The sequence below is a fragment of the Amaranthus tricolor genome, chromosome 15 (assembly GCF_026212465.1).
Source record: "Amaranthus tricolor cultivar Red isolate AtriRed21 chromosome 15, ASM2621246v1, whole genome shotgun sequence".
Lineage (NCBI taxonomy): Eukaryota > Viridiplantae > Streptophyta > Magnoliopsida > Caryophyllales > Amaranthaceae > Amaranthus > Amaranthus tricolor.
The window spans coordinates 8,175,669-8,319,847 of NC_080061.1; the positions used below are offsets into that span (position 1 = coordinate 8,175,669).

The following is a 144,179-nucleotide window of genomic DNA, read 5'->3' on the forward strand; positions in this document are numbered from 1 at the left end:
ACACATACACATACACACACACACAACACTCTACACACACACACTCACACAGCCACACACACACCTTCACACACACACACTCACTCACACACACACACCTACCCACACACACACACCCACACACACTACACACACACTCACACACACTCCCACACTACTCACACACACACTCACACTACACACAGTAACACTCACCACGACACACACTCACACACACACACCTCACACTCACACACACACACACACACACACACACACACTCACTCACCACACACACACACACACACACACACACACACACATACAGATACACCACTCACTCACACACTCACACACACACACACACTCACACACACACACACACACGAACCACACTCACACACACACATACACACACTCACACACCACACACACACTCACACACACACACACTCACACACACTCACACACACACACACACCACACACACACACACACACACACACCACACACTCACACACACTCCACACCCACCCACATCCTCACACACTCACACCACTACCACTCACCACTCACACACAGCACACTCACACACACACACTCACACACACACTCACACCACACACACCACACACACACACACACAACACTACACCACCACACCTCACACACACACACACACACACACCCACACACACACTCACACACACACTCACACACACACACGACTCACACTCACACCCTCTCACACACACACCACACACCACACCCACACACTCACACACACACACACCACACATCACACACACACACACTCACACACACACACACACCACACACACACCCCACCCCCACACACCTCACTCACCACACACCCCACCACACACACACACACACTCACTCACACACACACACACACACACACTCACCACACACTCACACACACACACACACCACACACACACACACTCACCCACACTCACACCACACACACACTCACACACACACACACACACACCACACACACACACACACACACACACTCTCACCACTCACACACACACACACACTCACACACACACACTCCACACTCACACACACACACCACACACTCACCACCCCACACACACTCACACCACCCACACACTCCACACCACACTCCCACACACCACACTCACACACCCACCCCACACACACTCACACACACACTCACCCACTCACACACTCTCACTCACACACACTCACAACACACACACACACACACTCAACACTCCACACAGCACACACACTCACCACTCACACACACACCACCACACACTCACACACTACACACACTATCACCACACACACTAAACACACATCACTCTCTCACCCACTACTCTACTATCTGAGTGAGTGAGTTTGTGTGTGAGTGAGTGAGTGTGATACTATGCAGCCGTACCACGATGCGCATCCACCTACTTTAGCGACCCGAGGCCCCCCCCTCATCTGACCCCACCTATTATTTTCCACACCCATGTGTTACTTTTAGGCACAACGGTTTTACCCTTTTTAATGATACAATTAGGCAAAAAACGTGTTACTTTCAGCCACACCATCTGACACAAAAAACTCATAAAAAGGTGTTACTTTTGACAAATAAGGGTGTGACTTTTCGGAAAAAACGTGTTACTTTGTAATATGTTTGTTTTTTCGAATTTTTTTTTATGAAAGTAACAATTTTTTTGCTAAAAGTAGCAGCTTTTTTTAAAATCAAAAGTAACATTTTTTTGTCTAAAAGTAATACATTTTCTGTAAAAAATAATACATTTTTATTAGAGAGGTTGATCTAACGGTTTTCATATAAGCTTGGTTCTCACTAGAACTTGACCCTATATATATAGGATACCTTATATATATACGGTCGAGTTCAAGTGCAAACTGTGCTTTAATGTGAACCGTGCAAACCTTATTATTTTTTGTCAAAAAAATGTTACCATTGTTTTTTTTTGTGTGTGGAATTTTTATGGTTGAAAAGTAACAATTTTTGATGTAAAAGTAACACTTTTGAAAAGTGTTACTTTTTGGCAAAAACATATTACTTTTGAATCATAAAAATCAAGGAAATAATAGTAACAATTTTTTTTTCCCATGAAGTACCAGGTTCGCATGGTTCACACTTAAGCACAGTTCGTACTTGAACTTCATATATATTGCGGCAGGATCAGACAGAGATGCACATATTGTGGCAAAAGGTGTACATACTATCTTATAAGATATACGTCTTTTTGTGAATCGAATTTGTACACCTTTTAAGCATATATATATATATATATACCTTTTAGAAAATTTTCAACTATTTACAAAATTTCCATCAAAATATGTACACCACTTAAGCTTTTATGTACATCTATTTTCAGTTTTACCACTTTAACTGGACATTTTCTAAAAGTATAAATATAATTAACAATGAATTCTTAATTATTTCCTCTATCTGTCATTGTCGAACAATAATGAATTTTTTAAGTCACAAATTGAGTCTCAAAACAAAGACAAAATTGTGAACTTTAAGAATATAAAATAGCGTTTGATTTATGATAATGAAAGAAATAGCAAAATAGTAACAACGGTAGAAAAGTTGAATAGAAAGAGGAAAAAAAGTTTTTAAAAACTTTCTAAAAGAGCTGAGAGCATTTATTAAACCCAAAATCAAATAAAAATCATGACTTCTGTAAGAATAAAATAAGGATAAATAAACCTTGGAAGGATTAGGACTGTGAATAAGTCGTCATAAATAGAATACTTAGAATGTAATTTTACTGGGGATAGCAAGTGGGAAAATCTGAAGTGAGTGTTAAAAAAGTTGTTAGGCAAACAACCAAGTTCAAATATTTAGGGTCATTAATAAAGATATAATAGATCAAATTCAAGTTGGATGACTTAAAAAGAGATCAGCCACCAAGGTATTGTATGATAGAATATTCACAGTCAAATTAATACGTAAATTCTATTGTGTTGCAATCTAACATGTCTTGTTGTATGACATAAAATATTGGCCAATTAAGAAAATTTATTAACATAAGATGGGAAGAGCAGAGATGCGAATGTTAAGGTGAATATATAAATACATTCAAAAACCAAGTTTTGAGAGAGAGAGACAAGATTTGCACCTATTTTGGTAAAGATGCGAAAAGTATACTAAGATGAGTTGGTCATTCATGTGTAAAGGAAGACCACCAATAAGCCTGTAAGAAGGGTGGAGAACATTATTGTTGATGAAAAAAGAAGTCATGGTAGGCCTGAGAAAACGTGGGAGGAGCAAATCAGTTTTTGACATGAATGAGTTGCACCTATATGGAGACCTAGCTAGTAATAAGACTAGATGGAGAGTCTTTATTCATGTCCCAAGCTATCGATAGTTATCTTTGCCTTGTTTATTGTTTGGGCCTTTTTTCATATTTTTTTTGGGTATTTGTTTTAGCTTTATTTTTGTCTTGTACTTCCTCCATTCCAAGTTAGTTGCAACATTAGAAAAATGACACTATTCATTCATCACTTTTAATCTGTGAATAGTTTTTAATCTATAGGTAAAAACATAGTGAAATGAGATCTTGTTTGATTCCTCTTATTGCAAGATTATTAATATCAAATTTTTATGATTTTTTTATTATATGTAATTAGAGATATTAAGGATCGAATTAATGTATTGGACTGCGAAAAAAGCAAACGTTACAAGTAAAGTGGAACGGAGGAACTATACGTCTTTATTTTCATTTGCAAGTTCTCTCAAGTTGAGGATCTTATTGAAAGCATCCTCCTATGTGTATGGTCTACCATCTATTATCTTTATTGAAAGCATCCTCCTATGTGTATGGTCTACCATCTATTATCTTTCCCCATATCTTGATTATAGTTTCTATAAGTATGACACACTGAATATGATAATGATGATATATATATTCTATTTAGCTTTTACATTTGAAGTGCCTTGAATATTTGTTTTCATTTTTTTATGAGATTACAAGGTAGTTTAACAGAAATAATATAGTTACATGTATCAAAGTCAATATCTATTCTGAAAAATGTATCTAAACAAGTCTCTTGACCTAACCTGACCTAACCTAACATACAAACAGTTAGTTATTATACTAACAACCATTACTGTCAATTTTTTCATTTTTATATATTGAGAGCATTGATAGAAAAAAATTTTCCTAAAATATCGTTTGTATTGCTTAAAATCATCAAACTAGCAAAATAAAGTTTTTGCCAACTATATCAATCTACTTATTTTTGAAGTTTAATCGTAACTAAGACAATTATCAACCACATTAACGCTTTAACAAAAATATCCAACATCCGTTAGATGTTTTATATTAACGTCATTCGTGGAGTACAAAAATCGCTAATAATAAGGAGGTTGTTTGTCAAATAAGTGATAACTAATAGTTAGTAGCTGATTCGAATGACTTATTTAATCAATTAGTTTAACCAACTAATTTTGAAAACACTATTAGGAATAACTTGTTCAAGATTAACTATTTTACCAAGCACCCAAATAACAATTACAATTTTATGATAAACTGTCAATAAAATCAAATTTTATATGGATAGTAATAGTATTGTTAAAAAATATTGAAAAAATTATCTAAAATAATCCAATCTTTTAATAATTTTCTACAATAATTCCATCTATTGTAGAATAATTCCATCTATTGTTTTAACGAAAAGATAAACTAAAATAAAATTGTCGAAAAAATGTTAAAAAATGTTGAAATTTTTTTTTGATTTTTTTAAGTATTCAAAATATTATGTAAATTTTTTTAATTTTTCTCTAATTTTACCTTAATTTTTCTGTTTATTTTTTTTGAATTACAGATTGTCGGATTATCCAATTTTACTCTTTGAAAATACCCCTAAAGTTAAGATTATTTATAGTTAATCAATAAACCTAGGTGAAATTATTGTACAGAAATTATAAAAATGTTGGATTAGTTTAGGTAAATTTTCCAAAAATATATATATTTTTTTGAAGATTGCAAAAATATTTATGTTATGATAATTTGTGAATTTTAAAAATTATAAATTATTTTGTGAAAAATTGAGCATGGGAAAGAGTACAAGTGTTTTTGTACTGGTGCTAGCTTCCTGAACTCTCTGTACATCCTTTCCCCTCCTAGAAGGTGCTGGAATTTCAGCAATCCAATTGAGGATTCCCCCTATTTTGCCAAACCATTATAAAGGCAACTCGCATACAATCTTCCTTTCGATCTTCCTTTGTTGAATTCCCACGCAAAGCATACTCAATTCCCTTAAATTATTCTTCAATCTGATCGATTCTCTGTACAAATCCCTACTCGCTTATGGCTACTGCTACGACGTCGTTTCCGGGAGCCTATCTTCGTGTTCCACCAAAGAATGGGGTTAGAAATGCGTTGTTTTCTCAGTCTATAGTCTCTATTGCACTCAATTCAAGAAAACCCAAGTCGCTAAAATCATTGAAATCGAGTACAAATTCATTTCATTTTGGTTTACGTAAGAGTTGTAGGAAGGGTTCTAATTACGGCTCTTTTGTTGTTCGATGTGATGCAGCTGGTGGCAGGGTGAGGTTTATCAAATCTTACTTGTTTCTTAGTACCTGTTTTATGCCCATATATCATTTTTTCTTCTACTTGGAGTTTTTTTTCTTCCATGAATTGGAATTGTGAATTGTGGGTCATTTTGTATGTTGTTTTTACAAATTGGGTTTGGGATTTTTGAAAAAAATTATTTATCTTTTGAGCTTATTTTTATTTGATAGTTTCTCGATTGAATGCGTGTACGTTGAATTTCTCTCCTTTTCGTTAGTACATGTTTGGGTTACTGCTATTGAATTTAAAATGGAGGTGACTTTGTGAGAGAAACAAGCTGACTATTTTTTCTATCTGTCCTTTTGATTTCTTTACAATAAGGGATAATTACTTTTTAAAATTTGTAGTAGGGAAATAAGAAAAAAGATTTGGTGGATGAAGGAAGAATGAGTTTGTAATTTAAATTAGGATAGGGAATATGAGACCAAAGCTAAAAGTATAAAGGAAAAGTTACTAGGAATAATATAACCTTTTGCTTATTTTCCTACAATAATATTAACTTTTGATTAACCATGAATAAATAATAACATAGTGTAAAAACAAGACCGCATCGCATAGCGTCGGCTGCGTTGTAAAGGTTTTTAAACAACGAACGGCCGCATTGTAAATGTTTTTAAAAACAACGAATCGATATTTTCCGCATTGTAAAGGCGTAGAAAACCGCATTTTGTACCGTATCAAGGGATATCTTTTGGTTTTATCCGATATTTAGGCGTTACGATAACCTCATCACTCCCGTTACCGCATCACCGTTTCGTTACCGCAATTGCGACCGTTACCGTATTTTTGTTCTATGAATAATACCTAGATGTTTACCTAGAATATCCAAAACATGTTACAATTCAAACTATAGGAGATTACATGATAAAAATATTGGTAGATTAGCTAATAAATTAAAGTTGGTATTATTTTAGGAAAAAACCCCTAAGTTGGTGTTATTCATAGTTAATCAAAAGTTAGTATTATTATAAGGAAATTAACGAAAAATTGTTGTTCATAGTAATTTTTCCAAAGTAAAAAAAGTAGCTAAATCAAATAGACTATCCAAAACCAGGATTATAGCAAAATCAAATGGATACAGGAAGTATCTACACATTTGTTTTGATTTTCTTTTAAACTTTTGTTTAATAAGGGGTGAGCTTAATATTATTCATATCCTTTTCTAAGTAGAACTCTTAACTCCGCTTTTTTATACTCACTTTTCAAAGTTTTAATGTTCTATAAAGATTTTGTCTTTGTCTTGATTTGTTTTCCTGTTAGAATAATTGAGGTACTACTGGGTTCTTTTAGGGGTGTAAGAATCAAGATAGTACCTCATGTTATTGTTTGGGATTTGTTGATGAATATAGAAATTATAGGGGGTTTGAGTTTTGAGAGTCTTTCATAGTCTATAATCCGTTGCTAATAAATAATGAAAAATTCAATTTTAATATTACACAACAAAATTTTTTATAGCCGAAATGATCAAATTGCCATTTTATTTTATTCCCCTCCTATTTTGAGTTCAATATGTGCAGATTGTATAAGATTGCTTACCTATATCTCAATTATCCTTTGGTTGAGGTGGCTCGTCCTATATCGTCTAAATCCTATTTCAAAGTGGTTATCTAATGATAAAATTGATGATTTTTTTGATATAGATTACTCAGCAAGAATTCACAGAAATGGCTTGGCAAGCAATTGTTTCTTCTCCAGAAGTGGCAAAAGAGAATAAACATCAGATAGTGGAGACTGAGCATTTGATGAAAGCCCTTTTGGAGCAAAAGAATGGACTTGCTCGTCGCATTTTTTCTAAAGCTGGAATTGATAATACCAGCCTACTTGAAGCAACCGACAAGTTTATACAACGGCAACCGAAGGTTTGAGGAAGCTTATGTCGATTTTGTTCTGTTATGATGTTGACTAAGTTTGTTTATAGTGAATTCTATCATAAATGAGGAAACCTAAAATGTTGTAATACTATGAGCTAGGGTAATCTAAATGGAGAATACCTTAACTGGCTCATGTTTCTTGATGCAGCCCCTGTCTCTCCTTTTCTATGTGGCTGTTGTGATTGTAATATATATCTTCAGAGGTTGTCAGAGCTTGTCTGCTACAGGGTCTAATGAATACTTCCTCTGCTTTTTTAAGCGCACCATTTCATCCACACAAGAATATAAAGTTGGTGCGCTTATAGGAAATGGAGGAAGTTTTATAATTTTTGTATGTATCACATGTATGCTTCCTTGTCCGCTACAATAATATTTCCTTTACTTGGCATGAGCTTATGAGGTGTTGATTACTAGCCAAAGGCCTTTCATGAATTTATTCTGACTAGTCAAGTTTCTTTTTCCTCTTTTTGCCAGGTTCTGGGTGAATCTGCTGGTTCAATGTTGGGACGAGATTTTGAAGGATTGATTCAAAAAGCCAGGGAATACAAGAAAGAATACGGAGATTCATTTGTGTCCGTGGAGCATTTGGTTCTTGCTTTTGCACAAGATAAGAGATTTGGGAAACAGCTGTTCAGTGATTTTCGGCTTTCTGAGAAAACTCTAAGATCTTCAATACAAGCTGTAAGGGGACGCCAATCAGTCATTGATCAAGGTGATAGTTTTTCTTAAGATTCATGATTTCTTATATACCTTGCCTAATTAATAATTTAATATGAAGTCCCAAACCACGCTTAGGTGTGAGCCCCTTTGGAGCATTGCATAAAGGAATGTTGTGATCAACATCTGGAATAGTCTGCTCCAGATGTCAAACTCATCTCTTTGTTTTGTTAAACTTACAGTGGAACATTTAGAATTTTTGTGACTTGGTGCGGAATGATATAGCTTGCTGTTTGTGAACTATGTTAATAGATTTGAAACTTTTTATCTTAATCTTGCAGATCCAGAAGGTAAATATGAAGCTCTGGAGAAGTATGGAAAAGATTTGACTGCTATGGCAAGAGAAGGAAAACTAGACCCTGTAATAGGAAGAGATGACGAGATACGTAGATGCATCCAGATTTTGTCACGGAGAACCAAAAATAATCCTGTTCTAATTGGTGAACCTGGTGTAGGCAAAACTGCAATCGCTGAGGGGTGAGTTTATCTTATTTTATTTACAAATTTTACCTTTTTCTTATCATGTAAAATGCAATGGTACTTGGTTAGGTCTGTTTGTCGATAAACATCTTCTAGAGTTTGCCTAATTGTCTTCTTGGTTTCCTCTGACAAGTTTCCATGTATCCGATTATTTTGGGGTTTATCATAGGCATTATTTTAGAATGGCAGTACCATATTCTAAAGAAGTTCATTTTGTTTCTGAATCGGTAGTACCTCCAAAACAATGCTGACCCGATCGACATTTGGAAGTTGTGCTCTCCCGTGTGCACAAACTGTCTCCTAATGCTGTTGGAAGCGTTGGATTTTTTAATCTTGTTGAGTAATGTTGTGCTTCTTTTTCTGAGAAATAGGAGGCATTTTCGAGCTTTTATTTAGAAAAACTATCAGTAGAATCCCAACTAATGTTTGTTTGCCCTAATAATCTTTACCCTATTGTTTCAAAAGAATTATTAATGACTTCGAGCCTGATACATATGTGAAGAAGGTTATTCTGCCAACTGTCAGATTATGCCTGGCTTTAATTGTTTTTTCTTTTCTGTGTTAGAAATGAACACTTAACCTAATATGATTTTTTCTACTTTTACTTCTCTCTGCTCCTTTACCACTTCAAGAGATCAGTACAAAGTGATGACCCTGTTGGATCATAAAGTTTTCAGGCTCAAACGAACTATGTCACTTCAAAGATTAGGTCTCTCCAAATTGATATGTTGAGTCATTGAGCATTGCATGTGTGCTTACCCATACTGTGAACCAATTAACTGTACATCCAGATCACTTGGCACTTGATTTTAGTAATTATTAGTTTTTTATCACTAAGATCCCTTCCTGAATTTCTTGCGGAGTTTTTCCTAGTTTTTGTTCTTGTTTTAGAGTACCTTTTTCAATTACTTGGAAATTTGTGGATGTATTGTCACAGTTGGGAGAAGGATTTCCGCGTCGCTGGTCACTTGGGGTTTATCGTAGGCAACTAGGCATTATGTTAAAAGTGGTCTATTGTTTGGTGTTTTTTTTTTTGGGGGAGGCGGAGGTTAGTTTGCTAATGTAATGTGTAAGATATGTGCGGTGAAATTGCGTCTTACCAGCTGTTCTTCTATATATATAGGCTTGCTCAAAGAATCGTTGAGGGGGATGTTCCACAAGCTTTGATGAACCGAAAGGTATACTACTGTATCTTTTCATCCATATTTTTCTGTTTATCCTTGTCTATTTTGTTTCCTATGTATTCAATCTTGACCTGCCCCACAATCCCACACTTCTCCATTCTAGTAGAAAATGCTATTTATGTAACAAATACGGTTATACTTTCAGTTAATTTCGCTTGACATGGGAGCACTCATCGCTGGAGCTAAATATCGGGGTGAATTTGAGGACCGACTGAAGGCTGTTCTGAAGGAAGTGACAGAGGCTGAGGGTCAGACCATCCTTTTTATTGATGAGATTCACACAGTAGTTGGAGCAGGTGAGTTAAAAATTCTGACATGAAATTGATGAGATGAAAAAGACGATGCAGAATTTTATTTTTGAAACTATATAGGGCACTCCCTCTGCCCCTATATGTACATATTTCCATTTTAGTTTATCCCATATACTTTTCTCTCTTTCCTTGTTTTGGCATGGTCCTCGCATCTTTTCTTTTGATCTCATCCACAAATCTCTCCTCATCTCATCTACTTATTTCTTGCATCCACTGGTGTTTTTGCTTATTTTTCAATTAAAATTTATCACAATTTTCAATACTATGTGCAATTTCATAGCAGCAGAGGGGGTACTAAAAGATGTTTTGGTCGATGATGTTGTGTTGAAGACAGTTTTAAGTTCATTGAGTGGCTTCACATTCCCGAAAAGAAAAACTGAATAAAACAAGATTGCAGTTGATATATTTCTTCCCTCTATACTTCTTACAGTAGATTCTTACCTTTTTAATGTAGACTATTTCAATCCGTTGGTATATTATAAGATATTTCTAATGCGTCCTCACTCACCTTAGGCATAGGCCAGTCCAAAACCCTTCTCTGTGACATGAGTACATAATTGATGGTATATTATAAGATGCCTACCCGAAGGGTTTCATATTCTGTATAGTTATCAAGGAGAAATTGTTTTGAAGGCTAGTCGGTTGTGTAATCCGTTCAGTGATAAGAAATGAAACAAATCTGGCATTTTTGCAGGTGCCACAAATGGTGCTATGGATGCTGGTAATCTTTTGAAGCCTATGCTCGGCCGTGGAGAGTTGCGATGTATTGGCGCTACTACACTTGATGAATATCGTAAATACATTGAGAAGGATCCAGCATTGGAGCGACGTTTTCAACAGGTGTATGTTGACCAGCCAAGCGTTGAAAATACAATCTCAATACTTCGTGGTCTACGTGAGAGATATGAGTTGCATCACGGAGTTAGGATATCTGATAGTGCCCTTGTGGAAGCTGCTGTCCTTTCAGATCGCTACATTAGTGGACGGTTCTTACCAGACAAAGGTGAGTTGGTAACGTATAGAATAACTGGAGACATATTCAGTAACTTATTGTTGGATTATTTATGTGATCTTTCTTTACTACCCTATCTAGTTATGAGCTTTGAGCTACTTGGGCCCGAGTAATTTAAGCTGTATATGGTGCTGACTCTTTGAGGTCTGATATCATAATTCACTCCCTGTAGATCGAATTGTTAAGTTTTGTGAAGGAACCATAACAATAAATGAAACAAAAATCAAGTTTCCATCTTGATGCAAACAAGAAACGAGAAACATTAATTCATTGTCTCAGATCATGTTTTTGTACAATTTTGGCACGAAAAGTTCGAATCGCAACTTGAGGCAAAGTTTGGCATTTCACGCTTCCACGGCTGTCTATTATGAGAGTAGTGAGCCTTTTCAATCTTGGTAGTGACCTTATTTGCTGAAATGATACTTTTGCTGCAGCTATTGACTTGGTTGATGAAGCCGCTGCTAAACTAAAGATGGAGATAACATCAAAACCTACTGCGCTTGATGAGATTAACCGTTCTGTATTGAAGCTTGAGATGGAAAGACTCTCACTTACCAATGACACTGATAAAGCGTCAAAAGAGAGGCTCAATCGGCTTGATACAGAGTTGTCCATATTAAAGGAAAAGCAAGCTGAGTTGACTGAGCAATGGGAGCATGAGAAAAGTGTAATGACACGCATACAGTCCATCAAAGAAGAGGTATGCGATTCTGCGCTTTGTGAAAATATGCGATTCTGCGCTTTTTGAAAATATGCGATTCTCTGCTTTGTGAAAAACTTACGGCCCGCTTGGTTAGTGATACTACATGGTGGTAATTGGAATTATTTATAGTGTAGAATTTCATCTAAAGTTCCATGTCATTCCCATGGTTTTTTACATTTTGATCACAATTTTTTTTTTTATTTACAAATTTCCTTTACCACCTAATACCACCTCTCCCAATGGTAATGCATTGGAATAAATTTATGAAGAGAATGAGATGATTGAAGTTGGACAAGTATGGTCATCAAGGTAGCCAAGAGATTTTTCAACCAAAATTTCGCTAATTTTCATTCCCATTACCACCGTTTAATACCACTTACCAAACGGGCTGTTAATGATTTATGATTGTTCTGCAACTAAGTTCTATTTATTTGCTGTGCTATTTTGTTTCTCCCTCTATCTTTTTGAGTTTGCTACATAACATCTGAAAGGCTCTCACTTTAATTTGTGTAGTGTAGCAAATTCCAAGAGAAGGAGTGATACATCATTATATTTCCAGTAATCTTAATTAAGACTGCCACCAATGCGCTTAGATCTAGAATTTGACATCTTCATTAATTTAGATTGACAGGGTAAACATTGAGATCCAGCAGGCAGAGCGAGAATATGATCTAAATCGTGCTGCTGAACTAAAGTATGGCAGTCTCAATTCTCTACAACGCCAATTAGAAAGCGCGGAAAAAGAGCTGGATGAGTACATGAAATCAGGGAAATCTATGTTACGAGAAGAAGTAACTGGTAGTGATATCGCTGAAATCGTTAGCAAGTGGACAGGAATTCCTGTTTCAAAGCTACAGCAGTCAGAGAGGGAGAAACTATTGCATTTGGAAGAAGAGCTACACAAACGTGTCGTGGGCCAAGATCCAGCAGTAAGGGCTGTAGCTGAGGCTATTCAACGTTCTAGGGCTGGGCTCTCTGATCCACATCGCCCGATTGCCAGTTTCATGTTCATGGGCCCCACCGGTGTGGGAAAGACTGAGCTAGCTAAGGCCTTAGCCTCTTACCTGTTCAACACCGAGGAGGCCCTTGTTAGAATTGATATGAGTGAATACATGGAGAAGTTTGCCGTCTCGAGACTTATAGGTGCTCCACCTGGTTACGTGGGATATGAGGAGGGAGGCCAATTAACAGAAATAGTTAGGAGGAGGCCATATGCAGTGATCCTATTCGATGAGATAGAAAAGGCGCATGCTGACGTTTTCAACGTGTTCCTTCAAATTTTGGACGATGGTAGGGTGACCGACTCACAAGGACGAACTGTGAGCTTCACCAATACGGTAATCATTATGACTTCAAATGTTGGATCGCAATACATTTTAAATGCTGAAGACGAGACTTCGTCGAAGGAGATTACGTATGAGATTATAAAGCAAAGAGTGATGGATGCGGCCCGATCAATCTTCCGTCCCGAGTTTATGAACAGAGTAGATGAATATATCGTCTTTCAGCCTCTTGATCGTGAACAAATTAGCAGCATTGTGCAATTACAGGTTTGTTCGTATAACTGTGGCTTATTTAAATTTTACGGAACTGAATGGTTGAATGTGGGCTAAATTTATGTTCTTTGATGCGATTCAGCTGCAAAGAGTTCAATCGAGAATTGCAGATCGTAAGATGAAGATTGAAGTGACTGATCCCGCAGTTCAACTTCTCGGCAAGCTTGGATATGATCCCAACTATGGCGCCAAGCCTGTTAAGCGTGTAATACAGCAGCATGTGGAGAATGAGATTGCAAAAGGCATCTTGAGAGGAGATTTTAAAGAAGAAGATACCATTGTTGTCGATACAGAGGTCACAGCTTTTTCAAATGGCCAGCTTCCGCAGGAAAAACTCGTATTCCGGAAACTTGAGCCCGAGTCTGGTTCCTCTGCTGAAGAAGAGAAACAAGCTGTTTCTCCTTTTTAGATCTAAAATATTTTACAGTTTATAGTCTTTATACCATGTTGTTATGTAGTTTGAACTTAAAGTGCATATAAAAATTAGTGCCAAGGTTGTGGGACTGGTACAACATGGTTTTATAGGAGTCTAGAGTAGTTCTCTTACACTAGTATAAAAGACTTGTACACAAATAAGTTGATTAAATTCACAAAGTCACTCTATAATTTTTCACTATTATACCCTCCATTTAATACCAATTAAATGATTTGTTACAGTAATTCGATTTCACGTAAATCAACTTGTTTGTTTTTCGAGGGTTGAAGTGTATATTATAAAATCAAGAGAACTCATCAAAAAGGCTAATTGAGTAGGTGAGAGAACCCATTTACTATATAAACTCGACAATAATTGTCCACATACAAATGATGTGACAAATTCCCATAATCTTGTAATGACCTCCAATTCATTCCATTACATTCGAAACCCCTTTTGATACCATTATTATTATAGAATAAACAAGAGAATTCACCAAAAAGACTAGCTTATTAGGTGAGAGAGCTCATTTACTCTATAAACTTACACTAGTTGTCCATACAACCGATGTGAGACAAAGTCCCATAACAATAGCCTTAAATCCATTCCATTACAATATATTTACCTTAGTATCTAGAAACCTTGTTTAACCAACATGCAACTAAAACATATTAGTGGCTAGACTTGAGAGTTGGAGAGGAATAAATGAAAAGTTGTAGGAAAAAAAAATCTATCAAACGGCTCACGGCAACACTCTTGTCTAGCTTTAGCAGTTAAAAACTAACCAAGCAACTAGCTATTGATATTACATCAGGACTATCCAACTATTTTAAAGCTCGATGTTTCAGGTGGAACCATACATATATCATCAAATATCCAGCCCATCATCAGTTTGATCATCTTCTTCGCTGAAGTCCAAACCTTTGATAGTCATCTTTCCAACGTTAACTGAGACGAAAAAAATCACAAATAACTAGTTAGATACATTCACTAATAAGTAAGACATGATCATTTCATTTTCAAACAGTCAATAGTGGAAAAAAAACTGTCTACCTAACCATATATGCTGCGGTTTTTTAGTTACACAGCTTAAAACTAATATGCTGCTATTACAAGTGCTTGGGGCCTAAAACGCATCATATAACGGCTAAAAATCCACAGCATAAGAGGTTTTTTCCACTAGTGAGTTCACAGTATTTCTAAGATTAGGACTCCCTCTGCTAACGAGGCACTGTTCTTTGGGAGTTGAAGCACTTAGTAACAAGTAATGAATCAGCACATGAAAGGTTGACACTTATGACCAGATTGGTTATTTTATTTAAAGGCAATGGTAATGAAAATTTAATGTACTTTAGTTACGAAATCTACTTGATGACCATGCTCGTCCTACACTAATCAATTATTTTTCTATACAAACTTTATTTTCATTCATTACCACTTGAAAATATGGTATTATGTGGTAAGAAGTGATAACGGAAAGTAATGAAAATCATGAAGAAAACACATATTAGGGATGAAACCTTCAATACCATGAGAACGGCATAGCACATTTTATGAAAATTAACACTAAAACTCATTCTCATTACCACCTTTCAATACTACTAACCAAACGCCCTATAAGGAGTTGATTTCGAAAGTAAATTTGAAGGATCGTGTCTTAAACGTGAAAAAAGTTAAGGAAAAAGTTTTTAGAGAAGAAATAAAAAGGTTAGATAAGTTAATAATGAAGAAACATAAGATCAAGGACCATTGAATCTCAATAAGTTCTAAACAAGGTTACCTTGGTTTAATTCACAATTGAAACAAGGGTCCACTCATTGGCATAGAAAAGAATACAACAAGTTTCCCAGTAACATAGATAATCATCTTATTAATTTCGGTACCATTTGAATTGATGCAGCATTGTCATATCTGCTTCATAGGATTCAACATAAATTTGATTTACGGTGGGCATATTAGATTTTAGGTCATGATTCATATCAAGTTATTGTCAATTAGAATATTTTGAGGAATTCCATGTGGGATACTGAAGTTTTGGCTTTGCCACATGTGACCCTGAATTTTTGGCTTTGCCACATGATGGATAAATGTTTTTTTTTTTTTTTTACGTGGTGACCTAAGCTTCTAACTTTTTCACTTAGTGGACATTAAGTTTAGGTTTTTGTTAAATTTACGTTGTTATTACCCATTATAACGACTTTTTTCAGAAAAACAAACGTCACGATCATCCTTATGAGGCAGGTTTATCGAAATTTCTTTGAAATGAATGCTTAATTTAACAAAGAATTTGACCCTTTATCTACCATATAGAAAATTTGAAAGCTCAGGGTTACCATACAGATTAGAAAAATTTAGTCTACAATGCGAGAAAGTCGAAAATACAAGGTTACCATGTGAAATTTCTCAAATAATTTAATGCAATTTGAAAATTATTACTCAATCTAAACCATGATGAAATTGTTAGGATTAGGTCTTTGGTTAGGATCAAATTCATCCACATTATATTTTTGCTCTAGTTTCAACTTATTAAAATTGAACAAATCATAATATTGGTAAATCTTTCCATTTTTTATTTCATTGATAAAGGTGTACTAAAAAAATACATGAGTCCTTCTGAAAGGATGAGTGAGAAGTAAGCACAGGGTAAAACATAATATAGAACTAACACAGACACAGAAATAAGTATTGTTTGATGTTTGCAGGTTGTATTTGGCTGACATATTGTTGGTTTCAGTCAAGATAATATCCATGCTACAACAATTAGCTAGTTATTGATAATTAAGGCATTTGAATTCGGTTAATTCAGGTTTAAGCTAAAGTAGGGTCAAATTCTCTCAGGTGTTTGCATTGATATTGTAGTAATAGTAGATACTAGAGCACGGGTGAATAGTAAGTCGGATTTGAGGAAAAAGCGGTGGAATCGCAACAGTTTAAGAGTGTTGGATTTGGAGTAAAAGATTCCTAAAGGTTGAGTCATGAAATCACCAAAAATAAGACATAGAGGAGGCTTAGTCGTTGCTAGTAAAGCAGCTGAGTTGTAGCCAAGTCGTTGCTATTAAAGCAGCTGAGTGCTACGTATGTTTGTGCTACATATTCAAAATACGAATCTGATTGAGTCGGTTTGGACATTTGCATCAACGCTCACTAGAGGCACGTTGAACACTTTTGAGCTTAGAAACTACCAGATTATCATGTTCTCTGTCTTATATCATCTCACCGTCAACGAAAAGCTTCTTATCTGTCTTATTGGACTAATATTCTGAGATTGTTGGAGTTTGTAGTTCATAGAAAGAAAAGGGATATGAAGAACTTGAAAGTTCAAGAGCATACAGTAGTCATTCGAAACCAATGGAAGAGAATGTTTGTGGACAATTAGTCACAAGAGCAGAAATCTTGGTTCACGCAGCCAACCCCATTTGGGGAAAGATTTTGGCATTGCTTTTGTTGTTATTCCAGTCACAAATGAGAGCATTTGCAACAGTGAAATCTAAGAAGGTAATACAAGGGATGGTCCAAAGCTATGGCCTGCCGAGTTTTATATTGAATAAGCTTCGAGTTTATATTGAATAATATGGTACATTGTCAATTTGCCAAACAGCATCAATTATCACCCAAACACCAAGAAGAACGCAAATCATACTGTTTCTTCCTAAAGAAAAGAAAGATATATCATATCAATAAAACATTTAACAATGGTTGGCATTCTCAAAACTTGTAAGAGTACAACTTACCAACAGCATCCATGCCCATCAATTTGGGCATGAATTGCTTGATGTGATCTTCTGCTGCTTTATCAGCCTTGAGTGACTGGCACTCAAAAGACACTGTAATCTTGTTTTTTGCTTGCTTCTGTTCAACTTCTTTAGTGAAATCATCTCCCCAGCTGTCTAAGAAACATGTAAAGAAAGGGATACTTGTTAGTGGTTTGCTTAAAAATAACAAGCTTGAACTTTTGAAGACTAGGCTGTCTAGGAAAGTGAGTGCAAAAAGGTAGAGGAAGTCATAGCAAAGTGAAAACACTAGCTTCTTAAGCATCATAAGGACCAATTCACCTTTATATTAATGATAATCCCAAATACAAAACACAAGCTATAAATTGTTAAATAATGTCAAATCAGCTTACCCATGAACATGTTCAGCATTGTTAAACCTTGCGGCATCATGTCCTTTACATTCTACGATCACAGTCGCTTCTCTTTTCGTCTGTTATATGACAAAGTATATCGAGAAGCAAATACAACTTGAAGGTCAGAAAGTCGCATGACATACAACTACAACAATGACAATACTTGAATCCCACATATTGGGTTGGCTACATAAGCCCAAAACAAATAAACGTGAGAAATTGTTGGCAACAACATGATATAAAGGGAGAAAATTTGGAAATAATTACTCTGAAATCAACAATATTGAGCTTGATTAAACGGTAGTCGTCACCTCTGCTGCACTCTCGTTCGCATGCAAGTTCTAGACCACAACAGAGCAGCAAAATTGTGATCAGTGAAGGAAAGATACCTCAAACTTTACAAAATTGTACACAATAACAGAAAATATTTAGTAATAACATGGCATTATCAAAATTTTCAGGTAGAATGGAAAAAGAGTGCAAAAACAATCAGGTGGCAAAAAGCACATACGTACTATTTAATTAGTGAAACAGGAGATAGATCTAATGTCGTCTCTGTGGGAAAATCTATTCTGGAACAACCCTAGACTACATAGCTGATGACCGATAAGGCTGAATAGGGACTGAACACCTAAGAACTGATCCTACAGGCTACAAGTCGGTGGTGAGTGGAAAACTTATTCATAAAAGCTGAGAGCTAGTCGCATAAGGAATAAGAGCAACAAGAGTGACACTTCTAGTAATATGAAATCATTTTCAAAATGAGGCTATTGGAGCCAAACAATAAGATCTTGACTCCTGAGCATGACAAAACTAGTTGTAATTTTCAAGCTAAGTTTTGCTCCCTTCAATAAAAAATTTCCAGCTGATAGAGCCACTAATTTGACATTTTGACTAGTAATATGAAAACTAAATCAAGCCCATAGCACAAAATATGAGTCACATCGTTACCATATTGTTGAGGTTGTGAGCTTACGGCAATCGCAATGTAAATTGCGATAAAAGAAAAATTCATTTGCATTGATCGCAACAGTGGTTCCTATCATGATCGCATCCAAGGTTTTGCACTATGAACATAACGGATTTTCATTGTTACTAGAATATAAAATAGGAGCTAAGGAGGTAAACCCTTTGTCAAAAAATATATCATTGTCATACATAAATCAAATGAGGTTCAAGGCGTAATATGTATTTCCAGTGAAACTAGAACTCCATGATTGATTAAGAGCTTGAATTTCCCTATTCGCGCAAAATAGTCATTCTCAAACTTGGTAAGACTCATGAATGGTCACCGTGGTCAAGAAGGCTAGAACTCACAAACCAAGAAAGCTATTGGGATGTTGACTAGGAATAGGAGGAATCAAGGGGTACTCCAAAACCCAAATTCATCAGCTAGAAATAAGTTAACCAAACTCGAGGTGCGATTTCCAAGAAAGTTATAAACCCATTAAATTGTTCCCATTGTGAGCATAAATATTTCTCTCCTAAGGAATCATTAGATGAACCCAAAGGTACACTACCGACTTCTAAGTCGGTCATTGTACTTGATATTTCCTTTGATTTGACTTTAGGTTCTACATAACGATGTACCCAAATTATGGAAACCATTTCATAAGATTAACATCATTGAATATCCATGATGAAATTGATTTCCGAGCAGCTCCTTTCATTTCTTATGCTATGAAACTAAGCCCGCAAATACAACTTTTTATAGGGATTGTGTAATGGAATGAATTTGAATCTATTACAAGGTCATGGGAGTTTGTCCCACATCAGTTGTATGGGCAACTAATGTGGGGTTAATAGAGTAAATACGTTCTCACTTACTAGGCTAGTCTTTTTTGATGAGTTCTCTCATTTGTTCAATAATAATGGTGTTAGAGCAGGCTCAAAGTGGTGGCCTACGATTAAGAGCCAATGTAATGGAATGGATTTGAGGAGCCAATGAGAAGTGGTGGCCTAGGTTAAGCCAGTCGTGAACAACGAGGATGTTGGAACTTATGGGGCTTTGAATGTAATGGAATGGATTTGAGGCCATTACAAGGTTATGGGACTTTCTTCCACGTCGGTTGTATGGGCAGTTAATGTGCGGTTTATAGAGTGCATGGACTCTCTCACCTAATAGGCTAGTCTTTTGGATGAGTTCTCTCGTTTGTTCTATAACAATTTTTAACGTTGAGCTTGGGGAAATATGCAATTGATAATGTATTTGCGATGCATAAAGGAATTTTGCATACTAAATGTAACACCGTGAATATTTGTTATATAAATCCATGAATGATGGAACCCAAAGACGAACAAGATGTAAGAAAGATTTATATGGATTGTATTTAAGATTCGTATACTAAGGTGAATAGACTTTTATTCAAGACAGTTGGGTCGGTGGAATAAAGACTCGAGATGGATTAGTTTATTCTTATGAGTGATGAACTTCGGTATGCATGAATCTCAGTTCATGTTAACCTTTATGAACCTAATACGTATTAAAAAAAAAATATTATAATAGATAATAAGTTAGAATAACATTATATTACTCCATTGAAATTCATAAGTTACGTGAGAGCAATAAGCTATAAATCAGTTATAAAGCGACCATTATTTAATAAAACGGCCTCATCTTTATTCCATGAAACAAACAAATCAAATGTAAAGATTCACACATGCTCATTAAATTGATCTATTTAGCTTCTTAGATACTACAGTTAAGGCTTTGCATTGGGGAATTATACCTGTTGTCCCCTACTTGGCTATATGGTGCTTCGGCCTTCACCTTTAATATTCTATACATAATGGTGAGATTAATGTTTTGGACAGGCAGATGCATGCTTTCCACGAAAAATGTTCCAGAGATGTATTTTGTTACTTTATAATCTGTACACGAAAATAATTCCTAATTCTGGCCCAGTGCTATGATTCATCTGACCTAGTTATCTGGCCCAGTGATATTGATACATGTAAATGATATGACACCATAGGATGATCCTTTATTGTCGAGATGTTAACTACATTGGGCTTCACAAGCCGTAAAATATTATGCCTGCCTCTTTTTTGTAGGGTGCATGGAATATCTACACAAGATATTTGAATATGTTAATGAAGTGGCAGGATATTGATATCATCCTAAAGCAGAGACAATTCTGCTTTATCAATGAGTGTGAACTCTTATTGGTCTAACATCCTTTTGCTACCTGAACCATCTTGAAACCCATCAATATGATCTGAATTTTACTAACGTGCGGTCTAGAACTGCTAAAAATATAAAGCCACCCTATCTAAGCATGGAAACAAATTGAGGATCTTGAATCAAAATCCTTGCTTTATGCAAAATATGTTCTCTACACAAGTAAAACCATCATAATATGTATTTTGCCCAGTACTCTTTCAGGGCTTAGAAGAGAACTTACAAGATGAAGCAACAATGAGCAATTACTCAAAACCAGAACTAATTTTCACTATGCTATTTGGGAATGTATAGGATATTCTTCTCTCCCAATCATTTTGCTATGTTGCAGTTGTCAACATGGTGCAAAAATAAGGCCGCATCGTATTGCATCGGGTGCAATGTAAAGGTTTTCAAAAAACCGAACTAATAATTTCCGCATTGTCATGTATAAACCAATCTCTTTTTGGGCCCTTTCGAGAGATATCTTATAACGTTAACCAATATTTGGCGTTACAATCACCACGTCTCTTAAGTTACCACATCACCATGTCGTTGCTGCCATTACAACCGTTCCCACATTTTTGCACTATGGTCCTCAAAGCGTGAGGGTTTTATCGTAAATGTAGCAAAATGACTGGGGTGTATACCGAAGAGTAAATGTTAGGTTTGGAAACATAATTTTGTCTCTTGGATAGCAGTACATGGAAGACTGCCATTAGAAATCAAAGTCATCTCTTCTCTCAGTCCCATACAATCAAGTGAAAGATTTCAAAGAAATACAATCAAAATTGGCCCAATTAATACAAAAATCCTCTCTTTTTGATATGGGGAATTTAGTTACACATTTGGATTTCCAAATTCAAGAATATGTATACAGATAATACAAAACCCTGAGCTAAAAAGAAGCATAACTTAATCAATCTTATATACTGATAATACCTAACATGATAAACAATAGCACATAGTAAAATACCAAATTATCAAACACTTACACTAGTATATAAGGCATAATTTGCATAATCAGAAAAAAAATAAATTGTAAAAAGAAGAATTTAAAAAAGGATAGAGAAAGAGAGAAAACCAGAGCCATGGAGACCATAGCAAGTAGAATGAGGAAGATGGATGAAATGACCAGAAATTGAACCACATGGAAGTAGTGCTATTGATGCTATTCCTTCCATTTCCTTCATCTTTCTCTTGTTTGATTCTCCTTCTGCTAATTAATTTTACAAACAAAATATAAAATAAATAGACAATTCACCATTTTCATAGTGGGGAAAAGGAAGAAAAGAATTTAAAGAGCATGAGAATAGGATTGGAACTTTACCCATGTTTTTGTTCTCAGAAAACAGTATTGTAAAACTTTGTGAAGGTGGAGCGTCAATTCCAATTCTTAGGATTGGGATGGTACTCGAGAGCGATGATCATGAGTCGGGTCGGGTGTTTTTGGTTCGGTGACTCATTTTGAAATTGAATTTTGTAATTACATTTATTTTTATCTAATTTTAAATTTATGTTAAAGATAGATATGAGGTCAAGTATATATCAAGTCGTCTGATCTGTTTAATTTTGGGTTGGATTCAATTAGGTAAGGACAAAAGTCAAATTAATTGAAAATTGAATCTTATTTTAGTTAGAGTATACTATTTTTCTTATATAAATTCCTATGTTTGATTTTCGTTGCCTATTTTCTATCCCTCTCTTTCCGTCAGCATACCATGTGTTAGAAAAGTTAAATTAATTGGGTTTAATGAATGAGTACTCAATCTTTTCCTTGAGTTTGCTACCAAGGGAATGGGCACAAGATTTTAGTAGTTTTGTTGATGGTATAATAAGTTAAAATATTTGAATTGTGCGTATAGTATTAAAAGAGTGAAAATTGTAAAAATATGATGGAAACTATTTATGTAAAGAAAACAAAGCAATTAAGCGAAACAAACAGAGATAAAAACTAGGAAAAATTACAAAAAAATTACCTAATCTATAGGATTTTTTGCAAAAACTTACTTAATTTAATTTTTTTTACAAAAAACTACCTTGTATGACATAATTGTTTTGCAAAATACTACCATTTAATATGTCAACCGTTAGTTGACTGTTAAGTTGTGTGTTGACCTAGCATGTGTATGGCACGTGAATTCACTAAATGTACTCTTTCCTCTATTCAAATCAAAGCAGTTCCATAAGAAACTGAGCAGCAGAGAAAAAAAACTTAAAAATCTTGATGGAGTTCCAACAAGTATCCATCTTTAATTCATCTTCCATTTTCTTCTTCCAGTTCCAAAATAAATATTCCTTCTCCATCACTATTCTCCCCATTTGCCATCACACAAATATTACCATTTTCAATATCAATCAATGAAACCCACTCATTTACCCCTTTTGGAATCCCACCCATATTATTCAACCCTTTCTATACTTTTATTTCCCAATTAAACTCCATTATTTTCCCTTCATTTACATCCCACCATTTCTTCTTCCCTTCTAACTTAACAACCACACTTGATTTTAGTTTTTTACCCTAGGTCTAATAGAGAATATCAAAAGGAAGAAGAGTACATTGGGTTTTTGGTTTTTGTTTGAAAATGTGATGGTGAAAATGGGTGTGGTTGTATTAAAGGGTGTTGAATCAAAAAAGAAAAATCAAGAATGTTGATTCATAAGAAGAAAGAAAAAAACTTAATTTAAAACTCTATGTCGATATCTGTTGTAATTCAGCAATCCAATTTCATTAATCCATTGTTTGTTTTCCTCGCTGTCAATATCCATGAAATTTGATTCTTCAAAAATGGTGGATTTTTCAGCAGATAGTGATGGAGAGAGAATTGAATTAAAAATATATGATTTTCAGCGAAATTAGTAATTCGACGGAGAGAGAAAGATGAAAGGTTAGAAATGGTGATTTCCATTGATGAGAAACCAATTAAGAGTTGGATGAGAAGTGATTGGTACTCTTAAGACACATTTCATAGCCAAGTCGTGTGGTAAGCCAGGAATCAATTCTTTAATGGAGGAAGAAATTCAAATGTTGATTGAATTGTACCACTGAGTGAAGAGTAATCTCTCTCCATGAAGAGTGAGAGAAGCAATGAGTCACGTGCCACACACATGCCAAGTCAACGCACAATTTGACGGTCAACAAACGATTGACGTTAAGTGGTAGTGTTTTGAAAACAATTATGACATACAAGGTAGTTGTTTGCAAAAAAAAAAATCAAATTAGGTAGTTTTTTTGCATAATTCCCTATAAATTAGGTAGTTTTCTATCATTTTTCCTAAAAATTATAGCAAATTAGAGAGACATAGAAAGTATATGATCTTAAGAGCATCCATAATAATGTATCTTCATTTCCCCTTGCATCCCATTAATAATCACAACTTATATGAGTTATACCTTAATTAAATAATTTAAAAAATTTATCACGAGTGTAATCCTAAAAGTCATCATATATTGTCTCTCTGATTCTAATGATATGTCTCTAACAACAATTTCTCTCTTTATATACAAGTGCCAACATCATTGGAAAATAGTAGTTCTTGTAGAAAAACAATTAGGGATTTTGTAAATGAAAAAGGATTTGTACAACGTCGTCTTCAACTTTTTGGGAGCCCGGAGCGAACTATGAAAATGGTCCCCTAATATAAAATAAATATCTTATAATTTACTCTTTTTGTTCTACTTAAAATTTTTCCACTTTTTATTCATATGTGTACACTTTTATTCAAACGGAAAGATTAAAGTGAAACAAAGGGAGTATAAGAAGTAACAAATGATTATACAATGCAAACTTTGGTGAAAACATATGAACCACATGTTAGTAGCATGCAAAAGTGAGTAGAATACATGCAAACTAAGAAAGTTTTAGGTGAATATATGAACCACTTGTTATTAAGGGTGTGAATATATGACTGCTATGGAATTAGTTATGAAAAAAGAAAATGTTTTTATGTTGCAACATTTTTAGGTGAATAACTTGTGTAGAATATATGTGGCTTATTTTTCCGCTTGAATGACTCTTTCATGGTTATTAACCGTTAGCAACACGTGGCTATAAACACTCATTAAAACAAAGTTAAAATCCAACAATTTTAGGTATTCTTCTCTATTGAGGTCGTCTTATCGTGAGACGACTTTAATTAGGTTAGCGAAAACTATTAAAAAACTGCTTTCTGTATAAGTGAGAATTCAGTTTTCATTTTTAATGTTTTTTTTACTAATGAGCCTTTTTTATATGGTAAGACGGTCTCATACAAAACGGACTATTTTATATCATCCTATGTAAACTCCCAAATAGCACCATGTGACCAAATTCTAAGGTAACATACCCATTTCACTAACTTTTGCACATGTTTTCCTTGGGCGTTTATAACGTTATGATTAGAGGTGTTTATTTGGGTAATTGGATCGGTTTCGGACGGGTGTCATTCGATTCGATTGTATTTCAGATCGGTTATATTTCGGATGCGTGTTGTGACGGGTTATACTCGAGTCGGGTCGGTTAGTCACGGTTTGGTTGAACATCAGTTATTCGAGCTATCGGGTTAGCATCAATTCGGTGTCGGTTGAAGTTTATGTCGAGTTTCAGTTGGTTCGGTTTTACCGGGTGCAGGTCGGGTTCGGGTATTTTTCAAGTAGAATTCGGCTACGAATTGCGAATTACTAATTACTATTGATGATAAGGTTCCTTTACATAAACCAAAATAGTGAAAATGCAAATCAATTAGTGATCATTATTATATTGTTACTTTTACTTGTTTGATCGAAAATTAAAATTATAAAGTTCTATTAATTTTCATATAATTCGATTAAAAGTAGTTAAATAAACATTGACCATTGATTATTAATTCTAAATATATGAAACCATGTATTTATAAAATTTATTTTATTAAAATATTTATGACTTTATTAGAATAACTAATAAGATGATTGCATATGAGTCAATCATACTTCTATGTAAAAAATTGGTTCAGGTTTACAGCAGTTCGATCTAAATTTCGTTCGGGTTAAGTTGGTTTTAGCCGGATCGAGTTCGATTTTGAGTATTATTCGGGTCGGATATGACTCGGGTCGGTCACTATTAAGTTGGGGTAATCTCAGTTAATAGTTATGAGTTGGTTAGAAAAATCGGTTACAGCTCGGGTTCAATTCTCCCATTTTCGGTTTTCAACCGGGTATAGCTTCGGGTCGGATAATATCGGTTCGATAATCCTAAAAAAGGAACACATTTTAGGGTCGATTTACTTTCGATTTCGGATCAGATTTCCGGCTTGGATCACAAACTCTAGCCATGATTGAGATTTGTTAGCCAATAGCCCTCCAAATATCTAGCTCCCACGGGTAGTTTATCCTTCGATATTGAGTACCAATGGCTTACAGACGCCATAGCCAATATCTTTCTCTGTACATTTCTTTTTGCCGCTGTTAAGCCTTTCATTGTTATATATAAGTTGTCTTACCACGGGAAGGTAAGTATGTCTTTCTAATACTCTTTTTCTTCTTCTTGTAACTGATTATCATGGCGGATGTATTCATGAAGTCCCCAACTAAATTTTTGTTATTTAATGAATTTTCTCATTTTTCATCTCCACACAATCATGGTAGAATTGAGTGTTATACATGTATGAGTTCAGCTAGTTCAAAATTCCGTGCAATTTGTACTCCAAGTAAAATTTCAATCATTAATGTCAATTTTCAAAGTTCATGTGGAGTTTGTATGTTCAATGAGAGGAAAAAGTGCGAAAATTCTGTTAATTTAAAGATTAGGGTTTCAAGTGTCGAACATGAGTTGGGAGAAACTCCATTTATGGAGGATGAAGCTGATGTGAAGCAATTGTCTGGCACGAAATTGGATTTTGGCACTGCAAGTGCTAATCATCCTCTAAAGCTTTCAAACAGAGGTGAATTAAAATTGTATTATTTGGAGGAAAGAAATGAGGGTCTATTGTCGAAACGAATTGTGGGTCTTAGTCGAGCTAATAAACATATAAGTGCCTTGCAGTTGTTCAATTCGATGATATTTTCTGGATTACGACCTGAATTACTTGCCTGTAATTCTCTTTTAGCTTGTCTCTCTAGGAAAAATTTGCTTAATGATTTGCTTAGAGTCTTTACAACTATGAGTCGTGATAAGATTATATCAGCGCATTCATGTAGTTTAGTATTAAAGACAGTCGCTAAGCATTGCGGTAGGAAAGAAGCCTTGCAAATGTTTGATGAATGGGAAGTTGTAAGTGAGATGAAAGAACATTTTGATGTTATCCTTTACAATACTGCGATAACAATTTGTGGGAAGGAAAACAAATGGATTGAAATGGAGAGGGTATGGAAAACTATGAAGGAAAATGGGATTGTTGGGACAACAATTACTTATCGTTTACTTGTTTGTTCGTTTGTTCGCTGTGGTCAATATGAAAAGGCTATTGATGCCTATGTTGAGATGCTACAAAATGGAATAGAACCCGAGTGTGATGCAATGCATGCTATTATAGGTGCTTATTTGAAAGAGGAGAAATGGGATTTGTCTTTAGATGTGTTCTATAGTATGTTGGATCGTGGAATGAAGCCGAATTTAATTGCTTGTAATGCCTTGATAAATTCACTTGGGAAAGCTAGTAAGCTTAGAGCTGCATTTAAGGTTTATAAACATATAAGAGATTTGGGCCATACACCTGATTCATACACATGGAATGCTTTGCTTGCTGCTTTATATAGAGCTAATCAATATGCTGATGCCCTTCAGTTCTTTGATAGCATACAGAAAGAATGGAGCTTTGAACCAACTTTACAATTATACAACACCGCGCTAATGTGTTGCCAGAGGCTTGGATTTTGGGATAAAGCTCTTCAGCTTCTATGGAAAATGGAAAGTTCTGGAATCTTAGTTTCAACTGCATCATACAATGTAGTTATTGGTGCTTGTGAAGTTGCTAGAAAGCCTAAAATTGCGTTACAAGTATATGCACACATGCTTGATCAGAATTGTGTGCCTGATACCTTCACTCATTTGTCACTAATCAGAAGTTGCATTTGGGGTGATTTATGGGATGAAGTGACACACATCTTTGATGTAAGTTCAAACTTCTCTGAAGTTTATTTCTAAGCATTTAATGTTGTATATTCTCATGCTTAAGAGTCTGTATCATTAATATTAGGCTATTCTAATTATTCTAATGATTATTTGATGGCTAATATTTTATATTCCTGATATGATATTTCATAAAACTCTAACAGGGTTGATAGTCTCATATGTTGGTTCTCTCAATTGTAAACAATCAAAAGAACTTAGTCATTGTTGAATTTGTTACAACCTTTGACATGTTTAAATCTCTCTTCTCATTCTCCTTTGTTTTTTAAGGAATATTCTTTTTCTGCTTTTCTTTTGTCTTTTGAAGTTAAGATGCTAATGTTGTTCATCTGGCAGGAATCAACACCTAATGTATCTCTTTATAATGCGGCAATTCATGGAATGTGCCTAAGAGGGAGGATAGAGTTGGCAAAGAGGCTATACATGAGAATGCGAGACATTGGTCTTGCACCTGATGGTAAGACAAGGGCATTGATGCTTCAATTTATGCAACAAGATTCGACTCGAGGCTGTGCTAAAAGTAGGGAGTGAGTGCCTTCTGCTGCCAGCTTCCTCATCGCCAAAATGTTATTCACCTATACGTCTTCTCAAGTCTGGAAAAACGCGCCCTAATTCAGGAAGAGTTCCAAAAAGTCTTCTAATAGGAAGCTCTTAATTGGACAAGAATAACCGCCGTTTCTATCTTGCGTGTGACCAGACTTTCACCAACTTTGAAGATCACCTTACACTTTTGAAATGCAGATCTTTCAACTCTTATATTATAGCATGTCATTGCTTCACAGACCAGGAAACTGTAGTGGCTGCTACATGGTAATTATAGTATGTGGTGTTAGCCTGTCAGCTGCTGCCGCTGCCTGCAGGGCTCCTTCGGACAAGAATACACTAGCCTGTAGGTAGGAGAGTTTTGTTCAACGTCTTCTCAAAAGTATTTTATGCTTAGATATGGTTGCCTGCTTTATTTTTGTTCTTCCCATCCTCCTAACCAGCACTATATTCCGCTAGCTTCTCCTACTTAGAACAGTTTGCTGACTATGTATGTTGTTAACCTTTCTTTCAAGGTAACCTAATGTTCTGATTATATTTCTTTCTTAAATGTAATTTGTAATAGAGGATGAGATGAGTAGGCCAATTCAAAATCCTTTACATACTATTCCATTTATAAAGTTTCGTGTAATGATGTTGCTTTATTCAATGAAATGATGATGGCTCATTGCTTGTGAATTTTTTTTATAAGATGTGATTTCATTCTTATTCTTGCTGACTTAGGAAAATATGAGGCGATGGAGAAGTATGGAAAATATTTGACTGCCATGGCCTTGCAAGGAAAACCGGACTCTATAATAAGAAGAGATGACTGAGATATGTTGATGCACTCCAATTTCATCACAAAGAACCAAAAAAAAAAATGTATTAGTGATCTGTGAACCCGATGTATGCGAAACTGCTGTTATGGTAAGTGATTTCAACTAGTTCTTATCATGTGAGATGCAATAGAAGCTGGTTAGGCCTGTTTACGCATTGCTGTCCTCTAAAATTCTCCAATAAGGTTCATTGTTGTTTTCAATTCTTTTCACATCATTTTGTTTTCTAATTGGCAATTTACCTGTAAAATAGTGCTTGGCTGATTGACATTTGATAAATTTCCTCTCTTGTGGACGAATAGTTTCCTAATTGTTTGGTCTAGCAAGTGTTGAGTTATTTTATTTTGTTGTGTTATATAGCTTTTTCTCAATGTAATAAAAGGCATAATGATATTGTGCCTCTACTTTCCACGAAAATTTCAATTTTCCTCTTTTGTGATTCAACTTAATTAGGGTTTAGCGGTTTGTGCTTTCGAAAATTGTTCAATTCTCCAAACGAAACTGAGGTATTCGTTCTTGCAATTAAATTTATTACTCCTACATTAGAAATTTGTGCTATTCAATTTTATGCTAGGAGTACATGTTTCTTTATGAATTTTCACAGTTTCTTGCATTATTGTTGTTTGTTTGTGGCCAAACTCTTAAAATATTCTGTTAGTATTTCAATTATTAATTCTTATTTTAACCTTATTCAATTGTTTGTCTTTGTTTTCAGATCTTAATTATTGTTTCCTCAATTTCTTATTTCAATTATATACTGTTATTTCAGTTGTTAATGGTTTTCCCAACACATCGCTGCATGAAATGATCCGTTAAAATATGTTATCAATCATTTTGATTTTGGAGACTAGACAATTTTCAAAATAAATAATTGACTTGAAATTCTGCATTCATAAAATTTCTTATGTACTCCACTAGTCCACTTAGGAAGAATTGATTTGAATTAGTTTGAATTCTGCAAATAAGTCTTTCTAGGACCTGCATTTTGCACTTTGCAATCACTTTTAAGCATGTCATTCTTTTAGGATTGTTTCAGAAACTATCAATTATATACTGTCTAAATTGTTGTGTTTCTTGCAGAAACTATCAATAGTAATTTGGTTCAGAAAAATTCGAAAATCTTCACTAGTCAGCATCTTAACAATCTACACTTAGTAGAGACAATATTTTTGCTGCTTTTGTAGTCTGGGCTGCTTTTTCGTAAGGTCCTGTGCAGTTGATGGTAGTATTTTGTTTATAGAAAGTGAGTTGAGCATCCTACTTCGATCAGAGTCAACTGTTTGGTCCATGTTCTTTGGGTTCTCCTAGAGCTTTGTTTATTTTCAACCAACATTCCTTGTTGCACCACTGAACACAGAGTGGTGTATGTTTTGTGACACAATAAAAGCAGGTGGTATTACAATCGTTATTGCAACCTGAGACAAAAAACAAGCTTTAGTCGTTTCATTCTAATTGAGTATAAGCATCACTTTCAAATGATGAATCGATTATTTTGATTTGCTATTGAACTCTGTACAGGAGCTCACATTGGACAAGAGTTGATTAGCAATTTGTGTTTTCGAAAATTGTTTGATTCTGCAATGTTACTGAGGTATTCATTCTTGCACCTAAATTTTTTACTCCTACAATAGAAATTTGTGCTATTCAATTTCATGCTTTGTCGTACATGTTTCTTTAAGACTTTTCACAGTTTCTTGAATTGTTGTTAGTTTGTTTTCCCGGCTTCTTCAAATGTGATGTTTAATGGCTCCATTGAGTCATCATGAAGTTTTTCAGAAACTGCAACTTTCCCTGTGGCTTGATGTTTCGAAAATTTCCCTGTTTTGATGTTTAATGACTAAGGACTAATTAGTGAGTATGATGATGGGATATGTTTCTTTTTTTTTAACAGACTTATGACCTAAGTTATGAAAAATTAATTAAAATTTTCAGATCACTACAACTTCTATAGTTCTATGATGTTTAATTATCACCAACTCATAACCACTTATAAAAATATATATATATATATATATATATATATATATATATATATATATATATATATATATATATATATATATATATATATATATATATTTCTCCATTTGTATATGCCTTAAAGTATATAGAAGACTTATGAGTGGACATTGAATGTGTTACGGATATGTATGCGACTTATCTCTGAGGAGTTAAAGGGATACAAATTATGAAAGGAGGAAATTCAGAGCTTCTGGTCAACAAGATAGTACTGAGTAGAACCAAAAGACAACTCGACTTAAATGTCTGATTACTTCAATTTTGATCATAGTTTATGATATTTGAAACTGCTATGACTATTATGATTAATCCTAGAAGCCCCTGCATTTTACTTTTTAATGAGAGCATTCCCATGTTATTCTTCATAGACTTTTGCGGGCCATTTGGTTAGTGTTATTAAATGGTGGTAATGGGAATGATTTATAAATTTCCATCACCTAATACCACCTCTCCCAATGGTAATGCATTGGAATGAATTTTATAAAGAAAATAAGATGATTGAAGTTGGACAAGCATGTCCATCAAGGTAACCAAGAGATTTTTCAACCAAAATTACACTAGTTTTTTATTTTCATTACCACCGTTTATTACCACCTACCAAATGGGCCGTTAATTGCTATGATGATCAACATCTGTTTTGCATTGAAATTAAAGGCATAGGAAAAACATAGTGCATTGAAATTGATCTGATATTATGAGTGTAATAGCATTGTCTCCAAATATCAATACTTAATCTTTCAAAAAATTCAGATTTGATCTGATATTATGAGTGTATTCTCATCACCTTTTTTTACCTTCAGAAATCATTTGTTATCAGTCTTGAACAATCCTATTGAGTCTTGGTCAGTCCTGGCTAGGGCTTATGATTTAAACTTGTGAGTCCTGGTTAATCTGGTAGATATTGGTTAGTCCTATATACGTAAATATGACTGCACCTCTGTTTAGGATAATTGAGGTTAGAAATACTGGTGTTTTGATTTAATTCTCCAAAAGTCAAACTTGTTTCCATATTATATCTGTATGAATTTAGGAATGTGTGCACTACATGTGCTAAGTGGTATTTCTTGCATCCTGATTAGTATGTTTGGATCATTGTTATCTGGAACGACATTCAATTCGAAACGGGAAACGGGAAATGGGAACGGGAACAAGGAACGCAACTTAAAATAACTCGCGAACGATTGGGTACAGATACATTGTGTATAAAATATATATTTGGAAAAAAAATTAAATTAAATTGATTTTATTGCATTAAGATATTAATTTTAAGTGGATTTTCTTTAGTGTTCTAGGTTTCATCTTTCTAATTTTTTCCTTCAATTTCTTAATGAAGGCTAAAGTACCTTTTTAAAATGGTCTTCCACATCGGGACGTCACCTTGAGGGATTTGGATTGCGTTTCGTGGTGATTGGGGATGAATGTTCCCAGATCGTGGAACATGGCTACGTCCCACGTTCCATGTAACTATGGTTTGGATTGCTGATGGTTTTTTTTTGGTTTTGGTAGGTTTTTTTAGTCTTCCCAGCATGAAAGTTTCTTGTCATTATCTTTTCGCTTGTTTGGCTGTTTGGTAGAAAGTTTGATTAGGTGATATCTACCTGTTATGCTCCAGGGGTTGTGAGGAGCTTTGTCAGGAGAATGATTGTGTTGGAAACCAATGTTTTCAGCAGTGCAAATTCTCTGCTGATGGCAACATTTCCGATGGACGGTGGTATCTCCAAGAACCCTTCTATCTGAAATGGAAGCAGTGGGATTGCAACATTGATTGTCGATACCATTGTATGCTGCACTGGAGGAGGAACGGAGAAAGCTTGGAGAGCAACCTGTCAAGTATCATGGAAGGTGGCCTTTGCGTCGTGTTTATGGAATTCAGGTAGTTATTTATCACTCTATCTTTGAAACATGCTACAATATGTCAGAGCTGTAATAATCAGAGACTAATAGTTCAAACACGTAGATCGAGGCAGTTGGACAATCACTTGTCATTTGCATTCAACTGTTGTCGAGGCAGTAGGACAATCACTTGTCATTTGCATTCAACTGTTGTTTGTGAACAATGATATACATTTGCCTTTTGTTGTTTGATATACATTTTTTTATTTCAGAATATTGATGCTGAAGACGAGCCAGTTGATGAACACTCTAATGATATACAAATGGTGGAGACTGGAGAGAAAGGTATATTGTACTTCTTTTTATAGTACTTTCCATATGATTCAGCAAATGAGAGGAATAAATACAATCAGGAAGATTATGTCCTAATTTCATCTATGGTGACTCTTGCCTAGGTGGGGTTGGGGGTTCTTAGTATGCAGGTTTTCTTTGGTTAACATTTATAGCAAACACCTTTGTGAAATTGATTACTATTTTGCTTTTGTATACAGTAAGTAGGATTCTGATTATAGCACTGTGGCCTAATCATGATCAAAGACAACACATAACATTGCAACAAAGACACATTTTTACTTATCTACAACCATTATAGCTAGTGACATTGATGTTTGATTTTTTAGTAATGAACTTTTGTGGAGTATAATTACTTTTAGTTTTTTTGATCATTGAAATAATATACATTTTTGTAGATTCTGGAAACTCTATATTTATATTGAAATATAGAATTCTCGATATATTGATATGTGAATGAAATACTTATAGTGCTTGAACAAAGCATCGCTGTAGCAGGGTTTATAATCACCACTAGAATGTGCCACAATTAGTGAGTAGTGATGTCAAAAGCGTCACAACGGTCACAAAAAGCAAAAAGAGACAGCGGTGACACAAAAAAGAGCTCAATACAAACTTGAAAAGTGTCCCAAAATGAAGATAGTAACACAATAAGTGTCACAAAAACATAAATTAGTGATTGAAAAATCGTCAAAAACTGAAGAACAATTGGTACTAAAACTCAAATATTGACTTGGAAAAGAGTCACTAATGTAATAAAAAAGTGTAAGTGCAAATAGAGACTGCTTAAAAGCATCACAATATGTGAAAATAATGACGCTTTTAAATTGTTCGTAAAAAATCACATTGAAAATAATGACACTTTTTGAAGCGTCGCTATCATTAAATGCGACACTTTTAAGCGTCATAAAAGTTTGTTTCTAAAATCTGTTTTTAATAGATTTTCTATTTTGTTTTTTTTTTATTTGTATAATGTGTAGAGACAAATTCTAGATGAAAAATATACCTGATAAATAGGAATAGCCAACCAGCAAAGATTAATCAAGGTTGTTTGTATTAAGTATGTCTATTTGCTGATGCAAGACATTTTTCTAAGAACATGTATTGTTCACTTCTTGCTCTCCAATCATGTTCTGTATTTCCTATGCAGATCTGGAACATGACTGTTGATTAGCAAGGCAACGTGCGCTGAATTTTTGAAATACCTAAGCTAAAAAAAAAGTTAATTAAATAAACTAATAATCAAAAAATTTTCAAAAGTAAGCGTGAAAATTCCAACCTATGGTTTGGTGCTGTTCGCAGCAAATAAGACAAAATAGCTGTTCGCAGTTACTAACTGCGAACAGCTAGTTTGTCTTATTTGCTGTTCGCAGTTACTAACTGCAAACAGACCTGCTCTACAAAAACGCAGGTCAGTTTCTGTTTTACGCATTTTACCCATTTCGCAAAACCCTAACATCATTCGACATTCTCCCTCTAAAACCATTAATTCAATCCATCAATTCTTGCATTCCTCATTCAATTTGGCACTTCAAAATTAGTGTGGGATATTCTAGCTTTCTTAAAGGTAAATTTTTTTTTTTTTGTGTTTTTTTGGTGTATATGTAGTTTTTTAGGGTTTTAACCAAATTTATTTATTTTTTCAAATGTAGGTTTCGAGTTGTTAAATCAAGACTATTCTTAATCATCCATAAGTATTGAACGTAATTTTTAATTGTTTTTACAACTTTATGTTGGATTGTGAAGTAATGTTGTTGAATTAGTTGAATTCAATGTTGATAATATTATTAGAAATGTTGATGTTGATGTTGGTATTAGAAATATTATTTATGAACTTATGAAGTGATTTATTATTTGGATTTTATGTGTATTATATGTGTATGAATTTAGTTACATTATGGATTTGAATAATTTTTAGACCAAAAAAGATTATAATCAAATGAATATAATGTACTTGTATGGGCATGAGTTGATGTTGATGTTGATTTTCTTTGTATTAATGTAGAAAATGACATCATTTCGCGTGACTATAGTATGTTTTTGGAATGGTTCTATTCGAGAAAATAGTGGCAAAGTTCATTATGTTAGGGGAAGACGTAAGTTGTTTGCTTGCAATTCGAACATGGATTTGAACCACTTAGACGTTTTATATGTTCTAAGATTGGATTGGACCTTACTAGAAGTACCATAAATATAAGCTTTAAATATGACATGAGTGGAGATTTGATTGCCTTTCCTGTTGAGGATGATGAGGCTATAGATGCGATGTGGGAGCATTCAAAGTCCACCCAAATTCCCTCTTTGGAGTTATACGTAGAAGAAGTACCATTAGGGAATGTAGTTTCTTCTAATCCTACTCCTACCCCTATGCCTATATCAACTCAGGAAACTGAAAATCCCGCCGTTTCTTCCACATCTTGTGTTTTTTCTCAACCCCCTACGAATCAAGTTCCAATTGATTCAATGGTTAACTTAGGAGAAATTGCTGAGATGGGACCTTGGGATGATGGAAATGAGAGTAATGAGCTCATTGACGATCCTTCTGAGGACGATGTGGATGTCGATGAGGATGCGCTAGCAAATGACATGACCCTAGGCAACATTCCTACAATCATTCCTCCTACACCTTATGCCATCTGTCCACCTTTAGACGAGTATCAGGAGGACAACTCATGGATGACTTGGGCTTGTGATACCACTTACACCGAAGAGGGAGAGTTTGAGAAGGGTATGATGTTTGATAGCAATGAATTGTTGTTGGAAGCTATCAGAGTGTATCATATTCGCAGAAATGTGGAGTACAGAACGGAGACCTCGAACTAAACTGTCCTTACCTTAAAGTGCAAGCGGGGTTGTACGTGGAAACTTAGGGCTACGTTTGATTCTTATTTATCTTCCTGGCGTATTGTTACCTATAAGGGTACGCATGGTTCTTGTGTATTGAGTAGTGACACTGTTTCGGCTGGACACATTCACCTGACATCTTCTGTCATTAACAATGTTATTAGAAATTGTGTTGCTAAAGACCCATCCATTAAGGTATCTGTCGTACGGCAGATGGTTAAAGATCGTTTTGGTGTGGATGTGAATTATAAGAGAGCGTGGTGTGCAAAGCAACAAGCGTTGTTGTCCATTTACGGGACTGGGAAGGTTCTTACTCCTTCCACGCTTTTTAGAAGCTTTGCAAATTTCCAACCCGGGGTTAGTACTTGAGTGGTATTTTAAGGAGGACAATGACATGGGTGTATACGTGAGACCTAATATTAGGACCTTCCAACGTGTCTTTTGGGCCTTTAAACCTTGCATCGAAGGCTTCAATTATTGTAAATCTCTTATCGCCATTGACGGCACACATTTGTATGGTAAATATCGTCATACCTTATTGACTGCCATTGCCCAAGATGGTGATAAGGGAATCTTTCCATTGGCCTTTGCCTTGGTAGAGAAGGAGAATATAAGTGCATGGTCCTGGTTCATGGCTTGTATTCGTAAGCATGTCACACAGAGGATGGGTTTATGCGTTATTTCTGATGGACACGCTGGTATTTTAGCAACCATTGAAGAGCCGAAGTGGCAACCACCTAATGCTTATTATAGGTTTTGCTTACGCCATGCTTAGCAACTTCAATCGTGCTATGGGTAATGTTCAGCTAAAGAAGTTGTTTGGCAAAACAGCTGAGCAAAGACAACAAGTTAAGGTAATGAATGGTTTAAAGGCAATTGCGACTGCAAAACGAGAGGCAATTTTTTGGATTGATGACGTGGGTGATATGTCTAAGTGGTCATTGTGTCATGATGGAGGTCATAGGTATGGCGTTACTAACACGAACTTAGCTGAAGTTTTTAACTTTGTGATGAAGGGTGTACGTTTCTTACCTTTGACAACACTTGTTGAATTCACCTTCTATCAGGTAAACAGCTACTTTGTTCAAAGGCGTGAACGTGCTAGCGCATGGTTACTTGGAGGACACATGTACACAGCGCATGCCACTAGGATTATTAATAGAAATACTGAGAAGGCAAATTTCCATGATATAATCACATTTGATTACAGAAGTAGTGTATTCGAAGTTAAGACTGGGAGGGGTACTAGAGGATCGTCCAGGGGGGGGGGGGAAGATTCAACATGTAGACTTGAATCAAATGTTCATAGGGGTACTAGAGGAGATGGATCCAGCAGCTCCAGGACCCCTAGATCCTAGTGTCTTGACCATGCAGCATCAGCACAGGAGTACTCCTCTTTGGGATGCCCAGGTTAGGTGTACGATAGTTATGATTTACATTTTACTAATGCTAACATACAAATAACTTACCTTTTCAATGTTCATAGGTGTCTGATGCGGAAGCCCTGGGCACCAGGCATCCAGATTCCGTTCCATGGGTGATCGATGATAGGATCATCCCATACTTAGAGCTAACGAGGTTATACGACTTTCACCTTGTAGCATACGGCAGAGTAGACCGTGCCATTATCACAGCACTGGTCGAGAGATGGCGTCAGGAGACGCATACATTTCATCTCCCTCTAGGTGAGGCTACCATCACATTGCTTGATGTAGCCTAACGCGGCTTCCCATAGAGGGACGTGCCGTGTGTACAGGCGAACACCAGCTATCAGGCTGGCGTGACATGGTGCATCGCATATTGGGAGAGTGCCCTCCACCGGAAGTGATCAGGGAGAGCGGTTTGCGATGCACATGGTTGGTTCAGACCTTCTCGCATCTCCTCGGAGATGCTGATGAGGGCACCATTTCGAGGTACGCCAAGACGTACCTCTTATATTTGATAGGAGCTTTGTTGTTTGCCGATAAAACAAACAACCAAATACAGCTCCTGTACTTAACCTTACTTGACGACACGTGGGAGCGCATCGACGAATATAGCTGGGGCTCAGCAGCCCTTGGATACCTATATAGGAGACTATGTGGTGCTGCCCAAAAGAACGTCAGGGAGATTGCGGGGCCAATAGTAATATTAAAGGTAACAAAATTAACATTTAACTCTAATCCGGTGTAGTTGAATTATATACTAATTACATTTCAACTGTTCAGCTGTGGGCGTGGGAGCATATTCTTATCGGCCAACCTTACAGAACCGTTGGTCGTGGTGATACTGCTCCTCCACCGCAACCCGAACCAGATATTGCGTACGGTTCGAGGTGGAATTTTGCGCGCCGGACGCGCAAGCACATCGGCACCGGTCTCGAATTCTACCGAGATCAGTTAGACCTGCTACGACCCAACCAGGTAAACATTTCATTACTCATTAACATTAGTACAATTTAATCAACATATCACTTACATTTTCATAACATGTATTTTAGTTTTTATGGGACCCATACCCTGCGGAAGCCTACGCAGCTGTACCCGAACACTCGGGGATTCATTCAGGGGCCTGCAGGGCTTTCGTGCCACTCATATGCTTCAACATTGTCGAAGTACATCTACCAGAGCGCGTAATGCGCCAATATGGGTTGGTACAGGGCATTCCACCGCCTTGTGACACTGAACCCCAGCTGCACCTAATTTCGCGGAAAAATCAGGCTGGGGCAAACTGGATGGAGATCAACTGGCGTTACATCGCTCGTTGGGATCGAAGAAATGAGCTGCTGGCACAAGGTGCGCCAATCGATGTTCATGGCGCACCTACTACGCCAGACTACATGCCGTGGTTTCTCTCCATCACGCGCCGATGGATGACACCACGTGCCATCTTCGCAACAGCACATTAAGCACCTGCTGCACCTACGATGACCCAATTTGTAAGTCTTCATTTGCATTTATATGATTAAGTTGTCAATTAAATAATATAATGTTACATTAACTAAATATTAATTGCAGGCACAAGGTGCGGCAGACGTGATGCGGTACAGCCATGAGGAGCCGGTGAGGGAGATTGCGCATGGCATGCTCGTCGGCTCGCAGTTCCAGCACTTCATACCGGAAGTCGCTGCTGAGTCCTCATCGACTACCGCCCATACGCACGTCTCATCTCCTGCTTATGACTACCATTTGGAGGAGATGGACCATTCATACCCCGTTGACGCTGCGGGGACCTCGCAGGCTGGGCCATCACAGCCATCACAGCCATCACAGTACCAGTCCCCTTCACTGCCAGAGCGACACCCGAACGCCTCTTACTATCGTAGGAGGCGAAGGAGACCAACTCAATTGGATAGGGTAGATGAGGGTCATGAGTGTTAACGTTTAACTTTTGTGTATTTGGATCCACTATGTACATATATATATATATATATATATATATATATATATATATATATATATATATATATATATATATATATATATATATATATATATATATATATATATATATATATATCGACTTGTAATTACCTATTCTAATGTCTCTAGTGCAAATACAACAAACAACTCAAAAATAAAGGAAAAAAAAATATTAATTAACTGTTCGCAGTTACTAACTGCGAACAGTCATAAAAAGACAAACTAGCTGTTCGTAGTTACTAACTGCGAACAGCTATTTTGTCTTTTATGGCTGTTCGCAGTTAGTAACTGCGAACAGCACCAAACCTTAGGTTTGGGAATTTCACACTTAGTTTTGGAAATAGTTTGATTTTTAGTTTATTTAATTAATTTTTTTTAACCTACATTTTTCAAATTTTCACGTGTGCTACCATTCGTGGCCTTAAATTTTATAGAATCTAAAAGTTTTACTTTTATGTATATTAACTTGAATTAAAATTAGAAATAACTTACATTTTTAACAAAGTAATATGAGTTATTAATATTTTTTTATTTTTTATTTTTTTAATAAAGTAATATAAATATTAACAATAAAAAATAATGAAGTATTCTTCTAAAAAAAACATAATAAAAAATAAAATAATAATAAATTATTATATTATTTATTACGCCTTAAATTTTAAAGATGCTTTTATCTTTTACTTGGCAAAACTTTGGTCGGTTTTCAGAAGGAACATAGAATTGGTACTATTTGGCATAAAACTAAAATTAGTGATATTGATGATTGAGATTTAAGGTATAGTGTTTGATCATTGTTCATTTGTTCTAATGTTTTATTTTTTTTTGTAAATTTAATTTTATTACAATCAAATCACTAATATCGTTTTAACATTTGTGACATTTTGATCGTATTGCCATGGATCTTTGCTTATCTAGTTGTGTTTAAATGATTGTAATGATTTTTTTTTTTTTTTTTTTTAGTTTTAAAGGGTTGTAATGTTTTGTAAACTATAATGTATGCTTTGAAAATGAACTAGTAATGTCTATTGAGGAGCTGTTTATAAGGAGTACGCAAATTTTTTCAAATAATTATGTGAAAAATGGTTAGTTTGATGTAAATGGTTGATTTAGTTCAACTTGAATTGGTATTTAAAATTTCAGCTTAGTTCAAATCAAATTATAAAAATTTGATTTGAATTTAGATTGAAAAAATTAACATCGAATTTAATTTGGTTTAATTTGAATTTTTGTATCCATACCAAGCACTGAGCTTGTGCCCCTAATGCTAGACCTCTAAGCCTAACTCTATCCCGTTGCCTAGCACGATGTATAGATCTAATAATACCAATCTCATGAGGGTCACCTTCAAAAAGCATAGAGCTAGAATTAATACAAGACGATAGACTACTAAAGAAAACTTTGTCTCTAATTATTAGTTATATTACTACATAATTAAAAATAAATAATAAATAATAAATAAGAAATCAAATATATAATGATCATAATTTAAACCCTTAACCCTTATATATATAAGTTAAACCCTTAACCCTAATTAAATGGATTTTTATCAAATTGAAGAAAAATACTCTCTTTGCTCCAAAATCAGGTTAACTTGACACTTCTTTTAGGCTTTAAATTATCATTTTATGTGTTAATTAGTTGTTATGATCATATATATGTTGAGAAATGAGAATTTGATGATTCCTTTTATGAGTTTGATTTTGACAAAAATTTAAATTTTTCTTTTTTTGACTTCGATAAAAATGGAAAATTTCTTGCTTTGTTAATTATTTTGTGTGATATATTTGATTTGAAGTTATTTCTTGTGATGTGAACTCATGAAATGAATTTAGTCTAAATAAGAGGTGGGTTTTTTGGGCATGATTCAAATGTTTTGATTATCCTTAGATTTTAACATGATGCCAATATTAGCTAAGAAGTGATATTTTGTATGATTGTGAACATGAGGTCAAAATTTATTATGTTAATATATAAAAAGATTTTACATATTAGGGTTCAAATGCCACAATATTAGGGCATTTCATGGATTTTGTTATATTTGGCAACAAGACCAACAAGTAGTTTGAGTAACATAAAGTTTAAAAAAGTTGTAGGCCGAATAGGCTCGTTTTGTATGAGACTGAGACGGGCCCATATAATTAGCTTATTTTTTAATTGATTATTTTAAGATCATAAATGATCGTTTTAAGGTTATAAGTAATTATTTTAAGCCTATAAAAAAATAATTATTTTAAAGTCGTAGGTGATCACTTTAGCATTATAAGTGATCACTTTAAGACAAAAAATGTATATTAGACCAACTTAATAGAAATGGTTTCGAGACCGTTTCATTTAATATTTAAGAATTAGTGTACTACATATGGGTGATGGGTCGGCTTGGCCCCTAATTAGCTTCGCCACTTGTATAAAATAATTAATTACTCTGTAAATACTTAGAAACTCAAAGTATATTGTTTTTGTCTCTATACTCTTAAAGTTTTGAAGAGATAAAGATGATTCTTGTAGTTTAATGTCCACAAAAATTGATGAGCCTTGATGAGTTTCTTTTGTGTTTTGGTTATTTATTGTAATTTTAAAAGGGTTTAATAGAGGTGTAATGCAAATTTGTTTATTGGCGGATCTAGAAAAAAAAAAAAAAGTGATGTTAATAATTAAATAAAAATTTATGTAAAACCCACATTATGGATTTCAAACCCTAGTCACTAACTGACTCATCTCTTGCACTATTTGATTTTATTTTGGATTTAAGTGATGTCAAGTGACCTTAATGACTACATGCTACATCGGTTTATGGATACAATACTATGGTATTTATTTCTTTATGTTCTCTTAGTTATATTAGTGTTCAAAGAAGCATAGTTTCTTCTATTTAGGTTTATTCTTCATCTTATACTATCATGTTCTTTGTAGTTGTTTAGTCAATTTATAATTTAAAAATGTTAATAGTTCTTGAAATGTATAACACAACATAACATTCTGAATCTGCTATTAAGTGGCTCCCACCTAGGGTAGTGGGGTTTGGGGTCGAATATACGAAACCTTGCCTTGTCAGTGATAACACTACTAATAAATAAGTTATTTCTGATTGGCCATTGGCAGCAACCATGATGTCCAACTTTACATAAATAAGAATGTGCATGATATAGTTATTTTACTATAGTCCATTATCATCCAAAACATAAGAGTTAAAAATCATTCGCCCCGTTGAAATAAGGGACATAGTTCTTGAAATATACAAGTATTGTCAAACTAAATGTAGAGATTATATATCTTATGTTGTGTATTAATGATTTGTGAAATGATTTCCTTTACTTAGGGAAACCTGTCTTCCCAATCTGCTCACATTAACTCTTCTAGATGATGCTGATGAAATGGCTAAGGAAGTGAAGGAACGAGTTCAAACGAAGAGAGAACATCCTATGTCTAGCCAATTCTTTCATGTGGAGGCTTGTTCCGATCTAATTTGCACAATGGTTCAAGAAGGATTCGAGGAAATCGATAGTATCATCGACAAAGTTAAGTTGTTAAGTTGGTCGAACTCAATGCCCTTATGGTATTTAACAACTTATAAGCTTTCACAAGCCTTGCAATTGGAAGAAATGGGAGAGTTTTCATCAATTGGAGATGATGGTTTTTATGAAGTACCCTCAAAGGAGGAATGGGAAAAGTTTAGGAAAATGTGCACAATTGCTGATAAAATTTATGAAGTTACTGAAGGAGTATTCCGATTTGAGAACCCTACATCTAATCTCTTCCTACCTCTTCTCCAAGAGATTCGGTCTTACCTTATCCAAGAGTCTGTCGGTACTGATGAATTCGTGAAGCATGTGGCGTTGAAAATGCTTAAAATCTTCAATGATTACTGGGGAACCATGTACTTAGTATTTTCGGTTGCTGCGTTTCTTGATCCTCGCTACAAAATGAAATTCGTGGAGTTATGTCTATCTGATGATGACTCGAGGGCTACCATTGTTTCAAATACCATTCGTAAGCTCTATAATGATGACTATGCGATTCAATGTGATCAAATTAGAGTCTTCATCGGCTAATTCAAGTTCCAAAGTCAAGGCAATACAAGTCGTGAATGATATGACTCAAAAGGTGGAACTGGAGTTGTATATGGAAGAGCCAGTGTTGCCATTGAGGGAGAACTTCAGTGTGCTGCGATGGTGGAGTAATAACTGCGCCAAGTATCCTCGCCTTTCTAGGATGGCTCGCTATTTCTTGGCGATACCTATGTCTCTTGCTACGTCTTTTGAGGAATCGTACAATATTACCAAGGGAAGCTGATGGGAGAGTGTTGTCTTATAAGCCTGAAGTGATGAATGCTATGAAGTGCATTAAATGCTATGAAGTGCATTAAGTGTTGGAAACTTGATTGGATTAATGACAATTAAGAAGGTATATATGCTTACTAAACTTGTAATTTTCTTGTTAAAAATGATATAAGTCTTGAAAATTATTTACTTTCATGTTGGCTAACTCAGTTCCTGGTATTTTATGGGCCCTAGACAAACTAAATAAAATAGGCCATTTCTATAGAAAGTTGATTCTGAACTTTAGCGGGTTATATTCTTCTTAATTGTTAAAAGAATTAATCATAAATGTCAAATCATTTTTAGTGTATACCTTATCCACCAAAATTTTACATATTGAGACCCATTTTAACTCTGTGCCTTAGGCAAATATTTATGAAAATTTGAAAAAATAAGATTATTTAACAACTTTATTCAAAAAATAAGCTTCGTTCAAACTTTATTCCCAGAATAAGCGTCCTTGGCTCCAAAGCTAGGCTTTGTGTAAACTCGCTCTTACTAACAGCGAATTAAAAGAAATGGTCAAAATTTTAGTCAAGGGATATGTCGCTGTTACTAACAGCGACCTAATGTTTGACTGGTTAAACATAATGTCACTATTAGTAACAGCGACATATCCCTTGACCTGGGTTGACTTTTGTTGATCTTTTTGTATGCTTTAAACTAACTGTTGTAAAATTGAAAAATAGCCGTTATAAAGTTGAAAATAGCCGTTGTTATTATATTCTATAAATAACTCCATCATCTCCCTACTTCATTGTATCCAAATTCCATCATTCTTGTTTTAATTAATTGATTTTGAAGGTAACATAAAGTATTATGTTAGTATTATTCTCAATTTATAAATGTTAATGTTATTTTTGAATGTTTACTTATGTTACTGTATCATATGCGTTCTGTAGATGTCACAGGAGCATTCTATTGAAGAGCTTTGTGATTGTGGTTATGAAGTTGAAATTAATACAGATTGGAGTGACGTCGATCTTGGCCGTGATTTTGTTGCTTGTCCTTTCTACTTGGATGAAGGTTCGGATGCACGTACTTTAGGTGGGTTGCTCCGAAGGGTACTAAATCGCTTGAAAAAGAAAAACAAGAGCTTAAAGATGAGGTATTTTAATCTCAAGAGAGAAATAGATGATATGTAACATAGGAAAGAAGAGACTGAAAGAATTATGAGAAAATTGAAGAAGCAATATTAGTTAACGGCGGTGGTTTAACTTAATGAATGAACTATGTAATTAGATATGGATTCGTTGAACATGAATGAAATTGTGTTGAATTTTCGAGATCATTTTCCCTATTTGAATATGATTGTCTGTTTGTTTTTGATTAAATTCATACTGCATTCTTGGCGGAATGATTCATCGCCGAAAACTCTGAGTACCTAACATCATTTCATTCATAATAAACATATGATAATACGATAAAAATATATACATCTACATATATATTACAAATTATACACAAAAGTCCAAATGTTACAAATATTGAATATGAACAAATGTTCAATATATACAAAATGTCACTAATGTTCAATATATACAAACAGTATACTAATGCTAATCCTCTTTCTGTACCCTGTCTAACTGTGACGGTTTACGACGCCTCCTACAACGCTCGGGTAGGGGAGGTGATTGATACTATGATGATCCAGCACTCTGTAAGGACCTGACACCATAGTCGGGGCACGTTAAGTCTACCTCCTCAAGATGAACGTCGGCATGATGAGGAGATGACCCCTGCTCGTCCATAGTGGTGTCGGGCACACGACTTCTGGAATGAAGTGCTGAAACTTTGTCCCTAGGAGTATGCCTTGGGCAATCTTTCGTACAGGCTCCTCTTGGGTGGAGCTGATGACAGATGGAATGCCCTGTGCCTGCATTAAGACTGAAGTATTAATGAAATGTATAACATGTAAATTCTATGGATAATAATCAACGTTGAACAATACTTACAAACTGTGTCATCGTCGGTGCTGCGGGAGCGTACTGGGCTGCCGCGATAATACCTCGTGGTGTCATCCATCGACGAGTGATGGAGAGGAACCACGGCATATAATCCGCCGAAGAAGGTGCGCCTACAACCTCGATCGGCGCACCTTGGGCCAGTAGCTCCAGCTTGTGATCCCAACGAGCTATATGGCGCCAGTTGATCTCCAACCAGTTCTTGGGCTCCTGACCCTTGCGTAAGCTGTGATGGAGATTCGTCACTATGTCACAAGGCGGCGGGATGTCCTATACCATCCCAAATTGGCGCAGTACGCGCTCAAGGAGATGCACTTCGACTATATTGAAGCATATTAAAGGTACAGAGGCTCTCTACGCCCCTGACAAGATGCCTGAGTGCTGAGGCAATGCAGCGTATGCCTCAGCAGGGTAAGGGTCCCGTCGAAACTACACGTGAAAATGCTCCCACGCCCAAAGCTATGAATTACAGATATAAGAAAGTAAACGAAACATAAAAACAAATTAAGAAATAAAGCGTTAACATGTAAAGTTAGTATTACCTGGAGAATAATCAGAGGCCCAACGATCTCTTTCACGTTCTTCCGTGAAGCTTCACACAGTCTTCTAGACATATAAGCTAGGGCTGCGGAACCCCAGCTGTAACCGGAGATGACCTCCCATGGCGCATCAAGCAACGTCAAGTACAAAAGCTGTACCCTGTTGCCAGTCTTGTCGTAGAACAAGACAAAACCAATCAGATATAAGAGATACGCCTTAACGGTAGCCTCATCAGCACCTTTAGGAAGGTGCGAGAAGTTCTGCGCAAGCCATGTTACGCGCAATGCACTCTCTTTGGCTACCTCTACGGGAGGTCGGACTCCTAATAACCTATGGACTTTATCTTGCCAACTTTTGAGTTCGCGTCCAACGGTGCAGATGGCATGTCCCTCGATGAGAAGCCGTGTAAGCACAGTTACGTCAAGTAAAGTGACAATAGCCTCACCTAGAGGTAGGTGGAAGGTATGTGTCTCTTGGCGCCACTGCTCGACTAAAACCGTGACTAGCGCCCGATCGACTCTCTCATAAGCAATGAGGTGGAAGTCGTACAACCTCGCTCGCTGAAGGTAGGGGATGACTCGTGCGTCAATGGCCCACGAAGCAGAGTCGGGATGCCTGGTGTATATGGTCTCCACGTCGAACACCTAAACGCAAAGATTATATTAGCATAAAGTTAAAGTATAAAGGCATGTACATTCAAAATACTAAGTTCACTAACCTGGACATCCCATAGTACACTGCTCATGTGATCCGCCTGTATCGTCAGTACACTGGATCCATCTCTACTGCAATTCAACAATAACTAAGTTGTAGTTATGATTATACGTAAAAAGACTTAAGAAATACTCAAATTGTTTACTTATGATATTTGTTTGTTTCATAGTCTTTATGTTTATATACTCAAATACAGATACTGTTTACCTTAACATACAAGTTCTAGTGTTGTGACCTTCACTACCACACCGTCAACAAGCGTTGCGTCTCCTTGATCCTTCGTCCATCTCGTCGTCAAGGTAAGTGATATATGGAGGGTTTGTTACAAGAGTATTTCATTTATCTCAAATCCACACTTTGTATTTTACCACCCTTGGTGGATCCTCTATTACCACGTCTAGTCTTAACTTGAAAAAGGCCTCGTCTGTAGTCAAATGCGACGATCTCATGGAAGTTTGCCTTCTCAGTGTTACGAGTGATAATTCTTACCCTTTTGAAACTCTCCTTCATCGGTGTAGGTTGTATCACAAGCCCAAGACCTCCAAGAGTTGTCCTCAACGTGTTCATTTAGAGGGGGAACTAGTGCATAAGGTGTAGGAGCAATGATTGTTGGAATGTTGCCTAAGCTCTAGCGCTCATGTCATTAGCTAGAGCTTCCTCGTCAACATCCACATCGTCCTCAGAAAGAGCTTCAACGAATTCATTACTCTCACTATTAGCATCACCCCAAGGCTCATTTGTATCTTCTAAGTTAAAAGTATCATCATTTGAGACTTGAATTTGAAGTTGATTGGGTTCACTAGAAGGAGAAGAGGAAGATGGCATAATGGGATTTTGGGTTCTTGGGTAGGGAAGGGTGTATGAGAAGGAGCAAAAGAAGTTACATTCAGGTTTGAATTTGTTTCTACAACATTGACATCTTGATTCCCTAGGGGTACCTTTTCTACATATAACTCTAAAGAAGGAATAGAGGTAGACTTTGAATACTCCCACATTGCATCTATAGCCTCCTCATCCTCAACCGGAAGAGCTAACAATTCTCCACTCATATTGTACTTAAAACTTACATTAACAGTACTTCTTGTAGTGTCAATGCCAATCTTAGAGCATATAAGATGTTTAAATTCATTCAAATCCATATTTGAGTTACATGCATATAATTTACGTCTTCCCCCAACATACTTAACATTGCTACTACTTGATCGTATTGAACCATTCCAAAAACATACAAAGTCACACGAAATGAAGTCATTTCTACAACAATACGTACAAAATCAACATCACCATCAAGTTCATAAATATATACTACATAACAACATTGATTAAATTTAGGTTTTGCATTCAAACATTCTCTTAATTAAACTCAAATTTAGGGTTTGCATTCAAACATTCTCTACATTAAACTCAAACATTTTCTACATTAAATTCATGAACAAACAACCTCAATATGAAGATCATGACAAATAACAAGTACATTTGACATATTCATAGAGTTTAAGTGTAAATGACCACCATTAATGACATACATTTTAAAATCAACAAGAACTAAAAAATTTATAATAAAAACGTACCTTAATAAGCTATAGATCAACAAGAAGTAGTAAATTGCAAGTTTAAGAACCTGCATTTATGTGAAAGTTCATGAACATTTTGTGAACCCTAATTTTCGAAAAAGGAAAAAAACACAAAAAATAGTACCTTAAGTGAACGTAGGAAGATTAGGGATGCAAACGGGGCGGGGCGGGGCGGGTATTGGCGTTACCATCCCCATCCCCATCTGGTAAATCAATCCCCATCCCCATCCCCATCCCCGCGGCGGGCATAATTTTTTTCCCCGTCCCCGCCCCGATAGGTTTGTACCTAATACCATCCCCATCCCCATCTCCATCTGGGTATCCATCCCCGTCTAATACCTATTTTACCCGCCCCACCACCCGTCAAATCCCCGCTTAATACCCATCTGTGTCACATATTTATTTTCAAATCCCCGTCTAATCATCACTTAATATTGCCTACCTCTACACAACTTGTAATGAATATAAACAAATTTTATTGAGAAAAAAGGATAAAATATAGAAAAAACATGATTATAAACCTTACTCTAAAAAACATGATCTTAGACCTTATGAAGTAGTATTCATGGCTGAATCACATTATGTTTTTATTAACACTCATTAATTCAACTAAATGAACCGCTAATAATATCAGAATAATGAAATATTATTAACGAAACCAGAGATCCGATCAAATTACAAAACAAACATTTTACCAAAAACCTTGTGAGCAAATGAAGCATCATGAAAATATGAAATTAATAACAATATAATCACCCACAATACATAAATTTATATCCAAACTTAATTATAGGTGTAAAATAATTCAAGGTTTTCAGAAATTTGAAAAATAATTTAGGGTATTCCAATTCTCAAAATTTGTACATTTCGTGAGGCGGGGCGGGGCAGGGCGGGGCGGGGATGGGGCGGATATCACCTAAAACCCATCCCCATCCCCATCCCCGCGGTGGGTATGAATTTTATACCTGTACCCGCCCCATGACCCATCAAACCGGGACCCATACCCGCCCCGATGGGGCGGAGATGGGGCGGGTCTCCTATTAGACCCGCCCCGCCTGCATCCCTAAGGAAGATGACAGAACTAATTAGTAGTAGAAACTTGGAATTTGATGAGATTAATTGAAGGATTGAAGTTGATTTTAATGGTGGAAAGAAGAGGGAGATCTAGTAGGTTGAATGAGGAAGTAAACTGAAATGAGAAAGAAGGAGAATTGGAAAATTTAACACGCATGAAGTCGCTGTTACTAACAACGTCTTGACCTTGTTGACCAGTCAAACATTAGGTCGCTGTTAGTAACAGCGACATATCCATGGACCAAAATTTTGACCATTTCTTTTAATTCGCTGTTAGTAAGAGCAATAATACACCAAGCCTAACTTTGGAGCCAATAACGCTTATTTTGAGAATAAAGTTTGAACAAAGCTTATTTTTTGAATAAATTCATTAAAACGTCTTATTTTTTTCAAATTTTCAATATTTATCTTGCTTTAGGGTAAGGAACTGCTAACTTTATATCTTCATGGGTTTTACTGCTTCTTGTAGGAATTTGCTGCTATGGAGCAAGGCTTTTGATATTAGTACAATAAGTTGAAGTGGGCCTTTCTACTGTTTGTTTTTCAGCTGAACTAAAACATGATTTAGCTGATGTTTTTGGTGTGATGTTGCTAAGAATTTGGCTTTTGTTTTGGGTATTAAATCAACATTAGTTGTACGGAAATGTTGTTGAAGTTAAGCTCATGTTTACAGCATAAATGTTTAGTGAATGTGGAGATATTTCAAATTTGCATGGTATCTCTTCGATTGCCACATGATAGGATTGTTAATTTTTATTAGGTCAATAGCCATATATATCCCTACTTCGTATGGGTGCTTAGGAGAGTCAAATATACGCAAACTTATAATTTTCATTGATAATAAAATCCCTTCCTCATATGGGTATTTAGGAGAGTTAAATGTACGCAAACTTATAATTGTCATTGATAACAAAATACTTTTTTCCGATTGATCTTTGGTATTAACAACTACGTAAACACAAAGTGCACATAATATAATGAGTCATATTTGTATTAATGCAACCAATAGTGTGTGGTATATGCTAGTTTAAGCTTTTTTTTATAAGCCCCTTATTTTTCTCTCAAATGTTCTGATACACAGCATTGATTAGGAAATGTCTCCAAAAACAAATGGCCATATAGATGTGTCCTCGCAAAATGATCTATAAATTTTTGACCTAATAGTTGGTTTGGCTATTTAACTAGTTGTTAAGCAAACTATTTTGATAGAGATTTCGTAAAAATATTTGTTAGTGTATCAAAAAATTAGACTACCCAACATAAAGGTAAAGTCAAAAAATTTCTATCTTTTAACTTAAAAGTTAACTTTTAAAATATTTTTAATTGTTTAATTAACCAAGGAATCAAAATATAATTAACAAACTAGTTAAAAAGCCAATTACTAAACAGATTTGATTTTTTTCTTTCTTGTGACTATTGATTACTTGAAAATTAGAAGGTTTTTTTCCTGGCTTCTTGGATTTTCATGTATCAACTTTGAAATTCCTTATACTTGAATCTTCTCAACCAATGTATTTGTTATGCAATAATCTCGTTTTTTTTAGTGACCTTTAAACCTTAAATATAACACCCCTGAATTTCGAGTAACTAAACTATATTATATTGTATAATAATTCAATCGAAATTTCGACAGAGTTCTGTTTGAATTATGGACTGCCTAAAATACTAATTTAGGACCGACGTCCAACCTGTTTCAACAAAATATTCATTCCATATTCCAAGTTTCAACTCCACATAACTCAATCGCTAACGCATCTCCTAACTCGAAATTTCAAGCGTGTTATTCCACGATTATTTTAAAAATAATCGCTAAGGAAACTATCCATCCAACATCTAAATCATAACTTAAGTTAAACTATTGCAACCTAACCGAAAATATTTTGCGCTGATTAATATCTACACCTTTAAGTTTTAAAATATTAATTATACATAAAACTAAGGCGAAAAGAAATATTATAACTATATACACAAAATGAATGGACGTAGCTCTTTGCCCGTACCCCGATTCTAACCTTTAGGTACCTGCATATAATGATATGTAATATCAGTCAAACAAGCTGAGCTAGTTTCTATACTGAAAATCCAAACATATATGCAGATAGGATTACATATATACTACAAATCATTTACTTTTGCAAACACAATACTGTAAATAATACGTTATAAAATCACTTTCCCTTTCTTTTTTTTTTTTGTTTTCATAAATCAAACACCGTTCCTTTTTCTTTAATAAATCATTTTCTTTCAAAATCTTAGAATCACTAATCAAAACTATGGAATGGAACGAACTTTATTTCCATTGGGCTAGCTAGGCCCTCCGGATAACTATTAGACAAAAATCCCTAGTGTGCACACCCCACAAACGGTCAAACCGTAGCAGAAGATCTAAGTCTGAGGTACTGATAAACTTACCCCCAACTATCATGTACCGTCAAGATTATCCCAATGAGGTTGCAATTCCTTGAGACACCACAAAGGTAATCCCAACAGTTTTAAGACATTAAACAATCTATAACTTTTCTGTAACTATTCTATGATTTCAAGGTTCGAGAAACCATATATTAAGAAGAGCATCTCCTTGTGCTTAAACCAATCTCAGCTAAAGAGAAAGATACATACCTTTGTACTCTTTTCTCGTAACTAATAAAGATTCGATTAAGAAATCTAACCTTTTAAATTACAGCAAACCAACTAGCACAATCAATACGGCTCCTCAATGAAATCGGTATCTACAATATAAACATGTATGTATTTAAAAATCGATGGTAGATTTGACTTGACTAGCTAATGAACTTTGTTTAATTTTATTTTTATGAAGTATCAACTTTTTATTTGAATTTAATATAACTTATTAGTATAATTAATTTAATTAAACCAACAAGTAGTTTTAATAATCAAAGTATATTCACCATATAGAAACACTCTCTTAGTTTATTAATCAATAATAAAACTCTAATTTAATATTTAAATTTCAGCAGAAACTTAAAATGGTCATAACTTCCTCTATACAGATCCAAATTATGTGTTTCTTGAGCCTATCTTGGGTAAAATTTGTATACAAACAACTTTTGTGAAATAACACTTTTACTAAAAACGCCCAGAAACTGCTAAAAATCATATTTTTCGAAACTGTCAGAAATTCTTATGAATTTCTTCTACATCCTAATTCAAGATATAAACACATAATTAACTCTTCATTACAACTAATTCATTTATAGAATTTGAAAATCAAAAAACCCCAAATCAATTTCATAACATAAACCCTAATTTAGAAAACTTAACAAAAATCAAAATTAAATGAACACTAGAACTTACCCACACCAAAGAAGGTTAAAAACTATCAAAGCTTGGGAAAATCGCTTCTTGAAGTAGCCCCAAACGCCCCAAAACGCACCGAAAACCTAATTTATTTGGGTCCCTTTCTTTGTTGATTGAAGAAATTTTCTAAGATGGTGAGATTAATTGTGAAGGCGTAAAATAACCATGAAAATAGAAGGCAGAGAATGGAAGGGATGATGATGTTGAGAATTTAGAGACAATTTTATAAAAGAGTGAATGATAAGGCTGCTTCTAATATCTTCTCTTATCTTATTTCTTTTTTTTTTTCCTCCCTTTGACATAAACTACTAATTTTCTCTTTACCATTATTAATATATATATATATATATATATATATATATATATATATATATATATATTTCTTTTTAGTTATATATATATACTATTTAAATTATTTTTATTATTTATATAATATCAAATATAAATTGGAATTAAATAAAATAACATAAGTTTTATTTCAAAATATTAGGGTGCTACATTAAATTTCAAATAAGAATCATATAATAACATCTATTTGGAGTTTAAGATGTTAAATGGTTTATTTTAATAAATAAAAAGATTCACTCTGTATAAAAATGATAAAATGGACAGACGTGAACCATCCTTAGAACCGTTTTTAGTGGGTAAATTTATCTTATCTATATGGACCCAAATGTGTACATATATTAAATACCATCCTCATTCCTCAACCATCTTGCTGGCCTCATTGTACTCATATACATTACCTTATCCGCCTTATACCCACTTTCATATCTATACTATACACGTCATATACCCACCTCATACCAACTTGAGTATTATCGAGAATAACTTTTAAGCAGTTGTCTTAACATTTCCTAAGCTTCACAAGTTTAAATTATGCAACTGTTTTTAGAAACTAATGCATGGAATCAGAATAACTACAACAAACAGAATCAATTAGAGTCATTAGCAAACATTAACATACTGTTTGTTATTTATGTGAGAAATCAGTTCATTTACAACTTCATTCTCATCCAGCAACAGTAAACAGTTAACAATCAACAGTTCTCGGTCATTCACACTACCAAACAGAACCCAGAAAAGCTAGAAAGAAAATGTTAGATTTACAGTCTTAACTAACAAAGCTTACAAGCCGTGAACTCCCTACTTGAAACTGTTGTTTCAGCTAATCAATAAGTAGAGTTGTAAATTGTAATTGTCATCTATCAGCAGCTGCAGCAGCAACAGCAGGCCTGCACTCCTGAAGGGAGATCACAGTTTCAAAAGCGCCAACCAAGGCCTTTACTTTACTCTTCCTCTTTTCGACAAGTTTAATAGCAGTTTCTTCAATCACATTATTCAGCAGAACTTTCTCTTCTTTCTTTATCTCCATTTCTTGGTGTTTCAAAACAACCTTCACCATACCAGTTTCTTCCTCCTTTTTGTTACTGTCGGTACCCTTTTTCCTGTAGCTCTTCCTTCGGGACTCACCATTAGCAGTTTGCCCATCACCTAAGCTCCTTCCTTTCCTGAATCGTAGCCTCCTCGGACTGTTGGATTCATGTTTAGGTTCAACCACCTTTCCCTTTCTGAATTTCAGCTTTAAAAATTCAGGGTCTTGATCAGTAGAATTGTTATGGGTCAGCTCCTTCCCCTCATTTAAGCTAATAGACGCTTCTTTTGAATCGGCAGAGCTATTGTAGTTTGAGATCGAGTCATCAGCTTCACTATCCGTGTGCTCCTGAGATGTAAAAGAGATGGAGCTAGTTCTGGACGAGGAATTAAGTGACTCTGGTGACAAAGGGGCAGGAGACTGAACATCCGTTGATAAAAAATCCTTCTTCGTCTCAATCACATGCAATGTTTTCTCCTCGATCTTCTCCTCTACAGGCTCCTTCGGTTCAGCCTTTCTACCAAATATCTGATTCTTGGAAAAAGTTCTACTTCTTGGGTTATGATCATTTAGACTTTTACCAGCTATTTTAGGAACCGAAAACGTTTTTACCTCCACTTTCGAAGTTCTTTGAGGCGATGTGGCAGCCATGGGAGGTGTAGTCTTCCTGATAAAACCTCTAGAAGTCCTAGGATTATCACCCATTTCAGTCTCACTAGTCTTCTTGGCACTTGATTTCATGGAAGAGTTTAGAGAGGATGACGATTTAACAACCCTATCAATTGGTTTCAAAGGACCAGCCGAGACATTCTTTTCCTTAGGATTCAAAGGAATCCGCTTTGACGAAACAGTTTTTTTAGCAGTAGATGCAATCTCTGGCTTTCCGGCCGAATGAACTACATTCTTGACCACTTTTGGGGCATCAGAGGAATGAGATTTCGTCGACAATCTAGCTTCTTGCTTAACTAGTTTTGATGAATCATGAACAGGGGATTTCCTAGATAGAATGTTTTCATCAGGAGCGGAATCTTTGGCAGGTTGAACCTTAGGCTTGTCCGATAGAACGGCTTTCTGAACCTTTTTATCAACATATATCTGAATCTCCGGTAGTGGCAAAGATATCCTCCTCCTAGGAGGATGGATTGGCTTATCTTTAAATACGTGAGGATGCCCATACTTGCAAGCATCATGGCAAGAGCCACTTGACGTTCTAAGATAGTGAGGAACCTTCTTTGAAGCACTAGGCTTTCCAGCTGCGTGATTTGGCGAATCACTTTTGCTTGTTTCATTGCTAACAAGAGAATTTCCAGTTTCTTCAGCCATTAAAATCTATGACAAAACAGCTGCACAATCTCAAAACCTGGAAAACAATAGTTAAAGTTATTCACAAATCACAACTGCAAACGGAAAATCTTAAAACGTCACACATATATTGAAATAGGAAGCGAGATTTGAAACATTCATAGTTCTCGATTTGTATGTATGTGTACACAACCATATCGACATTCAGAATTTGCAAAGTCAAAGTATAGATTTTAATTCTGTATATTGGGGGTGTTTGGCAAAATAAGTCATTTTAGCTTATTTTGATTTAATTAGAGGGTTGAATAGTCAAACCAGTCAATGCTAATATTTGGTAAATTAGCTGAATAAGCTGTTATGAACAAGCTGCTCATAGCAGCGGGTTCAAAATCAGCTGGTCAAACTAATTAATAAAATCGGCTGGTCAAATCAATCACTGTAATCAGCTATCAGTTGTTTGCCAAACCTTATTTTCAAAAAAACATCTATATATGGTTAGCAACAGGAATGAAAGAAACAGTTTGGACATCTTTCAATCCCCCTTTCCTACAATGATGATTGAAATTGAATCTTCTACAAAACCAGATGGCACAGGAAACTGAATCAGAAATGAAATGACATCATGAGTCAAAGGCAATAACATAATAATTTATGTTTATGATTATATTGTAAGCATCATTATAAACTTCCTTGTTAATATTAAAAATAGGCGGATCAAGGAAAAAAAATGATGTCACTGATAACTCAAAAACAAAAAAAAAATTAGGAGGGGATGCAAATTCATACTAATGGCATCCTTTGCACTGCGTCCGTGTTTGAAGGCGGGTCATGTTAGGTTCGATTACAAGGTCGGGTAAATATCGGATCTTCGGGTCGATTTTGAATATGTGTGTTTAGAAGGTAATTACCCGGTTCATTTTTTACTCTCTAATACAGTACTAATAGATTTTTAACTATCCATTTGATTCGCCCATATTAGAAGATATTCCAAGACACTTACTCATATAACAAAATTATTCACCAAGAACACATAATCAAATGGAAAATTGAATTGCTTGTATGATTAAACCCACTTTACCCTTGACTGTTCCTGATCTTAAAATGTCTTGTAACAAATTCAAACAAAATATTGTTAATCAATCAATCAATCAATCTATATAAAAAGATGTAAAAATCAAAGATCATTATTATCATTATTGCTAATCAAAGAAATGTAAAATCAACAACCTTTCAAAATTCAAAGTTTAAATTATCATTTTACTATCAAAATTCAAAAATAACAAGCAAATAAATTAAACAAAAAAAATGATCAGCCATCAATCATGAATATACAAACCCAATCTCAATTTCAATATCAACTTTCAATTAACAATATTAATATGCAATATAAATTTTTATTAAAAAAACAGAAAATTGCACCTGTTGTATAGAAAAAATCACGTAGCTTCACTGGAATCAAAAAGAACTCTTCCACAAGTAGCAATCAAAAACCCAAAACCCAGAAATTATTATAATCTTCTAATTTTGTGAACCGACGTGATGTATATTTCTCAAAAAAATTTAAAAATGACAAATCAACCAATTTATTCATCATGATTAATGACGGCGATTCATCTATCCATCAAAAGAATCAAAAAAAAAAATATTTAGTTTAGTTTTTGAGAAAAGTCGGTGATGGGCGGTGGAAATGGAAATAACAAGTCTAAAAAGAAAGAAAGGAAGAACGCGTAAGGAAGAATACCTTTTCCGCAGGAAAAAGTACAACTCTAACAGAGATTTTGTTTAATAAGTCTTAACGTTGCCAGAAAGCAATAGATTTTTATTGAATTACAGCAATCGAACAGTAGTTTATGTATTGAGGGATTCAAAGAAAGCAAAAGGAAGAAGATCGTGCAAGCAATCTTGTAAACAGTTGTTGGGTTTGCATCAACTTTGTTAGGAAGAAGATCAAGTTTTCATGGGGTTTTCGGCATTCAAACTCCAACAACTTTTTCGTAGTTTTGATTTGAATGTGCACGAAAATTGTGCATTTCTAGGTACTTAATACTGATACTCCATCTTATATGGGAATGGGGAATGGGAATGGGAATCTTAGGAAGGAAAGAATGCATATTAGATTTATTTTCTTTATGGGGGGTGCAATCTATTGTGATTCCTTTGTGCTTTTGGTGGTAGGGGTTATACTAGTTAGGGACTCTTAGGAGTCAACAATGATTTTGTGGGTCCAATGTTCTTTTTGTTGAATGAAATATTCTAAAATATGAAAATGTGTTGCTTTGGATTTTTTTTTTTTTCATTTTTTTTTTTTATTTTTTTTTTCCTATTCTTCTTGAAGTATTATGCCTTTTTAAGGAAAAAGAATGGGTTCAATAGATTAGATCATCATTAAAGATAAACAAAGTATTGTTTATAAGGGGAAAGGTTTACATATATCAAATTAATAATGGATGATTTATTATTAGAGTGTATAATATTTAATTGTTACATTATGATACAAAAAACATGAAGGGATATTTTGGTAGGTGATTTATTAGTTGTAAAATGAGTAAATTAATTCCTCGTTGTAATATTGCTCGCTATTTATATTTAGTTAGATTATAGTAGGAGATCCTAATCATATTACGGGTATAGGCAAATGATAAGGAATGCTGACCATTTTTGAGCAGTCAAATGGTAGGAAATGCGTAGCATATTTGGTTAGACCAATAGTACCATATAGCTACCTAAAAAATCACTTTTTTGTCAGCCATCTAATGAAATAAATTTTAAAAATTAAGTATTTTCTTTTTGAAATTTACAAGTTCTAATTATAATCTACTTATCTTAACCAGAATGAAATTATTAATTGGAGAATGAGATTAGCAATGGTTTTTTTAAAGGAAAATGTACCCAAAGTAATTCAATCTTTACTCGATTTTCATTCAATAATCCCAATAATTGATTAGACATGAATAACCCAAAATTTAAGGGATATTTGCTAAGAACATTATTACTTATAATGTAGCCTGTGATTAGGGATGCAAACGGGGCGGAGCGAGGTGGGGCGGGGCGGGGATTGGAATTCCCATTCCCATCCCCATCTGTTAATGCAATACCCATCCCCATCCCCCCGGCGGGTATAATTTTTTTCCCCATCCCCGCGGCGGGTATAATTTTTTTCCCCGTCCCCTCCCCGATGGGTTTGTACCTAAAAGCATCCCCGCCCCACCACCCATCTGGGTATCCATCCCCGTCTAATACCCATTTTTTCCGCCCCATCACCCGTCAAATTCCCGCTTAATACCCATCTGTGCCACATATTTATATTCAATCATTTGGGCCTTAAAATCCATAATACATATCCAAACTCCAAAGTCTGAAACAAACACACATCCAAAGTCTCAAACAATTACATATCCAAAGTCTCAAACAAACACATATCCCAAAATTTGTACATATCTTGAGGCGGGGCGGGGCAGTTATCACCCAAAACCCATCCCCATCCCCATCCCTGCGGTGGGTATGAATTTTATACCCGTACCCGCCCCATGACCCATCAAACCGGGACCCATGGGTCTCCTATTAGACCCGCCCCGCCTGCATCCCTACCTGTGGTAGGAGGTAAGATTGGCAAAAAAAAAGTTAAAATTAATTAAAAAAATCATCACCTCCCCTTTTAAACTAACCAACAACCCACCTCCACCTCTCTTTTCCAACCGGCCATCAAGCACTGTAAGGGACAAAACAATGGTGAATACTCTTACTAACAAATAGGATCAATTATGTTGAATTAGAAGAACAAACTAAAAAATACAAAATTGAAGAATACCTGATTCCATAGCATGGGAGATAATCTTGAAAATGAAAGAGATTAAATCTTCTAGATTAGCACGTATTCCCTAAAGTGACTGTAGGAAAATTTAGATGGTAAAATAGTGAATGGATTTATTTGGAGAGGAAGATGAGTGAATATGTAGAATGAATATTGTTCTTCATTGCACAAAAAATTGATTACATCAATGGGTATTTATAGTGCAAGTTTACTAAAATATCTTAGATATTTTTAATTTTTTAATTACTTTTCTAGTTACTTCCATTATATTATCTTAGATATTTTTATTTTTTAATTCTTTAGTTTAGATATTTTTATATTTAAATAAAATCCTAGATTTTTCTAGATTATTTTAACACTCCTCCTAATCTGAAAAATCTTGAACTCTAAGTCGTCTTCTGAAATCGATAAATCTATCAGTTGATATGGGTTTTGTGAAAATGTCTGCGAGCTGCTCCCCCGTCTTGCAGAATTGTAGTTCGATCTCTTTCTTATCTACTAACTCACGAATGTAGTGATGTCGTATCTCGATGTGCTTTGATCTGCTATGAAACACTGGATTCTTCGTCATTGCTATTGTTGACATGTTGTCGTAGAACATTGTAGTTGGTGTCTCTTGCTTATGTTGTAGATCGATTAATATCCTTCTCAGCCAGACTGCTTCACGTGCTGCACTTGTTGCTGCAATGTACTCTGCTTCTGCTGATGATAAAGCTACTGTCGCCTGTTTTTTTGATGACCATGAGACCACCTTGTTTCCAAGCTGAAATACGTACCCGCTTGTAATTTTTCTATCATCCACGCTTCCAGCCCAGTCGCTATCGGTGTATCCTGTGAGCTTGAAATCTTTTTCAGTTTCGTATATGATCCCATAGCTTTTTGTTCCCTTAATGTATCTGAGAATCCTCTTTGCTGCTGTTAGATGATCCTTGCTCGGTTCACTCATGAACCTGGATACGATGCTGACAGCGTTGACTATATCTGGTCTTGTATGTGTGAGATAGATAAGAGAGCCGACCAAGCTTCGATACATTGCTCCGTCGACTTTTGGTTTGCCATCGTACTTTGATAACTTCTCATTGATTGCCATTGGTGTAGCCAGCGGTTTACATTCACCCATGTTGAATTTCTTGAGAAGGTCTTCTGCATATTTCTCTTGTGATAGAAATATTCTTCCTGGGCTTTGTTTGATTTGTATGCTAAGGAAGTATTTCATTGTACCAAGGTCTGTCATCTCGTACTCCTTCATCATAGCCTTTTTAAATTCTTCGATCATCGGTGGGTGTGTGCCTGTATAGATTAGATCATCCACGTACAAGCATAAAATGAGAAAGTTGTTACCTTGTGTCTTGATGTATAGTGAAGGTTCACTCGGACTCTTGATGAAACCGTGCTGGAGAAGATAATTGTCGATGTTGCTGTTCCACGCTCGGGGTGCTTGTTTGAGTCCGTACAGAGCTTTTCGAAGGCGGTATACTTTGTCTTCTTGGCCTTTGATGACGTATCCCTGCGGTTGCTCGACGTACACTTCTTCTTCAAGTTCTCCATTTAGAAATGCTGATTTGACATCTAGTTGAAAGACTGGTAGCTGATGCTGTGCTGCTAATGTCAGGACTGTTCTGATTGTCTCCATGCGGACAACTGGTGCATATGTTTCGTTGAAGTCGATTCCTGGTTGTTGCGTATATCCCTTTGCTACGAGCCTTGCTTTGTACTTGTTGATGGAGCCATCATCATTATGCTTCACCTTGTAGACCCACTTGAGTCCGATGACTTCCTTGTCTTGTGGTTTGTCTACAAGTTTCCATGTGTGATTCTTCTCGATCATTTTGATTTCTTCGTTCATAGGCTCAATCCAGGTTTTTTCTTGTGCTGCTTCTTGAAATGTTTGTGGCTCACTAGAGAAGAGAGCCATCATTGCTTGGTCACAATGGTAATCTTGTAAACATGATGGCGGTTGCCGATCTCGTGTTGATCTTCGGGCTTCTTGAGGTTGAGGAGTTGAACGTGATGTTTGGCTTCTTGAGCTTGGGAATGATCTTGTACTTTCAGGTGTACTTGGACTCGGAGATGATGGGTTTGTTGGTTGGTCTGCTCCGTCTTCTTCACTTGGATCTCTTAGGAGAGTATCTCCTTCGCGAGCTTCAGTTTCTTTTTCTTTCCACGTCCATTCGGCTGCTTCGTCGAAAATTACGTCTCTAGAGATGATTAATTGTTTAGATTCAGGCTTGTAAAGGCGATATCCTTTTGTTTCGTGACTGTATCCAATGAATATGCATTTTTCTCCCTTCTCGTCGAGCTTTTCCCGATTCTCCTTTGGGATGTGGGCATAAGCTACGCATCCGAACACTTTGAGGTGTTCTACTCTTGGCTTTCTCTTGTGCCAGGCTTCATATGGCGTTAAATCCCTAACTGCTTTTGTGGGAGATCTATTGAGGATATATACTGCCGTGTGAACAGCTTCAGCCCAGTATCCTTTGGGTAGATGTTTACCCTGCATCATGCTGCGGGCCATCTCTGCTATAGTGCGATTTTTCCTTTCCGCGACACCATTTTGTTGTGGTGTACGCCTTGCTGTAAGTTCTCTTTTAATCCCATGCTTCTTACAGAAGTTGTTGAATTCGTTGCTTGTAAATTCTCCGCCACGATCCGTTCTAAGAATCTTAAGAGAATTCCCACTTTGATTTTCTGTGAGGGCTTTGAATTTCATGAAGTGGGAAAAAGCTTCTGATTTTTTCTCCAGGAAATATACCCACATCATGCGGGAGTAGTCATCTACGAACAGAAGAAAATATCTTTTTCCGCCAAGAGACGGATTCTTGGTAGGACCCCAGATATCTGCATGAACAAGCGTTAGAGGAGCCTTGGCCCTCCAAGGTGCGGTAGAAAATGGCAATCTGTGCATCTTGCCATATATACAGCCTTCACAAATTTTTCTTTCATTTTTTATTGATGGTAGTCCAATTACCATTTCTTTTTGTTTTAATAGTTTTAGACTGTTAAAATTTAGATGCCCGAATCTCAAATGCCATAAGGTGGATTCATCATTTATTGAGCTTAAAGCCAATTTTTCTTCAAATGGCAATTTTAATGGGAATATTTTGTTAGGAGCCATTTCAACAGTTGTTATTATCTGACCCTTATTTTTATCATAGATTTGACATTTGTTATTCTCAAATTTAACCATATATCCTTTTTTAATTAATTGGCCTACGCTTAACAAATTTTGTGCAAGTCCGGGAACATAAAAAACTTCATGAATTAATTTTGATGATCCATTTTTTGTTTTAACGGCAATTGTTCCTTTTCCGGCGACATCTTCTTTTTTACCGTCGCCAAGTGTGATGTGTGTTTTAACATTTTCGTCAAGAGTGACAAAATAATTTTTATTGCCGGTCATGTGGTTTGAACAACCACTATCAATATACCATATGTCACTTACTTTTTCTAGTGCATTTAATCCAGTGTAAAATATTTGCTCTCCGGAATTATTATTTTCAGAATAGTTTGCTTCTTTTTGTCGATACCAACAATCTTTTTCGAGGTGAGAGTGTTTTTTACACCTCTTACATTTGTACCGACAATCATTAGTATTGTGGTTAGTTTTCTTACATAATTTACAATAAAGGTCAGTTTGATTATTTAATCGACTCCTTTGATTTTTAAAATTTCCTCTCCCCTTGCTACAATTAGTTGATGTTTGTCCTTTTTCATAATTTTTACAATGACTATTTTTATTTTCACCATTAGAAAATTTTAATTTAGCTTGAAATGCTTGTTCTAGTGGTTCTTCGTTAAATCTTTTTAATCTATCTTCATGTGCAAGTAGTGATCCCATTAATTCGGGCATACTTAATTGAGATAAATTTTTCTTGTTAACTTCTTCTATTGTTGTGGCAATAATGTTATATTTTTGTGAAAGACTCCTTAATATTTTTCGAATCACATTTTCATCTTCTATTTTACCACCATTTGATCTTATTTGATAAACTATATTAGTGACTCGGTCAAAAAATGAATGTATTGTTTCATTTTCTGCCATTAATAGATTATCAAATTCTCTCCATAGTGATTGGAGTTTAAAAAGAATTACCTCTTCGGAACCTCTGTATTTTGTCTCCAGGATCCTCCAAGCCTCCGTAGCTGTTTTTGCAGGCATGATCGTTGTAAGTATTGCCTCGTCGACTCCACGATATAATAGAGATAAGGCATAGTTATCCCTTATCCTATTTTGTTTATATTGTTTTATTTTTGTTTCATCCCAAGATGACTCTTTAGTGTCATCTTTGGGTGGTTGCTCGTAACCTTCTTGTACTAATTCCCATAAATCTTGGGAGATAAATATTGACCTCATTTGCATAGCTCATTGTTCATATTTTTCTCCCTTAAATGTGGGAACCCAATTAACTTGAGGGTAATTAGTGGTTGAGGTCATTTTTTATTTTGTGGTTAGAGGTTTATTTTATTGTGGAGTATGTTGGTTAATGTGTTTAGGTTGTTTGGAGGTCTTGGTTTTAATTAGCTCTGATACCAAATGTAGGAAAATTTAGATGGTAAAATAGTGAATGGATTTATTTGGAGAGGAAGATGAGTGAATATGTAGAATGAATATTGTTCTTCATTGCACAAAAAATTGATTACATCAATGGGTATTTATAGTGCAAGTTTACTAAAATATCTTAGATATTTTTAATTTTTTAATTACTTTTCTAGTTACTTCCATTATATTATCTTAGATATTTTTATTTTTTAATTCTTTAGTTTAGATATTTTTATATTTAAATAAAATCCTAGATTTTTCTAGATTATTTTAACACTCCTCCTAATCTGAAAAATCTTGAACTCTAAGTCGCCTTCTGAAATCGATAAATCTATCAGTTGATATGGGTTTTGTGAAAATGTCTGCGAGCTGCTCCCCCGTCTTGCAGAATTGTAGTTCGATCTCTTTCTTATCTACTAACTCACGAATGTAGTGATGTCGTATCTCGATGTGCTTTGATCTGCTATGAAACACTGGATTCTTCGTCATTGCTATTGTTGACATGTTGTCGCAGAACATTGTAGTTGGTGTCTCTTGCTTATGTTGTAGATCGATTAATATCCTTCTCAGCCAGACTGCTTCACGTGCTGCACTTGTTGCTGCAATGTACTCTGCTTCTGCTGATGATAAAGCTACTGTCGCCTGTTTTTTTGATGACCATGAGACCACCTTGTTTCCAAGCTGAAATACGTACCCGCTTGTACTTTTTCTATCATCCACGCTTCCAGCCCAGTCGCTATCGGTGTATCCTGTGAGCTTGAAATCTTTTTCAGTTTCGTACATGATCCCATAGCTTTTTGTTCCCTTAATGTATCTGAGAATCCTCTTTGCTGCTGTTAGATGATCCTTGCTCGGTTCACTCATGAACCTGGATACGATGCTGACAGCGTTGACTATATCTGGTCTTGTATGTGTGAGATAGATAAGAGAGCCGACCAAGCTTCGATACATTGCTCCGTCGACTTTTGGTTTGCCATCGTACTTTGATAACTTCTCATTGATTGCCATTGGTGTAGCCAGCGGTTTACATTCACCCATGTTGAATTTCTTGAGAAGGTCTTCTGCATATTTCTCTTGTGATAGAAATATTCTTCCTGGGCTTTGTTTGATTTGTATGCCAAGGAAGTATTTCATTGTACCAAGGTCTGTCATCTCGTACTCCTTCATCATAGCCTTTTTAAATTCTTCGATCATCGGTGGGTGTGTGCCTGTATAGATTAGATCATCCACGTACAAGCATAAAATGAGAAAGTTGTTACCTTGTGTCTTGATGTATAGTGAAGGTTCACTCGGACTCTTGATGAAACCGTGCTGGAGAAGATAATTGTCGATGTTGCTGTTCCACGCTCGGGGTGCTTGTTTGAGTCCGTACAGAGCTTTTCGAAGGCGGTATACTTTGTCTTCTTGGCCTTTGATGACGTATCCCTGCGGTTGCTCGACGTACACTTCTTCTTCAAGTTCTCCATTTAGAAATGCTGATTTGACATCTAGTTGAAAGACTGGTAGCTGATGCTGTGCTGCTAATGTCAGGACTGTTCTGATTGTCTCCATGCGGACAACTGGTGCATATGTTTCGTTGAAGTCGATTCCTGGTTGTTGCGCATATCCCTTTGCTACGAGCCTTGCTTTGTACTTGTTGATGGAGCCATCATCATTATGCTTCACCTTGTAGACCCACTTGAGTCCGATGACTTCCTTGTCTTGTGGTTTGTCTACAAGTTTCCATGTGTGATTCTTCTCGATCATTTTGATTTCTTCGTTCATAGGCTCAATCCAGGTTTTTTCTTGTGCTGCTTCTTGAAATGTTTGTGGCTCACTAGAGAAGAGAGCCATCATTGCTTGGTCACAATGGTAATCTTGTAAACATGATGGCGGTTGCCGATCTCGTGTTGATCTTCGGGCTTCTTGAGGTTGAGGAGTTGAACGTGATGTTTGGCTTCTTGAGCTTGGGAATGATCTTGTACTTTCAGGTGTACTTGGACTTGGAGATGATGGGTTTGTTGGTTGGTCTGCTCCGTCTTCTTCACTTGGATCTCTTAGGAGAGTATCTCCTTCGCGAGCTTCAGTTTCTTTTTCTTTCCACGTCCATTCGGCTGCTTCGTCGAAAATTACGTCTCTAGAGATGATTAATTGTTTAGATTCAGGCTTGTAAAGGCGATATCCTTTTGTTTCGTGACTGTATCCAATGAATATGCATTTTTCTCCCTTCTCGTCGAGCTTTTCCCGATTCTCCTTTGGGATGTGGGCATAAGCTACGCATCCGAACACTTTGAGGTGTTCTACTCTTGGCTTTCTCTTGTGCCAGGCTTCATATGGCGTTAAATCCCTAACTGCTTTTGTGGGAGATCTATTGAGGATATATACTGCCGTGTGAACAGCTTCAGCCCAGTATCCTTTGGGTAGATGTTTACCCTGCATCATGCTGCGGGCCATCTCTGCTATAGTGCGATTTTTCCTTTCCGCGACACCATTTTGTTGTGGTGTACGCCTTGCTGTAAGTTCTCTTTTAATCCCATGCTTCTTACAGAAGTTGTTGAATTCGTTGCTTGTAAATTCTCCGCCACGATCCGTTCTAAGAATCTTAAGAGAATTCCCACTTTGATTTTCTGTGAGGGCTTTGAATTTCATGAAGTGGGAAAAAGCTTCTGATTTTTTCTCCAGGAAATATACCCACATCATGCGGGAGTAGTCATCTACGAACAGAAGAAAATATCTTTTTCCGCCAAGAGACGGATTCTTGGTAGGACCCCAGATATCTGCATGAACAAGCGTTAGAGGAGCCTTGGCCCTCCAAGGTGCGGTAGAAAATGGCAATCTGTGCATCTTGCCATATATACAGCCTTCACAAATTTTTCTTTCATTTTTTATTGATGGTAGTCCAATTACCATTTCTTTTTGTTTTAATAGTTTTAGACTGTTAAAATTTAGATGCCCGAATCTCAAATGCCATAAGGTGGATTCATCATTTATTGAGCTTAAAGCCAATTTTTCTTCAAATGGCAATTTTAATGGGAATATTTTGTTAGGAGCCATTTCAACAGTTGTTATTATCTGACCCTTATTTTTATCATAGATTTGACATTTGTTATTCTCAAATTTAACCATATATCCTTTTTTAATTAATTGGCCTACGCTTAACAAATTTTGTGCAAGTCCGGGAACATAAAAAACTTCATGAATTAATTTTGATGATCCATTTTTTGTTTTAACGGCAATTGTTCCTTTTCCGGCGACATCTTCTTTTTTACCGTCGCCAAGTGTGATGTGTGTTTTAACATTTTCGTCAAGAGTGACAAAATAATTTTTATTGCCGGTCATGTGGTTTGAACAACCACTATCAATATACCATATGTCACTTACTTTTTCTAGTGCATTTAATCCAGTGTAAAATATTTGCTCTCCGGAATTATTATTTTCAGAATAGTTTGCTTCTTTTTGTCGATACCAACAATCTTTTTCGAGGTGAGAGTGTTTTTTACACCTCTTACATTTGTACCGACAATCATTAGTATTGTGGTTAGTTTTCTTACATAATTTACAATAAAGGTCAGTTTGATTATTTAATCGACTCCTTTGATTTTTAAAATTTCCTCTCCCCTTGCTACAATTAGTTGATGTTTGTCCTTTTTCATAATTTTTACAATGACTATTTTTATTTTCACCATTAGAAAATTTTAATTTAGCTTGAAATGCTTGTTCTAGTGGTTCTTCGTTAAATCTTTTTAATCTATCTTCATGTGCAAGTAGTGATCCCATTAATTCGGGCATACTTAATTGAGATAAATTTTTCTTGTTAACTTCTTCTATTGTTGTGGCAATAATGTTATATTTTTGTGAAAGACTCCTTAATATTTTTCGAATCACATTTTCATCTTCTATTTTACCACCATTTGATCTTATTTGATAAACTATATTAGTGACTCGGTCAAAAAATGAATGTATTGTTTCATTTTCTGCCATTAATAGATTATCAAATTCTCTCCATAGTGATTGGAGTTTAAAAAGAATTACCTCTTCGGAACCTCTGTATTTTGTCTCCAGGATCCTCCAAGCCTCCGTAGCTGTTTTTGCAGGCATGATCGTTGTAAGTATTGCCTCGTCGACTCCACGATATAATAGAGATAAGGCATAGTTATCCCTTATCCTATTTTGTTTATATTGTTTTATTTTTGTTTCATCCCAAGATGACTCTTTAGTGTCATCTTTGGGTGGTTGCTCGTAACCTTCTTGTACTAATTCCCATAAATCTTGGGAGATAAATATTGACCTCATTTGCATAGCTCATTGTTCATATTTTTCTCCCTTAAATGTGGGAACCCAATTAACTTGAGGGTAATTAGTGGTTGAGGTCATTTTTTATTTTGTGGTTAGAGGTTTATTTTATTGTGGAGTATGTTGGTTAATGTGTTTAGGTTGTTTGGAGGTCTTGGTTTTAATTAGCTCTGATACCAAATGTAGGAAAATTTAGATGGTAAAATAGTGAATGGATTTATTTGGAGAGGAAGATGAGTGAATATGTAGAATGAATATTGTTCTTCATTGCACAAAAAATTGATTACATCAATGGGTATTTATAGTGCAAGTTTACTAAAATATCTTAGATATTTTTAATTTTTTAATTACTTTTCTAGTTACTTCCATTATATTATCTTAGATATTTTTATTTTTTAATTCTTTAGTTTAGATATTTTTATATTTAAATAAAATCCTAGATTTTTCTAGATTATTTTAACAGTGACGACCCTTAATGTTATCACTTTTAATTCTCTCTTATAATGGAATGACACGAGAAAAAAAATATGTATAACCTAGGGATCATAACTGCTATATATATAGTAACTTGTGACTGGTATTTAGCCCATCCTTGAACCCAGTCATAAAACGAGTCTCTACACATTTAACAACCACAACCTATATATTGATACATTTAAGCCCAAGCCCTTTAACTTTAATTATAGCATTTTAAGTAGGGCATAAAGACAATTGATTAATTATAATGACATATAAACATTTACGTATAAGCCCAACGTTGAACTTTGGTCCAACAATCTCCTACTTGGGCTATATGTAAAAATTGTATAAACTTGTATCATTATAAAACCAAATTTGAGCTCAACCATACTGTCAAAACTATTATGTATCAGAAACCAATCTCGTCCATTAATCATATTAGCATAGACCAAAGCTACGATAAGACCTCAATATCATAATACCAACACAAAAGAATGACGTAGATCATGTAGTGGATGTGTAGCATGGAAACAACATGCAATGTGATCTTGACATGTCCGTATCCAACTAGTCCACTTTAATAGTGAGATCAAACTATTACCAAAAACATAATCAAAGTATAAAACCAAACTTTATCATAACTTAATTTCTGTAGAAAACTGAACATCCTCCGCAGCAGAAACAACACCCATTAGCTAAAAGCTCAAGAAACCGCTTGGGTGGTAACGCCTTGGAAGATCCGCAATTATAGAGTTTGTACTAATATGTGCAATTGACAATTCTTCGCCCTGAATTCTTTCCTTTACAACCTAGAATTTGAGAGCCACAAACTTTGACTTCCTCGAACTCTTATGTTGTTAGAAAATTTTACAGCGAAATCTTTGTCACAAAATAACTTAAGTGCTCTTTGTATAGAATCCACTATACGCAGCCCCGTGACAAAATTTTGAAAAAAAACCAAAGTCAATATAGTTAATGATCTCGAGCTTATTTGACCTGCTATATGTGAGCATATATTTCTTTGTCCTCTATATTTACTGTAAGGAACCTTTAAACTGATCTCCAATATTCTAATATTGGATTACTTAAATAATAACGTCACAACATCCCTGTTATGTATGATATATCTGGATGAGTGCAAGTTTGAGCATACATTAAACTCCTATTGCTGAAGTATAAGGAATATTTTTCATTTCCTTTTTTCTCAAATTCATTCTTGGGGCACTGATTAAGACTGAATTTGTCTCCCTTAGCCACATTGGTATCTCCTAGTTTACAGTTTTGGATGCCATACCTTTTTAACACATTTTTGATATAACTCTCTTGTGATAATCCAAGAATACCTCGAGAACGATCTCGATGTATTTTAATACCTAATACAAAAGAGGCGTCACCAAGATCTTTCATCTCAAAATTCTTTGATAAAAAATTCTTAGTTTCACGCAAAAAGCTTATATCGTTGCTGGCAAGCAATATACCATCAACATACAAAACCAGAAAAATGTATTTCCTTTCACTAAACTTGTGGTAAATGCATTCATCAGGCAAATTCATCTTGAAACCAAATTAGAGAATCACGTGATGAAACTTCAAATACCATTGACGAGACGCCTGCTTGAGTCCATAGATGGATTTCTTAAGTTTACAAACCATCTTCTTTGGGTTACCCAACTCAAAGTTTTCAGGTTGTTTCATATGAATTGTCTCATCAATATGAACATTGAAAAACACTATTTTTACATCCATCTGATGTAACTCAAGATTAAAATGTGCTACCAATGTCATTATTATCCTCAAAGAGTCTTTCGAAGGAACCGGAGAGAAAGCTTCTTTGTAATCAATGTCTTCCTTTTGTGTAAAACCTTGCACTACCAGACAAGCTTTAAATCTCTCTACATTGCCATTTGAATCCTTTTGGTTTTAAATATTCATTTATTACCAATAGGTTTTATACCTTCTGGCAATGCGACGAGATCCCAAACATTATTGTCCTTCATGGATTGCATTTCCTCATTCATGGCTTCAAGCCATTACCGAGAATTTTTACTTTTCATAGCTTGATGAAAGTTGATTGGGTCATTTTCCATTATAATGTGTTCAAACTCGTCTTTTTCGGCATCTATCCACGCTGGAGAGGTAGAACTTTCATGTTCTTGTAGATATGCAATGTAATCATCTGGCAATGCACTTCTTGTAGCAGACTCGAAATTTCCCTTTAATCATCCGATTAATTTTTTTTTTCCGATAAATTCTTAATTCATAATCCTTAACTCCAATTTAATTTAGTCATCATATATAATTTTATTACTCGAGATTTAATTCTTATATCTAATTTTATATTCCCTTAAAATTTCAATACGCATCCGAATTCTTTAAATTATTTCCAACTCGAAATTTTATATTTCTAAAATATTCTTTTTGAGCCCAAAAGTTTTAATTACTAATTTATATACTTCGAAAACTTCAAAATTATTTAATTAACTTACGGTTTACTAAAGCTTTACGTTTTAGATGCTTAATTCCTAATTAGTTTCGTTAACAATTATTTTAACGACTTTAACACTTTTACTTAAACTATTTTAAAACTAGTATATTTATAATACTAAATTTAATTACACTTTTAAGCCTGTTTTTACACCTAACTAATTCTAACTACCTTAAACTAATTAGTCAAAACCTACCTATATTTTTTATTACTTATTTACTTACATAAGTAAAGTAAGTTTGACAAGAAATCAAACTTCATCCTTACCATCATGTTGGATGGTTATTGGTAAGATATGGAGCCATGATTTTTTTTTTAATCCAAATATTATAAGATCTTGTCCCATAAATATCTTCTTTATATACTAGCTATTTTTCTAACATTCAACCTTGCAAACTTAAAACAAAACTCACCTAAAATATATCATTCTATTTATGTAATATAAAGGAAGTATGTCATCTACTTTTCTTCCATTTGCTCATAATTTCACTTCATTATATCATATACTAATTTCCTAAAATTAATTAGTTGAAGAAAATCAAGAAGAAGCATAGTTGGGTATAATTGGGTACTTGAAGATCATCATTTTGAAGTTTTGGGCTTGGAGTATTAGAGCTTGAAGGATCACACTGTCCATTTTCCTAATTAGTATTTAGTATTAATCCGTGGTAGTAGTATGGTATAATTTCTTACCCTACTTTTTATGTGGAAATTTTACATTATATTTACTTTATAATATGCAAAGTATGAAATATATGGGGTATGATTAATTAGGGAAATTGGTTGATGAATTTATGATTTTGTTTATACTAAGTATGTTATGCTAAAAATATTGTTAGTATGTTGTTTAATAAATTTTTGAACATGTTTAGAAAGTTGGTGAAAAATATCATATGCTAGTGATATTAAGTATTATTTTTATGTGTTACATTAGAAATGCTATTATATTTAAGATTTTTTTTATGTTAGAATTTTTGTTAATATGTTTATGTTTGCCTATAAACTAGTTTATAAAGTTGTGTGCTATTTTACGTACATACTTTTACTAAGTATGGTTATGTTAAAATTATTGACATTATACTTTATTTTAATATTAAAACTTATCCTTAAAGTTATATTAAGTTTCTATTTATTGTGTAAAAGTTTTTATTTTAGTGATTATGTGAACTATTTAAATTTAGAATTTATTATGATAAATTAAATTAAGTTTTTTTTTAGTGAAAAAGGCCTAAAAATAATCATAGGCCATTTGGCAACAATCATTAAAAAAAAGGTTTTATTTACTATTTTAATTTATTACAAGCATTTTTCTTATAATAATAAAATAATAAGTTAAAAAGAAATTTTTGAGAAATTTTTATAAGTTAAGTGTTTCCTTGAATACATGAGATTTTTTTTTATAAAAGTAACTTTTGTGATATTAAATGACTAGTGTGTACTAAATATTCCTTAGTTGACTATCTGACCAAAATTTATGTAAAAAGTAGTTTTTTTTTTTAATAAAGTTGCCTTTATGTGTCAAATTTTGATTTTATGAAAATATTAAAAGAATAAAGTTTTTACTAGTTTTATAACAAGAATTATTAATTTGTGTGAAAATATAAGTTTTACATGTTTTAAAACTAGAAGTAATGCTTTTGGTGAACTTATAAAATGTTATTTGACCAAAATTTATGTAAAAAGTAGTTTTTTTTTTTTTTTAATAAAGTTGCCTTTATGTGTCAAATTTTGATTTTATGAAAATATTAAAAGAATAAAGTTTTTACTAGTTTTATAACAAGAATTATTAATTTGTGTGAAAATATAAGTTTTACATGTTTTAAAACTAGAAGTAATGCTTTTGGTGAACTTATAAATTTTTTTTTTTTTTAACTAGAAATATTGATTTCGTAAACTTATAAGTTCTATTTGTTTTATCATTAAAATATGGATTTTTATGAACTTATTAAGTTTTACTTGTTTTTCAACTTGAAATATTGATTTTGGTGAATTTGTTGAATTTTGGAAATTTATCCATAGAATATAGTTTTACTTGATTCATAAGTATAATATTTGTTTTGTGAAAAGAATAAAATATTTTTTTGTTTTAAACTTAAAAATGTTGATTATTGAAACTTATTTCAAGAGAAATAAAATTTAATAGCTACTTGCGAAAAATATTAATTTGGAGACTATTAATAGAATATTAAGTTATTAATGTAAATTTAATTAGCAAATGATCTATTAAAAATAAAGTTCTAAATAAAGTTTAATGTGTAAAATTTAGTAGTGAATATAGAAGGGCATAAAGGTAAATCTTATTAAATAAAGAAAGTTACCATCTAAGTTGATCAAAGTTAAAGTCAACATGTAGTAATAAAAATTATGTAATGTGCTTGTGTGAAATTATCTGAGTATTAATTGAATGACCCTGATAGTAAGGTAATGTCGAACCATGGACCGGCATGTAAAATCCTGGCGCCCGTGTTAGCCGGCACGTAAAATGCGGTGTAAGACAGGGGGTTAGCTACCTATCCTGTAGAAGCTCAAGCATAATTGTGTTGGAGGGGTGACGACTCCCACCACAGTTAGATGTAGGGTTTCGGCCCTAATCTAGCCAGACCCTAACTTATATCAGGTGTCATATTGTTGTGCTTGTTGATCAGTGATACACTTGATTATTGTTGATGCTATGAGGCATGGTACGATTGTGAGTATTAACCAATTGAACTTGCTTAAGTATTAAGATTACCGAATGTATAAGTAGCAGTAACGTACTTCTGCCATGGTTGAAAATGGTATCTTAATGACTTAAAAGTGTGGAACAGTAAAAGAATAAGGTAAAAGTATACAGTGATGTCAATTAATTATAAGTTCGTACTCTAATTATTATTTTGTAAATGTAGTGTATTATTTCCGTATTTTGAGCTGGGTAGGGAGTTATGCTCAGCGTTAAGCGCTAACCGATTCAATCGGCTGTCATCCGTATTATGGATGGCAACATGTTGCGGATTTAGTTTTAGGTTCCGATCCAGGCCGCAGCTACCAATTATTTATGCTATCGAGGACTTAGCTGCATTTTGTTATTCACTTGATGTTTGATGATCTTGATGTATTTTAGTTTTAATTATTATGTATTTTTGGAACAAACGACATGTATTTTCATTTGCCTTCTCGGATGTAATATTTATCGTTTGTCATAAAGCTTTTAGTTTTTAAAAGCTTTTAGCAAATCGGCACTTTGAGACTTCCGCATTGTTATTGCAAATATTATCATTAATGTTAATTATGTATCGAGATTACCGGTTCTGTTACACTTCTTCTCTCTCTAGTGGAGTTTCTTAATGGCACAATTTCTTGAGGAGCGAGAGTTTGTTCTTTGGGAGGTTCTCCATCAACATTGTTTTGAACTGCGTCATAAGTAATGTCCGATGTGGGAATCGATTCAATACCAATGACATCTGGAGGAATAATATATTCTCTTCTTCAAAAATAATGTTTCTGACTGTATCTCCCTCCACAAAATCGATATCCTCAAAAAACCTAGCATTAATCGTCTCGAAAAATGATTTAGCTTTAGGATCGTAAAACTTAAACGCCTTTGACTTTTCAGAGTATTCAACAAAATAACAACTAATTGTTTTGGAATTCAATTTCTTTTCATTAGGCTTGTAAAGCCGTGACTCAGTTGGACATCCCCAAATATGAAAATGATTTAGACTCGGCTTTTTGTCGGTCCACAGTTCATATGGGGTCTTATTGTTTGTCGCTTTTGTTGGTACTCTATTAAGAATATAAGCTGCAGTCTTGTAAGGTAGAATGACTAATCATGCTCCTTACCATTTTCTTAAGATTCCTATTTCGTCTCTCAGCAACACTATTCATAGTTGGAGTACTAGGCATGGTGTACTGAGGAACAATACCATATTGCTCCAGGAATTTAGCAAAAAGCCCAGGACGTTGTTCACCTGAACCGTCATAACGACCATAGTATTCACCCCCACGATCAGATCTGACGGCTGTAATCCTTTTGTTAAGTTGATTTTCAACTTCAGCCTTATAATTTTCGAACAATTCTAGTGATTGAGCCTTTTCATGAATGAGATATATATAGCCATATCTGGAATAATTGTCTATGAACGTGTTAAAATATAGTTATTCATTCCAAGAAGGACATGGAAATGGACCACAAATATCTGTGTGAATAAGTTCTAAGACATCTAAAGACCTTGGTATCATATCTCCTTTAATTGGTTTGTTTTTCTTTAATACATTCAACACACACATCCATGTCTGTGAAAATTAAAGGTCCGAAAATTCCATCAACCACAAGCCTTTCCATTCTCCTTTGGGAGAAATGGCCTAATCTCTTGTGCCATAATGAAACAGTTATAAAAAAAATGTCTTTGTTAAAAATTACTATTTTAATAAGTAAAATGAGTTTGTCATTTTAAAAGTAAAATTTTACTACGATTTTTAGATATTAGTTTTATTATTTGTGGGGACCATATAAATTATACGACGGAAAATGTGGGTGTATTATCCATCTCATACTTTAATGAGTATGAGTATGAAGTTGAGTCACCCGTAATTTTGCCACGTAATTTATGATTCATCAAGCTAACTCCTTATTTATAAACCTGTATACTCTCTTCCCCTTACTCCTTTACTATCAATTAGAGTAAAATTCTGAAAATTCATCCTCTTCCAAAGCATAAACTCAAAATTTGAAAATTGATGTTTGCTTTTCCATTGTAGAAGAAGGAGAACACATTTAGTACTATCACCATCTCCATCTTCTTTTGGTGTTTGAAGTTGGATTTTGAATTTTGATTGAAGAATTGCTCATCAAGGTAATCCACAAACTATTTTATTTAAGTATAAATTGAATGTTTTAAAGTAGTTTTATGTTCTTAAGTATAAACAATGATTGTTGAATTTTGGTAGTAGTTTAGTATTCATGGTGTAATTTGGGTCTTTAGTTCAAATTTAAGCATCAACTTGAGTGTAATTGGAGTATATGAGTTCAATTGGTAATTGGGTTCTTGCTAGTGTTGATTAGTATTGGTTATTTGGGTTTTTTGTTTTCTAGTATAAAACTTGGTATTTTTGGATTTTGAAATTTCAGTTTCGAAACTGAACTTTCTGTTTTGGCTAATTTGAGGCGGTTCTGATTGTTTTGGGGTTCTGGTGTCCGCATGAGATTTGTAGAGCTTCGAGTCGCAGTCGCGTGGGCACTTGAATCGCTCCAAAATGAGTACGTATGAGAGAGTTATGTCCAAAATACTAGTAGGCTGTCATGAAAATCGACAATGAGGTTTCTGTTTTGTTGTGTCTGAACCTGTGTTGCTATTTTTGAGACAGTTAGAGTCGTTTTGGGGTTCTAGTGTCTTCATGAGATTTGTAGAGCTTCGAGTCACGGTCGCGTGGGCACTTGAATCACTCCAAAATGAGTTCGTATGAGAGAGTTATGTTCAAAATAGTGAAATACCAACAGGCTGTCATGAAAATCAATAATAAGCTTTCTGTTTTGCCATTTCGGGGCCATTCTGATTGATTCTGGGTTTTAGTGTCGCATAAGAATAGTAGAGCTCTGAGTCATGGTCGCGTAGCCACTTGAATCACCTCTATACGAGTTCTTATGAGAAAGTTATGACCGAATTACTAACAGGTGTCCTAATATGGTACTAAAATGGAATTTATTAAGTGGGATTAGGAACTATAAAATGAATTGGATGTTTAAGGTTATTTATTGGGTATTTGAGATTAATTTAGGGTTATTATTCTCCCTTTATTGATTGGTATTTTAAATGATGATGAATTGATTTATATTTTAAGTAATGATTGTGATTTCAAAAGAAAATTTAGTGAATTCTTGTTTTGTTTTATAATATAATATTCGACATTGAAAAATGTCCGTTTTTGGGAATTGGCAATGGATATTTATATCCGGATTATTGTGAAATCCTATAGCTTGATAATAGTTAATGGTTATTCGGATCGGTCTCGAGCACCCGATCCCGTTTCGTTCTTGCAAGAACCGTATTTTCGGTGATGACTATCACCCGTGTTCTCGGGATTTAGATCAAGCCTACTTTCTGATGGTCCATTATATTCCCACATTTTAAACTGTTATTACATTATTGTTTTTATTGAGTTTTGAATAAATATGTTTGGTATATAAAGTTTTGTTTGTTTTGCAATGGAAGCATATGTTTCATTTGCCGTATTATTTCATTATTAACTTGTAAAGTTATAGCGTATTTTGATTCGTTATGAACTAAAGGTTCATAGCCGTATTTATGTCGATACCAAACGGTCTTTGAAAAGAGTTTGGACTTGGATAAAATAATGTTTATAAATGGTTACCAAGTAAACAAGGAATTTGATTGGAGATGTTCGTCAATGACTTGTAGGGATGCAGGCGAGGCAGGTCTAATAGGAGACCCGCCCCATCGGGGCGGGGATGGGTCCCGGTTTGATGGGTCATGGGGCGGGTACGGGTATAAAATTCATACCCACCGCGGGGATGGGGATGGGGATGGGTTTTAGGTGATACCCGCCCCATCCCCGCCCCGTCTCGCTCCGCCTCAAGATATGTACAAATTTTAGGAAACCCTAAATTTATTTTCAAAAAGTTTTTTTTTCAAATTTTGGGAAACCCTGAATTTATTTTCAAATTTTGGGAAACCCCGGTTTATTTGAGACTTTGGATGTGTGTTTGTTTGAGACTTTGGAGTTTGGATATGTATTATGGGTTTTAAGGCCCAAATGATTGAATATAAATATGTGGCACAAATGGGTATTAAGCGGGGATTTGACGGGTGGTGGGGCGGGAAAAATGGGTATTAGACGGGGATGGATATCCATATGGGTGGTGGGGCCGGGATGGTTTTAGGAACAAACCTATCGGGGAGGGGACGGAGAAAAAATTATACCCGCCGCGGGGATGGGGATGGGGATGAGAATTCCAATCCCCGCCCCGCCCCGCCCCGCCCCGTTTGCATCCCTAATGACTTGTATATAAATATAATAGTTTGTTGGATTATTCAACAATTCAATTGTTGACAGTTTTTGATGGGGCCTATCTCTTACGGGGGATAGATCCACTTTCAGGTTGCCAACTTTAGTGAGGATGGATGTGTTGCTCCTTTATGTGTCATGTGTTGCGATAGCGAGGACATCGTTTTTGGAAAGGTAACTTATCATAATATTTTGACAAATCATGTGTTGTAAAAATTTAAAAGAGTTTAGATATTTTATAATGTATTAACTTAGTTTATAACTGGTTTGTAATTAATTGTATTACAGTTATGTAAAGTTTTTAAATATTCTAATATTGGTTGCTGTGGCTATCGAGCCACGGGTCGGATTCAGCCCAGACTTCTATAAGTCTTCCGTTGTGCTTTATAGACAATATTATTATATTGTTTACACTGGTTTGGGCTATTTCACATAATGATGCTAAATTTTCATTAGTTTCCTTCCCTTTTTATTACTGGCGAAGATAATTGCAAGGATTCATTATATGAAGCAATTGAATCAATTGTATATAGATTATCATTTAACAATAAAGAACCAGAACTAACCAACTTTGAATCATGAAACAAAACCGAAAATTCCATTTCCAAATGAACAAGAAAAACCAAATTTGTCCAAAGTAGAAATTGAAATCAAATTTCGTCGAAAAGACGAAACAATAAATGTTTCACTAAGATCCAAATAAAATCCAGTCATTAACAATAATCTAAACTTTCCAATTGCTTCTACTTTAATTGTATTGCCGTCTCCCACATTGATGTATCTTTCACCATCATTTGGTTTTCGACAACTTAGACAACCATGCGAAGACACACTGATGTGAGTAGTTGCACCAGAATCTACCCACCATGTATGTCTAGGCACTGAAACCAAATTATCCTTAGAACAAACCAAACTAAGAAGCATACCTTTCTTAGCACACCAAGCGTGATAATTATTGTTTCTTCTTCTTGTGATTAGGATTTCCACAAAAAAAACAACCCTCATTTTCAACATTGGTTGATTTATCCTTTTGTTGTTTCTTTTGAGAATCCTTATCTGCAGCTTCTTTCTTTCGTGGCATTTTCCTTTTAGATTTTGAGGTAAAGGCAAGATGAGCACTTTCAGTCTTTTCTAACTTTAACCTTTCCTCTTCCTGTACACATTGTGAGATGAGCTCATTCAGAGACCAGGTCTCTTTCTGACAATTATAGCTCACCTTAAACTGAATAAAACTTGTAGGAAGAGATATCAAAACCAAGGATACTATTAGATCCTCAGAAATTTCCAAGTTCAATGTCTTTAGTTTTGAAGCTAGATGAGACGTTTCCATTATGTACTCCTTGATATTACCATTACCTTTTTATCTCATTGAAATTAAGGTAATCAAAATTGTACCAATTTCAGCCTTTTCAATTTTAACAAACCTTTTTTCAATATCTGTAAGGAAAGCTTTAGTTGTAGTTATGGCCCTTTTGATAATCATCATACACATGCGATTTGACCTCTCCCACCTTTCAAACTCCCTCTTTTGATCAGAGGTACTCAAATCAGTAACTAGGGCGGGTGAGTCAGCCCTTAACGCAAGGTCGAGATCCATAACTCCAAGAATAATCGAAAGATTTTCTTTCCATTATTTAAAATATGAGCCATTCAATAAAGAATTAAATTGATGTTGAAAGTACTATTAACAGGATTAGTTAAACTGACAAAGAACAAGAAAATAAACTTAATAATCTCACAAACTTTAATTCTAAAAACCAATAATAATAAATTTAATTTAGTAACATCCCATTACAAGATGTCGGTTTCCCATTTAATATTCCATCTTTGAATGAAAATACTAACTTTTTAGTGACAGCTTGTTGTTGTAAACTAACATTGATAATAAAATAACACGTCGATTATAAAACCTTCCTTTGGGCCGATTAAATAATCACATGTAATTCTTATTATTATCACATGTTTATCACCACCTGAAAAAATTCACACAAGTATATTATTAGGGACTTCTTTTGAGCCGATCGATAATAATATAATTCTTGTGAATCATCCTTTTATACTGTTAATAATTTAATTCAACAAAAGAGGTCACTTTGGCGACGTATTGTATCAACTAAATTACCTCCGGTATGTATAAAATCATACTATAATTAAACTTAAATTATTTCGAAAAACCTTATTTTATAATAACATTAAAATTATTGTAATATGAGGGTGATTAAAAAAAACATAATAATTTCAAAAAACCGTATTCCTCAAAACTTGAAAGAAATTGATTTCCTAAAATATCTCCATTAAAAGTGGATGATGAAACCATAATCCAAAAAATAGGAGCTTAATAATCTTAGTCAGATCGTGGCATTTACCCAACAATAAATTGATTCCAACACCTAAAAAAACCGAATTTCCTAAAAAAATTGGAAATATCGACCAAATAATAATATTAACATATTCGAAGACCTTAAAAAAACTAAATTCTTAATCTTAAACTTAAATAAAAACCGATTTTCCTAAAAAAATAGGAAACTAATTAAAATCAATACTCCCACATACTCGACATGGATACTTAATTAAAAAATACAACTGAATTTCCTTTAAAAAAACTGAATTCCCTAAACAAAAAGGAAACATTTATTATTAAAAAAAAAGGTTAAGTCATATGAGAAAAACTGTATTTCCTACAATATAGCCACTGAAAGAGGAACCAATACCCCATAAATTTGCAATTCCCTTTACTGGAAACAAGAATTATATTTTACAGTTATGGCCTAACTTAGAAAAGAACGCAACATGAGTAATTCCAGTAGTTTTTTCTTTCAAAAAAAAGGACCAAGTTCTGAGTGTTGATTCTCCAACAGACGAAACAAAAATTTTGAATGAATAAAACATACTGAACATAATAATGTCTCAAATTCCAAATTAATCAATTAAAAACGGTGCAACAACATAAAATTTTCCTAAAAACTCAACATAAAAAGGCGACTGATACCACTTGTAAGGGACAAAACAATGGTGAATACCCTTACTAACAAACATGATCGATTATATTGAATTAGAAGAACAAACTAAAAAAAGACAAAACTAAAGAATACCTGATTCCATAGCATGGGAGATAATCTTGAAGAGGGAAGCGATTAAATATTTTAGATTAGCACGTATTCCCTAAAGTGACGACTCTATGTTATTACTTTTAATTCTCTCTGATAATCTTGTGACTGGTATTCTGCCCATCATAGAACCCAGTCATAAAACGAGTCTCTACATATTTAAGGCCCACAACCTATTGATATATTTAAGCCCAAACCCATTAACTTTAATTAGATCACTTTAAGTAAGGCATAAAGACAGTTAATTAATTATAATGACATATAAACATTTGCATATAAGCCCAACGTTGGACTTTGGTCCAACAATACCATCCTACCACAACCTCCACTTTCCAATCACCATCAGGCACCATCACCTTGCCATCTGATGGAGAGGTGATACGGTTCGAAAGCGGCAGTTAGAGGGGCGAGGGGGTGCGGTGGCGAAAGAGTTGGCGGGGGGAGGGATTTGAGTGGCTAAGTTTTTTTTTTTTTTTTTTTTTTTTTTTTGTTCTTTTTAGTTTTGTAAATTAACTTTTAAATTTTTCTGATTTTAATTTAATTTAACTTGTTTTTTTTTTCAAAATTTACCTGTTACAACAAGTTACTGGTCAAAGTTCAAATTATTCATAGGGCTAATCAATAGTTGAAATTATTATAGGAAAATCGAGTAAAGATTGAATTATTTTAGGTAATTTTTCCTTTCTTAATTACAAAATGAACTTAGAAGATTCGACAAATAAAAAACCAAATACGTAGGATGATAATAATATAATATAATATCTTACAAAATGGTATCTACTAATACTCCTACTAGCCAATACAATACACTACACAAATTTGATCAAAACTAACCAATACATATATTGCGATATATTTTGTATTTTATTATGTAAATATCTCATAGGATGGGGTTAAGTTAATTTCGGAGTATTTTCTAATTTATCTTTTTGCCTAGTTGGTCTTTTCTAGGTCTTCCTTGTATTATATATAGAAAAGCAGTGAATAATAAACAGAGCGACACATTTTTTGGGTGTGCAATTAGTTTCTACATGCTATCGGAGCCAATAACCTAAATTTTTTTCGTGCTCTCCTTTCCTCATTCTCTTTCGCCTGAATACACAATTCTTCCTTTTTGGGCGTGTAACATCTCGGAATAACTCGGGTCGTACGAAAAGAGAAAATGACCTTTTAAAAACGAGATAAGTATTATCCGAGTCAAACCGGGATGTTAGAAGGCAGTTTAAACGGGTTTGAAGTTAAGGAAAGCTTGCGGACTGAGTTCTATTAGTGTTATTATAAACTACTAGATATAAGAAATTCTTAGCAGCGGATAAGAACGAAAGTTAAATCAACTTATTACAACTTGAGAACGAAAATCGCCTCATAAAACCAAATGTTCTTTAAACTTAATTTAGAAGCTCTTATCAAGACTTCTATATCCTAACAATTTATTTCTTCAAGGGTCAATCCTCACTCCCCAGACCTGCAACTTAACTTACTGCTAGTCATTGCCCAGATAGGAAACAACATCATCGCAGGGTCGTTAAGACCAAAAGTACACGTCAGCAAACGTCGCATACCAAATAAATAATAACACAAGAGAAAGTTTTAATTTATTAGCTGACAATTCACAGAACCGTACGCTTCGAACATGCTTACTAAGAATATTTATTTTCATGTAAAAGTTAGTCAGCCATACTGCTGTACTATCCAGCCATACTGCCGGTACACTTCAAACTCCATAAGTGAGACAATACATTAGGGGGAGCTAACCCCTAAGCAAGCCTCTACCATAGACACTCGCCATACTTCGGTGCCTATGGTTAAGTATGCATACCCCCGCGGTGGCTCATAATGCCCCCATATACCGCGAGTAATTCATCTCCACCGATTGACGTCATACTACGTCCACTTTAAGGTTAGTGAGGTCATACTACCTCTGCTTATCAAAACAACGTATAAAAAATTATTGATTCGAAGGATAACATTATCAGTACTATATATACATGCTTTACTTTTGTATACCCTTATTATATGATACATCGGACTAATGCGAACCACGCTGCGTGTACATACCTTAAGCAAGATAACCAACTCACAAGCGTCTTAATCAATTCCCGGTCACGAATCGACTTCCTACAAGGTTCAATCGTATTCGGGAAATAAGCACACATACACATTTTCCTCAAATCATCCATAACACACATATACAATCACATCCATACCTAGAACACTACACACAACATGAACATCCATCACATACTATAACATGGTATATACACAAAACCGGACAGCCTATACAATCTGTCCAGAAACTCAACTTAAAACTGTCAAACTGAAAATCCGACTTCACCGTTGCGTCCGGAAGGCGTCAAAACCCCCGGGTACCAATTTTCATAATTTATAACATAGTATAAGTATTTTAAACTTAATTTCAAAGCCAAAAATGCTCCAAAAACACATTTTTTCACCATTTTCAAAACCTACGGGATTTTGTCATTCCATCATTTTTTTATCACAAAAATATAAATATCAATGCTTTATGTCCTATTAAATCTAAACAACAAAATTTACATAAAAATAAATTTTAATGAATTATTATTATATATATATTTTTTCAATATAATTCTTTTTACACAATTGTATACACACATACACATCACAAATTTACATGTATATTTTTTTTTTCTCTACCAACATTATAAATCCCTTCTAGTAATCAATAAAAATAAATAAATAAATTCCTAACACCACATACATTTTTTTTTATATGAGCAACCATTCTTTTTTTATGTATATACATATATATATATATATATATATATATATATATATATATATATATATATATATATATATATATATATATATATATATATATATATATATATATATATATTTCAATCATTCATCAATCAATTCTTCACACACATGTAAACATATCTAAACCCTAAAAACCATACATTAATTTAGATAGAAAAACATCATACTTTCACACATGAATTTTAAATCATGAACAATCATAAACTATAAAATAACACACACATAAAAAATCATAGAAATTTAAATTAAAACTTAAAAATAAAACTAGGTTAAGAATTACTCACAATTGCTCAAGAACAACACCAAAATTGATGAACCAAACTGGAGGATTTAGGCGTGAGAATTAGGGAGTTTTTGGGAGTGTTTTCTTTACTTGCAAGGTTTTAAAATGAAGGATGTAAAGCAAGGAATTAATTAAGGGATTATGGGATTTTATTGATGATAATTGCCTTAATCATTCATTTGCCAAATTGGAAGTTACAATCTTCCCCAAATCTTCCCTATGGCCGGCCACCCTATCAAATTCCCTCTTTTTAATTTTTTTTTTTTTGAAATTAAAGATAGATTAGGAAAAAGATTTGGACTTAAAATGGTTTTTATTGCCTTAAAAGTTGAAATCTCATGATTTAACCTACTAACAAAATAAATAATTTAATATAATTTAATAAATAATATATTCTTCAAAAAAAAAAATAATAATAATATTACTAGTAAATCATTTAATATATCGGAAAAATATCGGGGTGTTACAGGGCGGCTACAGTTCTTCTCTCTCGAAGCCTCATACCCCAAACTGCGAGTGTCCCAGGCTCTTTTTTTTCCTCTCTTCTCGTCGGATCTCTGTTTTCAGCTATTGTGCATATCTTGAAGAGGTTCCAGATCCCTTTACTGTGCAATCATGGTGGAAGGCGATTCATCATTCCTACCGCCACTGTCAACAATTCCGCCTACCTTACCTTTTTATCTTGGACCGCAAGATCGGCGGGGAGATTTCATCACTAATATTCGTTTAAAGCTTGCTAATTTCAATGAATGGTCTCACGCCATTCGTATTGCGTTGTGCTCTCGGAGGAAATTCGGATTTCTGGACGGATCAATTGTGAGTTTTGTTCCACCGTGTACGAAGGATGATTGGGTGACAATCCATTGTATGCTCGTTTCTTGGCTCATGAACACTATTGACTAGGAGGTAAAATCAATGCTCTCTAATTATGATAATGCTAAAAAATTGTGGGATGATTTACACGAACGATTTTGTCTTGTTAATGGTCCCCGTATTCAACAACTAAAATCCGAAATCAATAGTTGTGAACAAACGAAAACTATGCCTGTAGCAGTTTATTTTAGCAAATTATCTGTTTTATAGGATGAATTGGACAAACATGAGCCTCTGATTGGTTGCATTTGTGGACACTGTATGTGTGATGTTGGTAAGCAACACACAGCTAGACGTGATGCGGATCGTCTCCAACAATTCTTACTTGGTTTATACTCTGAATATTATGCATCTTTGCGTTCTAATTTGTTGTCTCAAGACCCCTTGCCTTCGTTAAACAAAGCTTTTCAATCTGTTGCTCAAGATGAAAGAGTGCGTGGTATTGCTAGGGTCAACCCAGCAGTCCGTGCAACAGCAGCAACCCAACTCGGGTCTTGGGTTTGTTGTCCATGCTGCAACAGCGAGAAAGGGTCATGGCCCTAGTAGCAGCAGCGGCTCTAGTGTGCCGGTGTGTGATAAGTGTAATAAGCGCGGGCATGATATCTCTCAATGTTGGAATGATAAAATTTGTGACCATTGCAAGAAGAAGGGCCATGTTAAGAATGCATGCTATGAGTTACATGGCTTCCCGGAGGGTTACACACCCCGTGAAAAAAGGGGGGTTCAGTCATCTACAGGATTCGACAAGGGTTCTACTCCACGTGCAAATGCTATTGTTTCAACGGCTTCAGTTCCGGGTTCACCCATTTCAAACCATTCAAGTGCTCAATTGTTTACCGCCGAACAGTGGAAAGCAATCACCGGCTTATTTGGTAATAGTACATTTGCAGATAACCGTTTGAATGGTAAGTTTAATAGTACTTCTTGGATCATTGATACTGGTGCCACTCATCATGTAATTGGTAACAAATCTTGGTTGTTTGATGTTCATTCCATAAGTTTTCCTGTCGGTTTACCTAATGGTGAAACAGTGTGTGCTACATTGGAAGGATCAGTCCGGTTGTCGAATACGATCACTCTTATTCACGTTCTTTATATGCCAAATTTAAGCTGCAATTTACTTTCAGTGTCTCAACTTAATGATAATTTACAAACTATTGTCCAATTTAATTCCTTTATGTGTGCAATACAGGACCAAGTGAAGGAGCTGATTGGAATGGGAGTTAGGCGAGATGGACTGTTCTATTTTAGCAAACCGGATGTGATGCCATCAGTATCTGCGGTGGAAGCTTCTTCGAGCTTGGAGTTGTGGCATAGACGTATGGGTCATCCTTCCGAGAGAGTAGTTAAGTTACTTCCTCATGTCAGTAACAATAAAAGTAGTTTGAATACTGGATGTGAAGTGTGTTTTTCTGCTAAGCATCATAGAGACAAATTTCTCTTGAGTGAAAATAGAAGTTCTAGGATTTTTGAGAAAATACATTGTGATTTATGGGGTCCTTACAGGCATGTTTCGTCTTGTGGGGCTCGTTATTTAACTATTGTTGATGATTATTCCCGAGCAGTTTGGCTTTATTTATTGGTCGATAAAACTGAAGTATTTCGTTCGTTTATGACGTTTGTAGCCATGGTTGATAGACAATATTCTCACACAATTAAAATTGTTCAAAGTGATAATGACACAGAATTTAATTGTTTGTTTGATTATTTTTCCGCCATGGGTATATTGTTTCAATCATCTTGTGTAAGAACCCCACAAAAAAATGGGCGAGTTGTGAGAAAACACAAACATATCTTGAGTGTTGGGAGGGCTTTACGGTTTCAAGCAAATTTGCCTATTTATTTTTGGGGGGAGTGTGTACTTGTTGCGGCTCATCTTATTAATCGTATCCCAACTCCTCTCTTACAAAATAAAACCCCTTTTGAAATTTTATTTCACAAACCTCCTATGTTTGATGTCATTCGCACCTTTGGTTGCTTGTGTTTTGCCCATAATCAGAAAACCCAGGGGGATAAGTTTGCTAGTCAAAGTCGCAAATGTGTGTTTTTGGGATATCCTTTTGGACAAAAGGGGTGGCATGTGTATGATCTTGATGCTAAAGTTTTTTTTGTCTCTCGGGATGTGAAATTTGTGGAAGAGGTTTTTCCTTTTCGTAGTCCGGAAGATGTCAATGTAGATCCTAATATTGGTGCCTATCATAATGCTGTGGATGATGATTTTGCGGATTTTAGTATGAATGATGTGGTGTATGAGAATGAAAGTGATTTGTGTGTGCAAAGTGTGTTGCCAGATGCTCGTAGTGCAGACAATAGGCGTGTACAGGAACCAGCGAGCACTGGCACCCCGCAGCAGCAGCCCTCGCCAGCCACTGATCTGCCCGCTGGACAGGCTGCAAGCACTGGCCCTGAACCGATGTCTATTCCGGCTGGGTCTGACTCTCAGCCCCGTGATGCTGCCAGCTCCCTTGACCAGCCCATTGAGCATGTTTTAGGTCGGGGGATGTGTGAAAAAATCCAAAATGTGAGACATCGGGACTATGTTGCTCAACATGTGTTTGCTAATGGTCCATCTCCCTCCACTTCTTCTTCAAATCACTCTTCCGGTACCTCGTATCCTTTAGCACACTACATTAAATGTGACAATTTTTCTGTGAATTATCTAAAGTTTGTTGCAGCTATTGTTAAGAGTGATGATCCAAAGTCATTCAAAGAAGCTGTGAAGTTTGAAGGATAGAGAAACTCCATGAAGGAGGAAATACAAGCGTTAGAAGATAATGGCACATGGACTCTAGAACCTCTACCACCGGGTAAGCGTGCTCTTGGTAGTCAGTGGGTCTATCGTACTAAGTTCAAGTCTAATGGTGATGTTGAAAGAAGGGATTGATTACAACGAAACTTTTTCTCTAGTGGCCAAGATGACAACAGTTCGGACATTTCTAGCTATTGCGGCATCCAAAAATTGGGAACTTCATCAAATAGATATCCACAATGCCTTTCTTCACGGGGATATAAATGAAGAAGTTTACATGAAGCTTCCTCCCGGGTTTGAAAACTCGGACAACTCCTTAGTTTGTAGACTCCGAAAGTCCATGTACGGTCTTAAACAAGCTCCTCGTTGTTGGTTTGCGAAGCTTGTTTCCGCCTTAAAAGAGTATGGTTTTCTTCAATCTTATTCAGATTACTCCTTATTTACATTTACTACGGCTAATATTCAGATAAATGTCTTAGTATATGTAGATGATCTTGTTATATCTGGTAACCATTCCGCTGCTCTCTGTGCTTTCAAGGCTTATCTCAGTGATTGTTTCAAAATGAAGGACTTAGGTCCTTTAAGATAATTTTTTGGGAATTGAGGTGGCTCGTAGCTCTGCAGGTGTGTTTTTGTGCCAAAGAAAGTACATTCTTGATGTTATTTCTGAATCTGGGCTGTTAGGAGCTAAGCCAAGTGGTTTTCCCAATGAGCAAAATCATAAACTTGGTTTAGCTACAGGTGATTTATTGGCTGATCCGGAGTCTTATCGCAGACTTGTTGGAAGATTAATCTATCTTGCAGTCACAAGACCTGACTTGGCCTATTATGTGCATATTTTATCTCAGTTTACGCAAGCACCTCGGGTAGAACATTGGGAGGCTGCTCTTCGTGTTGTTCGTTATTTGAAGGGTACTCCGGGACAAGGTATATTGTTGCATGCAGATTCAGACCTCACTTTGCAGGGTTGGTGTGACTCCGATTGGGCAGCTTGTCCAATCTCTCGTCGATCTCTTACCGGTTGGCTAGTTTTTCTGGGTAAGTCTCCTATCTCTTGGAAGACTAAGAAGCAACATACAGTGTCTCGTTCTTCTGCAGAGGCCGAATACAGGGCAATGGCCTCAATCACTTGTGAGTTAAAATGGCTTAAGGCTTTATTATTGAGTTTGGGAATACATCATACGAAGGTTGTTCCGTTGTTTTGCGATAGTGAGTCTGCTTTACATATTGCAAAAAACCCGGTTTTTCATGAACGCACAAAACATATTGAGATTGATTGTCACTTTGTTCGTGATGTTATAACTGATGGTCTAATTGCTCCCTCATATGTTTCGGCCAAATCTCAATTGGCGGATGTGTTCACCAAGGCGCTAGGAAAGAATCAGTTAGAATTTCTTATTTCCAAGTTGGGCATTTTTGAACCCCATGCTCCAACTTGAGGGGGGTATTGCGATATATTTTGTATATTATTATGTAAATATCTCATAGGATGAGGTTAAGGTAATTTAGGAGTATTTCCTAATTTGGTTAAGGTAATTTAGGAGTATTTCCTAATTTATCTTTTTGCCTAGTTGGTCTTTTCTAGGTCTTCCTTGTATTATATATAGAAAAGCAGTGAATAATAAAAAGAGAGACACATTTTTTGGGTGTGCAATTAGTTTCTACAACATATATGAGCATTGCACTGCACAAAACTCTTTATAAATTTTACCATAATAAAAACAAATCAATTTCATCTTAAACTTAGAATAAAGTATGGTTGTTACTCCCACAAGACCATTAACTGCAGCCTGATGCTTATTATACTTCAAAGACATTGCTTGTGCCATATATTTAATAGAAGCGTTAGGTGAAGAAATCCAATTCGACATAGCAATTCTAAGTGAGCACACACATGAAAAATAAATGTTTGTTGTGAGATATCGTGATGTAGAGAATTAAAGCGTAATCTTTTTGAAAACTTCTAATACTTCACTACTTCTATTCACCTTTAACCAATCTTCATTATGTGGCGAATTTTATACAAATCTCTGAAACTAAAGGCAACAAATACTTTCTTATAGTTTAAATGAACCATAAGCATGTCAAAGCTAAGGTTGAATTGCATATAATCTTGCAATCAAGTTGCAACTTTTTTGAACATTCAGGGACTACTTGTTTAGCTACTTGTTTAAAATTTTGAACTCTTTTATCTAAAGCAGTCCAAAATATAATATTATCCCTAGACTTATGTCTTTTTTGAGCACTTTAATAAATCTTTCTTGAACGATCAATTTTAATATGTGGGCACAACAATGCATATGAAGAAAACGGCCATGCAACATACGTGAACCATAAAGAAATTCATCAAACAAGATATCCATCATAGCATCTTTAATAAAGTAATTTTTCAATAGTTATGGAAGACAACTTAAGGTGAATATTCCAAGAGTGAATTGTGACAAATGTGTGAATGACTTTGGGACTTTAAGATTTTGTAACTTTAGGGTTTCATTAGTTATTAGTGGGTCAGTGAATGTTTTTATTTTTGGGTTGGAGTGAGTACTCATAAGTCAGTGCCTCAATATGTTTGGTATTTGTTTTTAATGTGTTGTTGTTAAATTTTAAATGCACATCAATTTAAAAAAGCCTGCAAATTAATTATATTAAGGGTAATGATATTTACTGCCCTTAGGGCTGTACATAAAAATCAATAAATTCTCTTTATCATTAATAATTTTAAACTTTTAAGAGAATCTAATCTAGAAATTGAGAAACAATAAATATTTTATATAATCAATTTAACTTCCCAAAAAAAAATAAATGTTAAAATAATTAAATATAATTAAATGTTTATACTTCCAAAGCAAAAATAATATTAAATTACATAAATTAAATACAAGATTCTTTCTTATATACAGCCATTAGGGCTGTATATATCATTTTCCTTATATTAAAAATAACTTTTCATAAACTACTATATGGGTTTTGGGGAGGGGGGACAAGCGATATTAGGGCGGGATGGGTTGGATATGTAGTGGGGCCGTGGATATGGGGCATGTAAGACCTCATACCCACTATCCAACTACTACCCGTGGCAGGTTGAACTTTTCATACCCATATCCACCCACTACTAGGGATGGTCATGGGTTTAGGACCCGTCCCTTTTTAAGGGTTTGGGTTTTATTTTTTGAGACCATTGGATTCGGGTTGGATCTGGATTCAAAAAAATTGATAGTTTCGGGTCTGGGTCTAGACCCTTGAATCCAAACTCGACCTCTAGATCCGGACCCTGATCCGCCCTATAGACTCGAACCCAGACCCAAACCAAAGGTAATGTTGGCAGTGGGCCATGCTATAGACAACGTATGTGCATGCCATAGTCAACCTGCCACACACAAGAACACATTGGAGTTGCACTAAAAGGCCAAAATCCTTTACCGAGGGTAAAAACTCCTAAAGAGTGTATGGAGTTGTAAAATACGAGATGTGAGTAATGAGAAGGGGAAAGATTAAGTAAGTGGAGAAATGTTATAAGTTAGGGTTGTTTGGGGGGTTTTGGTAAAAAAATGCCATTAGTGTAAATAAAGTAATTGGAATGAGGTTATATTGGTCAAAAAATATGTTCAAAGAAGAAAAGATTCAAAGGGAAAAGTTCTTTATAAAATTTCCTTTTAAGGAAATTTTAAGGAAAATAGGAAAAACAAATATTTCTATGGAAACTAAGAACACATTCAACTTGCTTACGGTTGAAAAGAATGGATGGCCTTTTCTACTATCATTCCTAAAATAGCCAAAATAAAGCCAAGTGAACGGGCAAGGATCTTACGAGAGTTTATTAATACAACTTATTCATTCACACACCTTGTTTATATAAACAAACAAAAGATAGAATTTAAAGGAATGTAACTTGCTAAAAGATATGAATTAATAATTAACTAGTCTAAAGAAAGGAAAAGATTATTTTTGATAATTTGACTAGTCTTAGATGTTTGGAAGGGGTGCCGACTCCTTTCACATATGTTCTTCTTTGACTCTTAGTTGATCCAAATGTTTAAATTGCATAAAATTTTGTCCTCCACGCATCTAAGCGCCAATGTGACATTGAATATTTAAAGAGAAAATTTAAAGCAATGCTGCAAATATAATTTTAGTTGAAACTACCTCTGTAATCTTGTTTCTTGAAATTAGGAGCCATGTGAGCTAGCGTTATTCATCAACTTTATAGATGACTTGTCTTGACTATTGATCTTGGGCACAAACTAATGTTCGACTCTTAATGAACTCGAACCTAATGCAAGTCTTAGAAAGAACGTACATCAGGTGGGGCTTAGATGGTTTTGTACCCCATTTAGTCCTTTTATCCCTAGTTGGATCTTCTTGACTTAAATAACAACTTTAACTTATTTTTTTTAAGTGTTAGGATGTTAGTTTATGGGCTTCTTCCTGTACTTTTTACTATTACTAGAATAAGACCTTTTTACAAAAAATGAAAAACAAAGATTCTTACTAACAAACTTCAATAAATCAAATAAATTTTAACAAAGTAATAAATAAGTAGCTGATCTTACTAAAGCAATAGATAATAAATGAACATCAAAAACATCATTCGCAACATTCACTTTAGAAATGAAGATCCTTCTCCTTGAACACTAATTAAGATGAAGCATCATCATCAATACCAAATTTATCATCCTCATTCAAATCTCATTTATAAATCTCATCAACATTTTTTAATCCACTTACTTTTTGTCAAAATTGCCTCACGAACAACCACCAAAATGAGAGAAAAAATAATATTTCCTCGTATTCACCTTAAGAGTCTCATTTGACTTTTCACAGGAGAGTCAAAAGTGGAACCTTAAGGTAGGAAAGAGAGTGGTATTATGAGTTTTTAATGTAAGGGAGGAAAATTAGTATGGGTAATAAAGGGTATAATTGAAAATAGGATAAAGTTACTAAGGGCATAAAAGTCAAAAACTCATACCAAAAATAAAAATGGGACAATTAAAGTGACTTGACCAAAAAAAAATAGAACACATAAACTGAATAGGAGGGATTAGTAAATTAATAGAAATAAATGAAGCATTATATTTTGTCTTTGAAATAAAAAACCCCTTTTTAACAATATTCTTATAGGAGTATAAAATAAAAAAGTAATTTCCTCATACATGTAAGAATTGAAGGAGAATTTGTTATTATCCAAATCCAGAGTTTCCTTCTCCTCTGATCCTTCCCTTCCCTTCCCTTCCCTTCCCTTCCCTTCCCTTCCCTTCCCTTCTCTCCTCCCCCAAAACCGCCAACCCAACTTGTTCGTCACCGCTAACCCAATTCTTTCGCCTCTCCACCCAGCGTCAATTTCAGGTGCCCACTTTTCTTCTCCTTCTATGTTTCTTCCTTCGCTTTTCCATTCTCCTGTAATTTTGATTCTTTGATTAATGATTCCATATCAATATGGTTGTTTTGTTCTCTTTTACTGTTTTTACATTTTTAATTTGCTCTTTTTATATCCCCTATTATGATTTTGTTGTCATTACCCTGCTGTAAAACCCTACAATGTAGAAGTATGTTTTAATTATTCACAATAGGCCGAATTTAAGAGGGTTTTGGATATATGCGCGGATTAGGATTGGTGCAATTGAAATTTGAGAAAGATTTGGTAGTGATACTATAATTATGTTTTTGAATTAATTGATATATGGGTTATATTGATTCTTTATAAATTTGGTACATGTTTTGGAGTTGTAAACTGGGTCTTATTGGTGAATTTGAGTTGTTAATTGGGTCTTATTTGTGAAGGTATCTGAGTTTAATAACTTAGTTTAGTGATTAACTTGTAGGAGCTTATGTTAGTCACTTCCATCTCTCACTCTTCTTGCATCTTCGGTACTCATGTTGGATACACGAAACTCCAACTTGTGTAACATAGTTACGGGTTTGCGGAATTCTTTGTTTCAAATTTTATATTTTTATGACCAATTCATCTTGCAATATTATGAAGCCTTTGTAGAAATTCTCTGCTTAGCTTAAAACTTTGTGAAGCCATATCTTGATATAATTTTTACGAAAATGTTATTAACAGGTCCAACGGTGTAAATGTTTTGCCGATTAACTTAGATGAGATGGTGTTGGTGACCCATCTTCATACACAGGTAATGGTTGATAGTAATAGGTAGTTCTGTATGCTTGTAGTGTTGTACCTTTTTAAATCAAATTCTTTATGTGTGTGTTCTGTCTGTATATATGCTCTACCTTTCTCTGATTTTTTTTGTTTTTTCTCAGAGTTCTTGTGCTGCAGTTCCTTTAAGAACTTCATTATGGAGCAAAGGAATAACTTTAAGGCATAATGTTGTCCATTTTCAAACGTTTTTAAAAAATGATAGATGTATCTCACTAAAGCACTCTTTTCCTTTAAGGTGAGGGTCTTGCTCTTCTGTTTATTATATGTGAATAAATCTTTTAAGCTTCTTCTCTATTGTTTCTCACGTTAATGTTGTTGCTGTATGTTTATTGACATTGACATGAACTCTTGCTAGACTTGTATTACACAATAACACAACAATGCTAAAGCCTTAATAGCAAAAATATTGCGGGATACAATGCTATATGATTTAAAAAAAATTAGCAAGGAATGGCATCGCTAAAGATTATAATTATTCGACCCTATCCTATACTAATATACAAGTATACAACTAACAAAATGATCATGTACATATATTTTCGTCCTCCTATTATTAGTATCTATTGTCAATTGTTCATCTCAATTTTTCATGTCATTCATTGCGGGACTTCTAATAGTGATATAAAAATGAGTTTCTGCGGAAGTTGGTTTCAGTTTTAATCTGTTTAGAATATTCTAGATACTATGTTGGCTCTGAAGCACATTTTCCAAATAGAACTATTCCGTTTCCATTAGATATGGCACATCAGTTCAACCACTAGATAATCAACTTTTTCCTAAAAATACTTCACCATTTACAACATCTAGCCTTATAAGAGATCTAGACTAGCGTAACTATAACTACTTAGTAGGCTATAGTAACAAAGAAGAGTTGAGTACCATTGCCCCCATACACATAGATCAATTTGTATCAATATTGATTTCATACTCATATACCGAACCCATCTATGCCATTTAATCCTAGTTTTATAATGTAATCTTTATTAGGGTTAAGCCACTTGCGAACACTGGAGATTATGTAACTCTTCCAGGTTAAGCCACTTGTAACCATGAGAAATAATGTAACCCTTCCTAGGGTTAGGACACTTGTAACCACTGGATATAGTGTAATCCTTATTAGATAAGAAGCCGTGTAATATCATTAAGCCAACTTTAAACTTTTCTCTGAGCCTGTGGAGTTAATTTTCTTTTTCTCGTTGCCTAGGAGAGTACATCATTTAAAAAAATGCGTTCCTAAGAGGCATCACGATGTTAAAAGCATAAGAATCAAATCAACTGCCATTATGATTCATATGACATCGGAAAAGCATTTTCAGTGACTCACGCCTTAAGTGATTGAATTGCACTAAGGTGTACTTTACAGTGCATTTGAGCCCACCTAAGGTGCACTTTGCTGCATTTTGGTGTTTCTACCATCTGCTTTTGCAAATAGAATCTTTAATTTTAAGGATTTTGCCTCACCATAGGTTGGTACACGCTGCGCCCTGCGCTTATGGTCATGCTACGACCAGGTTTAGTGTGCCTTGAATCCTTTTTGAACATTGGAGTCGAGATTAATTCCACTATTTTCTTCCTTTGAGATGCATTTATAGATATGATCCTAAATATACTTGGCAAAATCTGCTGTGTTCCAAGAACACTCCTTTAAGTCTAAGCTACAAAAGGTATGGATCTCCAAAACCATGCTATTGGACTTATAGGTTTCCAACCCTCGAGGTGATTTCTGCACATTGTGCCATTGCAGTATTCAAAATATATCATATTTGGAAAATATTTAGGTTTCGTGCCTTATTTTAATATTTTGCGCATGGAAAAAACCATGGTCGCATATGTGTTGCATAAATGGTCATAGTGTCTCAGAAAAAGAGTAATTATGTGAACTGCAGCCTATGCTTGTGAATTTATGAAAAAAATGACATAAGGGGTGTTTTGAACTTTTATTTGCATTTTTGTTGTTGAACTAAGCTATTATAATTGTGCTATATAAGATACTTTATGTATAATAATTAATTTATTCATTAGTTAATTATTTTGTTTAACAACTAAAATTAGGAGTAAATATAATCACAAAAACTTGGGTGAGACTGTCTCACTTGTGAGACGTGTTTTATTGGGCTGGCCCAACTGTATATAGTTTTGTTTTACCAATTTCACAAATTAAAATGTCAATTTTAAGAGTTAAAAGACCAATTTAAAGACTTAAAAGACCAATTTCAAGGACTTGAAATTGACATTTTAAGTCATGGAATTTGACAGTTTTAAGACTTAAAAGGTCAATTTCATTGCTCAAAAAACTAATTTTAAGACTTGAAAGACCAATTACAAAATATTAAATTCTCATTTCAACTTTAAAAGAGGATGACTCAAACATTAAATAGATATTAAAAACTTTGAAATTGACCTTTTAAGTCTTAAAATTGAATTTTTAAGTCTTTAAATTATCCTTTTAAGTCTTTAAATTAGTATGTCAGAATATTTAAAAAAAATCACTAGGCCTGGGCCAGTTGCACGGCTAAGGCCGTTTCACAGGAGAGTAATTGAAATATAATATTAGTGATTTTAATAATCAAAGTTGATAGGTATCAATGAAATTTTAATGTGAGATAAATTAACTTTAATTGTGAAATATCGTTGTAACGGTGAAATGACTGGGTAGTAGTGAAATAATGGGTGTTACACGTTACATAACAGTCAACGTGGCGTTTTAATCATGAAAACTCATGCGCCGTTATAGAACGAGATTTTACATTGAAGTTAATTTATCTCACATTAATAGATGGGTACTACGTAACGTAATAGAACGAGGGAGTTTGTATTCCATGGCTCTGCGACAATCTTATGTGCATATATAATTTCTTAGTGTTGATACAAGTGCCAACTGCCAACATACTTTAAGGGGAGGTTGTTTCTTTCGTATTTTGATGCATTTCGAACTGTGATGTCACAATTCTTCATCATTCATAATGAAGATGGACACATTTGATTCATGTTCCTATGAATATTGAGCAACATGGAACGTTACATATCTTAAGACTCATATTTGAACTAGTATAACTTTTAAGTCTCTTTCTAAAGATGATTATTTAAACATAATTGCTATGAGAGATCAACTTTTATGGATCACACAATATGTGATTCTTGATTAGTGCATATTGTGTACCCATAAATTAAAATGTATTAATTGTTATATTGTTTAAAGCTTAAGATAATTAGAGTTTAAAAAAATATATAAATCAAACATCAACGCTTGAGAATGCAACTCACCTATGCATGTTGACACCACTATTACTATCTTCTTTTTATGTTCCTTTTCTGAGGTTCAATGCTTGAGTTGAGAATAGAGCCTCATTTTAGAAGAAGATCAAACTTTAGCTTAAGCAGAAATACATGTCTTCAGGAGAGTAGTTATTGTCGATGCTCCTCATTCATCGAAGTTTATAAATCATACAACATTTTACTGCATTACCTCCTTTATCCCCTATTAATCTCGTATCAACTTGTTATTATTGGTTGCAATATTGAACAAAACCAATTTTTATTTTTTGAAAATTATTGAACAGAACCAATACTAATTGTTATAATAAAGGGAAAAATTGCAACTACATGATGAAGCTCACTTTTTATAATAACCACCTATGTTCTTTTGAAAAAAAATTCAATTACTTAATTTAATGATTATGTTCTTTTGGAAAAATTCAATTACTTAATTTAATGATTCATTGACACACTACCAATTGACGACCTTATTTGAGTTTTTCATGACTTGGGGTCCCTAACTCTCTTTTTGTTTCCATCACCTATTCTTCTTTGAAAACTTAAATCACTTATAAACCCCACAAAAAATGTTGTAAGTTGTAACACATGTACCAAAGCTTTAGTTTAACAAAAACTCTCTAAAAGCTACTTTGAAGGGACACTTCATGAGATTTGTTGTGATTTTGGATAAAAATGTATGTAAATACCCTTGAGAAAACCTCTAAAATTGCAAATTAGGATTCATAACATTTGAAATAAATTGGTAGCGACAAATTGAAGGACATTGGAGGTAATTGGGTTAAACTAACATCCTCAAATGCTAATTATGATTTTAAAATTATTTAAACTAATAAATATAGGGTTAGATTTAATTGAATTTCAATAATTCAATTCATCAAGCAACCTCTTTCACAAATTTAGGGGAAAAGTAACACGTTAGCCGAACAACATCTTTGCTCTTTCTGTCTCATTTTAAATTGTGATTGTTGGTAATGATGATGTCAATTGTTGGTTTTATAATGGGGATAGGTGAGAATTGAAGGAGGTGAAGAAAATTGGGGCGGAGGAACAAGAAGAGTTTGGTTGGTATGGCAGGGTTATGTTTTTCCCTATAAAATGTTGCTCATTTGTCAGAGAAAGGGACGAATGTGGGTCCCACTTAAAAAAAATGTAAAACCATTAGTTTAGTGGCACATAGCTAAGTGTTTGGATTTGAGGTTTGATTAGAGAGATTTAATACCATGTGGTTCTCAAAAATTTATATAATTAGTTAGTTGACTATTTTCCTTTGATAAAAGTAATGTTAGTGTTTCACTTACGATCAAAAACTAATCTAGGCATAATTCACACATGAATGAAGCGTACGGAAAGAGCTTCAAGCTCATTTGTTTAGAGATGGAAAAGCATATTAATTCTTCATGTTTTTTCTCCTTAGTACATAAGCAGTGTGAGATATTGGTAATGCTCATTTTAGCGGCATCATTTGTCTCTTTAGCTTTGCTTTGAATGCTAATGTCTTCGAATGTTGCTCCCTTGTTTATGATTTGTTAATTCTAGTGGTTTTCTGCTCCAGGCCAGTGCCTAGACGCTTGCGTGAAGGTAAAGGGAAATCGTTGCGGATTTCGTCCTTCAAAGGAAATGTTCAAGATGAAAAAGCTGGTGATGCATCAAGTAAACCAATATCACCCAAAAGCTCTGTCAAAGTATCTTTTCTACCACAAGAGAGGGAGGAAAATCTTACAGAACCTCGCACATCCCAGGACGCAACAGTTTCTTGTGCATCTGAATCAAACAAGAGGATTTCTCAATCTCAGGCTATACATAGATTATTCACAAAATGGTTGTCACTTCTGCGAACTGGAGCAGCTGCTTCCAATGAAGATGGGATCCTGGAAAGTCCGCCTCAAACGGATCATCTTCCAGAGCAAAAAGCAACCAACTCTGACGAAAAAGGCAAGATTCTAAAGGCAGTTATGAGCTACTTTCTGGGACTGGATGCGGCAATTAGTGTTCCCTTGCTAATATTGTAAGTAAATGGTTATGCTTCAAACTTTGAGCTGCACTTCAAAAGTGCTCTCTCTTTTTCTGTTTTTTAATTTCCATGTCGATTATTGCTAAAACATAGGCAGGTCAATTTTTATCTTTAAATTCAGTTTGTTGGATTATGGATTGTTTCTTCTCAGGAGAAAATTTTGGATTCTGCTTTCTTTAGGCGAGACACCAATCAATTTTGTGTTTATTTTTGGGTACCTCATACATTAGCTAAATATTACAGATAAGGGATTTGCTGAGCCTTGTTATGAGAAATACTGATTCAGAGCTTTGGTGTTAGCATTATATTGCACATCCCATATTGGGACATGTGTTTGCAAATTGATAGTTAGGAGTCAATCATTGAAGTTGTCACAACAATAATACATTGTATATGTTAGCAAAAATCTATTCTCTAAGAGAATTGAAGGGAAGATATGAGAGGAAAATGCTTAGGATGTTGCGTAGCAGATGCAAAAAGGTTAAAATTGAGTAGAAAGTATATTTGATGGAACTTTAATTTGGCTGGTGAATGAACTATTTTCGAGTCTTGAAAAATATTCTTGCTATGTCCTAGAACAACTTGCTCCCTTGAGAAATTTATTTTTATGTTAGTCTAATAGAAGTTATAAGTGTCTGTTACTTCTACATAGTGGTAGCATTTGCTAGGATTCCAACAATATGTACACATTATATCTAAATTTGTGTTTGTTCATTGATTGATTTATGCTTGTTGAACTTCTAGTCACTTCTATCTGATGCATCTTAAGTATCTTTTAATGCACTTGTTATTGTTGAAAATCTAGTGTTTGGGGTTATGGAATGTTATTTTAGTGTTTCAAAGCCTTTTATTTTATTCAAAGGGTCACTAGTGACTAGACAATGGTTTTGCGAATAGCTTCCTATTGCACGAAATTTTAGGGGAGAGGGCCATCAAAATAGTTTTGAAAAAGAGGTGAAAGTGAAATTTGGAGCGCTTGGATCGTTGGTCATGACTACTTTCAAGTCTTCAAAATAGCTCTGCTTGGCAAGGCGATCCTTGTAGCATGTGGGGCACGTTGAACAACAATTAAAATGTCCTTTGTCATATTACTTCCTAAAACAGTGTTGCAGCAGGAATACTGGAGTTGAGAATTGTGTTACCCAACAGTGTTTGTTGAACATTGGCCATTTGGTGTAGTTGGTCACAATTTTGGTGGAGTGGCCAGATGCGCAATGTTCACGTTGTTGGATGTGGGTCAATCAGACTTGAGGTTTTAAAGTTTCTTCTTTCTTGACAAGAATAGTGTAGGCAGATAAGACATTTGCAGCAAGGTGATCGGGTGATGCTGTATCAAAAAGGTTATTAGAGTAATTATATATTTATTCTTTCTTATTATTGGTATGGTTAATTTTTAACGGCATCAGGGTACTGCAATGTTGTACATGAGGTTTGGGGTAGTTTATATTTTGATGGTCTCCTAATTTTCAGTTTGCAAAGCCAAACAGATGACATTTCTAATTAGGGGACACTGGACCACAACCTGACATCTTGGTTGACTTGTAGGCTTTCAATATTTGTGTTCGGTTGAATTGCTTCGTAAGACAAATCTTTGTTAAAGATGGGATATATTTACATGGGACTTGAGAGTTTAGCCGGAAGAATCCATTGTTGAAGAGTCCATATATCAGTCGAAATTGGCAAGGGTGGAGGTCAAATCATTTGAGAAGTGAGGTGAACAAGCAAAGAAATTTTATTAAAAAATTTATATTGATGAACAAGGATTTTGGGCAACTAGTATGCTCTTGCATCATTTCTATTATGTGGGGTTAAACATACAAAGTTAATGAATGGGGAAGGTTCTATTATGAGACTTGTCTTCAAAATAACTTGAATTCTTCTTAGTTTTTCGTAGTATCCTTTTTTTGTGTTGTCTCAGAAGATTGCTCCTCCCTAAAAATGTCTAAATGACCATGGGGTACCCACTAACTTACCAATACTTCCAGTTATTTGCGTCCATCATTTTTCGTCTTTCATCAACTCCGAACCAAAAGTTAAAAAGTCACAAAGCAACTTTTGATGGGGTAATTTTAATGTGAAACTAGTATTTCTAGTGACCTTTTGGGTGTAATATTTTGTTTCTACTTTGTTATGATTCTCTAAGTTCATGGTTTATGGACCAGGTAGATGCTGTATGGTCTTATAAAAATGAAACTTGTAGTTGCCGTCAAAAACTAAGAATAGGAAAAGGAGCTTAACTAGATACGGCCAATCTAGTTTGACAATTTTGATTGCCGAATTTTGATCTTCCAGTTTGAACTTCTAATGAACATCACACAAAGCTGTATTTTCTTCGATTATGGTATAGTGATAGTGATATATTGGAGCTCTTTAGATACTTTAATGTTTACTATTACTACCTGCAAATATCGATGTTTACTTCTTTCTTATTGTGATATCCTGATGTCGCGCAGCATTCCTCTCTATTTAGCTGTAAATGTGAAGTATGGCTCTCAAGTTTCAAGAGAATTGACTCCGTTGTGGATCCTAGGTCCCTTGATTGCGGCTTTGTATGTTAAGCTGCTTCGGTGGATTTTCGCTCTATACCTCTTCTCCTTCAAGCTATCTGTGAAGCTAATAAAAAATCTACCTGCTTACTACTCAACCGCATCACATTGCATCGGTGAAGGGAATTTTAGAAGTCGAATTTGGCAACCAATTACTTACATACAAAACTTAGATTACAAAGAGGCATCCATAAAGCGGTGGAAGATAGTTCGAGAATGGGCAGTTGAAAAATACCTCGATTTTGTGGAATCGATATGGCCGCACTATTGTAGGACAATAAGGTTTCTGAAGAGAGCTAATCTTATTTAAATTTCATAGTATTTGGATCGAAGTCTCGTGTGACGGCATTGTGCTATTCTAATGTGCGCGAATATCAGAAACGAGCTATTTTGTTCGGCTCTCAAATCATTTTCATGATCTTCTCAAATTGTTGTTTTTCACACTGGGAATTTGTAGAAAAAAGTGTAGTGTACACTTGTAATATTAGTTTGTATTTTTGGTTTGAGTTCAAAAATATTTTGTGCCTCCATATTGAGGAGCTTTTTTTTTTGTTGACTTGATCCATCATTTTTAGTAATTCTCCAAGGAGGTTAAAATCTTCAGAGTTTCTGCTTCTGAGTTCTGAGTAAGCAAAGCTTGCCTGGGTTTATCTTTTAGAAGTGGTACCAATCAATGCTTTTGGTTTGGTCTTGATGCAATCACCTGATATATTACTCGTCTGTTCCTTTAAATTCGCTATGTAAATTGAACTTAGTTTTTATAAATGTCTAGCAAATCCAAAGGGACACTGAGTAATTAGATTTGTTCATTCTAATCGATTTTGAGTTATGCGTTATAAGGTCGCGTTGATATGAAATGTCTTTTGCGTTGTCCATCGTTATTCTTCTCTTTGAAGCTTTTTTTAACTTGCTCATGAAAAATTAAGTTTACTTGCACTTAGTGGTGGATTCAGAAAAAAAAAAAAAAAAGTGATGTTAAAAATCAAATTAAAAATTTACATTTAACAACATGAATAAAAAACAAAGGATACTGTGGTTGATTAATTAAGAATTTGGATTTTGTTTTTCTGTTTTATAATATTTAAAAAATTAGGAAGGACACGCATTTAATTTAAAATGAATCTCATTAATATTTCTCCATATGTACACTGCATTTATTTGCTCTTCCACAACTTTTCAACATCATAATTTATGTGTCCTTTATTTATTATTCACACCCCGTACGCTCACCTTAATGCTATGTTCAATCATGGATGAGAGAAAACACGGAATTATGGGGGAATTAAATAAAGGAAAATTTAATCTTTTGCTTATTTTCCTATAATAATATTAACTTTTGATTAACCATGAATAATACCAACTTTAACTAACATGTTAAAAATCAAACTATAAGAGATTATATGACAAAAAAATTTGGTAAATTAATTAATAAACTAAAGTTGATATTAATCAATAGTTGGTATTATTGTTAGGAAATTAACAAAAGATTATATTATTCACGGTAATTTTTTAATTTTATTTTCACATTTGGGTATCAGAAGGGAGGAAAGTGATATCCTAACGTCATGTTATTTTGTGAAAATAACATGCTCAATATATTCAAAACAAATATCATATAAATCTGATTATCTTTTGTTCGGTCTAAATCAAAAAACTAATTAATGGGTAATTATTAATTTATTATACTTTATCCATTTAATAATGCTTACACTTCTTATTATTTTGATTTTTGTTTTTTTTCACAATATTTCTTTGCAAAAATACAATTCAATAATTTCTATTTTACTTATATTTTATTTTCACCATCACATTATTACTTTTTCACCTATCATCTAAATTAGGGTAAAATAGACGAAAATGTATTAAAAGCGACTTTTTTAATTCTTGTGCCACCATCCAAAGGTGTGACTTTTTTAAAGGCCCTATGCAATTTCAAAAATTATGATATTTTTCTAACAACTTTGTATCTTCAAATGTTTAACATATACTACGTAATTTAATATTAAACTCTCCAATTTTTTAAGATCACCTACGATTAAATATGTTACATGCAAAGTCAATTTATTATTTTTTATGAAAAACGAGGTTCTTGGTTGATGCAATAATGGAAGGAAATCAAAAGAAGGATTTGCTGAGTTGTTTATCTATGGATCTGAAAACTAATCATACCCTTATCATCATCATCAACCTATTCGGTGTATACCGCTTATAGAAAAATTATATACAGGGTCTGGGGAGGGAAGGACAGCGACAACTCATAATCATAAAGGAGAGTGCGGCCAAAAGAGTCCCCCGGCTCGAGAAAGATAAGGAGACATTACTACACGGAAAAAATAAATTAAATACCTATAAATAAAATAAATAAGTAGAACCAACTACAAAATAAAAGAAAACAAAAAAAAAACAAATAATAAAAGAAACGAGAGAAGCAAGAGGATAAGAACACCAAAAGATAATCTAAGAGGACATTAGTAATCTAATACATGGATATGGCGCCTCCAACTACCCATATCCCTAGTCAGGCTTTCAGAGAGGTTTAACTCATGCAAGTCAACTTTTATATGCTCATCCCAAATTCTCTTGGGTCTTTCTTGTCTCCTTTTACCCTCTACTATAATGCTTTCTACCCTCCTCATAGGGGCGTCGAAAGTCTTTCTCTACACGTGTCCAAACCACCTCAATTTATTTTCGCGCATTTTTCCAGAAATAGGAGCTACCCCTAGTATGTCCCTAAACTCTTGGTTCCTAATTCAATCCATTAATGTGTGCCCACACATCCACCTCAACATACGCATTTCTGTAACTTTCATCTTATGTTCAAAAATCTTTACAGGCCAACATTCGGTCTCATATAGGAGAGCAGGTCTGATTGCCGCCCGATAGAATTTTCCTTTTAACTTATTTGGGAATTTCTTATCACATAGCACCGCGGTGGCTGCTCGCCACTTGAGCCAACCCGCATATATAAAATGATAACAATAACAATAATAACAATAATAATATAATCAATTATTACACCACTTGATAATTTATTTTCCCTATAAAAATATGGCCTTAGTCTCAACTCTCAACCTCCAAATCACCAAACAGAAAAGTAAAAAAAAAAAAATAATTAGTGAGAGTATTTGATTTTCCCTTAAAAAAAATGGAGATAGAATTATCACCAAAAGTAGCAAAAAAAGTGTATGAAGGTGAAGGAGGATCATACTTGACATGGTTTCCATCAGAACTTCCAATGCTTAAACATGGAAATATTGGAGCTGCTAAGCTTTTTCTTAACAAGTTTGGTTTTGCCCTTCCTCATTATGCTGATTCCTCTAAAATTGGCTTTGTTCTTCAAGGTTCTTTTTTTTATTTCCACTTTTCATCCATTTTTTTTATTTACTTTTACTTTTTCAAAATTTATTTACTTTTATTTTGCATATTAATATTAATGTTTATAGGCAACACCTAGTTATTGTACCATAATAATTATTAATTAGAATTTGTTGAGAACTACTCACATAACTACTCCTATATTCAACCACAGCTATTATGGTGGTGTAATATTATTTCAATTAAAATATTTATTATTTTAGAGTTAGTTATTTTAGTAAATTATTGGTAGTAGTGAGTTTGTGGGTTATTCAATTTTTCACATTTGACATTATTGGCTTAGTTTTAAAAAATTTAGTTATTTGTATCTTTGTTTAAATTCATTTGTAGCTTTTCATTAATATAAGAGGAAAAAACAATATACCAAATTTATGTTTATCATTTTATTAGAGGTGTTCATTCGGGTGATCGGGTCGGTTTCGGACGGGTGTCATTTAGTTCAGTTGTATTTCGAATCGGTTATTTTTCGGATGCGTGTTACGGTGGGTCACACTCGGGTCAGGTCGGTTAGTCACGATTCGGTTGAAGATCAGTTATTTGAGCTATTGGGTTAGCATCGGTTCGGTGTCGATTGAAGTTCGTGTCGAGTAGTCAATCGGTCTCGGACTGTCATCGGTTAATAATTGGTTCGGTTTTACCGGGTACAGATCGGGTTCGGGTATTATTTTCTAGTAGAATTCGACTACGAATTACTAATTACTATAGATCGAGTCAATATCAGATTAAATTGTTAGACATTTTTTAATTGATGATAAGATTTTCCTTAGTTAAGGCAAAATAGTTAAAATGCAAATCAGTTAGTGATTATTACTTTTTTACTTTTACTTGTTTGACTGTAAATTAAAATTAAAGTTTTATCATTTTTCATCTAAATTGATTAAAAATAGTTAAATAAATACTGACCATTGATTATTAACTCTAAATATATAAAACCATATTTGTATAAAATTTAATTTATTAAAATTTCTATTACTTTATTAGATTAACTAATAAGATGATTGAGTATGAGTCGATTATACCTCTATATTAAAAATTGGTTTAGGTTTACAGCATTTCGATTAAAAATTTGTTCAGGTTAAGTCGGTTTTAGTCGGATCAAGTTTGGTTTTGAGCATGATTCGGGTCGGTTACTATTAGGTTCAGGTAATCTCGGTTAACGGTTATATGTCGGTTATAAAAATAGGTCACAGCTCGGGTTCGATTTTACGATTTTCGGTCTAAATCGGTTCGGGCGCAACTTTGGTTGGACTAATATCGGTTCGATAAACCTAAAAAAGAAACATATTTTCAGGTCGGTTAACTTTTGATTTCAGTTCGGATTTTCGGTTCGAGTCATATTTGAACAGCTCTACATTTTACCATACTTACTTTCTTTAATTTTTTTTTCCCAACATTTCATTACATTGAATTTATTGCTAGATCAAGAAATAAATGTAGCAAATAAAAAAAAAATATTTTCCTCATTTGGATATCGAAGGGGAGGGGAGTGATATACATCCTAACATGGTACACATAAAAAAACTAATTAACGAGTAATGATACGTTATTTTGTGAATTAAGTTGACTTATAAGTTAGTGTTTCGAGAATAACTATTTCTATTTCAAATTATAAATTTTAATTATAAAATTATAAATAAATTATATGAAAATAATAAGGCATGGCAAGTTATTTCTAAATTTTCAGTTTAAACTCGTTATCATTTCTTACCCGAGATAAAGTATGTATTTGTCTAGGGTCTAGAGCTAGAAAAGGAGTCAATACTCCATTTGTAATTATAATAAGTTTCATCAATTAAGAAATATATAACGCATTTATATTTATAATGATAATTATAAAATATAGGGGTTCGTTCCTAATTTGTTTAATTTTGCCAAGCATCCATCAATGACTAGAATTGACTCTAGAGATGACTTAATTTTTCGAGTTTGCCTAAAACCTATAAAATGTAAAAACAAAACTGCTCTACTTATTTTAAAAACAATAATAAAATTAGCTTAAAATCTAATTTTAAATTATTTTAATATGTTAAACACTAAATTAAAGGCAATTCTATATCTGAACGAATATGACAATTCACAAAGAAAAGGACAAACACAAATTATCATTTTATGAAATACTGAGGTTCATGCAATAATGGAAAGACAAGAAGGATCTGCTGAGTTGTTATGGATGTGAAAGCTAATCATACACTTATAATAAACTATTACTCCCTCCGTCCTGACAGATTTGTTTAAATAAAATCTATGTTTTTTTAATAAAAGTAAATATTGGTAATAAATAAAAAAAATTGTATAGATTAAATTAAAAATAATAATACATACAAAGTGGTAAAATGGATTAAAATAATAATTAATGTAAAATGAGTTGGATAGAAAAAGTCACCACTTGATAATTTAATACTCCTATAAAAATAAGGAAATAGGACAACTAAATTGGTTCGGAAAGAGTATTTAATATCCTATAAAAATATGGCCTTAATCTTATGTCTTAATCTTGTAATCTTGTAATACTTTTTTTATATTTTTTCGACATTTTATTTTAATTCTTTTTAAAATAAACTTACTCTAATAAGCCATTTGATTACCGAGTTTACTTAGACAAATACACCCTAAAGTGGGGATTATTCATGGTTAATCAATAGGTAGAATTATTTTTAAAAAAATCTGAAAATATTAGATTATTCTAGGTAATTTCTTCTTATTTTTTTTAGATCTTATGAGTTTAGTCAAAGGTTCAACTTTTTTAGATAGTATGAGTAGACTTTACATATTGTTAGAGGTCTAATTTTTTTAGACCTTATAAATTTAGTTAAAGGTCTAACTTTTTAACCCTATAAATTTTTAAAAAAAATCAAGGTATAAGTTTAAATTTATGAAATTCTACGTAAATTTGAGAACGACCATGCTCAACTAGTATTCATGGAAAAGCACACAACTTATTCATCTAAGTGAAAGGTAAAAATATTCAATTATTCAATTAACATTGGGACCTTTTTATCTAATGTCCATATTTTTTCGCCTTCACAATCAGTCATTCCTACCATTTTTCATATGAAGCTGCATCCAAAATGTTGAAAACAAAGTATAAATAAAAAGTTATTAATCATTTTGAAAATTGTTCTTCAGTCAAACAGGTTATGTTGGATCGGGTTCGGGTCATATATAAATTGGTCAGAACCCCTTGACCCAAACTCAACCCATTTTGATCAAACTACCAACTAGTTGAACCAACCAACTATTAACGACCAACAACCAATTGCGGAATAAGCTACTCATGTGAGAGACCGTCTCTCGATAAGACGATCTTATACCAAGGAGCCCATATACTAAAAATTTATATAGCTATGTTATTCAACCCATGCATAGAACCGTCTCACGGCGAGACTATCTCATACAAGAATTAATGTTGCGGAATATCCCCTTACTAATACACGTCTAGCTCATGGTTATAAAAATCTCAATCTAGATCGTAGGGTCGTACGATCCTACGACCCAGATCGATGCCAGCGACTAGAATCGCACATAGGATCGGAATAGGATCATGCATAGGATCGGTGGGATCGTTAGGAACGATTAGGATTATTTGTGGGATCGGCTAGGATCGTGGGTAGGATTGTTAGGATCAGCTAGGATCATTGGTATGATCGGTTAAAACTACTAATTTAATTATTTTTGCTAGTATCTTTGTTCTTTTTTGCTTACTATGGTTTATTATTATATCCTTGTGTGTATGTGCTATAAATATATTATGTGTGGTGTATATCTTGTATATATATTTTGTCATTTCATTATAAAGAAAAAACGGCATTAAAAAAGTAAGATATGTATGCATTTTAAAATTGAAGTAAAATCTTAACAAAATGTGGGTTTTTAACACTTTTTTAAATTGAAAATGCTCAAACAATAAATTTATACATAATACAACTTGTTAATTCTGCAAGTTTGTAGGATCATCTAATCCTACAATTTGATCCCACTAGTTGATTTCGATGCTACGTAGAATCTCGATCATGAGAACTTTGGTCTAATTGATTGATGTTGCCCTGTATCAGGTAAAGGAGTAGTAGGAGTAGTATTTCCTGAGAAAGAAGAGAAAGTAATTGAAATCAAGGAAGGAGATGCAATTGCAATCCCATTTGGAGTTACTACATGGTGGTTCAACAAACATGACACTCAACTAATAATTGTTTTCTTAGGTGAAACCACTAAAGCACACAAACCAGGAGAATTCACCTATTTCTTCCTCAACGGCTCTAATGGAATCTTCACCGGATTTTCTCCAGAATTTGTTAGCCGTGCTTGGGACTTACCACAAAATGTCATCAATCCCCTAGTCAATAACCAAACATCCCAACTAATAGTCAAGCTTAATGACTCCAACAGACTGCCTGACCCCATTTTTGAGCATCGAAATGGCATGGTGTTTAACTGCTTGGAAGCAGCCTTAGATGTCGATGTTAAGGGTGGCGGTAAGGTGGTCGTATTGAACGCGAAGAGCTTGCCGTTGGTGGGGGAAATAGGCCTTGGGGCTGACCTTGTTAGGCTCAATGGTAAGGCTATGTGTTCCCCTGGTTTCTCGTGTGATTCAGCTCTTCAAGTGACTTATATTGTTAAAGGGAGTGGCAGGGTTCAGATTGTTGGGTCTGATGGGAAAAGGGTACTTGATAGTTGTGTTAAAGAAGGAGATTTGTTCATTGTTCCAAGGTTTTTTGTGGTTTCTAAGATTGCTGATGATGATGGGTTAGAATGGTTTTCTATCATCACTACACCAAAGTAAGCATCTTATCTCATCTTTATTTGCATTATGATGATGGCTCGTTAAATCGTGTGCACTTTTTATTTATGTGAAGTTGTTATGATGTTTGCTACTAAGGGTCAATTAGAAATAACCTCTTTGTAAGGGTTATCGCTGTTCACTAAGAGGGATAAGGATGCGTTTATTCGATCGACCGTCCAAACCTCATCCTAAATACGAGTCACTTGTTATCAAGAAATCAACTCAACCAAAGCTTAAGCTGATGGTTGAGTTGGTTCCTTAACATGGCATTAGAAGCTAGCGTGACAAAAAGTTATAGGTTCGAATCTCAATCACTCCTCATTTCTAGGAGGGCATGTGTTGAATATACACTTTTAGCCCAAAAGGCTTTTGTTTGAGGGGCATATTAGAGTATATAAAATATCGTGTAACTACTCTTGTGAGAAACCGTCTCTCAAAAAGAAGACCCCAAAACAAGCTTACATTTTTATTTTCTCTTATTTGTATTAATTGGACTATTTAGCCCATATATCTAACGCGTCTCTTGGAGAGACCGTCTCTCACAACAATTTGTAAATATCGTGGGACCTTAATCGTCAGTTTAAACTTTTGATTAAGTTTGTTCCATAATGCTTGTTACTACTATTAGATTGTAATTTAATTAGAAACTAGGTTGGTTATTAACATGTATTTTTGGGTGGTTTTGTAGTCCTGTGTTTACACATTTAGCTGGGAAAACATCAGTGTGGAAGGCATTATCTCCGGGAGTGCTTGAAGCAGCCTTTAATGTGTCTTCAGAAGTTGAGCAGGAATTTCGTTCTAAAAGGACATCTGATGAAATATTCTTCCCTCCTAATTAAGAAGATGATAAAGAGTTAACTTAAAATTTGTTACACTATATTCACAGAGAGTTACTCTTGTGAGAGATCGTTTGTCAGTGAAATAAACTTAAAATAAGATGTCTATGTACTAATAATTTGTATTAGTTGGATTATTTAACCCATATATGAGGTGTGTCTCTCGGTGAGACCGTCTCATACAAAAATTTTTAATTTACAAAATAGTTACTATGATTTGTGTAAAATGACAAATTTACGGAGAAGCTTTTATATGCATAATATTTAAAACACTTTTCCCATCAAATGTGTGTGGTTTATAAATTTATAATTTTCTTTCTTCGTACATTCCAAAATAATTTTTCGTAATGCTATATATGAAAATTTCAATGGAAAATTTATTTTTTTCCTCAAGATTTAGCACCAATGAGGATGACCTAATATCTTTTTCCCCATGTAGTCAAGAATGTGATAATTTCTTTTTTGGGAAAATTGTAAACAAACACCTTTTAAAACCCGGTTTTTGTAAAGAAACACCTTTTAAAATTTTTTTTGCAAATAAACACCTTTTAAGACACTTTTTGTTAAATTAAACACCTTAATTGGAATTCCGGTGGGTTTTGTCCAAATTCCGACGTTGACTTTGCGTTTTGACCTCCAAAAACATGCGCGTGTTTGCAATTTCCTTATAATACACGCTCCTTTCTTTTCAACTTCCATAAAAACTCCATTTACACCCTAAAATCCCATTTGAAATCATTCTTCTCCTTCTCTCTCTTTGCTTTGAAGTTCAATTTCTAGGGTTTTCAAAGGTTGATGCTTTGATCTTCCATTTAGTATGTCTTCTTCTAGTGGTTGTTCTCGTGCCATTGAAAACTCACAACATTGTAGATGCTACTGTGGGTTGCGAATTGCGATAATGAGGTCCTGGACCCCCAAGAATCCTGGGCGTAGGTTCATGGCTTGTAAATTATATGACATTGAAAGTGGAAGAAGGGGTTGCTCGTTCTTCAGGTGGATTGATGCGGATCAAGTAGAGTGGCAAAGGGTAACTATTAATGAGTTGGTGGAGGTGAAGAAGGAATTGATGAATGAATTGATTGTGCTGAGGAGTGGGTTGAGTAGGTCGGTGTATGACAAATCAGACAGTTGGCATGTTGGGAGGTTGAAGGTGGCAAAAAACTGCAGCAAATGTCAATTTTTGGCTCTTTTGGTTGTTTTATTTTTAGGAACTGTATTTAAGATGATGGACTAGTTTGGTTGTGTTGTTGGTTGTTTATGCTTTTGCCTCAATTTTCAATATGTACTTTTGAAGTATTCAACCAAACTCATCAGTCGTTTATGTGTTTGAATCAAATATGTTAGATGTTAGATGTTAATGTAAACTTGTAGTATTGTATTGAATCAAATATTGAATCAAACTAGTTTGGTTAATGTAAACCATGTTGGTTAATGTAAACTTGTAGTATTGAATCAAATATGTTAGATGTTTTTCTTTTTGTATCCATTTTATACTGTGCAGCTTGCATATCATCCATTTGTTAAGCATTCAACCAATTCTCATAATGCATAATGTCATCCATAACATGAAAATACATATAAAGTCATTGACTAAGCAATAAAAAGTAATAATGTTTAACAAACAAACTTCAGAGGTACTAAATTCAAGTGTGAGATGTTTGAGATGAATCTACTGGTTGTGAGGAGTTGTTGTTGATTTCTTCTTGACTTTGGCTCATTTTACCCCTTTTCTTCTTTATGGCTTGTTTTGGAACACCATCACTCATTGGCCTTCCTCTTTTTGCTGGAGGTTTAGGGGGTGCAGGTGGGTTCTTGCATTTGCTTTTATTGTGGCCTAGACCTCCACAGTTACTGCATACATTGGGCTTCTTCTTTCTTAGTACTGGAGGTTCATGTTCAGCTTCCCCCTCACCCTTCTCTTCGATTCTTTTTTTTTTGTGATGGTCTGCCAGGGAGCTTTTTCACAGCAGGAGGGTTAGGTTTGGGATGCTCTGTAGAATCCCATTGCTTCATTCCAGGCATTGGTTGGAAAATAGGTGCATAGGCTAATGCATACATCTCCTTACTGTATGCCTTGTGCACATACATTTCAGGGTTGCCCCTGAATGCCATGATGCATTTGAATGCATGACAGCAAGGGATTCCTGTCAAATCCCACCTGAAACAACCACATGAATGCCTTTTCAAGTCAACCACCCATCTATCTCCATCATGATCAACCTCAAACAAGTCAATATCAGAAATTGTCTCAAAGCAGTTCTTGGACATTTCTTGGGCACTTTTGAGCACCTTCATAGCAGCTGGCATGATTGATCCATGATAATTCCTACAACCTTCCCTTTTGTTGAAAGTCCTTGCCATGACATATCTTCTTATCCACTCCATCATGCTCAATATAGGTTTGTTTCTACACTCCCTCAAAACCGAATTAAATGACTCACAACAATTGTTCAACACCATGGCTGACTTGGACTTGGTTTTGAAAGCATGCCTACTCCACCTTTGAACAGGGATGTTGTCTAAATACTTGAAAGCATCATTAGACAACATCTTAATGGCTTGCATTTGTTCATTGAATTTGTCCTGCATTATTTAAGTGTGTTCATTGATTATTTAAGCAACAATACACTAAAATTGCCTTATTTAAACAAGAGAAGAGTTTATAATATTGCCTTGGTCCCTGCCCTTGCTGCTTGCCAAAACAAAGATTTAAAAGCCGTTCCTGCAAAATTGAGTTTGAAGTTGGCCCATATATGTCTGCAACAATACCTTATATCTGCATTTGGCACTACTTTGGAGAATGCATCCAGTAGTCCCTGTTTCACAAAAAATGTGTTAAATTATTTAATGGAATTACCAAATACAAACCCTAATTTCAGAACTCCACAAACACAATGTACTAATGCGTAACAATTAAACAACTGTATTAAAAATTCGATTTACAATGCAATTGACATCAAAAAGAGAGTAACTTTATTGCGAAAAAACCCTTACCTTTAACAATCGACAAGAATTAACAGAGCAACGAATCTTCGGTCACAATCAACAATGCTGAAGGGAAATGTGGAATTGAGGAAAGGAAGATGAGGAAGATGGAGAAGAAATTCACGAACAATTGAACTCTACCCTGCGTTTGAAATCAATCGCGCAATATGCAACTCATATAGCTTTTTCAACGTCGGAATTTGGACAAAACCCACCGGAATTCCATTTAAGGTGTTTAATTTAACAAAAAGTGTCTTAAAAGGTGTTTATTTGCAAAAAAAATTTTAAAAGGTGTTTCTTTACAAAAACCGGGTTTTAAAAGGTGTTTGTTTACAATTTTCCCTTCTTTTTTTTTTCCCTCAAAAAATAGTTTCTAACAAGTCTAAGAATCAGAGTAAGACTAATCAACCTAATATTGCATGTAAGTCAAGGTTCAAAAGAAAGAAGGATTGTAGACTGATCATATCCGTGCCCCTCCAAGAAGAAGGCAAAGAGAATGCATGCAGTTAATTTATTTATAGCCACTGCTTCAATGAATTATAAGATCATTCTAATCTCGTTAGATGTAATTTAATTCATAATAATTAACATAGAATTTAAAGTGGTTCACCAAATAAAGGCTACATCCACCATACCTAGGTGGAATTATATTAATAATGTATTTGATGGACAAACTATAAACTTGAATGAATTACCATGGAAAATAATGGGGAAGAGAGGCTAAGTTAGGGAGTAATAAACTAAACAAGGAGAGTGAACTTCTAATGGGAATTTTGTCTAGCAACAATGACTTAAGTGGTCCTTCAAGGTTTACACCAACAATGATTGATACTAACTACTAAGATACTTCCTTTTCTAACCAATGCCAATCAAACACATGACCCTTCTCTCAGGATACTAACCCACTTAATTAAATTTCTTAATTAAGTAAAAACTTGGTGAACATAAGTCACTAATATTCCTAACAATTTCATTTCAATTTGTAAATTTCAATTATGAAATTATAAATGAAAATTTTAATAATAACAAGGTTTGAAAAATTATTCTGAAATTCTCAACTTTAACTACGTTAAAAACAATGGTAAAAAAGGTAAAATTGACTCAAATTCAAATTTCAATTTTTTTTGATTTGCCAAATACTAAAATTTGAGTCAATCCTAAATATCAAATGAAATCATTGTTTCCAAAATAGCATAAGCATTCCTTATAGTTTTTAGTTCTGTAATCTTCTTCATTGTGAAAATTTCCACCAACACTATATTTGGATGATAGTTTTGAAGAAGAAAAAGAGGAAGGAAAAGGAGAGGGGGGAAAGGAAAGAGAGGGAAGTTAAACATAAGGAAAATATATCTTATTTGTTTAGAAGGCAAGAGAAAGAAAAAAGAAGAAAAATAAGTGTTTTTTTTTCAAATCTTTCCAGCTTTGGATAAATTGAGACCTTAAAAAAATAATTCATCTAATCGCTCCAAAGAATCCCTCCCTTCCCCTCTAAATTTCATTATCTCTTATTTTGTTATCTAAACAAGGAACTTTTTATCCCTTTAAATTTCTCCCATTCTTTTCCCTCAATTTCCTTATACCTAAACAAATCTTCATAATAGTTGTAGCTTTTTATATCTTCTAGGTCAATATTCTTTTGCAATTTACATTTTCTAAGGTTTTTAGTTAGAATATGTATTTATTCAAGTTGATACAAGCTTTTTTCAAGTTCCAAACATTTTCTAATCTATTCTTGTTGAAAAAAAATTATTCCCCACCATTGTTGTTCATGTGGTAGCAAGTAAGCTTTTATGTTCCTTCCTTAGCAAATTTCATGCTTTATTTAATTTCTTTGCTATTTCTCGTTAGATTGTTGTATTCTTTTAAATTTGTTATGTTATTTTTGTTTCGAATAAGTTTTTGTTGTATTCTTTGAATTTGTGATGCTATTTATGCTTAGAGTATAGGTTTTTATGGTCAATTTTATTAATTATTAATTTTTCTTTTCTAATGAATTTAACAGTAATCTTAATTGTCAATTAGTCATATTAGTTTAATTATAATAATCTTAGGCTTGTTTTCTTCCATATGAGATGAGTAGTAAGTCTATGGGTTAGGGGCTTAATAGCCTATTAATATGTTTAGGGGATGATTAGGGCTTAATAATGTAATTGCGTCTTACTTGTGACCCGTAGTAAACTTGTAACCAAACTCATAACTATAAATACCCATTGATGTAATCAATTTTTGGCAATAAATAAGAATATCCATTCTACATATTGACCTTGAATGTTGTTCATATTCGTCCTTGATTACGAGTTTAGTGGTTACGAGTTTGCGGTTATGGCAAGTGCGCTAGGCTTAGATAGCTACGACTCTAGTTCAAGATAGCTTACTTTTTGTCACTGGAGTTTAGAAAATAGAAATGACCTCCTGTTATGGTAATATTTATTCTTTTATTAATTTATTTAATAATTAACATCATATTACTTCGTGTTGACCTTGACTTTCGGTCAATGGACTTTTTTCTGAATTTCCCATCCTTCTTGAATGGCCCATGGGCTACTCACTTCCAGATACCCTAATTTCCCTCCAGAATAATAACCACCTGTTTGACTCAACTTCCCACTCACCCACATTCTTTGATCATCCTTCTTCCAAGGTAGATGACTGCCCACTATCTTCCACTCTCCATCATAACTACCAGCTGCTGCCCATTACTCCCATGATCATCCACTCCTCCTCAGGAATAACTTCCTTTCCATCATTATAAATAGGGGCAGCCACCAAGAAGGAAGGATCATCTGAAAAATAATCTTCTTAAGCATCCTTGCTCATACTCCACTTCATTAGCCTACCAACATTCCAATAACATCACCCACTGCATCTTTTTGTATTCATTCTGTAATCACTAACTTCATATTCTCATATCCACGATCTAACTTGAGCGTCGGAGGGTTTTTTCGGGAGATCACCCCCCGGACAAGGCTAACGTGTTGTGTTGCAGGAATTCAGGTCGCTTCCTCCTACGAATCGCTGCTCCCGATAACACTTCCACATGTGGTATCTTAAGTGTCTTCTACTTCCCCGTTTCACCACCGAAACACCTCCCATTTAATGAGTTCTTAGCCTTGTTTGTTTGCTTACCCTATGATCTCCATAACTTGTTGATGGGTTTCCATCAAAGTCCTAAATTCAGTATTTGTGGGTTGTGGGTTTCCATAACTTGAAAATAGTTTTGATATGTGGGTATTTTGTCAGACATTTATTCGTGTTGTTGTGTGCTACTCGGTATTTTATGACAAAACTTCCATGATATTTGCACAAATGAAGTGTCCAACTCTCTTACCTAAAATATTTTTAATGAAAATGTCCATATCACATTATTTCTGGGTGTGTGCATTATTGCACCAGCTTTAGCGAGATTATGCAGCTGTTTTGGTTTTTGATTGGGTAAAGCTTGCAGGATACTACTGGTGCTCATAGTGGTGTAGAGCTGTTTTTGAAATTAATTTGCCAAGATCAATACGACGCTAAGAACTTTGATGAACGATAACAATAACAATGAACTAAACAAATGTTTGATAAAGTAAAACTAGTAAAAGAGACACAAAAATTTAAGGAGGTTCATCCAATGATAACTACGTCCTCCGTGTGTGTAGTTTCTTGTTTATATTATATCAAAGGTGTATAAAACACTCTTATAAATAAAGTATTACAATTGTGTAAGAGATAAAATCAAAAGGCTATGTGTTTGGCTTAGAGGTTGTGTTTTTTTTTTTGTTATTTCATTTGTGTATGAGAGCTCTCTATGTATAAGAGAGACCACACTAAATAACATTAAGTACATCAAAGCTATGAATAAATGATAACGAAACAGCCCCAAATACTTGAAGAGTCAAAAACAACATCCTAGGAGCATCAGAGACTTTGCTCGACCAAAATAGGGGTTTGCTCGGTTGAGCGGACTACAGGAAGTTTCTAATTGCATTCTGTCTGTTCGCTCGACCCACCCTGAAGCTCGTTCGGTCGAGCGAGCTGGTCGAGCGACACATAAGAGGGCTTCTGACAGCATTGCTCGACTTGCATAGTAGAGCATATTGAATTAAACATTTGCACTTCTTCATCAAGTCCCATAACTCTAATAAATAACTCATATTTCATTACCTCGTTAATCCGTACTTTTAATCACCATCATAAATCACAATCATCAAGAGTCAACTCAATACACCTACGTTAACACATTCATTGGATTCTAAACCCAAGAGTCACACATGAATGCACACATCAATTGTGCACTCAAGTCACACCATTCATGATACCATTCATAACAGTTTTGTATCGCCTGTGAACTGACCTACCTGTGCTGCTGATTGCTCAAGTCTGCTGCAGTCGATAGATGTGGGATTGTACCTGATGCAGCTTCTGGAAGCCTGTATTGAACAATCATATACTGCAGACTGTAATTAGAAGGCTTCCATTGGAAACTGGCCTGCTGACCCAGAGTTTTAAACCAGGAACTGGAATTTGAAAGCGCTAATCAGTATCGAATTGAGCTTCTGCTGGTTTTGAAAACTATATGCACGGCTGGAAACATAAACAGGAGCACTACTGCTGTTTTGATCGCTCTGATCAGTGGATAGCTGCTGATTGTGGCGGATTCGACTTGGTTTTTGTTAATTAGTTATTGTAGTTTCTAGTTGGCTTTTGTTAATCTACTATGCAAACAACCATTGCCAAGAGTTTTATAGCTTTATAAGAGATATACTTTTCTTAATTTGATATATTTAATAAAAATATAAATCATTGTTAATCTTATTAGTTGTTTCATTTATTATTTTTATTATCTACATCATCAAAAATTAATAATAACAAATATATTATTTATATAATGAATACAAGCTTGTTTGGATACAAATAACAATTATTTGTATTTTTGGTTTCAAACCAAAGACACAAATAATTATTATTTGTATCTTTGGTTTTAATAAGTGTTATTTGTAACCCCCTTATTAATAACCTTCAATACAAGATACAAATAAGTTTAAAATCGAGATACAAATAAGGATTTTTCTACTAGTGAGCGTCTTGAATTCTTTCCAACTCAGTGGATTATCGAGATCACTCATTACACTATCTCTAGCGTTTGACCACCAATAGTTTGCCTCTTCTTGAAGGTAGAATGCAGCCTGGTCTGCCTTAAGTTCTCAAGGCATTGTACCACATTGAAAAGTTTGTCAAACTCTTGCAACCAACTTTCTAAAATTGTAGGTTCCCCAACCCCTAAGTACGTAGGAAGTTTATTCTGAGAGATTCTCTTACTCATGGAGGAAGCTGTCTCTGCAATCGACTTGGACTTTGACCTCCTTCCTCAGCCAATTCCATAACCAGCTCACGTAGTGCCTTGTTAGAAAAGTGTTGTCTCAAATGCTTGCTAGATAGAGGAGGCATTTCCTGTATACATCATATCCAACGCGAATATAAGTTTATTTTTCCATCTATGCCAAAATAACAAGGAAGTGTGGTGTCGAAGATCTTAACTCATGATCTAAGCTTAACTACACTCCCTGATGATCGACCTTATACAATATTACACTTATCTTCATTTTCAGTTGCAAATACGAACTATATAAGCTTGTTCAAAGGATTTCGTAAATGAACAATTGAAAGACGGAAATCACACATAGGAAGTGAATATAGTCATATATGATTCTTAAGCACCCATCACGTAGTGCGTTGACCTTCTCATACCAATAAGGTTCAAATTAAAATCGCATAAATGGATTATTATACAGATTTACTATGTTATACCAAAAGTTTCACTAACACTAAATAATACTCGATATTGCAAAGATCATAAGTATGAACAACTTACACTTATGAATCTAATATCAAGTTACTTAACGTATTCTACTTATGCACATGCAATGATCACCACAACGCAAAACATAAGTCGTATATCTATCCCAAATCTACCGCGCCCATGGCAAAGTATGGGCTCATACCCCCTCCAGCTGACCCCCTCGAGTGCTACCTTCGGAAAAACTAACACACTGGGGTACCAATCCAGTGAAGAGGCCACCATATTGGGATTTGCAAGGCCTGCATGATAACACCTCGGTCAAGGGGCGGTATCGGCCACCCGACGCCCAATGACAAAAGTATGCTCATACCCCCCTTACGGTGATTCCGTCGGATCTCACCTAGGGGACTACTAAATCAACCAGACATAATCCAGTTGAGTCACGCCAACTAATCATAATCAAGGCTCAATAACTAGAGAATCACTTCGATACCACACACAACCATAGTGTGTTCTCTACTATTTAGAAATTTTGTTCTCATAGTCTCCTAATGCTTTCATGCTACTTGCCTATACCACTACTATGACTATTCGATAGCATAGTTTACTTCCTCGCGCTCTATAATTCTAATACGATACATATAATCATGAATATTGATAATACCTTGAAACGATGAATATGATAATTAATTACTCAATGTACATACCTGCAAGCGTTACTGCATGACCAAAAGTTACAAAGGTCACCCAACTAAGGTTCTACTTTCCTCTTATGAACTGGGAACCTATACAAGTTAGGAATAAAACTAATAAGTTCTCTTAACTACTTTGTTATACCAACTAAAGGCCCAAGTAACCACTATCACCCATTCAACATGAGTTTTCAATTACTCTAGCACGTACACAACTCATTCAATACAAGTCAAAATCATTAACTCAACACAACACAAGTCTTTTCACCAATTTAAAAGTAAAAGTGTATGTGAATCGTTCCTTTTCATCAACTAATTTTGAGTATATCGGTTCGTGTTACCCAAAAATAACTGATCACAACTAAGCCTTACAATTTTACTATGACACTTATATAACGATAAGGAAAATTTAAGAGTTATCGAATTGCGATATCATATGTTACATTCTCCAAAGCTAGAAAGAATTATAATCATAACAACAAGACAAGTAACTTTATCAACCATCGACGATAAGTTGACATTATGCTCTTAGCTTTACTTAGATTATGCATTTATAAATTCAATGACGACCTACTTAGAGCATTTGTGATTCACAACAATCAAGTCACAACAATTAGCAACTATTACTCCTAATTAACAACCAAAACCATTTCTATAGTCAACTATAATAAAAATCATTACTAACTAAATATATCATAATCACAACTAACGCAACTAAACCCTCAAACAACTTATGAAATTATCAAATCAATCATTGCACCACCAACATATAATATAACAGCACACACTATTAAAATTTCATCCCTAAATTAAATCCTAATCAATTCATTGTTCAAAGATAACATCTTTAATTACTACCCATACTAAGATTCAAAAAAACTAATACACAATCAACACGCAACCCATAATTTCTAATTACACTTTAAACCCTAAATCATAAATATGTTCAATTCATCCATCAAACTCTTACCCAAAAAAAGATTCAATGAAATTAACACAAAACCAACATCAAACTCAATACACTTAATAAAACTCCAATTAAACACTAGAAAATTAATTAGAGAAAAGAGGAGATGGCTCACAATGGGGGGACAAGAAAAGGGTGAGAATATAGGTAGCTATTGTGGTGATGGTAGAGGGTGGATAGCCGGGTGCACCGGCTGGTGGTGGTGGAGCCCTTTGGTGCGCCTGCTGCTGAGAGGGAGAAGAGACACGGCCTATTGCCGGTGTCTGGGCTGCTGCGTGCTGCTCGTGGGAGGAGGAAGACACGGCTGTGCTGGTGGTTGCTCGTGGGCGGCTGGTTGGGGCCAGTAACCAGCCACTGGCAGCACAGCAAGGGGAAAGGAGAGAAAGAAGGAGGAGAAGGAGGGAAAGGAGTGACGGCTGGTTTTTGAGCAACAAGGGTTTCATGCCTTTTTATCATTATTATTATTATTATTATTATTATTATTATTATTATTATTGTTGTTGTTGTTGTTGTTGTTATTATTTTTCTCATCGTTTTGTTTTTATTTATTTTATTTTTTTTCTAGATTCACCTTCTTGAAAGGCCTAACTAAGAAAACTCATCTTCGAGTGCTCACAAATTTTAATAAAATAATAATTTTAATTCGAACCTCTTTAATTTAGTAATCGCAATCTATTTTTAATCTAAATATGTCAATATTTAAATGGAAAAATTGTCCAGATTAATCCAACCTATTTTCAATTCTTTGCTAATAATCCCATCTTTCAAAAATTAAAAATTAATCCAACCTTTGCATTATGTTTGTTGTGAATGGACCCTAATATGCACTAACCGGGTATAATCGGTCATACCCTTCAACTCCTTCTTTATTTCTCTCTCCTCCAATTCTGATTTCAATATCAGAAACCCAAATGATCCTTCATCTCCCTCTTCAAAGCTCTCTCTTTCTCTTCAATAGAGTCTTCAACAATCTTCATGAAAAACAACTAAATCTTTCCTCTTTAAATATGCCAATATTTAAATTCGTATGTGAATGAAATTTATTAAGACTAACTCAAAATAATTTAATATATTTATAAAATCTCCTAAAGTGATTATAATAATATTGATTAATGACGTCATAAAAATGACGGGGTGTTACAATTACCACTTTGATGCAAGAATAGTTGTGTGGCATATATGGATGGATTCAAATTAAAATCAAATGATGACAATTTGTTAAGTATTGTTTCTAAAAACTATTGATAATAAGGCTTGAACCGGAGACAACGCTATCACATACCAATGTTTTAACAAACTTAATCAGCTACTTATTATCATATTTATAGATATAACTATTTAATCATTGTCAGTTGACAACATTGATAAAGGCTACATTCGCCCATGATGGCATGGCTTTGGTGAACTTTGGGAAGAAGAATGGATAAAGTGGATCAAATAAATAAAGAAAGAACGAGTAAGAAGCATTCTGTCACTAAAATAAGAGCTAGATTAGAGTCTAATTAGTTCAATACTCAAACTCTAATATCACTAAGATTAAAAGGTGTGAAGTATGTTGATGAACCAGCTCTAGTTTCAATAAAGAATGACAATGTATGTAGGAAATAAAATGCAAACAATTGATACAAGTACTTAATGAGGTTCATCCAATGATGTCTACGTTCTCCGAGATGTGTAGTATCTTTGTTTATACTATAACAATGGAGTTACAACAACTCTTACAATGAAGAATTACAATTGAGAGTAAGTGAGGCTATGGCTATATGTTTAGACTAGGGGTTGTATTTGATAATTAACAGTGAGCACATAAGCTTTTTATTTATAGAGCTAATTACATCAATGAGATTACACAATTACGACCTTGAGTAATTGACATAATAATCAGCTAGAAGAACTTGAAAAATCAAAACATGATCTAATGCTTTGCATTGATCAGAGTGCTCGTTCGAGCCATCAGAGTTCGAGCAGCTTCTTTGCCGATGTTCTGGATTGTTGCTAGCCAAATGCTCGTTTGAGCAGAATTTCTTTCGTCTGAGCACTTTGTGCAGACTGGCTACTGAGTGCTACTACAAGGTTCTACTCTTATTGCCTTGTTCAAGGCCTCCTCGAACATAATCTGATTCTTGGCCTCCTAACTCCTCATTAAAGCACGCACATTCATTATCTCATTAACATATTTTATTAAAACTATAACAGTCGCAGTAGTCCCCTTATATAAATCACACTAAAAATTATGTTTACAGTAAATAATGCGAAAAATTTTAAATTACAAACTGCTAAAATCTATTAAAATTTAAAATCGTTTAAAAACAAAAATTCAAAATGTTACAATTGAGAGAATAACACATTGTTTTCTCAAACCATAATAAAGGCATAAATACACCATGATCATCAAAGTCGTCAATAAGTAAAATAAAATGCAGCTAAATCCTTGATAAAGAAAATAAATGTTGTGGCCTGGATCGAAACTTGAAGCTAAACCTTCCTGCAAAATACTGCCATCCATGATACGGATGACAACCGTTTGAATCGAAATCATTGCCTAACGCCAAATACAAACTCCTCAACAACGTAATACTATGACAATCATAATATATTCACAAGATATGCAACATATATTTCAAAACATGATTTTAAGTTCCTCGATTCTCGTTTCTCATTTTCAGTTCTCGAATACTTTCACAATTTTTTACAATTATCACACACATGACTATGAATAAATATCTTTGCTACAGTCACATACACTTGGTAACTATAAAGGTTCATCCAATGGTTCTACTTAATTAGATCCAAAATCACATTTGCACAAAACACACATAATAATGACTTTCTGATATATGTAAGGGTCTGGCTAGAGAAGGAACATATTCCAAACTCTAAGTGTGATAGGAGTCGTCGCTCCACCAATTTTTATGCTCGAGCTTCTACAGGATGGGACTCTCTCGGTCCTGCTATCTAACCCCGCATTTCTACGTGCCGAGAAACACGGGCGCCGGATTACACTCCGGTTCGACATTTCCTTACTATCAGAGTCATTCATCCAAGTATACATAAGTTTAAACAAGACTCCTCGTTATCTATTTCACATAGTTATAGGTCAACCCTAATTTAGTCAAACTCCAGGTCAACATTCTCAAAAGGAAAAATCAACATATTTGATAATTCAATAATTAGAGATTCTCAATAAATAACATTCCAAAAAGTATGACAAGGTTATGGGGACTATATAAGTTCTTTACAAGACCATATAAACTTATAAAGGCTAATGAAATTTTTCGTAATATTTAATAAGGAGTTTCCTTCGATAAAACATATAAATTAATTAAAAATTAATAATAACCAATAAAAATATTATAAAAATATATTAGAGGTCCAGAAGCTATATGAAGTGAGTTTTAGCCAGAAAGTTCAAGAAAAACAAGCCTATGGATTTTAACTAAATATTTTGGCCAATTTACCGATAAACCGACATAAAATTATTGATGTCCTCAAATGTCCACGAAAATTTTTTGTCCTCATATGATTCTACTGTATATGAGAGTGTCTAGTAAAACTTTTATGTTTAAAATAGTCCATTTAGTATTTATTTCATATTTTATCATTTTTAGAATTATCCAATAATCAAATTATAAACCTAATGCCCATGTAAGAATCTCATTAAAATTATAGCTTGAAATAACTTTATTTATTAATTATTTTATATTTTAACATTTTACATTTTATCGGTAAGTAATAAAACACTAAGTAAAAATTCATAGAAAAATACCAAAAGTTTATATTCCGGTCTAAACTTGTAGGAAAAATAATAATATAACTTTATAAACTATTTTATCCATTAATTTTATATTTAAGCCCATTTAATATATTAGAAAATATTTTATTAGTTAAAATTCCATTAATAACCATTTTAATAAAATAACTTTAAGGAAATAAACCTAAATGATTTTCTAACATTTATCTACAGTGGAGTTCATAAAAAATACATTTCTAAAGTTACTGAGCTCACACAAAATTCATTTATAACAATAACTTCACAAAAACATCTCAAAAAACCATTTTTACGCATTTTTACATAATAGAAATTCATTAAATTTACATGCATGAACACTAAAGTAAAAATACACATAATAAAACATATATCCATCATTGATATCATATAAATGAGAAAATTTTAGATTTATATATTTTTCTTTTGTGAATTTAATTTAATACCGATTTTGGGTAATAATCACAATTTGAAAATTTATAATATAAACATATGAATAACATTTCTTACATTGATATATAAAAAATATCATAAATTTTCAGTTTATAACATGCAAATACTTAAACTTATAATAAACACTTTATTTTTACTTTGGATACAAAAATGTGTTATTCTTACTTTAAGTCAACATGCAAGATATAAATTAAATCAATCTAACATATTGTCATATGTTTCACATATTCAAGTAAATATAATATAAATGTCACATAGAAGAAAGTTAAAAAGTGTGTACCATGAGCCACGAAGGATGCAAGTGAAATAATAAGAAATAAGAACTCTCAAATAAGAGAAAATAAGCTCTAAGAATAATCTTCAAGGTTTTAAGAATAATAGTCCAAACTCCAAAAATAATAATGCTGGAACCTTACAAAAGTTGATGATTTTAGCTTAGAAAATGATAAAATTATTTTCTATATTTATCTCTAACTCCAATTATAAATTTCACATTCAACTTAAAGTCTAAAACTCTCACCATCATAAGTCCCTTTTCGGAATGTCTTAATAAAATGCTCATAACCTCTAGCTCCGAACTCCAAGTCTAATTATTCGAGTGTCTAATTGCTCACAACTCCAAGACCCATATTTCTTCAGACAAACTATAGTGTTAAAGTGAGTAGAAGATGGTCGAAAATCCATAAAACAGAAGGTGTTCGAAATTGGCTTAATCTTAGTTGTCCAAAATGTTTGAGGGAAAAACATAACCTTTCATGCTCCAATTGATGAATTCTTGGATCTAAAATGTGAGGAATTTTGTGTATAACATCACTATAAGATTTATTTATACATGCATGAAGAGAAAAATGGGTAAACACTTCAAATTGTGTTCATGTATACAGTTGACCAAAAAGAACAACAAATTGTAAAAGTTTGCTTAAGGATGAGGGACTTATAGAGCTTGTATATGTGCGTATGAGGTATCAATGGAAATCTTAGGATGTCTAAAATATTATGGTATAAAAATATGATGCACTTATTCAGATAATTTGGGAGGAAAAGGATTATTTGTTGAAGGTATATAAGCTGCCAGAAACTGTTGAGATGAAGGGATAGAAAGATGGGGATGAATCTCTCATTTCTGGAGGGATATAAGGGCGTATAAGGTACCTATAGAAAGCTTAGAGTGTTAGGAAAAGTTTCCAAGTGGTAGCACTCGATTATATAGAATATAGCTTAGGTAAATTAGGGTATCTTTCAGACCCTGTAAAACTGTTACTGAACCTGACCTTTATACAAATCTACACTCTTTTCTTTAATTATACCACAAAGTCCCTATCTACAACCTCTTATGTTTTTCTTTCTTGTTGTCTCATTGTACCTCACCACCTTTGTCAAGTTATAAGACCTTTTGTAAACCTTAGGAAAATAAAACAAAATTCATTTTGATCTTGACTTTCGTTGCTTACCTAAAGTTATGTTGTTTGATCTTTCTAATATCCTCTCTTCCAACACTTAGCATATATATATTCTCAATTGTAATCCTTCAACTTGTTTCTTGTTCTATAAACACTTTGATAGAAACTCTAGCCTAAGTAAGGTTGTAGCCACATTGGTAAATCACACACTTGACTACTTGTACTTAGTGTAATTTGTTTATGCTTTGTTTATTGCTTATATTCATCATTGACTAGTATTTTAATCTAGTTCATTTTTGCACCATAAACACTACCTTATCTTCTAAACTTTTGACTTGTTTTTACACTTCCGCATCAGTCTTGCACCTTTTCATCTCAATATCAACTGATTCATACCATCCTTACAACTAACATCTTATCCATCCTCTACTAGTTCGCCACTCGTATAAGATGATTTGAGAAACGTAAATATTTAAGGGAAAAATAAAGTCAAATTAATAAAATGAAAGCAAATAGAAATATATTTGAAGTAATTAAGATAGTTATGAAGAAGATAAAATGAGTATGAAATAAAAATAATGAAGGATAAAGAAGATGAATTCCCCTATTATGGAGGTAATACATTTCTCTACCCTCCCCTAGGATAAATATTTACCCTACAAAATTAAGAGCTTCCTTTATTTTTCATTACTTTGCAACCATTCTTTCACCTCTACAACAATCAAATTTCACTAATTTCTTATTTATCAACTTTGTTTTGTTACTTTGATTTTTTTACCCCTTAAATATTTATAATCAATCCAAGCATGCCCTTATAGTAAGAATTAGGCCATTTGAGAGGGTAGGAATTGCATTTGGAGTGAAAGAAAAATTATTTCTATTAAAAAATGTAGATAAGAACCGTTGATAATTTAACAATTCTACTCAAAAAATCACTTACATTGCCTTTAGTTTGAAAACCATTAATATTACAATGATTCACCAACAAAATTAATTTTAAACTCATGAGCAAACTAGAAACATTAATTTAACTGGATCTAAAATGAAATTCAAGTTTGTTAAGACATTTCTTTCTATAAAAAAAAATGTATCACACTAACAAAGAAGAAAAGGAGTCTTAAATCCATAGAATACGTTGTTTGTTGTTAGAGAATATAACATACTCTGGACTTTAATCATCAGCTTAAATTTTTGATTAAATTGGTTTTCTGATATGGTATTAAAAACTAGTGTGATAAGAAATTAGATTTTTGAATCTCAACTACCTCTCATTTAAAATGAAACATTAAGCGCTAGATATAAGAAGGGTATGTGTCGCATCCACACTTCTAACCTAAAACACTCTCATATAAAAAGGCAATTTAACATATATAACATATTGTGGGGCTTCAAGTATCAACTAAAAATTTTGCTTACTTCCTAAAATCGAGGCATATGAGGAATGGTATAACTATAAGACACACGAAAATCACGATTTACTAGTAAAACAAAACAATGATGGCCCACCTCTTGTTCCGTAAATCACTTCTCTCTTTCATTTATCCCCCACCTCCCGCTACTCGACACTTTTATCACCCCCTGTTCTTCTTTCTCACCACTACTCTTTCATTCTAGTACTCCTTCATCTCTAGCTATGTCTCCCTTCTCTCTCCATCTCCCCAAGTAATAATTTCCTTCTACTTTTTCACTTTTTTAATTTCTAAATATTAGTTCAATCAAATTCATTCATTAACAAGCTCACATGTGATCCTATGTACACAATCAGATTTCAAATGAGGTTCTAAGCATGTTCAATATGTTCAATTGTATATGCCTAAAAAATTGGAACCTCAATACTAAATGACGCGTAGTGTATATGCTAAGTGTTTGATTAAAAATATAAAATTGTTAGAAAAATATTATAATTTTTAAATTTATATATGGTTTTCAAAAAAATTCTCAATTTTACTACGTCCCGGTTAAATTGAAAGTATTTACACTAATTTTGCTTTAGTTTACTTATTTTTGTTTAAGGCTTAATTAAAGTTTTAGAATAATGAGGTCTAAAAATTTATGGTGATGGTCGAAGCTGAAGATATATTATGTATTTTAAGAGTTTTTATTTGGTATTATTTACAGGATTCTACCAGCCACATTTAGAAACTCAGAAACAGGGGCAAACCCAGAAAATAGTCCCACAAATGTAGGACAAAATGGAAGCCATGTCAGCAGTAATGGAACAAGTAGTATTAGCACTGATCAAGATGATACTAATTTCTACAATGGAAATTGGAGTAACCCAATTGAATGTTATGCATGCACTCAAGTGGGTGTTCCAGTATTCCACTCTACAAGCTGTGATCGTGCAGACCAACCCGAATGGGAAGCTTCTGCGGGCTCCTCCCTTTACCCGACCCGAACCCATCATAATCATAAGCGTTCTCCAATGGGTCGACCCATGAGCTTATTTGGGGTGATAGTAGACCCGAGGAGTGAACGGGTACGGAGGTGGAATCGGGTCATACTTATTGCACGTGCGGTAGCATTAGCGGTTGATCCGGTGTTTTTCTATGCTTTGTCAATTGGGAGAGGAGGTTCATGTCTTTATATGGATGGAGTGGTTGCGGCTGTGGTTACGATGATTCGCACGGGTGTTGATGCGGTTCATTTGTGGCACGTGTGGCTTCAGTTCCGGTTGGCGTTCGTGTCGAGGGAATCATTGGTGGTTGGGTGTGGGAAACTTGTGTGGGATGCACGTGCGATTGCTTCGCATTATGTACGTTCTTTGAAAGGTTTTTGGTTTGATCTCTATGTCATTCTTCCTATTCAACAGGTATTAATCTTCTTGTTTAATGTTGCATACATATACGGATAAGTTCTGAGAATGTTTAATATGTTCGACCCTAAAAGATTCTAAATAATAAAAAATTTACATAATATTTAAATTTACATAGAGCCTTTAAAAAATTTATTAATTTTTGCTCTAATTTGTCTAAATATACTTTCTTGGTTTAGCTAATTTGTATTAAATAACTCTCCTTACATATTTTTTATCCGCTTGTTATTTTAATATTTTTCTTATATAACTATTAGAATTTAAAACTAGAAAATTGTAACAATTATAGCAAATTAATTGAGGGAAGAAAAGAATTGAGTTTGTATAGCATAGGAGTGTGGAATCTATATTATGAATGTTTTTGAGTTTTAAATTGATTTTTTGGTTGAGTTTTGAATTTTTTTGGTCACAAAGTCAAAAATTATATTTGGTTAATTGCTTTTCATCGTGATATAACAATGGCTTTTATTGCAAAATGAAAAAATTAATTTAGTTGGCCTTTTTCATTAGTTTTGTGCTTGTTAATTCATTTTTTCTAATACAGATCCAATAACCCAACAATCAATAAACCATTTTATAAAATCTCTCTTAAAAAAGTGACTTTATTCAACTAGTTTAATAATTAAAAAAATCAGTATTTCTAATTAGTCAAACAAAAACAACTAAAAAGCGAATAACAACATTTGCCAGATACTCAAGTATTTAGTAGTAGAATTTAATTAGTAGTTTTGACATAATTCCAAATAAGAGTACTATTGATTAGACCTGGGAAAACGGTCGGGTTTTGGGTCGGATCAATTTCGGGTCGGGTCAGTTTCGGATCAGGTCAGTTTCAGGTCGGATTACTCTGGGTTTCGGGTAGGTTCGGATTGACCCAACGGGTTACCATAAAACATTAGAATATCCAATCGACTAATTCAACATAAAAAAAATCATTAAAATGTCTAAAAAAAATCATTAGAGAAATTACATGTACGATTTTCAAAAAATAGTTGGTATGTCAAGTTCATTTAAGTGCAAGAAAAATAGGGGAATTAATACTTATTTTGAAAGACTTGTAAGATACGCGCTTTATAAAAGTTATTTTGTTTATTATAATTGTAACGTTAGATAAAAATGACGTTAAAATTATCTTCACAATTTTCATGTTGGAAAGATATACAACTAACTAAGTACTTATTTCGTCTTATAAGATACGCGTTTTATAATTTAGGGTAGCGACATTAGTTTTTTGAAAAGCTCATTCAAACGTGCGAAACGTTCGTATAAATTATATTGATTTGCTTACTGAAATGTAGAAGAATTAAAAACTCATTTGACTGATTTAACAAGATACATGTATTCAATTAAGATGATTATAACGTCCTGTTTTTAAAGAAAAATAATTACGATGGCTAAAAAGACGTTAAATACGTGTTTTTTGAGATCTATTGATGACTTTTAGGATTCAAGTGATATACTCAATATGTTAAGATACTTTGAAAACTAAAATTTTATTTAAAATGAATTCTAACATTGAAATTACTCTAAAAATTGATATTAAATCTGTCAAAACGGGTCGGTTTCCGGTCGGGTCATTTTCGGTCGGGTAATTATCGGGTCGGTCATGTTTCGGATTAAGTCGCTTTCGGGTCGGTCGGGTTCGGGTTTTGTCGGGTCGAATCCCGGGTTCATTTTCGGGTCGGATCAAATTTTTCCAGGTCTACTATTGATATAACATTAACATGTACAAGTATTTATGAGAAAAGGAATAACTACAAAGTGGTAGGGTTCAACGTAATTTCCTTTTTTAATTTTAATGGAAAAAGTTGGAAAAGGTCTGTTGATCATGTCTTTATCACCAATATCATAAAATTGGTACTACTAATTTGTTGGAGACGAGTATCATTCATGTACTTACATGATAGTTTGATAACAGAATTTTCTTCTAACTGTTTTATAGTAAGATTATTTTTATTGGACTGGTCTAATTTATATTTATTGTCTAAAAATAATTATTTGTAACTTTAAAATGATCACCTACAGTTTAAAAGTGATCATTTTAAAGAGATCACTTCTTACAGTTTTAAAGCGATTACTTTTTGCAGTTTCAAAATAATCTCTTATAATCATAAAGTGTTCACTTATAAGCATAAAGTAATCAATTAATATTGGGGTCTAACTACCAAGTTTAAAACGAGTAATTCTTGTCATTTCCTAATCCTAACGTATTATTATTACAAAATGGTATATTTTTTGGTATCAATAGTAATATTCTCCCTTCGACCTATTTTTACCTTATATGTTATTTTAGTCGTCCATTAGTAGTCGCTCCATTATGAATTTTAGATCTAACTCAACTTATAAATACCCCACTTTCGAGCATATAACCTAGTAATTTATTTCTCTTTCAAACATTAAAAGTTTTTATTATTTTGTTTATTAAGGACGTAACTTCACTTACAATATTCCGTTAAAATGCTAATTTGCTCACTTTTTTTAATGCTTGTGTCATTTTCTGAGGAGTAATATGAGAGCGACATAGGAGTAGTCGGTCCCGGTGCAAGCATTGGATTATAATTACTGATTAATATATACTTCTACATGGTCAAGTATCTACACTATGATTAGACCTAACCGAAAATTGACCCGGAACCTGAAATTTAGTGTATTAGTCTTTTTTAATATAATAATATTTTCTACGAAAACAAACATAAATTATATATAATTTTAGAAAAAATGTGTTGATAAGAAAAATTTATAAAAATTATAAACCTACCTGATTGACTCGAACCCAACTCGAAAACCACGCGACCTGACAATGATCCCACTCGGAACATCAATACTCGAAACTTACTTTGCATAGTTGCATAGTGCCTCAATCCAGTTGAGTTACATGTGTTTTATGTTGGATCATGTTATTGTTATCTAATGAGCAAGAATTTCTCGTAACAAAACAAGAAAGTCGGATATTTCATTTGATCTTCTTATGCTTTTTTTATTGTTCTCATCACATTGCTGGTCCCAAGCACGGATAAAGGAGGAGGGTGAACGGTAGATTTGTGACAACCAGCTCGGTAAAACCTAGTCATATCCATAACCAAAACCAATTATCATAGGGCTGTCCCTTGATCTATGTGAGCGACCACCGGAAATGATCTATTGGTTCACATAGCTGACCTCACTTTTCCGGGATTAAGACTTGGGCATTCTTCTTATTGTTGATCATACTTTTTTAAGTGACAAAAATTGTATACTTCAGAGTTTGATGCAGCTCTTTTGGTGTAACTATGCTTATTTGTCTTACCCTAACGGTCTATTTGATTGTTAGTATTATATAGTGAGAATGATACTGAAAAGTTAGTGTAATTTTGATGTGAAAAATCTCATGACAAGTTTAATGGCCTTATTTTTTTTGCTTCAATCATCTTATTTTCTTCATAAAATTCATTCTATTGCATTACCATGTGGAGAGGTGGTATTAGGCCAATAGTCAGTAATGAAAAATTGTGAATAAAAAACATTTTGATGATCAACTTTTCATTTACGCTAAAAATCATTCCCATTACCACTATTTAGTACTGATAATCAAATGGGCCGTAATTTCATCACAGGCCATTGTATTGATCATGTTATTTCATTTGATGTTTGCAGGTTGTACTATGGTCCGTTGTACCATCGTTGCTCCGACAAGATAAGATACAAATCTTGATGACAATACTACTCCTTATTTTTCTGTTTCAATTCCTACCCAAAGCTTATCACAGCCTCTATCTAATGAGGAAAATGCAAAAGGTTACAGGATACATATTTGGTACCATTTGGTGGGGTTTTGGACTTAATCTCGTTGCTTACTTTATCGCTTCTCATGTAACCCATCTTTTAATACCCTTTCCTTACTAATTTTGATTCAGTTTTCGGTATTTTGTAATGTAAATCTTTCGTTAAGATCATGTCAATGTATCATATCATATCAGGTCGTAGGAGGATGCTGGTATATTCTTGCAATACAGCGCGTTGCAGCTTGCCTGTCGCAACAATGTAATAGGATCCGAAAGTGTAATATGTCTTTGTCTTGCGCAAAAGGGATTTGCTACCAGTTTCTGCAACAACCTAGTACAATCGAACGATGTGGGGCCAATTCTACAATGCCCCGAAAATCCTTTTGCTTGGATGATGATGGCCCTTTTAGTTATGGCATTTATAGTTCTGCTGTTCCGGTTATTTCTAGCAATGCCATCATCATTAAGATTTTATACCCGATTTCTTGGGGGTTATTCCAACTCAGCACTTTCGGTAATAATCTAACTCCGACAAGCCAATGGGCGGAAGTTTTGTTTTGTATGTGTCTCGTTCTTGGCGGTTTAATGCTCTTCACTCTGTTGATAGGAAACATCCAAGTAAGCTAGCTTAGATCTTAGTTTTGCCTTATAAATGAACTAGGGCAAATTTCTTATGTATGTTATAATCTAACTATGGGGATTGTTTTGTACTTTGAATTTATAGGTGTTTCTGCATACCGTGATGGCAAAAAAGAGAAAAATGCAGTTGAGATGTCGAGATATGGAATGGTGGATGAGGCGGAGGCAATTGCCTTCGCGTTTGAGACATAGAGTTCGTCATTTTGAACGTCAGTCTTGGTTGACTACAGGAGGAGTTGATGAGATGGAGTTAATCAAAGACTTGCCTGAAGGGCTTCGTCGTGACATCAAACGCTATCTTTGTCTTGATCTCATGAAAAAGGTACTAAAACATATTTCCTTTGTCCTAATGAGTTTAGCTATGGTTAGAACATATAACATATTTTGGGTCCTCAACCATCAGCTTAAGCTTTTGTTTTAAGGAACCAACTGTTGGTTGAGACCGCAAAATATGTTATATACTCTAACAGCTATCATTCGCTACTATGTGCTTTTCGGCTTTACCCTATCCATACGAACCACTAACCTTACACTGAACTCTCGATAACATATAATTGTTCGTTTCAGGTTCCACTATTTCGCTGCTTAGATGACTTGATCCTAGACAACATTTGCGACAGAGTAAAACCGTTGATTTACTGCAAAGAAGAAAAGGTATGTATAGTCTTGAAAAGTTATCGGAAGTAAATTAGAGGGTTTATGATAAGAAATAAAAATATTACAGTGTTGAAAACAGATAATGAGAGAAGGAGATCCAGTGCAAAGGATGGTGTTCATAGTTTGCGGGCGAATAAAAAGCGAGCAAACTCTAAGCAAAGGCATGGTAGCAAAAGACATACTTGGAGCAGGAGCGTTCCTAGGCGATGAGCTCTTGTCTTGGAGTCTTCGAAGGCCATTCCTTCATCGACTCCCAGCTTCATCCGCAACATTAGAATGTCTTGAACCAACAGAAGCTTTCGGACTTGATGCATACGACCTACATTACATCACCGAGCATTTTCGTTACAAGTTTGCTAACGAAAGCCTTAGGCGAACTTTAAGGTACCATTCCTCTATTTGGAGGACTTGGGCTGCCGTTAATATACAATTTGCTTGGCATCGTTATGTGAAGAGGACTAGAGGTTTAGTCCCTAATGTTGATTCACGTAATGGAGATAACGAAAAACGTCTTCTTCAGTTTGCTGCCATGTTTATGTCCATTAGACCTCATGATCACCTTGACTAGATACTCATTTTAGTCATTTGTATTTTATGTGTAGGTATGCAATATTTATTTTATTCTTAATTTAGAAATTAAAACATAATTAAGTGGGATCTTGTTTAATTTGTTTCGAAGCAAAGATAAATAATCTTCAAATTTTATAATTTTTAATCATGCTCGATTAGAGATATTTAATATTAGAATGGAACTAATTCGCTGATAAATTTGTATTGGAATTGTATACAACAATACTTGTATAAGAAGAGAATTAGCTGCACACAAACCCGATGAGGTTCTATACAAAAACCAAATGGTAATAGGAATAGTCCATTAAGCTTATATGTTAACAATCTCTCTAATTCTTCATTATGGGATCATATGTGTGGGTTATTTTACCAGCATTAATAAATATGCCAAAACAAATCGGACAAATATAATTAATCACTCTTAAATTATGAAATCTTCAAATAAAGAAAATATACCTTTGATTTAGAAATCGCAAAATGTTGTAACAATCTAATAACAATCGAAAATTTGAAAAAAAAAGACATTTTATTAACTTTAGTCAAAAAATAAGCTTCGTTCAAATTTTAATCTCAAAATAAGCGTCTTTGGTCCCAAAGCTAGGGTCGACATATTGTCACTGTTAGTAACAGCGAATTAACCGTTGCTGAAATTTTGAGTGAAAGATTAAGTCGCTGTTACTAACAGCGAATTATTGTGTTGACTGGTTAAGAGTGTTGTCGCTGTTAGTAACAGCGACCTTATGCGTCCCTAAGTATCAGCAATTCTCCTTCTTCCTCATTTCACCCAACTTCGTTTCACAACCTTAATCCACGAAAATCTTCCTTTTATTTCCACCGTTAAAATCAACTTCAATTCTTCAATTAATCTCATCAAATTCAAAGTTTCTACTACTAATTAGTTCTGCCATCTTACTACATTCACTTCAGGTAATAATTTTTTTATAGTGTTTATATTTCTTCATCAACTTTCACATAAATGCAGTTTCATAAACTTGCAAATTACTACTTCTTGCTGATCTACAGCTTATTAAGGTACCTTTTTATTATAAATTTTTTAGTTCTTTTTGTTTTAAAAAGTATGTCATTTATGGTAGTCATTTACACTTAAACTCTATAAATATGTCCAATGTAGTTGTTATTTGCCATGATCTTCATAATGAGGTTGTTTGTTCATGAATTTAATGTAGAAAATGTTTGAATTTAATGTAGAGAATGTTTGAATGCAAACCCTAAATTTGTAAATTATATATATAGTTATGCAGTCAATAATCAATGTGCCTTGTTTTTAAATGTTGTAATGAATGTTGTGAACTCTAGTTGTGAGGGTTGTTCAACAATGTACTTGCTTTCTTATGAACTTGATGGTGATGTTGATTTTGTACGTATTGTTGTAGAAATGGCTTCCTTTCGTGTGACTGTTGTATGTTTTTGGAATGGTTCAATTTGATCAAGTAGTAGCAATGTTAAGTATGTTGGGGGAAGGCGTAGACTATTTGCATGCAACTCAAACATGGATTTGAATGAATTTAAACATTTTATATGCTCTAAGATTGGGATTGACACTACAAGAAGTACTGTTAATGTAAGTTTTAAATACAATATGAGTGGAGAATTGTTAGCTCTTCCGGTTGAGGATGAGGAGGCTATAGATGCAATGTGGGAGTATTCAAGGTCAACCTCTATTCCTTTGTTGGAGTTATACATAGAAGAAGTACCCTTAGAGAATCAAAATGTCAAATGTTGTAGCAACAAATGCAGTCTTGAATGTAACTTCTTCTGGTCCTTCTTCTACGCCTTTCTCTACCCAAGAAACCCAAAATTCCATTTTGCCATCGTCTTCTTCTCCTTCAAATGAACCCAATCAACTTGAACTTCAACTTTCAAATGATGATACGATTAACTTAGAAGATATAAATGAGCCTTAGGATGATGTTAATAGTGAGAGTAATGAAATCATGGCCTCAATACATCGGTGTTGAGGTGATACACGATCCAGATCACATTCGTGGACTAGGAAAACCTAAGTTAAGGAGGATCACCAACGAGATGGACGAAGGGTCAAGGAGACGCAACGCTTGTCGACGGTGTGGTAGTGAAGATCACAACACTAGAACTTGCACGTCAAGGTAAACAATATTATTATTTGAGTATAGAAACATAAAGACTATGGAAACAAATAAATTAACTTAAGTAAATAATTTGATTATTTCTTAAGTCTTTTACATATAATCATAACTACAACTAAGTTATTATTGAATTACAGTAGAGATGGATCCAGCAGCTCCAGGTCCTCGCGACCCTAGTGTGCTGACGATGCAGTCGGATCACAGGAGCAGTGTACTATGAGATGTCTAGGTTAATTAACTTAATTTTTTGAATGTATATGCCTTAATACTTTAACTTTATTCTAATATAATCTTTGCGTTTAGGTGTTCGACACAGAGACCATATACACCAGGCATCCCGACTTTGCTCCGTGGCAGATTGACGCACGGATCATTCCTTTCATTCAGCGAGCGAGGTTGTACGACTTCCACCTCATCGCTTATGGGAGAGTGGATCAGGATTTAGTCATGGCTTTAGTCGAGTGGTGGCGCCAAGAGACACATACCTTCTACCTACTTCTAGGTGAAGCTACTATCACTCTACTTAACGTATTTGTGCTTACACGGCTTCCCATCGAGGGACATGCCGTCTGTACCGTTGGACCCCAACTTTATAGTTGGCAAGATATAGTTCATAGGGTCTTAGGAGTCCGACCTCCCTCAAAGGTATCCAAAGGGAGTAGGTTGCGCGTAACATGGCTTGCGCAGAACTTCTTGCACCTCCCTGAAGGTGCTGATGAGGCTACCATTGAGAGATAAGCTAAGGCGTATCTCTTATATCTAATTGGTGTTGTCCTGTTCTCCGACAAGACTGGAAACAAGGTACAGCATTTGTACTTGACGTTGCTTGATGCGCCATAGGAGGTCATTTCCGACTACAACTGGGGTTCCGCAGTCCTAGGTTATCTGTACAGGAGACTATGTGGCGCTTCACGGTAGAACGTGAAGGAGATCGTTGGGCCCCTAATTATTCTCCAGGTAATACTAACTTTACATGTTATTGATTTGTTTCTTAATTTGTTCTTATGTTTCGTTTACTTACTTATATCTGTAATTCATAGCTTTGGGCGTGGGGCAACCGATGAGGACTATGGGACGTGGTGGATTTGCGCCACCAATTCTTCCACCACCAGATGTGTCGTATGGATTGCGGTGGTCTTTGGATACACGTACAAGGACTCACACAGGATCTGGCGTGGGTTCTATCGCGATCAATTAGATCTATTTCGAGCTGACCAGGTAAAGGCTTCACTTACTAGTCTTGTAACTATCTTATTGCGTAATTTATTAATTACATTTTCACGTGTAGTTTTGATGGGACCCTTACCCCACTGAGGCATACGATGCATTGCCTCAGCACTTAAGGATATTTTCAGGGGCATGGAGAGCATCTTTACCTTTGATATGCTTCAACATAGTCGAAGTGCATCTCCCTAAGCACCAACTGTGCCAATTTGGGATGGTACAGGGCATCCCGCCGCCTTGTGACACAGAAGCGGATCTCCATCACAGCTCATGCAAGGGTCGGGAACCCAAGAACTAGTTGGAGATCAACTGGCGCCATATCGCTCGTTGGGATCACAGGCTAGAAATGCTGGCCCAAGGTGCGTCGATCGATGCTGTAGGCGCACCTGCTTCGACGGATTACATGTCGTGGTTCCTCTCCATCACTCGTCGATGGATGACACCACGAGGTATCATCGCAGCCGCCCAGTATGCTCCCGCAGCATCGACGATGACACAGTTTGTAAGTATTCTTCCATGTTGATTATTATCCATAGAACTTTCATATTATACATTTCATTAACTCCAAATTGAATGCAGGCACAGGGCATTGCAGCTGTGATCAGCTCCAGCCAAGAGGAGCCTGTACGGGAGATTGCCCAAGGTATACTCCTAGGGACACAGTTTCAGCACTTCATTCCAGAAGTCGTTGTGTCTGACACCACTATGGACGCTCAGGGGTCATCTCCTCATCATGTCGACGTTCTTCTTGAGGAGATAGACTTAACGTGCCCCGACTATGGTGTCGGGTCCTCACAGGGTGCTGGATCATCCCAGTATCAATCACCTCCCCTACCCGAGCGTCATGCGACCACCTCTTACTATCGTAAGAGGCGTCATAGACCGTCACAGTTAGAGAGGGTACAGGAGGAGGATTAGCATTAGTATACTGTTTTTATATATTAAACATTAGTAACGTTTTGTATATTTGTAACATGTGGACCGTTAGTGTACATTTTGTAATATATATGTAGATGTGTATATGTTTATCGTATTATCACATGTTTATTATGAATGAAATGATGTTAATTACTCGGAGTTTTCGACGATGAATCATTCCGCCAAGAATTAAGTATGAATTAAATCAAAATCAAACAAACAATCATATTCAAATAGGGAAAATGCTCTCGAAAATTCAACACAATTTCATTCATGTTCAACGAATTCATATCAAATTACATAGTTCATTCGTTAAGTTAAACCACCGCTGCTAAGTAAGATTGCTTCTTAAACTTTCTCATAATCATTTCAATCTCTTCTTTCCTATGTGTCATATTATCTATTTGTCTCTTGAGATTAAATACCTCATCTTTAAGCTCTTGTTTTTCTTTTTCAAACCGTATTATTAAGTCTCTCTGCCATTTGGTACCCTCCGGAGCAATACATCTAAAGTATGTGCAACCTAATCCTTCAACCAAGTAGAAAGGACAAGCAACAAAATCACGGCCAGAATCGATATCGCTCCAATCTGTATTAATCTCAACTTCATAACCACAATCGCAAAGCTCTTCAATAGAATGCTCCTGTGACATCTACGGAACACATATGATATAGTAACATAAGTAAACATTCAAAAATAATATTAACATTTATAAATTGAGAATAATACTAACATAATACTTTATGTTACCTTCAAAATCGATTAACTAGAACAAGAAGGATAGAGTTATTTATAGAACATAATAACAACGGCTATTTTCAACTTCATAACGGCTAATTTTCCATATTACAACGGCTAGATTAAATCATACACAAAAGTCAACAAAAGTCAAACCATTTGATCGCTGTTACTAACAGCGACTTCCCCTTTGACCAGTCAAACCTTATTTCGCTATTAGTAACAGCGACTACCTATTGACTTAAAAAATTCTAGCAACTTTAAACTCGTTGTTAGTAACAGTGATTATGTATCAAGCCTAGCTTTGGGGCCAAAGACGCTTATTTTGGGAATAAAGTTTGAACGAATCTTATTTTTTGACTAAAGTTAATAAAAGATCTTATTTTTTTTCAATTTTTCATAACAATCATGGTTAAACTCTATTTAAATTACTTTTCTGTCCTGTAATTTTTGTTAAAAGTACAAAATTTTTGGAAATTAATTAAGAAAGAGATAATAGGAGTAAAAAGTGTCGATAAGTTAGATGTGTGCATGGAAATCAAGGAAAATAGTACGAAAATGTAACAGTATCCATGAACAAGGACAAAGTTTGAATACATTAAGAAAATGTATAAATATAGGTAAAAAGTGTGATATATGAGAAAATAAGAAAATTGTGTACAAGAGATGGAAAAATAATTTAAATAAATAATGAGAATTAAAGAAAAAATATAAACTCAAAATAAAAATATAATAAATATATGAAAAATTTCATATAGTGATTTCGAATTTTTGACTTTTTTACTTGTTGGACAAACGTTTTTTTTTTAATCCCTGTGACCTTAAACTTTTTACTTTACCACTTGATAGACAAAATGTTAAGATTTTTGTTAATTTACGTTATAATTATCCATTATAATGACTTTTTTCATAAAAACAAATGTCTCGATCAACCTTAAATCACACTTTTTCAAATCAAGTAATTTTTAGTCATTATTGATGAAAGTCATTGTTGATTGAAATAAATAATCATTAATATTGCTTGAAATCATTAAAAATGAGTAAAATATTTAGTAAAAAGTAAAAAGAGTTATAATGGGGGAATATAGGATGGAACCATGGAGAATACTAATGAAAGACAATATTCTATTTAATTAAAGTCATTATTGATTGAAATAATTATAATAATATTGCTTGAAATCATAAAAATGAGTAAAAAATTTAGTAAAAGGAGAAAAGAGTAATAATGAGGGGAATACCATTAATATGATAGATACAAGTAATTATTAGGGTTAAAAATGTAAATACTTCTTCCGTTCTGAAATACTTGTTACATTTCGGTTATTAGCACTAATCATCGTTCAAGCTTATTTTATATAGTAGGCTAATGTGTAAGCAAAAATATAGCAAAGTGGGATCTTGTGAATCGTCTAATCGCATATTTTTATAATATTAACTTTTTATAATTTTTTAACGTGTATAATTCAATATATAAATAAACAAAATAATACATTAAATTGAGTAAAAAAAATTAAATGTAGCAAGTATATATAATCGCATATTTTAATGTGTTAGAGGTTATTTTTGTACATAAAGATGACCCAAAATAGAAAGAGTGATCATAGGAAAAACTTTGTGAAATTTCCTTTTGAGAAAAAAGGGAAAGAACAAAAAAAAATAGAATAACAATTTGTCTACCTTATAAAAAAAAATAAAAGCTCAAAATCATTAATGCAGATTAATAAAAATTGTACACATAAGAAAATCGAAAACTTAATGTTACACATATAATTTTTTTATATCACGAGGTGTTCAACGGACCGGGTCGGGTTAAAAATTAAAAGGGCGGGGTCAGGGCGAGTCATGTCAAATGTTAAACGGGCTGGGCGGGTCAAAGCCCATTTGAATCCAACCCCTTTGACCTGTTTTTTAAAAGTTCATTAAATAGTTTTTTTTATTATACTTAATAGCCCGTTGGATTTATCAATTTATATATATAATAAAATCATTTAAAAATATAAAAAATAAAGTGGTAAATTTTTTTTCGCACTTAATACTTATAATTATCCGACCCAACCCAACCCAACCTGGTTCGACCCTTTACACCAAGGTCCGTTAATAATCCACCCCATTATTAACCCGACCCGTTAAAATGCGACCCGACCCATTAAACACCGCCGCTAATTGTCATGATGCAACTTACAACATAAAATTTCTATAAAAAAAATCAAAATAACCCTTTGTCCCTAGGAATTTTGTATCTTGTTCTGTATCTTGAAATACTGAAGACGGCCTTCCAGTTTGTAACTGTTGAAGAAATTGATTTTGGTGGGAGAAAGATCAAAGATGAAGCAAGTACCGGCAGAATACTTGGCCGATTTGGAGGACCATGGTTCTACAATGGCCATGGATGTTGACGATGTTGATCCTATGGATGTTTTTGGTGAAAATTTACTCACTCCTGACAACAGGCTTGCTGATGCCGATTTCTTCAATTCCTTTTCCGATGATTTTGACGACTCCGATATCAATTAATTTCACTCTCTGCTTGTTCTAGGGTTTGTTCGTTTGTATCAACTCTTTTCTTTTTTTCTAGTTTCGATTACTATGGCCAAAACCTATTTTTATTTTCGTTGTTCCTTGCGCATTTGTTTGTCAATTTTTTGTGAACATGTCGACAGTTATGTTGCGCAGATGCAATTTCAAGGCTAATTGTGTGGCTTAAGCGTAAAGTCTTTTTAAAGATTGTTGATTTTATGTTTTGCTTACTAATTAAAGAGTTTGGGACATATAAAGTGGTTTTCTGGATAAGTTAGGTCTTCTTATGATGGATGATCCTGTAATGGTATTTTTTAATGAGTGAACCAACACAACCAAGATCTCTAATTTAAGCAATGAAAGAGCAAACAAACCTAACACAATGATTTACGTGGTTGACCTTTAACGGGGCTATGTTTACGGTCTAGCCGAGATGTCTTTATTGCCTTCAAGAACCTCCATTGGAGTTACAATGGATGATGATCGCAATTGAGAGAATTAGAGAATAAGGAGAGAAAGAGAGAATTATGTAATCTAGTGAGAATATGTTAGAAAGCATTAACTACTACACTATGTAATTAGGCCTGTTTATAATACACAGGTC

At 34.3% G+C, this 144,179-nt stretch overlaps 10 protein-coding genes, 2 long non-coding RNA genes and 1 pseudogene across 24 annotated transcripts; 8 read left to right on the plus strand and 5 right to left on the minus strand.

Annotated features, from left to right (window-relative positions):
• The first annotated feature begins 5,038 nt into the window (after positions 1-5,038).
• On the plus strand, positions 5,039-14,079 carry LOC130801856 (chaperone protein ClpB3, chloroplastic-like). Its single transcript, XM_057665776.1, has 10 exons — positions 5,039-5,561; positions 7,229-7,447; positions 7,934-8,171; positions 8,458-8,653; positions 9,780-9,834; positions 9,986-10,136; positions 10,846-11,154; positions 11,598-11,863; positions 12,490-13,416; positions 13,505-14,079. The coding sequence occupies exons 1-10, from the start codon at positions 5,322-5,324 to the stop codon at positions 13,829-13,831; spliced, it is 2,928 nt and encodes a 975-aa protein (XP_057521759.1). The 5' UTR covers positions 5,039-5,321; the 3' UTR covers positions 13,832-14,079.
• Positions 14,080-14,354: 275 nt separating this feature from the next.
• On the minus strand, positions 14,355-22,586 carry LOC130801857 (uncharacterized). Of its 3 annotated transcripts, none has more exons than XM_057665779.1 (6): positions 22,454-22,586; positions 22,208-22,342; positions 18,231-18,304; positions 17,961-18,040; positions 17,569-17,720; positions 14,355-14,785 (listed from the first exon to the last, which is right to left on the minus strand). In XM_057665779.1, the coding sequence occupies exons 1-6, from the start codon at positions 22,455-22,457 to the stop codon at positions 14,706-14,708; spliced, it is 525 nt and encodes a 174-aa protein (XP_057521762.1). In that variant the 5' UTR covers positions 22,458-22,586; the 3' UTR covers positions 14,355-14,705. The 3 variants fall into 3 exon arrangements, with proteins under 3 accessions (XP_057521762.1, XP_057521760.1, XP_057521761.1); XM_057665777.1 differs by lacking the exon at positions 14,355-14,785 and adding an exon at positions 14,826-17,486; XM_057665778.1 differs by lacking the exon at positions 14,355-14,785 and adding an exon at positions 14,826-17,486 and having other exon boundaries at positions 22,208-22,339; positions 22,454-22,575.
• A 3,796-nt stretch (positions 22,587-26,382) lies between these two features.
• On the plus strand, positions 26,383-33,069 carry LOC130801868 (pentatricopeptide repeat-containing protein At3g29290). 6 transcript variants are annotated; one of them, XR_009039672.1, is made up of 5 exons: positions 26,454-28,193; positions 28,548-29,104; positions 29,478-30,815; positions 31,091-31,163; positions 32,925-33,069. XR_009039672.1 is itself a non-coding variant. In XM_057665798.1 (2 exons), exons 1-2 carry the CDS (start codon positions 26,643-26,645, stop codon positions 28,740-28,742), a joined length of 1,746 nt encoding a protein of 581 aa, XP_057521781.1. In that variant the 5' UTR covers positions 26,454-26,642; the 3' UTR covers positions 28,743-29,105. The 6 variants fall into 6 exon arrangements, 1 of the variants encoding a protein (XP_057521781.1); XR_009039671.1 differs by having other exon boundaries at positions 29,478-29,663; positions 30,653-31,163; XR_009039674.1 differs by having other exon boundaries at positions 29,478-29,663.
• A 2,780-nt stretch (positions 33,070-35,849) lies between these two features.
• LOC130800988 (zinc finger BED domain-containing protein DAYSLEEPER-like) lies at positions 35,850-44,383 on the plus strand (annotated as a pseudogene).
• LOC130801889 (serine/threonine-protein phosphatase 7 long form homolog) lies at positions 37,888-40,007 on the plus strand. 2 transcript variants are annotated; one of them, XM_057665827.1, is made up of 5 exons: positions 37,888-38,029; positions 38,106-38,755; positions 38,827-39,021; positions 39,099-39,536; positions 39,616-40,007. In XM_057665827.1, the coding sequence occupies exons 2-4, from the start codon at positions 38,405-38,407 to the stop codon at positions 39,504-39,506; spliced, it is 954 nt and encodes a 317-aa protein (XP_057521810.1). In that variant the 5' UTR covers positions 37,888-38,029; positions 38,106-38,404; the 3' UTR covers positions 39,507-39,536; positions 39,616-40,007. The 2 variants fall into 2 exon arrangements, with proteins under 2 accessions (XP_057521810.1, XP_057521809.1); XM_057665826.1 differs by having other exon boundaries at positions 37,981-38,755.
• A 1,406-nt stretch (positions 44,384-45,789) lies between the features above and the next one.
• LOC130801891 (serine/threonine-protein phosphatase 7 long form homolog) lies at positions 45,790-47,696 on the minus strand. Of its 2 annotated transcripts, XM_057665830.1 has the most exons (4): positions 47,559-47,696; positions 46,843-47,484; positions 46,292-46,759; positions 45,790-46,212 (listed from the first exon to the last, which is right to left on the minus strand). In XM_057665830.1, the coding sequence occupies exons 1-3, from the start codon at positions 47,583-47,585 to the stop codon at positions 46,730-46,732; spliced, it is 699 nt and encodes a 232-aa protein (XP_057521813.1). In that variant the 5' UTR covers positions 47,586-47,696; the 3' UTR covers positions 45,790-46,212; positions 46,292-46,729. The 2 variants fall into 2 exon arrangements, with proteins under 2 accessions (XP_057521813.1, XP_057521812.1); XM_057665829.1 differs by having other exon boundaries at positions 46,292-47,484.
• A 4,372-nt stretch (positions 47,697-52,068) lies between these two features.
• On the minus strand, positions 52,069-53,832 carry LOC130801902 (uncharacterized). Its single transcript, XR_009039676.1, has 3 exons — positions 53,518-53,832; positions 52,872-52,931; positions 52,069-52,224 (listed from the first exon to the last, which is right to left on the minus strand). It is a non-coding gene; the product is annotated as an uncharacterized LOC130801902 (long non-coding RNA).
• A 410-nt stretch (positions 53,833-54,242) lies between these two features.
• Positions 54,243-58,489, minus strand: LOC130801875 (uncharacterized). Of its 2 annotated transcripts, none has more exons than XM_057665810.1 (2): positions 57,617-58,489; positions 54,243-56,255 (listed from the first exon to the last, which is right to left on the minus strand). In XM_057665810.1, the coding sequence occupies exon 2, from the start codon at positions 56,216-56,218 to the stop codon at positions 54,722-54,724; it is 1,497 nt and encodes a 498-aa protein (XP_057521793.1). In that variant the 5' UTR covers positions 56,219-56,255; positions 57,617-58,489; the 3' UTR covers positions 54,243-54,721. The 2 variants fall into 2 exon arrangements, with proteins under 2 accessions (XP_057521793.1, XP_057521792.1); XM_057665809.1 differs by having other exon boundaries at positions 54,288-56,255; positions 57,939-58,489.
• Positions 58,490-93,740: 35,251 nt separating this feature from the next.
• LOC130801883 (uncharacterized) lies at positions 93,741-103,379 on the plus strand. The gene is made up of 5 exons (XM_057665820.1): positions 93,741-93,926; positions 94,645-94,714; positions 94,845-94,978; positions 99,572-100,024; positions 102,484-103,379. The coding sequence occupies exons 2-5, from the start codon at positions 94,685-94,687 to the stop codon at positions 102,884-102,886; spliced, it is 1,020 nt and encodes a 339-aa protein (XP_057521803.1). The 5' UTR covers positions 93,741-93,926; positions 94,645-94,684; the 3' UTR covers positions 102,887-103,379.
• A 2,252-nt stretch (positions 103,380-105,631) lies between these two features.
• Positions 105,632-111,850, plus strand: LOC130801880 (glutelin type-D 1-like). Its single transcript, XM_057665816.1, has 3 exons — positions 105,632-105,917; positions 110,004-110,724; positions 111,417-111,850. Exons 1-3 carry the CDS (start codon positions 105,722-105,724, stop codon positions 111,565-111,567), a joined length of 1,068 nt encoding a protein of 355 aa, XP_057521799.1. The 5' UTR covers positions 105,632-105,721; the 3' UTR covers positions 111,568-111,850.
• Positions 111,851-119,323: 7,473 nt separating this feature from the next.
• Positions 119,324-122,406, minus strand: LOC130801903 (uncharacterized). The gene is made up of 3 exons (XR_009039677.1): positions 122,106-122,406; positions 121,039-121,116; positions 119,324-119,982 (listed from the first exon to the last, which is right to left on the minus strand). It is a non-coding gene; the product is annotated as an uncharacterized LOC130801903 (long non-coding RNA).
• A 6,737-nt stretch (positions 122,407-129,143) lies between these two features.
• On the plus strand, positions 129,144-136,249 carry LOC130801865 (cyclic nucleotide-gated ion channel 2-like). 3 transcript variants are annotated; one of them, XM_057665794.1, is made up of 7 exons: positions 129,144-129,386; positions 129,728-130,421; positions 134,058-134,273; positions 134,381-134,803; positions 134,910-135,146; positions 135,392-135,478; positions 135,561-136,249. In XM_057665794.1, the coding sequence occupies exons 1-7, from the start codon at positions 129,361-129,363 to the stop codon at positions 136,047-136,049; spliced, it is 2,172 nt and encodes a 723-aa protein (XP_057521777.1). In that variant the 5' UTR covers positions 129,144-129,360; the 3' UTR covers positions 136,050-136,249. The 3 variants fall into 3 exon arrangements, with proteins under 3 accessions (XP_057521777.1, XP_057521776.1, XP_057521778.1); XM_057665793.1 differs by having other exon boundaries at positions 129,144-129,271; XM_057665795.1 differs by having other exon boundaries at positions 129,144-129,271; positions 134,058-134,198.
• A 7,001-nt stretch (positions 136,250-143,250) lies between these two features.
• LOC130801901 (small acidic protein 1) lies at positions 143,251-143,782 on the plus strand. The gene has a single exon (XM_057665840.1). It carries the CDS (start codon positions 143,384-143,386, stop codon positions 143,570-143,572), a length of 189 nt encoding a protein of 62 aa, XP_057521823.1. The 5' UTR covers positions 143,251-143,383; the 3' UTR covers positions 143,573-143,782.
• The last annotated feature ends 397 nt before the right edge of the window (positions 143,783-144,179 follow it).

What these genes read in the sequence shown, in the direction of transcription:
- LOC130801857 (XM_057665777.1), bottom strand. An exon ending in TCAATATTGTTGATTTCAGA is followed by an intron (nt 18,041 to 18,230) that starts GTAATTATTTCC and finishes GTCATATAACAG; the next exon opens with ACGAAAAGAGAAGCGACTGT. An exon ending in GATGGGCATGGATGCTGTTG is followed by an intron (nt 17,487 to 17,568) that starts GTAAGTTGTACT and finishes TCTTTTCTTTAG; the next exon opens with GAAGAAACAGTATGATTTGC.
- LOC130801880 (XM_057665816.1), top strand. Translation starts at nt 105,722, where the DNA reads ATGGAGATAGAATTATCACCAAAAGTAGCAAAAAAAGTGTATGAAGGT. An exon ending in AATTGGCTTTGTTCTTCAAG is followed by an intron (nt 105,918 to 110,003) that starts GTTCTTTTTTTT and finishes GCCCTGTATCAG; the next exon opens with GTAAAGGAGTAGTAGGAGTA. An exon ending in TCTATCATCACTACACCAAA is followed by an intron (nt 110,725 to 111,416) that starts GTAAGCATCTTA and finishes GTGGTTTTGTAG; the next exon opens with TCCTGTGTTTACACATTTAG.
- LOC130801889 (XM_057665827.1), top strand. Translation starts at nt 38,405, where the DNA reads ATGGTGCATCGCATATTGGGAGAGTGCCCTCCACCGGAAGTGATCAGG. An exon ending in GGCCAATAGTAATATTAAAG is followed by an intron (nt 38,756 to 38,826) that starts GTAACAAAATTA and finishes TCAACTGTTCAG; the next exon opens with CTGTGGGCGTGGGAGCATAT. An exon ending in ACCTGCTACGACCCAACCAG is followed by an intron (nt 39,022 to 39,098) that starts GTAAACATTTCA and finishes CATGTATTTTAG; the next exon opens with TTTTTATGGGACCCATACCC.
- LOC130801856 (XM_057665776.1), top strand. Translation starts at nt 5,322, where the DNA reads ATGGCTACTGCTACGACGTCGTTTCCGGGAGCCTATCTTCGTGTTCCA. An exon ending in CCAATCAGTCATTGATCAAG is followed by an intron (nt 8,172 to 8,457) that starts GTGATAGTTTTT and finishes TTAATCTTGCAG; the next exon opens with ATCCAGAAGGTAAATATGAA. An exon ending in AAAACTGCAATCGCTGAGGG is followed by an intron (nt 8,654 to 9,779) that starts GTGAGTTTATCT and finishes CTATATATATAG; the next exon opens with GCTTGCTCAAAGAATCGTTG.
- LOC130801901 (XM_057665840.1), top strand. Translation starts at nt 143,384, where the DNA reads ATGAAGCAAGTACCGGCAGAATACTTGGCCGATTTGGAGGACCATGGT.
- LOC130801891 (XM_057665829.1), bottom strand. Translation starts at nt 47,585, where the DNA reads ATGAGCAGTGTACTATGGGATGTCCAG. An exon ending in GTGTACTATGGGATGTCCAG is followed by an intron (nt 47,485 to 47,558) that starts GTTAGTGAACTT and finishes CTTTGCGTTTAG; the next exon opens with GTGTTCGACGTGGAGACCAT.
- LOC130801875 (XM_057665810.1), bottom strand. Translation starts at nt 56,218, where the DNA reads ATGGCTGAAGAAACTGGAAATTCTCTTGTTAGCAATGAAACAAGCAAA.
- LOC130801868 (XM_057665798.1), top strand. Translation starts at nt 26,643, where the DNA reads ATGGCGGATGTATTCATGAAGTCCCCAACTAAATTTTTGTTATTTAAT. An exon ending in AAGTGACACACATCTTTGAT is followed by an intron (nt 28,194 to 28,547) that starts GTAAGTTCAAAC and finishes TTCATCTGGCAG; the next exon opens with GAATCAACACCTAATGTATC.
- LOC130801865 (XM_057665793.1), top strand. Translation starts at nt 129,243, where the DNA reads ATGTCTCCCTTCTCTCTCCATCTCCCCAA. An exon ending in GTCTTGATCTCATGAAAAAG is followed by an intron (nt 135,147 to 135,391) that starts GTACTAAAACAT and finishes TGTTCGTTTCAG; the next exon opens with GTTCCACTATTTCGCTGCTT. An exon ending in TTTACTGCAAAGAAGAAAAG is followed by an intron (nt 135,479 to 135,560) that starts GTATGTATAGTC and finishes TGTTGAAAACAG; the next exon opens with ATAATGAGAGAAGGAGATCC.
- LOC130801883 (XM_057665820.1), top strand. Translation starts at nt 94,685, where the DNA reads ATGGTGTTGGTGACCCATCTTCATACACAG. An exon ending in TGACCCATCTTCATACACAG is followed by an intron (nt 94,715 to 94,844) that starts GTAATGGTTGAT and finishes GTTTTTTCTCAG; the next exon opens with AGTTCTTGTGCTGCAGTTCC. An exon ending in AAGCACTCTTTTCCTTTAAG is followed by an intron (nt 94,979 to 99,571) that starts GTGAGGGTCTTG and finishes TTTCTGCTCCAG; the next exon opens with GCCAGTGCCTAGACGCTTGC.